Consider the following 131,092-nt stretch of genomic DNA (forward strand, 5'->3'; position numbering starts at 1 on the left):
TTGTTTGAAAACTTTTCAGTTTAAATTGCCAATTTGTCAGCAACGCTTTCAAGAAAGTATATAAAAATATACAGCAGTGAATGTGCACTATTTTATAAATTTCAATACACTTAATTAGGTGTAATCTGGCATGAAAAATGTTTGCGAACCTCTACGCTGAAGATGCAGTCCTCCCATATAAACGTCAATATTAAATCTACCATAACATGTTCAGTGAAGAATGATCCCCTAAGGAAGTTTGGTCCCAACATGTAGCAAACACAATCACTGTTCCTGACAACATCCTCAGCTAACAAGGCTCTCAGCTCCTGACTTAAGTTGCCTTAACCTATATATTCAAAGACAAAATCTAACCTCAAAAATACACGGAAACAGTTTAATCATGCCAATTTACTGAATGGTAAGTCAACTTTTCTTTGCAGTGAATGAGTGCTCACAGTTAACTTAAGAACCCCAAAATATGCTTTCTGTTTTTCTGTGGGACAATAACGCAATGAGGGTAATGATATGGGGGTGCCATGGTAGCACAGTGTTTAGCACAGCTGCCGTGCAGCACCAGGGGCCCAGTTTCAATTCCAGCCTTGGCTGACCGTCTGTGCGGAGTCTGCATGTTCTCCCTGTATCTGTGTGGGTTTCCTCCGGATGCTGCAGTTTCCTCCCACAGTCCAAAGATGTGTGGGTTAGATTGACTAATGCTAAATTGTTTTTGTGTTGGGGGGATTAACAGGGTAAATATGTGGGGTTACAAGTATAGGGCTGGCTGCTTGATGGGCCAAATGGCCTTCTGCTGCACTGTAGAGATTCTATGAAATTCTATTCTTCTATGAATAGTTGCCACCAGAATTGACTCAATAGTGAAAGATAGCACAGCAAGATCAATTAACTTCCCACAATCTTAAGAATTCTGCAGTAAATCTGATAAAGAAGGTGATTGTTAGCTTTGAACTGCTTGTACATAAAGAGTTCCTTTTCTTTTGAATGCCCACTTTCACAAAGGACTGAATTATTCCAGTCCCTTGGAGACAGGATTGGAGACAGAGGGAGTGGCTGATAAAATAGATGCTGCTTCGGGAATGGCTTCCTGACACATTGGCACAGTCGCGAAATTTTCCCAGGGGAAGGCAGGAACTGGCTTGGCTGCTTGCCTCTGAAATTGAAGTAAGTAAGGACCCAAGTGAGTTACATTTGTGACAGCGCAGGTTCTAGAGCAAAATTCCAGCACTACATCCAGGCTGCTCTTGGGCTTTTGCTGTGTCCAATACGCACAACCATTTCTTCATATCCTTTTCAGTGAATTCAATTGGCTCAATAATGGCTTCCGTGATGGTTGACCCTCAAGAGGAGGTCGAGATGAATCATCCAACACGTTTTGCTAAAATGATAGTTAACACTTCAGTTTCGTCTTTTGCACTTAAGCCCTGGCCTCTGTCGACACAGAAGACGGGGATGTTTGCAGAGTTAGTTGTTCACTTGTTCACCTCCATTCGCAACTGGATGTGACTGTAACCAGAAATCCATCTAAGCCCACCCCCCTCCTCCGGCAGACGCCAGCGGAAGGCCAGGAAGGTGCTGCAGGATGTCCAATTAGTGCAGTAAGAAGTCTCACAACACCAGGTTAAAGTCCTCTTGGACTTTAACCTGGTGTTGTGAGACTTCTTACTGCCTTTACCCCAGTCCAATGCCGGCATCTCCACATCAACGAGTGCAGGTCAGAAGGATGGTGGAGGGAGAGCAGCAATCCAGGTAGTTTGGGGGTGTGCTCTGCCGAGGGGGGGCCTGCCTACTAAGGGGGGACTGATCGCGCGGGGCACGGGGTGGGTTTGGGGGGGGTGCCTCCCCAGGGTGAGTCTGATCGGAGGGGGGGGGCTGCTTCCTGGGGGGGTTGGGGGGGGGCGTCTGCTGGGGGGAGGGGGGGGAGGGGGGGTGGGGGGGGGCGTCTGCTGGGGGGGGGGGGAGGGGGGGTGGGGGGGGCGTCTGCTGGGGGGGCCTGCCTACCTACCTACCGGGGGGGTCTGATCGCGGCTCATCCTCCCCCACTCCCCTCTCTCTGCTGGTTTTGTCTTTTGCACCCGGGCGTGCTGTTTCAGATTTTTTTCGAACTGCGCATGCGCAGTTCAGAACTCCAATCGTTCTGACAGCTCAAACTAGACCGGAGCTGGCAAAAAGCATATCGGCGAGCTGGAATGAGGATTCTGGGCTCAGATCCGTTTTACGTCCGCTTCCGGCCCTTAGCCTCCAACTGGTAAAATCGGGCCCCACGTGTCCTTATCTTTTATTGCTTTTTGCTTAATTACCACATTCTGCCATTTTGAACCCTACCCAGCACCTACTTTCACATCCTTTATTTGAATGGCTTTTCACGGCTTGTTGAGAAACCGCCAGATTTCACCTCTATCCATTTCTTCAAAAATAAGTGTTTGCTGGCGAATTAGCCCATGAATTCCTTTCCGCGAAGGAATCTGCATTCCTGACAGGCGATTTTATTAGTTGCAATAAAAGCAAAATATTGCAGATGCTGGAAGTCTGAAATAAAAACAGAAAATGCTGGATCCATAGAACATAGAACATTACAGCACAGAACAGGCCCTTCGGCCCATGATGTTGCGCCGACCAGTTAAAAAACAATGACCCACTAATCTAAACCAATCCCTTTTCGTCCATAAACCTATCCACGGATCTCTTAAACGCCCCCAAACTAGGCGCGTTTACAACTGCAGCAGGCAGGGCATTCCAATCCCTCACCACCCGCTGGGTAAAGAACCTACCCCTGACATCTGTCCTATAACTACCCCCCCTTAATTTAAAGCCATGCCCCCTCATGCTAGCTTTCTCCATCCGAGGTTTGGCAGCATCTGTGGAGGGTGAAACAGATTTTTAATTGGTAATGGGTTGAAGGGTTATGAGGAGAAGGCAGGAAGATGGGGATGAGGAGCAAATCGGCCATGATTGAATTGCAGAGCATATTCAATGGGCTGAAAGGCCTAATTCTGCTCCTTTATTTTATGAACTTTTAAGAGAGTTAACATTTTGAGTCCTGTATGACTGAAAAGCTCTGAAGAAGAGTCATACAGGATGTGAAACAATGGGCAGGATTTTACGGCCTCTCTTGTCCCAAAACCGTAAAATCCTGCCAAAGTCAACGGACCTTTCCGTGTTCCACTCTTAGCCCCTTCCAATTCCTGGGGCAGTAAAATACATGCCAGTACCTCTGTTTCTATCTCCACAGATGCTGCCAGACCTGCTGAGTTTAACCAGCGTTTTCTGTTTCGTCTTTTACTTGCTGTACTCTTTGCATCCATTTTTTTCTTTGGGCCTTTTAAGGGTCCCTCCTATCTTCCAAGTTCCAGTTCTCATCAATGTACCCCTTAAGATAGAGGATTGGTTGTCTAATAGGAAGCAGAGAGTTGGAATCAATGGGTGCTATTCTGGTTGGCAGTTGGTGACTAGTGGAGTGCCGCAGGGATCGGTGCTGGGGCCTCAACTGTTTACCATTTACATAGATGATCTGGAGGAGGGGGCTGAGTGTAGGGTAACGAAATTTGCTGATGACACAAAGATGAGTGGAAAAGCAAATTGCGTGGAAGGTGCGGAAAGACTGCAGAGAGATCTGGATAGGCTGAGTGAGTGGGCGAGCACCAGGCAGATGGAGTATAATGTTAGCAAATGTGAGGTTATCCACTTTGGTGGAAATAATAGCAGGAGGGATTATTATTTAAAAGGCGAAAAGCTGCAGTATGCTACGGTGCAGAGGGACATGGGGGTCCTTGTGCACAAATCGCAAAAACCCAGTCTGCAGGTGCAGCAGGTGATCAGGAAGGCGAATGGAATGTTGGCCTTTATAGTGAGGGGGATAGAATATAAAAGCAGGGAGGTCTTGCTGCAACTGTACAGGGTACTGGTGAGGCTGCAACTGGCGTACTGTGTGCAGTTTTGGTTGCCGCATTTGCGGAAGGATATATTGGCCTTGGAGGGAGTGCAGAGAAGGTTCACTAGGCTGATACCAGAGATGAGGGGTTTAGCCTATGAGGAGAGACTGAATAGACTGGGCCTTTACTCGTTGGAGTTTAGAAGGCTGAGGGGGGGAATCTTATAGAGACATATAAGATAATGAAGGGGATAGATAGGGTAGAGGTAGAGAGATTCTTCCTGCTTCGAAATAGCAGAACTAGAGGGCACAGCCTCAAAATAGGTGGGGGGGGGGGGCGCAGTTTAGATCAGAGTTGAGGAGGAACTTCCCCACTCAAAGGGTGGTGAGTCTCTGGAATTCTCTGCCCGTTGAAGTGGTGGAGGCTACCTCGCTGAATATATTTAAGTCACGGTAGATAGGTTTCTGATAGACAAGGGAATTAAGGGTTAGGGGGAGAAAGCGGGAAAGTGGAACTGATCCACTTCAGATCAGCCATGATCTTATTGAATGGCGGGGCAGGCTCGAAGGGCTAGATGGCCTACTCCTGTTCCTATTTCTTATGTTCTTAAAACATTAAGGAACCCATCCTCTCTATATGTACCAAGAAACTGGTATAATTCCACAATTTTCTCTTTTTATCTAAGGAGAGACACTGGAGTATGGTGACTTGGGAATTTTCATTGTAACTTCATTGCAATGTTAAGCCTACTTGTGACAGTAATAAATAAACTTAAATAAACTTTAAATATTTGCAGGTTTTTCTTCTCATTTGACAGTAAGAACCAAACTATGTGAGTGGTTTATTTTAAGATAAAGCTTTATTTGTCAGCAATATTTTACATTGCCATTACGTTTCTATTCTATCACCAATTAATTTTTTGCGGTTTCAAAAATCTGTTTCCACAAATTAAAATTATCATGCGAAGAGGTGCGAAGTTACCAACACAAGCAAAATACTGCTGATGCTGGAAATCTGAAATCTCTCCAGAGATTCTGCCAGACTTGCTACGTTTTCCCAGCATTTTCTGTTTTTATGTAAAGTTATCAAGTTTGGTGGGGAAAACAAAGAGAAGCAGAATTTTATTTTAATGGTGAGAAGCTGGAGAATATTGCTAACAGGGGGACCCGGGGGCCCTTGTGTTTAAATTACAGAAATTTAGCATGCAGTTTCAGCAAGCAATTAGGAAGGCAAATTATTTGTTTGCTTTAATTGTGAAGGGATTGGAGTACCAGAGTGAAGGAGCCTTATTGCATTTGATGAGAAATATTATAAGCAGTTTTTGTCTCCTTATCTGGGCAAGGACTTTTTTTATTCATTTGTGGGTCATGAGCATCGATGACTGGCGAGCATTTATCTCCCATCCCTAGTTGCCCTTCAGAAAGTGGTGGTGAGCTGCTTTCTTGAAATGCTGCAGTCCACGTGCTGTGGATTGACCCACTATGCCGTTAGGGACGGAATTCCAGGATTTTGACCCAGCGACTGTGAAGGAACGGCGATATATTTGCAAGTCAGATGGGGAATGGCTTGGAGGGGAACCTCCAGATGGTGGTGTTCCCATGTATCTACTGCCCTTGTCCTTCTAGATGGAAGTAATAGTAGGTTTGGAAGATGCTGTCTAAGGATCTTTGATGAAGTGCTGCTGTGCATCTCGTAGATAGTAGCAGCAGTGTGCACTGAGTGTCGGTGGTGGAGGGAGTGGATGTTTGTGGGTATGGTGCCAATCAAATGGGCTGCTTTATCCTGAATGGTGTCAAGCGTTTTGAATGTTGTTGGAGCTGCACCCATCCAGCAAGTGGGGAGTATTCCTTCACACTCCTGACTTGTGCCTGGTAGGTTGTGGACAGGCTTTGGGGAGTCAGGAGGTACGCCCAGAGAAGGTTCACTAGGTTAATCCCATGTATAGAGGGATTTTCTTACGAGATGAGGCTAAGTAGGTTGGGCCTGTACTCATTGGAGTTAGGCGAATGGAAGATGCCCTTTTTGAGATATATGGGATTCTTAGAGGGCTGAGATGCTGGTTAGTTGGCTGAGAGATTGCTTCCCCTTGTGGGAGAGTCTTGGGCTAGAGGGCATAGTCCCAGTGTAAGGAGTTACCGGTTTAAGGCGGAGACGAGGAGGAATTTCTTCTCTCAAAGGGGAGTGAATCTACGGAATTCTTTATCACAGAGAGCTGTAGAGGCTGGGTTGTTAAATATAGACAGATTTTTACTCAGCAAGAGAAGCAGGGGTTATGGGGCTAAGTCAGGAAAGTGGAGTTGGGGATTATATTAGATCAGTCATGATCTCATTAAATGGCAGAGCAGAATCTATATGGCCAAGTGACCTATTTCTGCTGTTACGTCTCATGGTCTTATCTTATAAGACGGCAGACCTTAAATTTACTGTTGCCTGACTGGAGCGTGTTTTGGAAACCACTGAAGCCTGCCGCGATGTCCTCTACCCTGGCTCTGGCTGCAAGAGGTCCACCAGAGTCACCAATCCAGACTGGGAGATGATGGCAGCAGTGGCCAGTGCCTTCAAAGCACAGACAGGTCACCCATCCAGGGCAGGAAAATGAATGATCTCACCCATTCCGCCAGGGTAATTCAACCATCTTGACACATGCTTTTAAACCCATCACACGTCCACAGGGATCTCACATCTCAGGGGACAAAATGACTAACTTTCACACTCACCCTCACATCTCCATTAGGCTCATATCATCCCTTAACCATCTTCCCATCTTACACTTCCCTCCTCCCTCGTACCTTCCTCCCCATTTACATCTTCCTCACGTTCCTCACCTCTTACACCTTTGCCCCCCACCCCCCACAACTTCAGCCCCAACACCTTTGCCAACCCAAATTCAATCCCCCCAACCTGATTGAAGGGCCTGTACTGCGCTGTAATGTTCCATGTTCTAATCTGATCCCCCAATATTTTCACCCTCCCAAATTCACCCACTTAGAACCTTTCCCATCCCCACCCTCTGCTGTACAACCTCTCCCCCACACAAACCCTCCTCCACCCCACTTTGTCACTCTTCTGTACCACCTCATGTGGAAGTTCCTGGAAGATGGTGTGAACTAATGGCAAAATCCCAGAAGATCCAAATCATCGGCAACATCCATAAAAATCTGATGCCTCAGCTAAAGTAAAGCTGCTGTGTGGAGTCCTCTCACCTTCCCAGCGAAGGCTCCTACATGAAGATTCATTCACCATGTACTCTTCCAGGGCCAGGTTGATGCAGGCCTCCAGCATCATCTTCTTCTTCTCGATGTCTGCAATATGAGCAAAGCCCTAAAGTTAAATCCTGACTTTTGCATGTGTTCTGCTCCAACACATTTTCCCAACAGCGTCGTGGCAAATCAGGTGTAAGGGGGACGGTTCCGGTTGGGCCTTATTCTGCATATTATTAGCGGGGTGCAAATCAATTTCATGCTGGCCTCCAACAGGATTCATGACCTGTCATGGCAGATACCATCAAATGATCTCACTGTGATTTCGCACCAGCACGTAACAAATTTCTTCCTCTGAATTTGTTCATCCCACCTCCATCCACCATGATGCCCAAACTGCCCTTGAGAAGGTGGTGGTAAGCTGCCTTCCTGAACCACTACAATATATGTATTTTAGGAACACCCACAATATTGTTAGTAAGGATGTATTTTGACCCAGCAACAGTGAAAGAAATGGCAAAATATTTCCACATTCGAATGGTGAGTGGCTTGGAATGGAACTTCCATCTGCTGCCATTGTCCCTTCTATGATGGAGGTTGTGGATTTGGAAAGTGCTGACTAAGGACCCGCAGTACTGCAACTATCTTGTAGATGGTACATATTGTTGCCATTGATGGTGGAGGGAGTGAACTTTTAAGATAGTGGATGGTGGGGTTGGTTTGTCCTGGATTGTGTTGAGCTTCTTGAGTGTTGTTGGAGATGTGCACTTCCAGAGAGAATTCCGTTACACTCCTGACTTTTGACTTGTAGAAGAGGCTTTGGGGATTCAGGAGGTGTATTACTCTCGAGAGAACCTTGGCTTCTAACCTGCTCATTTAGCCATAGTATTGGTATGACTAGTCCAGTTCAGTTTCTGGTCAATGGTAACTCCAAGGATAGTGGGGGGTTCAGCAATGGTATTATCATTGAACATCAGTGGGGGATCTCTCTTCTCTCTTGTTGGAGATGTTTGGTGACACAGTAGTTAGCACTGTTGCCTCACAGTGCCAGGGTCTCCGGTTCGAATGCCAGCTTAGGCCATTGTATGTGTGAAGTTTGCACATTGTCCCCGTGTCTGCATGGGTTGCCTCCGGGTGCTCCGATGTCCTCCACAGTCCAAATTTGTGTGGGTTAAGTGGATTGACCATTCTAAATTGCCCCTTAGTGTCAAGGGGACTAGCTAGGGTAAATATATGGTGTAATGGGAATAGGGCCGGAGATTGTGTTCGGTGCAGACTCAGTGGGCCGAATGGCCTTCTTCTGCACTGTAGGGATTCTATGCTTATTGCCTGGCACTTGAATGTTACTTGCCATTTATCAGCTCAACTCTGAATATTGTCCAGATCTTGCTGTAAATGGACATGGACTGTGTCAGTATCGGAGGAGGCGTGAAAAGTGCTGAATAATTTGCAAACATTCCCACTTCTGACTTTACGGTGGGACGAAGGTCATTGATAAAACAGCTGATGATGATTGCACCCAGGACACTACCCTGAGGAACTCATAGAATCCCCGCAATGTTGAAGGAGGCCATTCACCTCATCGAGCACCCTAAACAATCCCACTGTAATCCCACTTATTCACTCTACTAATCCCTCCGACATTAAGGGGCAATTTAGCTTGGCCAATCAACCTAACCCGCACGTCTTTGGACTGAGGGAGGAAACCGGAGCATTCTGAGGAAACCCATGGAGACATGGAGAAACTCCACGCAGACAGTCACCGAAGGCTGGAATTGAACCCCATCTCTGGCGCTGAGTCATTAGCAGTAACCACTGTGCCACTGTGCTGCCCCAATCCCAACTGCAATGTCATGGGGTTGAGACGATTGACCTCCTAAAACCACAACCAACTTCCTTTGTGCTAGGCATGACACCAGCCAGCAGAGGGTTTCTCCCCGCCCCCGGGTCGCATTGACCTCAATTTTGCTGGATGTTATATTCAGTCAGAGGCTGCCTTTATGTCAAGGGAAGTCAAGCCAAGTTTGGACCACAGCTATAATGAGGTCGGAAACCAAGTGACCCCTGGCGAAACCCAAACTGAGTGTCATTGAGCAGATTATTGTTGAGTAAGTGCTGCTTTATAGCAGTCGATGGAATCCTCCAACACTTTGATGATTGACAGTAAGTCTGATGGGGCGGTAGTTAGCTGGATTGGAATTTTCTTGCTTTTGGACACATCCAGGCAATTTTCCATGTTGTTGATTGATGCCAGTGTTGTCGCTGTACAGGTTTGACAGGTTAAATGCTAGGAGGATGTTTCTCCTGTCTGGTGAATCTAAAACTAAGGGTTATAATTGAAGTAAAAGGATTCGCTATTTAGAACTGAAATGAGGAGAAGTTTCTTCACTCAAAAGGTTGTGAATCTTTGAAATTCTCTGCTCCAGATAGTTGTGGATGCTCAGTCACTGAGTACATTCAAAACAGAAAGTTTCGGATACTCTGAGGGTCAAATGATATAGAGATGGTGCAGGAAGATGAACTTGAGTAGATCAGACATGACCTTTACTAATGATGAAACTAGGTTCGAGGCAAATGACTTCCTCCTGCTCCTATGTCCTATGTCCTTAAACTGAACATAAGTTGCAGTCATACTGGTGTAATGAGAGCTTTGCCCATATGTTGCTGTATTGTGTTTATGTACAATCTCAAATGATCAAGAATAACTGTGTGGAAAAAATGAACTCGCTGAATGGAAGATTTTCGTGATATTCATAGAGATGGTGATGTCACAAGCAAAACTTTCTGCGTGGGTGAGTTAGCAAAATGATGATTCATGTTACGAAGAATCACTTTGTCATGCTAACGTTAGCATCAAAACTCCCACACCTTTGAATCACAGTAATTGCTGAAAAATATCTCTTTCTGAAAGACAAATGAATCAGTGATAAAACAAACATTTGACTCATCTTAATCAAAACGATACCATTCTGCAAATATCAAAGTGATGCATCTCAGTGTCATCTGTTTGAACTGACAAACTGTCATAAACGATAGTAAATAACCTTACAAGTGTGAAAGTTTTGAAATTATTTTACTATAATCTGGTTACCGTAACGAGCCAGCATGGGTTGAAAGTTTGTGATTTTTTTTGTTAGTTATTCATGAACAGTAGAGGCATGTTAGTTATATTGGGTTTTTTCTCGTATGAATGGGAACATTTCTGGGTTTGGCTTCATTGTTTTAGTTATTTTGTGAGCACTTTGCCCTTGATTTAATCCTCAGCGAAACCTCTCAAAAATTCTTCATGTTGCTGCTAACCAATAATTCTTATCTTACGTGCATCTATTTTCACTTTCGCTTCTCGCATGTTAAATATTCGTGCTTTGACTGGCAAATATATCTCCATAGTCTGAGAATAAACGATACATTTTAAAATTAGTTCAGCAAGAAGGTACGTACTCGTTCTTCAAGGTGGATGTGGTTTTCGTACCCATGACGTTGGCAGGCTAGACCACATACTACATGTCTCGCAATTATACACCACACACTCCATTGGACTTGGTGATCTTTGTTTAAATCATGCAATTAGTATGAAATGATGCTTTTTCTGTCTGTGCTGCTTCCAGCGGTGGTTCTTATTTCCTTTGAACAATGGAACTATCTTTCCTTTCTAAGAATGGAGCAAAAGAAATTCTAAATGGGAGGTGGAAAACGGAATTGTAGACATTGTGCATCAGTAACTTTTTAAATGTCTGTCTTATTTTGCCACACTAGCAAGGTTGAATATTTTTAATCAATGGAACTACATGCGCAGAATTAAGTTGATTTTAACCCGCGCAAAATCCTTTAACTTGAACAGCGAAATCGATTTGATTTATTATTGTCACATGTATTAGTATACAGTGAAAAGTTTTGTTTCTTGCGCGCTCTACTGACAAAGCATAACGTTCATAGAAAAGGAAATGACAGAGTGCAGAATGTTGTGTTACAGTCGCAGCTAAGGTGTAAAGAAAGATCAACGTATTGCGAGGGTTGGTCCATTCAAAAGTCTGTTGGCAGCAGGGAAGAAACTGTTCTTGAGTCGGTTGGTACATAACCTCAGACTTTTGTATTTTCATCCTGACTGAAGAAGGCAGAAGGGAGAATGTCCAGGGTGCGTGGGGTCCTTTGTTATGCTGGTTGCTTTGCTGAGGCAGCGGGAAGTGTAGAGAGAATCAATGGATGGGAGGCTGGTTTGCGTGATGGATTGGGCTACACTCATGACCTTTTGTAGATTCTTGGGTAGAGCAGGAGCCATACCAAGCTGTGACACAACCAGAAAGAAATCGGGTCCAGTATGATCTTACTTGCTACTTTACACTTAGTAGCTGGAGCTAAAAAAAACTCTTTATAATTCGATGAATAAAACAACATTTAATATCTATGCCTGCTACCAAATCGCTTGTAACCACTTTTTCAAAACCCGAACCCCTTTCGTGATGTTTTCCCGTTATGCACTCACTTATGTGTAAAAATATGTTTAACATTTGACAATCTCAAGATTTTTTTGGTTAAGTGGATCTATGATTTTTATGTTATTGAAGTTATAGAATAATTGGCAAGTAATGTTTGTATGTAAAGTTTAAGCATGCTGGTATGTGTTTAACATATATACAAAAGCAAAATACTGCGTATGCAGGAAATCCGAAACAATGACAGAAAATGCTAAGATAGTCAACTGATCAGACAATGTCGATGGAGAGAAAAACAGTTAATTTTTCAGATCTGTTGAAGAATCATAGAACATAAGAGCTTGGAGATTATTCTGGAATTGTACAAAACACTAGTTGGTGACAGCTGGAGTGCTGCATGCAGTTCTGGTCATTGCATAGTCGGAAACGTGGTTGAGTTAGATAGGGTGCAAAGGAGATTTATGAGGATGTTGCGTAGGCTGGAGAACTTTAGGTAAGAGCAAAGATTGGATCGTCTAAGGTTGTTTCTTGTGGAACAGAGGAGGCTCAGGGAAAGTGGCACAGTGGTTAGCACGGCTGCCTTACAGCGCCAGAGACCAGATTCAATTCCTGGCTTGGGTGACTGTGTGGAGTCTTTATGTTTTCCTGGTGTGTGTGTGGGTTTCCTCTGGGTGCTCTGGTTTCCTCCCACAGTCCAAAAGAAGTGCAGGTTAGGTATATTGGTGATGCTAAATTCTTCCTCAGTGGACCCGAACAGGTACCGGAGTGTGGCGACTAGGGGATTTTCATAGAAACTTGATTGTAGTGATAATGTAGGCCTATTTGTGATACTAATAAATAAACTTTAAAAGTTTAGTTGTAGTACGTAAAATTAGGAAGGGTATAGACTGAGTGGTGGGAAGGCCTAGTCCCATGGTCCATAACAAAGGACACACAATTAGAATGAGAGGTAAAATGCTTTGAGGGGATTTGTTTTCATCCAGAGTGTGATGTGGATCTGGTGCTCACTGCCTAAAAGATCAGTAGAGGCAGAAACCATATGACATTTAAGAAATATGTCGATATGCAACTGATGCCTACGGCCTACAAGGCTGTGAACAAAGAGATAGAAAGTGATACATGGCTGGACGGCTACTTTTTGGCAAAAGTGGATGATTAGCCAAATGGCCAACTCCTGTCCTTTTAAATATCTATGATTTTAGCTACTCATTGGAAGGCAGCGTTGAGCCTTGCCATAGTACAGTAAAAATGTGCTGGAAAATCTCAGCAGGTCTGACAGCATCTGTGGAGAGAGTAGAGCCAACGTTTCGTATCTAGATATCTCGTCGTCAGAGCTCTGACAAAGGGTCATCTGGACTTGAAACGTTGGCTCCACTCTCTCTCCACAGGTGCTGTCAGACCTGCTGAGATTTTCCAGCATTTTTCTGTTTTTGTTTCAGGATTCCAGCATCTGCAGTACTTCATGTTTATCACAGTAAAAATGAGAGTCATCATAAGTCTATTTGAATACAATTCCAATTAATTCATTCAGGGCAGCGTTGGCGGCAGATTTAGGATCAAGGCGTTCACCAGTCCCTTCAGTGTTAGAATGAGAAAAATACAAAGGCTTTGTACCCTCCGAAAGGAAGAGATGCAACTCAACAACTCAGTTATTCATTTCACTAAAGATTCCTATCACATTTCAGCTGTCAGCCTGTTCAGAAGAAGAACTCTTGCTTTAAGTCAGCAGATCACAGATTCATGTTCCATCGCAGAGACAAGCAAATGATCTAGACTGACACTTTCATATTGTATTGAGAGAATGCTGCACTGTCAGATGTGTGATGTGGAGATGTCGGCGTTGGACTGGGGTGAACACAGTAAGAAGTCTCACAACACCAGGTTAAATTCCAACAGGTTTATTTGGTAGCAAAAGCCACTAAGTTTCAGAGCGCTGCCCCTTCGTCAGGTGAGTGGGAGTTCTATTCACAAACAGGGCATATAAAGACACAAACTCAATTTACAAAATAATGATTGAAATGCGAGTCTTTACAGGTAATCAAGTCTTAAAGGTACAGACAATGTGAATGGAGAGAGCGTGAAGCACAGGTTAAAGAGATGTGTATTGTTTCCAGCCAGGCCAGTTAGTGAGATTTTGCAAGTCCAGGCAAGACGTGGGGGTTACAGGTAGTGTGACGTGAATCCAAGATCCCGATTGAGGCCGTCCTCATGTGTGCGGAACTTGGCAATCAGTCTCTACTCAGTGACTCTGTGCTGTCGTGTGTCATGAAGGCCACCTTGGAGAATGCTTACCCGAAGATCAGAGGCCAAATGCCTGTGACTGCTGCAGTGTTCCCCAACAGGAAGAGAACACTCTTGCCTGGTAATTGTCAAGCGATGTTCATTCATCCATTGTCATAGCGTCTGCATGGTCTCCCCAATGTACTATGCCTTGGGACATCCTTTTCTGCAGCGTATCAGGTAGACAACATTGGCCAAGTTGCAAGAGTATGTACTCTGTACCTGGTGGATGGTGTTCTCATGTGAGATGATGGCATCTGTATCGACAATCCGACACGTCTTGCAGAGGTTGCTTTGGAAGGGTTGTGTGGTGTTGTGGTCACTGTTCTCCTGAAGGCTGGGTTGTTTGCTGTGGACAATGGTCTGTTTGAGGTTGTCTGGTTATTTGAAGGCAAGAAATGGGAGTGTGGGGATGGCCTTGGCGAGATGTTTGTCTTCATCAACGGCATGTTGAAGCTCTGGAGAAGGTGTTGTAGCTTCTCCGCTCCAGGAAAGTGCTGGACGACAAAGGGTACTCTCTCCACCGTGTCCCATGTTTGTCTTCTGAAGAGGTTGGTGCAATTTTTCATTGTGGTGCATCAGAACTGTCAATCGATGAGTCGAGTGCCATAGGATAGAGGTGGAGAGACTCTTCCCGCTCAGAAAGGATAATAGGACTAGGGGGCACAGCCTCAAGATAAAGGGGGGGGGGCGGTTTAGAACGGAGTTGAGGAGGAACTTCTTCACTCAAAGGGTGGTGAATCTCTGGAATTCTCTGCCCGTTGAAGTGGTGGAGGCTACCTCGCTAAATATTTTTAAGACGCGGGTTGATGGGCTTTTGATAAGAGAGGGGATTAAGGGTTATGGGGAGAGGGCGGGAAAGTGGAACTGAGCCACGACAGATCAGCCATGATCTTATTGAATGGCAGGACAGGCTCGAAGGGCTAGATGGCCTACTCCTGCTCCTATTTCTTATGTTCTTATTTTCTTATATTCTGCCATTTGTCAGCAACTGCCAGTTTCCAGATGCAATTTTACAACTCATCCGCTTCATCCTGGATGACAATGTCTTGACTTTCAACAACCAGTTCTTCATCCAGACACACGGAACAGCCAAGGGGAGCAAATTCGCACCTCAATATGTCAACATTTTCATGCACAGGTTTGAACAAGACCTCTTCACCACACAGGACCTTCAATCAGTGCAATACACTAGATACATCGACGATATTTTCTTCTTTTGGACTCATGGTGAACAAACACTGAAACAACTATATGATGACATCAACAAGTTCTATCCCACCATCAGACTCACCAGGGAGTACTCTCCGGAATTGGTTGCATTCTTGGACACGTGCATCTCTATTAAGGATGGTCACCTCAGCACTTCACTGGACGGCAAGCCCACGGATAACCTCACGATCCTCCACTTCTCCAGCTTCCACCCTAAACACATTACAGAAGCCATCCCCTACAGATAAGCCCTCCGTATATGCAGGATCTACTCAGATGAGGAGGATCACAACAGATACCTCCAGACGCTGAAAGATGCCCTCATAAGAGCAGGATATGGCATTCGACTCATCAATGGACAGTTCCGACGCGTCACAGCAAAAAACTGCACCAACCTCCTCAGAAGACAAACACGGGACACGGTGGACAAAGAGTACAAAGTGTACCCTTTATCGTCCAGTACTTCCCCGGAGTGGAGAAGCTCGGACATCTTCTCCGGAGCCTTCAACATATCATTGATGAAAACGAACATCTCGCCAAGGCTATCCCCACATTCTCACTTCTTGCCTTCAAACAACTGCACAATCTCAAACAGACCATTGTCCACAGCAAACTACCCAGCCTTCAGGAGAACCGTGACAACGACACCATGCAACTCTGCCACAGAAACCTCTGCAAGATGTGCCAGATCATCGACATAGATGCCATTATCTCACGTGAGAACACCATCCACCAGGTACAGAATAAATACTCTTGCAACTCGGCCAATGTTGTCTACCTGATACGCTGCAGGAAAGAATGTCCTGAGGCATGGTACAATGGGGAGACCATGCAGACGCTACGACAACGGATGAATGAACAACGGGTGAATTGACAATCACCAGGCAAGAATGTTGTCTTCCTGTTAGGGAACACTTCAGCGATCACGGGCATTTGGCCTCTGATCTTCAGGTAAGCGTTCTCCAAGGCTGCCTTCATGACACACGACAATGCAGAATTGCTAAGCAGAAACTGATAGCCAAGTTCCGCACATGAGGACGGTCTCAATCAGAATCTTGGGTTTATGTCACACTATCTGTAACCCCCACGACTTGCCTGGACTTGGCAAAATCTCATAACTGTCCTGTCTGGAGACAATACGCTTCTCTTTAAGCAGTGCATAATGCCCTCTCCACTCACACTGTCTGTACCTTTAAGACTTAATTATCTGTAGACTTGCATTCCAATCATTATTTTGTAAATTGAGTTGTCTTTATATGCCCTGTTTGTGAATAGAACTCCCACTCACCTGATGAAGGGGCAGTACTCCGAAAGCTAGTGGCTTGTGCTACCAAATAAACCTGTTGGACTTTAACCTGGTATTGTGAGATTTCTTACTGTCAGAAGTACACAGGAATGCAGGAGTAGACCATTCAATCCCTTTCAGATGAGACATTAAACTGGAATCCTGTCTGCTCTCTAAGAAGGATCTACAAAGTCCCAAGGTACTATTTAAGAAAGAGCAGGTCTCTTGGCCAATATTTAATCCTCAACTGGTTACTAAGAACATTGCTGGACTTTCCTATGTGCAAATTGGCTACATTACAACATTCACTACAATTTAAAGAAATAATTTATTGGCTGTGAAGTACTTTGAGACATGTCCTAACGATGTGGCAAGTGCTAAGTGAATTCAAGTCCTTTTTATTGAGCAGTCATAAATATCAGCCCATTAGTAGGAAAGCCTAAAATTAATCTGCAAGCAAATATTCTCGATTGTTGTTAAGGTAAGAATTCCTACATCGCAAATAGATATAATTGGCATTTGGCATATTGATAATAATAGGAAGTACAAATGAGATTCTGCCAAATATATTATTTACAGAATAAATGAAACATTACAACATTTGTGCTTTTGCTTTCTTTCTTCTCCAAATTGCAGCAGCCTACACAATTTAAAATAGAATGGTTGCAATGATCTAGAATATATACAATTAACATCTGATTGCAGATTGTATATAGATCACATCTGATTACTTTCTGTATAGTCAAGACCAAGCTCACTGACCACCTCATCTTCCCAATGCTTACAAAGGTCACGCCATACAAAATTGATTGAATTCTTTGATGATGTGACAAGGTAGATCGACGAGGGTAGTGCAGTGGATACATGGGTTTTACTCAGGCATTTGACAAGGTCCCACATGGTAGACTGGTCACAAAAGTAAAAGCCCATGGGACACAGGGTAATGTGACAAATTGGATCCAAAGTTGGCTTCGTAACAGAAAACAACGGGTAACAGTCAATGGCTGTCCTTGCGAATGGGAAGCTGTTTCAAGTGTTGATCTGCAGGGCTCAGGGTTGGGATCCCCATTGTTTGTTTTCTATATTAATAATTTGGACTTGAACGTGCTGGGGAAGGAAGGGGAAATTTGCAGATGACACAAAAATTGGCTGTGTAATGGATTGTGCAGAGAATAGTTGTAAGCTCCAAAATTATATAGAAAGTTGTGGAGTTGGCAGGACAGTGGCAGGTGGAGTTCAACTCTGATAAATGTGAGGTAATGAATTTAAGGAGGTCAAATAGTTAAAGGGAATACACAATGGAAATAGACTGAGGGGGGGTAAATGAAGTGAAAGATCTTGGTACGCAAGTCCACCGTCCCTTAAAACTAGCAATACCAGTAGGTAATGTTGTAAAGAAGGCACATGGAATGCTTTCCTTCACTGACAGAGGTATAGAATACAAAAGTAGGGATATAATAATGAAACAGTATAAGACACTGGTGAGGTCACAACTGGAGTATTATGTGCAGTTCTGGTCACCACATTACAAGAAGGACAGAATTTCTCTGGAGACAGTGCAGAGAAGATTTACTAAAACATTGCCAGGACTGGAGAATTGTAGCTACGAGGGGAGTTAGGGTAGGTTGGGGTTGTTTTTCTTGGAACAGAGAAGGTTGAGGGGTGACAGGATTGAGATTTACAAAATTATGAGGGTAGAGATAGAGTGGACAGAAGGAAACTGTTTCCCTTGGCAGACAGTTCAAAGCCCAGAGGTCATAGATTCAAGCTAAGTGGCAAAAGGATTAGGGGGGACATAAGGAAAAACCTTTTTTATGCAGAGGGTGGTAGGGGTCTGGAATTTGCTGCCTCAGTTGGTGGTGGAGGCAGAGACTCAAAACTCATTAAAAGGTATGTGGATCTGCATCTTAAGTGCTGTAAGTTGCAGGGCTATGGACCAGGTGCAGGAAGATAGGATTAGAAAGGGCACCTGGTATCATTGGATCAGCATGGACAAGATGGGCTCAATAGTCCTCATGTGCTGTATCATTTCTATGGTTCTATGAGGGCTGCACAAGGAGATAGATTGAAAGTTTGAAAATGGGTGGAAGTGAGTAGGCTTCTTTTCAGTCTTAGGAACTTTATGATTGCAAATAAAATCATAACTACCTCTTGAGTTCTTTGACAGTTTTCACTGGGATCTTTCTTCTTCTTAGTTAAAAATCAATTACTTTCTGGAACACCAAGGGAAATGACATCTGAAACTAAACATTGCATACCGACATCTGAAAAGCAGCTTCAAGATGAGACAAATACAGTTCACAATTCACTATGTGTGGCGCAGTGGCACAATGTTTAGCACTGCTGCTTCACAACGCCCAGGGGTTTAATTCCCGGCTTGGGTCACTGTTTGTGTGGAGTTTGCACATTCTCCCTGTGCCTGCGTGGGTTTCCTCTGGATGCTTCGGTTTCCTTCCAAAGATGTGCGGGTTAGGTGGATTAGCCAAGCTAATTTGCCCCTTAGTATCAAGGGGTCTAGCTAGGGTAAATGCATGGTGTTAGGGGAATAGGGCCTGGTTGGGTTTGTGGTCGGTGCAGACTCAATGGACGAATGGCCTCCTTCTGCACTCTATGACTCTATGATAATTGCATGCTATTATTACTGAGGCAACACAGTATGGAGTTCACTTCTTGAAGTGAAATAGTTAATTTAAAATTTCCTGTCTGTGCAGCACTCTCTGTTCTGTGAGTTTTTTTTGAAGACGAGGATACACATTCATTGTAATACTTTCTCATAAGAACTCTCTTAGCCATGTCTGATTATTTTTGGCCAAAGGAATTATTTTGGCATAACTTTGGATGAACTTAACCATTGATTTTTCTCCATAATGCCCCTCATGACATGTTATAATTCACCCCAACAGGCGTTCTTATTTGTTCTGAATAGGCTTTAGCTATTTTTTGTTAACCAACATAGAATTTACTTGCCTCCAAGTAAATGAACAATTCGGGGCTTATAGGTTAAAGTTTTAATTTCAGCTGCAAAGGGAAGAAAATTGCCCGTTACATCACCTACTATTAATCCACTTTTTCAGCTGTCAGAATAATCCACTTCAAACTTCATGAACAGAAATACTTGTCTGTAGTTAAGTGTCTTGACATGATCACTTGCAGCACTAATGCCATTAGCCACTTTAACTTGGTGGTCATTTCTTGTTATGAGGGCCAAGATGCAATGTTTTCTATTGATACTGAGCTTGATGCTTCAAGCAATTCATAACCACTTGATGCCAGACTGAACCAGATCATATGTAGATACCAAGATTTTGGTTAACCTTAGATGGCAAGGTAAAAAGACAGTTGCCATTTACTACCTTTTGACATTTTCCTATCCCCTTTCCAATTTGGATTGATAACAATACCTTACATAACAGAACTATAATTTAAGATGATCTTCGTGCAATTGTTAGGCTTTATGGATGAACTCAATGCACAAATTCCCCCTTTTATATCTGACATAGAATTTCTGTCAAGGTGCCACTGGGATGACTCCCAAGATGTCCTAAATCAGATTTCACATCATTTTACCATTGGCTGCCTGTTGCCCATTGCAGGGTAATACCTCAAGATTTTGAGGGAAGAATGAAAAATGATGTTTGTACCTGGTGGGATCAGAAATTTGGGATGGAGTCTGCCTTTGTCAGGAATTTTGATTTAATATACAGGCTGTTTAAATTCTTATCATGGGGCACATATGGGGTGTTCTGTGACTTCCAGGGGAAAATCTGCTCATTCTTCCCTTAAAAAGGCTCACGAGAAATGAACATAAGAACATAAGAAATAGGAGCAGGAGTAGGCCATCTAGCCCTTCGAGCCTGCCCCGCCATTCAATAAGATCATGGCTGATCTGTCGTGGCTCAGTTCCACATTCCCGCTCTCTCCCCATAACCCTTAATCCCCTCTCTTATCAAAAACCCATCAACCCGCGTCTTAAAAATATTTAGCGAGGCAGCCTCCGCCACTTCAACAGGCAGAGAATTCCAGAGATTCACCACCCTTTGAGTGAAGAAGTTCCTCCTCAACTCCGTTCTAAACCGCCCCCCCTTTATCTTGAGGCTGTGCCCCCTAGTCCTACTGTCCTTTCTGAGCGGGAAGAGTCTCTCCACCTCTATCCTATCCATCCCATTCATCATCTTATACGTCTCAATGAGATCTCCCCTCGTTCTTCTAAACTCTAACGAGTACAAGCCTAATTTATTCAGCTTCTCCTCATAGCTCAACCCCCTCAACTCTGGCATCAGCCTAGTGAACCTCCTCTGCACTCCCTCCAAGGCCAAAATATCCTTGCGTAAGTACGGCGCCCAAAACTGCACACAGTACTCCAGCTGCGGCCTCACCAATGCCCTATACAGCCGCAGCAAGACCTCCCTACTTTTATATTCAATCCCCCTCGCTATGAAGGCCAGCATCCCATTAGCCTTCCTGACCACCTGCTGCACCTGCAAGCTGGGTTTTTGCGACTCATGCACAAGGACCCCGAGGTCCCTCTGCACCGTCGCCTGCTGCAGTTTTTCACCACATAAGTAATAATCCTTCCTACCATTATTCCTAACAAAGTGGACCACCTCACACTTGCCAACATTAAATTCCATTTGCCATTTCCTGGCCCATTCGCCCAGCCTATCTAGATTCTTCTGCAGACTCTCCACACCCTCCGCACAAACAGAATATTGTTGGAAACACTCAGCAGGACAGGACAGCAGCAGGCGACGGTGCAGAGGGACCTTGGGGTCCTTGTGCATGAGTCGCAAAAACCCAGCTTGCAGGTGCAGCAGGTGGTCAGGAAGGCGAATGGGATGCTGGCCTTCATAGCGAGGGGGATTGAATATAAAAGTAGGGAGGTCTTGCTGCGGCTATATAGGGCATTGGTGAGGCCGCAGCTGGAGTACTGTGTGCAGTTTTGGGCGCCGTACTTGCGCAAGGATATTTTGGCCTTGGAGGGAGTGCAGAGGAGGTTTACTAGGCTGATGCTGGAGTTGAGGGGGTTGAGCTATGAGGAAAGGCTGAATAAATTAGGCTTGTACTCGTTAGAGTTTAGAAGAACGAGGGGAGATCTCATTGAGACGTATAAGATGATGAATGGGATGGATAGGATAGAGGTGGAGAGACTCTTCCTGCTCAGAAAGAACAGTAGGACTAGGGGGCACAGCCTCAAGAAAAAGGGGGGGCGGTTTAGAACAGAGTTGAGGAGGAACTTCTTCAAAGGGTGGTGAATCTCTGGAATTCTCTGCCCATTGAAGTGGTGGAGGCTACCTCGCTAAATATTTTTAAGACGCGGGTTGATGGGTTTTTGATAAGAGAGGGGATTAAGGGTTATGGGGAGAGGGCGGGAATGTGGAACTGAGCCACGACAGATCAGCCATGATCTTATTGAATGGTGGGGCAGGCTCGAAGGGCTAGGTGGCCTACTCCTGCTCCTATTTCTTATGTTATGTTTTTATATGGAGAGAGGATGAGATGGTTCACATTTCATGCTTTATGACCCTTTGTCAGACCTGCAGAATGGAAACAAAAATTACATCAGTGTGAATTCTGCTGAGGGCTTTAAGAAAACCCAAACTTACACTGAATTGGTTTTAAAAAAGGTCTGCGTCCAAATTGAAATAAGCTTTTTTTTCCAGCAACGTGGTGTCAGTTTTTTTTGTTCTTATTTCAACGACCACTGTATATTTGGAAACCCCAAAATGGGGTCAGTGTCAGTGCAGAGTTGCCAGTTTGGTTGCAGCAGTAAGAAATGGCCTTTAATGCAGAAGAGATTGGCTTGAGTAGATGTCTGACGATGACACACAGCTCTCAACTGTTTTTAAAGCGTTTCACTCTGATTGACGAACGTTGTGGTGATGCATGGTGACACAGTGGTTAGCCTCACAGTAAGAAGTCTCACAACACCAGGTTAAAGTCCAACAGGTTTATTTGGTAGTAAACAAGACTTCTTACTGTGTTTACCCCAGTCCAACGCTGGCATCTCCACATCATACCCTCACAGTGCCATGGACCTGGGTTCAATTGCCAGCTTGGGTCATTGTCTGTGCAGAGTCACCTGGTGTCTGCGTGGGTTTCCTCCGGGTGGTCCCATAGTCCGAATGACGTGCTGGTTAAGTGCATTGGCTATGCTAAATTCTCCCTCAGCGTACCCGAACAGGCGCAGGAGTGCAGCCACTGGTGGATTTTCACAGTAACTTCATTGCGGTGTTAATGCAAGCCTATTTGTGACACTAATAAGTAAGAATTAGGTGGGCTTTTAAGCTGTGGCAGACACCAGAGCTCTCAGCCCAGAACACATTCCAGAGAACCCAGCAGAGGGAACACACCCTTGAGTTGGTCTCCTGTGCTTCCCTGCATCACGTGCTGCCCTTGCAAACCCCCCCAGCCAATCAGCATGTGCGTCCAAACACACCCCCACATCCCAGAGTTGGTAGAATCGCCAATTTCCTACCATGTTCCACACGGTGGAGGGGTAATTCAGGGGAAGTTTTCGAGTGGATGAAAAACTTTTCCGGGGCTAAGATACGGGAATGGGTTTTAAAGACTTGACGATGCGTCACGTTGGCGAAATAAAGTGGACGAGGGGCGTAGAGCGAGAGATGATTGGGTTGGGAGGTGCTGGTACACCCCTGTATTGGCGAGTTGGTGCAGTCTGCGGTATAGCGCTCTCGGTCGCTCAGTTCACGCCGGCCCCAAGATGGCCGGGCTTTGGGGCTCTGGTGACAGGGAGTCATGAGAGGCAGATGATGACAAATTACCTTTGAACTTTTTTTTGACTCATATAAATCAACGCCCCCTTTTTTTTTCCTCCTCTCCCCTCCTCCTCCTCCTTTTCGGCTCTTAATTTCCTCCCCCCTCCCCGGATTTTTTTAAAAATTTTTTTCTGGCCAGATCTTTTTCAATCCGTCAAAGACATAGCATGATAGTACCAGGAAGAAAATGGGCGAGAAGCACGAACTGCGTCTTAAAAGCCCGGTGGGCGCGGAGCCGGCTGTGTACCCCTGGCCGTTGCCAGTCTATGTGAGTAGTGGAGATTGGGCGGGGAAGGGGGAGGCTGTTCGCGGGCTCTTGTCGAGCGGCAATCCGGCGGCTTGGTGGTGGTGAGGGGGATGGGGGAGAGAGAGAGCGGTATCGATGGGCCCCAAACAGCAGCAACCGAGAGCAAAAAAAAACCCATTCTCCTCTGTCTGTGTTTCTCGGATGGGATTACTTTTATCCAAACTTCTTCATTTATGTTTAATATAAATATATATAAATAGAAATGTTGATCCATTGTCCGGGGTGGGGGGGGGGATCGGGGTGAAGAGGTATTTTTGAGAGGATTGACCGGTTTGTTGTTTTTTTTTGTATGTGTCTTGTGCTCTCGATTGGTGTCGAGCCGGTGTCGGCGGACGGGGAGATATTTATTCCCTTTGTCTCTCAGGCCCCCTCTTACATTCATTGTGGGCTGGGCATTAATCGGAGTGTCCAAATGTCCTCCATCGCCGGGAGCCTTCCTTTCCAATTGTATTTAGACCTATATGTGAGGCTGTTGTCCAAAACAATGATTGTGTGGATTATTTTGAATCCTTTTCATCTCCCTTCTCTCTCTCTCTCTCTCTCTCCACCCCCCATCCCCATTCAATTGTATTACAGAATGACTTTTAGTCATTGCCCGGCTTTCTATTCCTTCCCACCTTTTAGTATGTAGTTGGTGACCCCCCCATACCTCATGACAAGGAGGTCTAAATAAATACATGTTTGGTAAGGACATGTGTGCCAAATTTTGTTCAGTTGATTCCACACAAGCGTGTGTGTGTGTGTGTTTTTGGGGGGATTTGCTTTCAGTCTGCTTTCAGTTTGTAACCGTTACCACGTGTTGGATTGCCTCTGTGTCTGTCCATGGTTTTTTTTGTTGTGTTTGAGTTGGAGTCAAGAGGAGGAGAGGTGGAAGGGGGGAAAAAAAGCGTGTGTGTTTGTGGAAAATGACTGTCGTTGTCTGACTCCGGAATGACTGGAATTCATGAGGAGCCACTGCTTTTTATGGACGCGTGTCTGTAACGACTGTGCGTTATACCCCTGCATTCAAGGGATCAGAAGTAGGGATGTGTATATTTATTTTTTTCCGACAATGAATTCAAAATTCGTGAAATGTCGCCAATCCGGGCGATGGTAGGCTAGACGTGGACGTTGCCGGTGTGTTTCTGATGTGATGACTGTGTTGTTATGGTTTGATAGTGTACGGCCCCGTGCTGACGTTCCTCTGAGCTGTGGGAGGGGAGACTCATTTTGGCAGATCAGCATCAAACAGCTGTTGGCTCAAAACGATACCGTGATAGATTAGCCAAGGGAAAAGACGGGGTGTTCTTCCCTGAAGAGGTCGTGTACTGCCTTCAGCTGCGTGACTTGTTACCAGAAGTGCCACATAATGTTACAAACTTACTGACTAATTCGTTTGTAACAGTTACGTTCGCCGTAAAGTTCAGACACTTTTGTACTGTGTAGCGATTTATGATTCGGCTATGAGTCACTCACCAGTACGTTGAAGCAACAAATTAATTTTTTTTTTCTACACGATTTTGAAAATGTGCACATTCATCTGTGTTGCCACTGAAGGAAATGTGGTCAAATAGAATATTTCAAACCATAGTCTCCTAATAAACGTTACGATTTCACATTAAGTTCTAAAGGTATTAATGAGTATTCATCATTTTGTCTTTAAACTACTCTTGCGTGTGAAAAATACTTCATTAATGGCAAATAATTGTCCTATTTATACATGTTTTGGGGAAAAATTGGAAGGGCTAAATAATAACTGGTTAGTTATTCAAGCGGAAAACTAATTGGGTTTAAAACGTACACTTTTGATTCTAAATAACACGTTGTTAACTTTGAATCACAGAATATCACGTTCATTTTTTTGTCTCGTGAGAATTTAATGCTTAAAAATGGAATACTTATGTTAGTATACCTCCTACTTAAACATTAGACTTAAAACTATCAACGGTGGTCATCTATCAGAATAATAAGCTAAAGGATTTTTTTTCATGTTGCTGTCATTGTTTACCAATGTTATAATGTATGTTGCATTCTAATACTGTGTTTAACCAAATTAAAGTTCATATAAATTTTCTCATGACACCGGAATGATGTGAACGTGATAAATATAGCACAGCTTGTCAGAAAAGGTAAACTAAGGTCAAGTGAATTGTAATGCCACAAGTGGAAATAATAGAGGTCTTGCTGTCAATGATAACAATGTATTTTTATCTAACACTTATGGTTACTTTTCAGTAGGATGGAACATTTGCAATATTCCAAATTAGCATAAAATTCTAATGCTGAAACAATAGCACTTACATTGACACTGCACAAGCTAAAGCTGGCGAAGAGAGCATTTTTGCAAGAGTTGCAAATAGCAGCTTGGATTTCGATAATGCCAATAACATTAAAATGTCCCAAGATACTTCACAGGAAGGATTCAGATAAAATTTGACACTGGATCATATACTACCCCCACCCCTGATACATACATATACACATACATACACACACACCTCTGAAAAACCTAGGGCCCTGCGGCCATTTGGAATTTTGTAATGGTTGCTTTGGCTGATATTAGCAGATGTCCACAGGGAACTTGAACTGGAGACCTTTTCATCTGTGAAACACACCAAGTTGTGCTTTTACTCATTCAACCATTAGGTGGAGCTGCCTTAATAAACTCCTAATAACTACATCAAAATTATTAGTTGTCATGCAGGCTAATTGGGGTTTTATCTCAGTAATTGCTGATCTACACTTCCAAAATGAATATTGTTTATTATTTGGTTGGATTTTTTTCATTTGTTTACATTCTTTCCTAGCCTACCATGGCTGGTGGTACATGCCATGAATGTTGTGTAATGTTGAACTTTTATCTATTAACTAGCAGTTTTCTGTTTAAACTTAGGTGCTTAACACATTTGAATATGCAAACTTTCATTTTTCCCACAACATTTGAAAGTCCTATGATACTGCTAAATGGATGGCCTGCCTTTAGAGTTCGATCAACTCTAATATTGATAACTGGAATGTGATGACATCTCCACTTAATTTCTTCCCCACCCCGCCCCTCCAGTACTGCCTGTGGCATCTTGGTGTTTTCCCCTCCCACCTGTGATATTCAGTTCAGGCATTGAATGAAAAGGGAGTTGGACCTTCTATGCTTTCTATGAAGCACTGCATGTTTAAACATTTAAAACCGGAGTGTTTTATGGCCAATTTATATCACAACTCTACTTCAACGAACTATTCCTCAATATGGCTTGAGACTTTGCTGTAGGATTCACAGTAGTTGTGAAATCTTATAACGGTTTTTACATCTATGGTTGCATATGCAACAGATTCCTCATTTGTTTTGGGAAAATCTGTACCAGCCAGTGAGTGGAAACTAGACCGTTGGCTTTCATTTGACATGAAGTCATGATTAGATGTTGGAAATTACTAACATTGTTACCAGGGATATTTCCTATCTGTTTAGGTGTTGGAAGTAGCATAATTTTGAATTTTATCATGTTGCTGCTATTGATAGACTGGTAAACAACATCAGTAGTTTGTACACCATCTGTTCGTATTTCTTGGGTGCCATTATTAGAAATTGAAAGAAGATGCAATTTGTAGAATGGTCATTGAGGTTGATAGCATGGAAACTGGCCCTTCAGCTCAACTTGTCCATGTGCCCAATTTTTACCATTTAAGGTAATTCCAATTACCCATGTTTGGCCCCTATCCCTTTATACTTACCTTACCCATGTAAGAGAGTGCTTTTTAAAAGACAAAATCGTACCTGCCTCTACTATGTCTGGCAGCTCATTCCAGGTCTCGCCACCCACTATGTGGGCAGGCGGCAGGGTGGGTGAGGAAAATTACCCCTCTGAACCATTTTGTATCTCTCCCTCTTTTAAACCTATGCCCTCTAGTTTTAGACTCCCCTACCTTTGGGAAAATATGTTGACTGTCTACCTTATCTATGCTCCTCATTTTTATAAACCTCAATATCACTATCGCCCCAAGCCTTCTGTGCTCCAGAGGGGGCAAAAAAGTCCCGGTCTTTCCTTATAACTCAAACCCAAGTCCTGGTAATATCCTAGTAAATCTTTTCTGCAGTCTTTCTAGTGTAATATCCTTTCTAAAATAGTGACCAGAGCTGTACACATATTCCAAGTGTGGCCTTGCTAATGTCCTGTACAACTTCAACAAGACATTCCAACTCCTGTGTTCAATGTTCTGACCGATGAAACCAAGCATGTCAATTGACTTTATCACCACCCGTCCACCTGTGACTCTCCTGTCAAGGGGCTATGAATCTGTACCCTCGATCTTTGTTTTTTAACTCTCCCCAGGGGCCTACCATTAATTAAGTCCTGCCCTCGTTCGTTCTATCAAAATGCATCACCTCGCGTTTACGTAAATTGAACTACATCTGCCATTCATCAGCCTGCAAGACATAGGAGCAGAATTAGGCCACAGCCCATCGAGTCTGCTCTGCCATTCAATCACGGCTGATACTTTTCTCATCCCCATTCTCCTGCCTTTTCCCCGTAACCCCGATCTCCTTATTAATCAAGACCTATCTATCTCTGTCTCCATAGCCTTTTGTAGCAAAAAAATTCCACCAATTCACCACTCCCTCTGGCTGAAGAAATTCCTCCTCCTCTTTTAAAGGATCGTCCCTTTAGCCTAAGGCTGTGCCCTCTGGTTCTAGTTTTTCCTACTAGTGGAAACATCCTCTCCACGTCCACTCTACCCAGGCCTCGCAATATCCTGTAAGTTTCAATAAGACCACCACCCCACACACGCTGCGCCCCTCCCCCCCACCCCCGCCATCCTTCTAAACTCTGAGTACAGACCCAGAGTCCTCAATCGTTTCTCATATGGCAAGTGCTTAATTTCAGGGATCATTCTTATGAACCTCCTGTTGGACCCTTTCCAAGGCCAGCACATCCATCCTTAGCTACAAAGCCCTAAACTGCTCACAGTACTCCAAATGGGGTCTGACCAGAGCCTTATGCAGCCTCAGAATACATCCCTTGTATTCTAGTCCTCGACATGAATGCGAACATTGCATTTGTCTTCCTAACTGCTGACTTAACTGTAAGAGAATCTTGAACAAGGACGCCCAAGTCCCTTTGTGTTTCTGATTTCCTAAGCATTTCCCCATTTAGAAAGTAGTGTATGCCTCCATTCCTCCTTCCAAAGTTTATAACCTCACACTTTTCCACATTGCATTCCATCTGGCACTTCTTTGCCCACTCTCCTAACCTGTCCAAGTCCTTCTGCAGCCTCCTGCTTCCTCAATATTACCTGTCCCCCTCCATATCTTTATTATCTGCAAACTTAGCAACAGTGCCTTCTGTTCTTACTTCCAAATCGTTAGTGTATATTGTGAAAAATTGCGGTCCTAGCACCGACCCCTGAGACACATCGTTGACACCCTGAAAAAGATTCCTTTATCCTCACTTTCTGCCAGTCAGCCAATCCTCTATCCATGCCAGGATCATACCCTTAACCCCGTGGGCTCTTAGACTATTTAATAGTCTCCTATGTTGCACCTTGTCAACGGCCTTCCGGAAATATAGATAAGTTATATCCACTGGTTCTCCTTAATCTAACTTGTTACCTCCAAGATTTGTAACAGATCTGTCAGACATGACCTCCCCTTGATGAAGCTATGCTGACTCAGTCCTATGTTAACATGCACTTCCAAGTACTCTGCAATCTCATCTTTAATAATGGACTCTCAAATCTTGCCAGTTGATCAAGATCCTATTGCAATCCTAGTAACCTTCATTGTCCGCTATGTCACAATCATCTGCAAACTTATTAACCATGCCTCCTAAATTCTCATCCAAATCATTCATATAAATCCCAGAGAACTTTACAGATCAGATAAACACACATGGGGGGAAGAAATGATCTAAGGGATGAATATGTAATTGAAATTACAAGTCTTGCACATGCTTTTGAATCTAGGAATGGAGAAGGTACGGCTGTAGGACTTTGGGGAGAGTTACAGACGATGAAGGCAAAATGGCTAAAATGGTGGCTGCCAATAAGGGAGTAAATTAAAGGAGGGAAACGTGATACACCGCTGTTGGATATAAAGTACGAGCACAAACCACTTAAATGTAAAGTACGAGCACAAACCACTTAGATGTAAAGTCTGAGCACGTGCAAGAGCAAAGATCATAAACTCGTACTCCATCTATGGCTTATCCCCACTTTCCAACTTTTAGTCAGTAACTATATGGGGTATGACACATGAGGTAGTATGTAGGTATGCACTTCAATATTTCTGCCATTATCTCCTTGTAATCAGACAGTTCCAGATTTGAAGACTTACCTTTGCATCTCCTCTTAAGCCCCTCCTTATTCCAAACCTGTGTCCCCTGTTTATGGAGCCTTTAAGCAAGATAAATAGGGCCTTTCTGTCTACTCTACTTCGACCCCTCAAAATTTTACACACTTGCTTCAGTTAGGTCTGCCCATCAATTTCCTCTGTTCCAAAACAAAATCCTAATCTATCCAATCTGTGCTCATGCTTAAAATTCTCCTTTCCTACCTCTGAGTCAATTTTGGATCCAATTTGTTACTTTTCCTTGGATCCCACTGACTGTCTTGTGACTGGTCTACAATGGTTCTCAAAAGCCTTATTAAAATCATGTGGATTGCATCAAATGCACCATTCTTATTGGCCATTTTTTTGTTACATCCCAAAATTTAATTATATCAGCCGGACACATTTCCCTTAAATCAGTTAAATGTGTGGAAATACATACAGGTGGGAGCATGATATTGGTCAAGTATCAAATCCTGGGGGTTACTGTTGACCAGAAACTTAACAAGTCATGTAAGTACTGTGGCTACAAGAGCAGATCAGTGACCAGGAATCCTGCAGCGAGTTACTCACCACCTGACTCCCCAGGGCCTGGTCACAATCTGCAATGAGAGAGTCAGGAGTGTGATGGAATATTCTTCCTCCTTGCCTGGATTAATGCAGCTTCAACAACACTCTAGAAACTTGACACCATCCAGGACAAAGCAGCTCGCTTGATTGGCACCCCATCCATAATAATTCACTTCATCTAGCACTGGTGAACAATGGCAGCAGTGTGTAACATCTACAAGATGTACTACAGGAATTCACTGAGGCTCCTTAAACAGCACCTTCAAGCCCTTAAGCACTCCATCTGGAAGGACAAAGGTAGCAGAAAGATAGGAACGCCACCATCTCAAAATTCCCCTACAAGCCACTCACCATCCTGACTTGGGAATATTTCGCTGTTCTTTCACAGTAGCTGGGTGAGAATCCTCAAACTCTGTAACAGCGCTATGGGTGTATCTACACCACGTGGGCTGCATCAGAAGGTAGTTCGCCACCACCAGGGCAATTGGGGATAGACAAATGCTGGCCTAGCGAGCAATGGCCACATCCTTTTGAATTTTTAAAAAGTCTGGCATAGTCAGTGTAATGCTTTCATGGTTGGTATATGAACACTGGCATTTTTTGGATAGAATACAGCTAAAAATGCAAGAATTAGACTTTGGCAATAGTGCATTAGTAGTAACCAAGACGTGTTATCTTGGGCAGATGGAAAAAGACAATCTTGCTGTTGGAATGAACATGGAGCTTCTGATATTATTGCTTTTAGAATGTATTAACTGCAAAAAGAACATTTTATCTGGCACAACTGGTCAGGCCCTTCTATGTTTGGACTTCGCAGAGCTGACTCATACTCGACCCAATTAGTAAAGTCAAATGCTTTGAATGTTATCGTTAGGTCATCCATATCATTGAAGATCACACTGACTTGATTGATAATCCAATGTAGTAATGCAACTTAATATACTGAACATTTTTCAGTGCCAATTTAACCCTGTTTTTCTTGAACTGAGTTGTGACTATTGAATCACTTCTTAGGTATTTGGAAACAATTTTTAGTGTGTTAATCCAGCAACAAAAGGGAACCAAATTATCAAATGTTGACAAAGACTGCCACCACAGTAATGATATTGATTGCATTGTAATCACAAAAATGTGGTTGTATTGTACAATATGTAGTTGAGCATACAGTATGACATTTCTTTGGAAATCTAGTTTGTACTTGTGTGTGAAAAGTGTAGTAGTTCTAAAACATGAGTAGCTGTTGGAACAGACCCATAACAGTATGTTGGAAAGCAGAAAAGAGATTTGCACACAAGTGGAATCGAACACAAATCAGATGAAGGGCAATGTTGTTCAAATTTGGGCACTTGGGCCACAACCTTTCAGAATTTCATGCAGCCAAAATGTAAAATAACGCATTTTAACAATAAACCATTCCCCGCAACAATGACTAAAAATCCTTTCACAAATTCACCCTATTTCTTGTTTGGCATTGACAATTTTGTATTATGCTGAGATAGGATAATTGTAGTTGTCACCTTTTGTGTGTATTTTATTTTTGATTGTACAAACACTTTCTACATCAGATTTCACTTAATTCACCACTTCCAGAAGTGATTCAGTTAAATAACTTTGAAGTTACAGTACTGTTAAGCTGGAATCCTTGCTATCTTTTGTTAGCATCTTTATATTTTTGGAGCTAAAATTATTATTTTACCCAAACAACATTGCTACTTTCTCTTGTGACTATTTATTGTAAATCTTGATGTTGCTTTATTTCACTTCTGCCACAGTATCTCCATCAATAGTAGGTGTCAGTTCCACTTGTTAATATTTGAAATAGCCAACCCATCCTCAAGTACTCAATCCTACCCTTCAAATCTCCTCCCCTGAACAATTATTTATGTCAGGAAGCAGAGGTTACTTCAAGTAATCTCTATTTGTGTTTTGGGATTTTAGAGAAGGTATTGATTTAAGTGGGTTCAATTTAGTGTTTTGATGTCAGAAAGGATACAACTCTCGTTAAACAAAAGTGTTGGTTTGGGGGCTTTTGGTTTCGGTTTATGCTGTGGCTACATTGTGCTGACTTTACGATGGGAAAAGTAAACGTGATTTTGGGGAAAGAATGACATGTTGCTCAGCAACCAGTGGCCACTTTAAGCAAGATAGACCTTGTGATGGTTTTAGCTGAATTTGTAGCAGATGGAACTAGAGACAGAACAGCCTTCTTTTCTAACGAGGAAGAGCTTTGCAGGGAGATAGGGGAAATCTCTCTCGGCTTTGTTCAAAGAAAAGCCATAAAGTTGAATGAGGAGGGGAGGCAGCAAGTGCCAGAAATCTAAAGAATGGTTAGTTAAGAGACCTAAAGGAGGAAGTGAAGTTTTGAGAAGTCTGAAGCCAAAGAAACAAACAAACACACTAGAATATGGTACTGTTCCTTACGTTAAAGACAAGGCAGCTGAGTGCTAAGCAGTTGGCTAATTGCAAGCCAAAGATATTTGAAGTGATTCTAAGATTTGTAACATCTTGCTGTAACCTGTAAAGTGATAGTTGGAGCAGTTGGCCTCTGAATCACAGGAGTTTGTGAAAACCTTAAAAGCATTCAAGACAGAGGAATGCTGAGAGTTGTAAAACCTGGAAGCAGGTCTTTGGGAACAGTTGAGACAAAGCAGTGTTTGAAAGAAGATTCTGGTCTGTGTCTTCTTGTGGTGGAGTTTGGCATCACTTGTGAGGAAGCCGGGGTCCAATGAGGTAAGTTGTCTCATGGTATAATAATCATCTGGGTGGTTTTTGGGGAGAAATCCACAGTTCACTTAGCTAATGGTGGCCACTTGGTTTTAGAATGGTGTGTGTCTTACCACAGCCTATAGATTCAAAGGGACTGCATGTTCACTGAGAACGTTATGGCATAAGACATATTTTGTAACCTGTATTATTCTTAAAATCTGTGAATGTTTGTGAAGACAAGTGAGTGAAGGAGTATTGTATTATAGTCAAACTTTTCATGTTTAATATTTTTGTTAAAACCTGATTTGTAGCCCTGTGACTCTGTTCATCACTTTCTGTAAAAAAGGTACAAGTTATGGTCTTTTGAGCCAGTGTTCCATTCTGGCATCTTCCTGTCCAGTAGTAGTAACATTAGCTGGGATTGTAACATTTGCTTCATTTGAACAGTGTATCTGAGCTGTGCTGCCATTAATCATGTTAAAAGATCAAAATTGCAGTCAAGCAACAGTGACCTGCATCGCATGAGCCTTGTGTTGGAGGCTGTTGAGTTTGTCCGTCTGCATATTTGTGTACAAAGGCAAACCAGGGATAGCGTTCAGAAATTGACTTGGAGTCAAGGTGCATGTTGCAGGACACTTAGTAATGCCAATCTTGAGCTTATTTTGTTTAAATACGCTGGTCCTGCTGTTCTGTTTACCTGTCAAGATTGTGATTATCAGCTGTAAAAATAACATACAGTATCAATATACTGTGCATCTCAGTATGTCCTAAAAATAATCTTGTCCATGACATTTGTTTTCTCCATCTTCCTACTTAGTATGTCGGAAAGGTTGATTGGCTCGGCCTTTTGGCCAAGATCAAGTGTAGTATCGACGTGCTGTACTTGGTTGAAGTCATTAGGTTACATTTTAGCTTCATTTTTGAAGCAATTTTTTTAAAGTGGCATCTCGGCCTTTTGGCTAAAATGCAAATGAGATCAAGCCTTAGATCATAGATCATAAATCATAGAACCCTACAGTACAGAAGGAGGCCCTTCGGCCCATCGAGTCTGCACTGAACACAATCCCACCCAGGCCCTACGCCCATATCCCTACATATTATACCCACTAATCCCTCTAACCTCCACTATCCTGGACACGAAGGGGTAATTTCTTAGCATGGCCAATCAACCTAACCCGCACACCTTTGGGAGGAAACTGGAGCACCCGGAGGAAACCCACACAGACATGAGGAGAATGTGCAAACTCCACACAGACAGTGACTCGAGCCAAGAATCGAACCCAGAGCTGTGAAGAAGAATCCTTGGAGTAGGTGTAGCTCCTTCTCCTCCAATCAGCTTGGATCATATACATCATGCCCAAGACAGGAGGTGAGAGCCCTGTCTTGTCAACTTGGATCGGGAATGTCTCAACTTGTTGGGACTCTGGATTGGATTGGATTAAAGAATAAAAAAACTTGGCTTTTTTTGAAAAGGAATTTTGAAATTTAAAGAATCTGATTTGGAGTTCATGTTGGAGTTCACCAAAAAGATATTTCATTGGTTACCCTTGAAGGAATACTTTGCAAGGTTCATACAGTTCTGAAGTGTTTCATTATGTGAATTGGGAAGATAGAGTGGTTTTGGTTATTGCGTTTTCCCACAGTAGTGCAATAAACATAGTGTTCAGGTGTGTTTCCAGTTCACTTCTCAGCCAAATGTTGATTAAAATTTAATCTTGGTTATACTGCCACCTTTGCAGGAAGACTGTCCTAAGACAAAAATCTCCAGGTAGGAGATCAATGGATATTGGATCTTGCTCAACTCTGAAATGGTGACCCTGGAAAATAATCAGCATATTACTTTGTAAATCATGGAAAGAATACTTAATTTAGTTTCAGTTTGGAAGTTTTTTTAGAGTAACTTTCTGATTTTGTTTAATAATCTTTCCCCTAATTATCTCCCATTTCTTCTCTATCTCTGCTCATTCTCCTTGGTGTGCATACTTTCTCCTATTAATATTTCCTGCCAATGCTTCCCTACTTTCAATTGTTCGATTTGATTTTTAATTCGTTTGCTGGCTAGGCCAGTGTTTATTGCCCATCCCTTATTGCATTTGAGAAGGTGGTGATGAACTGCCGCAGTCCACGTGATGTAGGTATACCCACTGTGCTGTTATGGAGGAGTTACAGAATTTAATTCAAACTGAAGAAACGGCAATATAGCCTTCAATACCATTATTCCTACGAAACTCATCTTGACTCCATGACCTGGGCCTACTCTCCTTCCTCTGTGACTGGATCCTGAACTTTCTAACTGACAGACCACAATCAATAAGGACAGGCAACACCTCCCCCATGATCATCCTCAACATTATATATAGTAATATGTAACCCCTATTATACTCCTTATACACCTATGACTGTGTGGCCAAATTCCCCTCCAGTTCAATTTTCAAATCCATTGACAACATCGCTGCAGTGGGTCAGACCTCAAACAGTGACGAGGCAGTGCAGGAATGAGAGACATTATTATTGCCGCACCAGTTTCTCTATCTCTCAATGTCAACAAAACAAAGGGGATAACACAGGAGGTTATTGCAGAAGGTCAGGGGACAGGGAGTTGGGGGTAGGGTGTTAGCGTGGATAGAGGATTGGTTGTCAAATAGGAGGCAGAGAGTGGGGGTCAATGGGTGCTATTCGGATTGGCGGATGGTGACTAGTGGAGTGCCTCAGGGGTCGGTGCTGGGGCCTCAGCTATTTACCATTTATATAGATGATCTGGAGGAGGGAACTGAGTGTAGGGTGTCGAAATTTGCTGATGACACCAAGATTGGAGGAAAGGCAAATTGTGCGGAGGGTGTGGAGAGTCTACAGAAGGATCTAGATAGGCTGGGCGAATGGGCCAGGAAATGGCAAATGGAATTTAATGTTGGCAAGTGTGAGGTGGTCCACTTTGTTAGGAATAATGGTAGGAAGGATTATCACTTACGTGGCAAAAAAACTGCAGCAGGCGACGGTGCAGAGGGACCTCGGGGTCCTTGTGCATGAGTCGCAAAAACCCAGCTTGCAGGTGATCAGGAAGGCGAATGGGATGCTGGCCTTCATAGCGAGGGGGATTGAATATAAAAGTAGGGCGGTCTTGCTGCGGCTGTATAGGGCATTGGTGAGGCCGCAGCTGGAGTACTGTGTGCAGTTTTGGGCGCCGTACTTACGCAAGGATATTTTGGCCTTGGAGGGAGTGCAGAGGAGGTTTACTAGGCTGATGCCGGAGTTGAGGGGGTTGAGCTATGAGGAGAGGCTGAATAAACTAGGCTTGTACTCGTTAGAGTTTAGAAGAATGAGGGGAGATCTCATTGAGACGTATAAGATGATGAATGGGATGGATAGGATAGAGGTGGAGAGACTCTTCCCGCTCAGAAAGGATAATAGGACTAGGGGGCACAGCCTCAAGATAAAGGGGGGGGCGGTTTAGAACGGAGTTGAGGAGGAACTTCTTCACTCAAAGGGTGGTGAATCTCTGGAATTCTCTGCCCATTGAAGTGGTGGAGGCTACCTCGCTAAATATTTTTAAGACGCGGGTTGATGGGCTTTTGATAAGAGAGGGGATTAAGGGTTATGGGGAGAGGGCGGGAATGTGGAACTGAGCCACGACAGATCAGCCATGATCTTATTGAATGGCGGGGCAGGCTCGAAGGGCTAGATGGCCTACTCCTGCTCCTATTTCTTTGTTTCTTATGATTGTCATCGACTTCAGGAAATATAGTGGAGAACATGCCCCTGCTTACATCAACAGGGACAAAGTAGAAGTGGCTGAAAGCTTCAGGTTTTTAGTGTCCAGATCACCAACAATCTGTCCTGGTCCCCCCCCATGCCAGCACTGTAGTTAAGAAAGCCCATCAATGCCTCTACTTTCTCAGAAGACTAAGGAAATTTGGCATGCCAGCTATGACTCTCCAACTTTTACAGTGCACCATAGAAAGCATTCTGTCTGGTTGTTTCACAGCTTGGAAAGGTTTCTGCTCTGCCCAAGACTGCAAGAAACTACAAAAGGTCATGAGTGTAGTCCAATCCATCACGCAAACCAGCTTCCAATCCATTGAGTCTGTCTACACTTCCAGCTGCATTGACAAAGTAACCACATAATTAAGGACCCCATGCACCCTGGATATTCACCCTTCCATCGGGGAAAAAGATACAAAAGCTTGAGGTCACAAACCAACCAACTCAAAAACAGCTTCTTCCCTGCTGCCGTCAGACTTTTGAATGGACTTACCTTGCATTAAATTGATCTTTCTCAACACCCTAGCTATGACTGTAACACTACGTTCTACACTCTTCCTGTCCTTCTCTATGAATGGTATGCTTTTTCTGAGTAGTGCACAAGAAACAATACTTTTCACTGTATATTAATGTATGTGACAAATCAAAAGTCAGATAGTGAGTGACTTGGAGGGCAACTTCTAGGTTGTGGTGTTCCTATGTATCTGCTGCCCTTGTCCTGCAATCTAGATTGTAGTAGTCATGCTGTCCATGGGGCCTTATTGAGCTCCTATCTTGCATCTTGCAGCTGGTGCTCGCAGTGATGGTGGAAGAATGAATGTTTGTTTGGAGGGGGTGTCTGTCAAGCAGGTGGTGTTGTCCTGGATGATGTCAAACTTCTTGAGTATAGTTGAAGTTGCACTCATCCAGGGAAGGAGAGTAATAATTATTTGGAAACTTTTGAAATTTAAAACAATTCCAAAAAATTTATCTAATTTAGTTAAGGTTCAGGTTAGAAATTCAACAAGTATTTTATGAAGTCCATCTCAATCAATCATAAGTTTTTTGCATTTGGCTAGGATAAGCATGAAATATTTTACTTCAGGTATGATTCGAGTGACCAACTTTTATCAAAGTTTATTTAACAATATAGTTAACATGTGTAGTAAAACAAATTAGCATGCAAATGACACTTTCCTCACAGCACAGACTAATGCTCACGTGATACTGGAATCAAAGCTGTTAGTTGAATTCTGCAATCAAATGCTGTTGCGACTCAAATAGTTTGAAGAAAAGATAGCTTCTCAAAACACCAGAGAAACTTTGGTCCAGCCTCCAACAACAGCAAGTTTTTATCTTTCAGGAAAACAAGAACTTGTTCTCAGCTAACCAACAGGGAGAAAGGGAAAATACTTTTTTTAGCTTGCTGTCCCTTCTAAAACTCAAAACTTGCAGCTCCAAACTGAAAATCCCTGTCACCTGAGCTGCGCACAGTTTTTTCTCCTCCCAACAATGACATCACCTAAGCCCATGAGCATTAATTAAAAACACCTTAAAGGTATGCTAATATCACATACGTGAAATCCAATACTTCAGCCCACTGCTGCTGAGATCCAGGTTTTTGCTGTTATTGACTGCAAGCCAAGTTTTAGCATCAGTGGCCTTTCCGACCCATATGTGGCATAAGGTTTAATTTTGCTGTTTTCTATCCATTCCATGCTTAGTCTTCAACCGCTGTCCTGTTCTCACCAACTTAGGTGTGTGCATCCTGTCCCCTAGTTTTTTAACTTAATTCCAGTCCCTTGTTGTTATTCCTCAGTTTATTTGTCTCCTAACATGAATATTGTCAGAAGCTTGTGATATTTTGTGTTTGTAGTTATCCAAATCATTTTAATCATCTGAAGCATGTTAATTACTACAAAATTAATGACTGGAGATGCAGAGCAATATTATTTCTGATGGTTCACCTATATTTTCTATACTTAAGCCATTCTTACCACTTTGTACCATTTTTACTACCTATAGCAATGAGTATATTAATTTTTGTAATAATATTTTGCCACAGTGCTTTGTCATAGTTTTGAATGTTTGCTTCATTTCCAATCTGGAACTAAGCAATGGTACTGAGGGATATTTATAGACTTCTATTGGACCTAACACACAAACTCATTACCCAGCTATATCAAATATGTAACAACACTTGCTGGATTTATGCCTAAGGAATGATTAGGTTTTTGGTATTGTGGAACTATGCTCCGAAATTAGAATATTCTTTTCAATGGAGCAGTAATTGAAAAATTCCAAGTGCAGGCAAAAATGATCACCTGTTGTAATAGTTGGAAAAAGTGCAGTAGTCTTGATGTTACAATATGCAATCTGATTCAAAGGTTTGTCATGCAGTTTGTGGACATAGCTAGTTTCTTCCCCTCTAGGTATTTGGGTTTTTTTTTTGAGTCTTCATGTTGCTTTCTATTCTGTTGGGCATTTCAGGAATTTTGTCAAATGTCTAATTTGAAGAAGTTGCATCATTGTACAAATGTCTGCTACATGTTTGAGTTGTATTTCAAGTAATTTTGGGCCTTTGAACGTGAAGGAGAGCTAAGTCATCTGAATCCAGCTATTGCACTCACCAAACTATTTAATGTGGTAGTGAAAGTTAGACTAAGCTTTATAATCTGACCTAATTCTTCCATAAAATACTTGTAAATACCATTGAAATGAGTTGGATTTTATTATGAATGCTTCAAATGTTTTTGAGATCTTCCTTAGTTATGAAATATCAGATTCTGGCATCATGACATTTGTGATTGGAGCTGTAAAATGTATGATTGCCAGCAGAATTTCCAATTTCCTAAAATTTAACAAAGTTGGACTGAGTGAGCAACTTGGAATTTCCATCAACGTATAATTAAGAATCTTAAGTTTCTGTGACTTGTCAAATTCGTATGTCCGTACTTAGGATGGGAACTGCCTCTAAAATGTTCTAAGTCAGTACATGCTCCCCAGAAGAAAATGTCATAAAGTTCATACAGCCATGAATTTTTAATGTATCAATCGGTGTCATTATGTTTTAAACCAAGCACTGAATGTCACTTCATGGGAACTGAATTATGTTGATGTACCTTCTACCCACCACAGTGCTTCACATGAAGATTGCACTTGGTCTTGATTCTCCAGGTACCGTACCAGGGGAGATGTTAGTCAATTTCTGCCCAATTTCAATTATTGAATGTCTGCATCCATTTAAACAGTTCAGGCCCCCAGTTGCTATAAACAATCTGGAATGAATGCATTAATAATTACCATTGTTCAAAAGCTGTACATTTGGACTGAAGGGAGTTACTGTACCTCCCTTATAATACTGTTAAAGACTTAATAATCAAATGAATGAACTTTGATGCTGTAACCCTCCTTAATGATTGACAGGTTATTTTGTCGAGTTTAAACTTTTGTATTCCTTAATTCGCTAACATGGATTTATCTGGCTAGAATGTGTATCAGTCCAAACAGTAGTTCTTAATTATGTCTGTAAACCATTGGGAGGTGCAATCTTTCAGATGGTACATTAACCCGAGGGCTTCAAAGGCTGTAATAAGTGGCGTACCTCAAAGATTAGTACTTGGGCTGTATTTATAACTTGTATTGCTGACTTTGAAGTATCTAACGTAAGTTTGTTAATTATATGGGACGCACTGCCTGCTGGGAAGTATAGACAGGTTAGGTGAATAGTCAAAAAGGTAGCAGATGATACAGCTTGTTGAAGTTATCCACTTTAGGAAAATAAAAGTTTTTTTTTTGTGTGGTGAGTGGGAAGTATTTGTGTTAATGGTATGAAGTTAATGTGCAAAAACACTATTGGCAAAATTGAAGACCTTGTATTCCAAGGGATTGCAGTAGAAAGCAAAGAAGCCTTAGCATGATTATACAGGGCCTTGATGAGAACAGTTTTGGTCTCCTTACCTAAGGAACAATGCACCTAGAAATCATAGAAACCCCACAATGCAGGAGGCCTTTCACCCCATTGAGTCTGCACTGACAACAATCCCACCCAGGCCCTATCCCCACTAATCCCGCGAACCTACGCATCCCTTTAGCTTGGCTAATCAATCTAAGCCATGCATTTTAAGTGTTGGAGGAAACCAGAGCACCAGGACAAAACCCCTGCAGACATGGGGAAACTGTGCAAACTTCAGTGTCTCAAGCTGGGAATCAAATCCAGGTCCCTGGAGCTATGAAGTAGCAGTGCTTAACTCTGCTACCATGCCGCTCCTGAGAGAGAGTTCATTAGACAGGTCCCTGAAATGAGGGGATTTTTTGAGGCGAGATTAGGTTGACATTGCTTAGAATTTAGATAAATCAAAAGTGAACTATTCAGAACAGAATTGCTTAAGGGGATTGGCAGGGTACATCTGAGAAAATGTTTCCCTGGCTTGGGAATCTAGAACACAAGAGTTACTTTCAGAATAAGCGGTAGACCATTTAAGACAAATGAGAACCACCTTCACTCAATGGGTTATGAATCCCTGGAATTTTCTATCCCAAAGGGTTGTGGATGCATTGTCATTGACCAGGATAAATTTTCAGCCACCAGGACTTGAAGTATATGGGGGTGGGTAGAAAAATAGAGTTGAGGGAGAAGATTCTCAAATGATATTGAATGGTGGTGCAAGCTCAAAAGATTACATGGTCTGCTTTTATTTTTTATGTTACTGTGGATGTCAGAGTCAACAGTTGGAGGCGATTCCTAAATATTTTATTATGGATGAATGTGGACCTATAATGGATAATAAACAAATGGCACACTTATTAATTGAGTACTTTGTGCCGACTTTCACAGTGGTGAAAGAGGAAAAGATACTGGAGTAAGCAAATTTTAAAATTAGGTTAATGAGTCTAGGACTTCTGTGCCATGTAATTCGTCGCCTGACACCCCAAAGTCATAAATGTGATGGAACACTTTCCACTTATTTAATTTAGTATAGCTCCAGAAATACTCAAGCTCAACACCATCCAGAACAAGGTAGCCTGCTTAATTGGCACTCCATCCACTAACATTCACTCCCTCCACCACAAATGCATTATCGCAGCCATGTGTCCCATCTACAGGATGCTGTGCAGAAAGGCTCTGACAGTACCTTCCAAAACCACAAACGCTCCAACCTTGAAGGGCAAGAGCAACAGATATATGGGAACACTACTCATTATCCTTGGAAATACATTGCTGTTCCTTCATTTGCTCGGTCAGAATCCTGGAACACTCTCCCTAACAGCGTTAGGGGTGTCCCTACACTAGATGGTTCAAGAAAACAGCTCATCATCACCTTCTCAGGGGCAATGAAGGCTGGGTAATAAACGCTGGCCCAGCCAGTGAAGCCCACATCCCTTGAATGGCGGCAGCACAGCGGTTAGCACTGCTGCCTCAAGCACCATGGACCTCGTTCAACTCCAGCCTTGGGTACTGTCTGTGTGGAGTTTTCACTTTGTCCCCGTATCCACTTGGGTTTCCTCCCAAATTCCAAAGATGTGCAGGTTAGTGGATTGGTTGCGGTAAATACGCAAGGTTACAGGGAGAGGGTGGAGGGGAGGACCTGGGATGCTGTTTCAGAGAATCACTGCAGACTTGATAAATTCTCTGCAATGTAGGGATGCTATGGTTCTATGGAATTTATTGAAAACATCGAGCTGAATTACAAGTTGGCGATGAAATCATCCAGTTGAATTCTGGCGCAGGCTTGAGAAGTTGAATAGCCTACTCCTGTTCCTATGTTTCCATTAGTCATCAATGTCCAACTGGTTTAATAGTGTAATTTGTACAAAGAATTGGTAAGTGCTTGGAGTTTTTTTTTGAGGCAGATTTAGACTTGGCTACCTTGAGTTAAAGCTGCTCAGTGATGTGTATACCTGTCATTCAGTCCATACCCAATTCACCATGTGAGCATCTGTTTCTATTAAATAGATGAATATAAAGTGCCATTTTCTCTCTGGATGACTTTAATTTGCTACACTTTTTTTTGAAGCTGCTTTACTTTTTTTTTCAGGACAAACACCATGATGCTGCTCATGAAATTATTGAAACCATCCGGTAAGAACAGAAGTTCAGTTCTACTAATTCCTTTCGTAGTCAGAATGACAATGTTCATAAGAGCGCTAAAGTCAGCTGCTCAGATTCACCTATATCTTGTAAATGTGGTTGTATTTAAATATGTAACTAATATATCCAACTGATCAGACACTGATATGGGGGACTCATTCTATTTCTGAGCTTCAATATTCCAGTTGATCAAACCTTAAAGTCTACATGATTATATATGCTGCGTTTTTATACCTTTCTCAGATACTTGCTCCATGACAGTTGGCATGTAGCTATGTTGCATGAATATGCCAAAAGCGTAAAGTAGTTCTACATAAGTAATTAACAAGAAACCAATACCATGTCAATAATAATTTTAATAAGCAGAGTTCCTCAAGCTCTTTTTTTCTGTTGAGCTAATGAGATTGGCATAACCCCTTATTTTTCTTATCTTAACATACATTTTTTTTCCTGTTGCGCATTAATTGCTGTTCAACCACATAAATTTATTGCCGTGGCTCTGCATCTCCCATTCCGACCAAGGTCGTCTTCTTCACCGACAACTTCAACTTGGAACTTAAAATTTTCACAAATGTTTTCTGGGCTAACTTGTGTCTTTTCAGTCACTGATCTTTGCCTACAGATGTCATAAACTGAAGAATCACTATGTACTGCAAATCTTCAATAAACCTATTCCTTTTAGGGCACATTTTCTGTCAGGTGACTACTTCACACAGTCATTAAAACTACAGTTCAAGGATCAGTTTTTGATTCAGTGGTCACTGTTTTACAACTGCTGTATAATGGTAGCTTCAATTAGTTAATACGTAACTACATAAAGGTTGCATTTCAAAGGTAATAATGCCAATTCAGTTTGTGAGAATGCTAGTCTGATTAACACTTCCCTTAAATATTCCCTTTAATAACTTGTACTGCCTTCATTTAATGTGTCTATCCAGTAAACTAACTTTATTGAGATGGGCCAGAGTTTGTGGGCTGTGGTTTTCTTTTCAAGATTTGCTCCTACGTTATTGCAGTGGCTATACTTTGAGATCCTGCAGTTAGAAAAGGTGCTTTATAAATACAAGTTATTTGTTTACTTCCATTTGGATTGTTCCTATTATGATGAAGCCATATCTAAACCCTGATCTATAACTACCTTTCCTGAAGAGTTACAGACATTGAGCTCTGGTTGTAGAGTGCTTGCTTGCAAGCTGTCTTTGATGTAGGCACTTGGTCCTCGTGGCCATTTCTTAAGATTCCCACAGATGAGGAAACGTTCAGTTCGCTTAAATTCATCGTGAAAGGACCTGCATGATTTTTGTTTAAAAATATTTTCACTTTATCCACTTCACCTGCAAGTCCATTCTAGGTGTTCATTTGTGGAAGGAACTACTACTTATCGGTCTTAAAGAAACCATTCACTCATTTGATCTGTTCCTGTGTCCTAATCTTTCAGACTAATTTATAGTAGTATTCCAGATTTAGTATTTCCTCCTAGTACTTCCTTCTACAATTTCACCTCCTGAAACACGCCTTCTTTCCAGGCATCTGAACCAAGCCTCCAATTTAATAATGAAATATTCAAATTGTCTTGAGAGCAATTTTGCAGATAGTTCATCCAGAATGTTAATTGAGATTAGCATTTAAGTGCTCTCATAGCTTGAGATGCTGGATTGCCATTAGCTATAAGATTTGAATCCAGAGGTTGAACATTAATCTATCTAATTTGTGAATTGGAGTACTGCAAGATCAAAGGATGTTTTCTTTAAGACAAGATTTTGAGCTGCAATCTCTAGATGGATAAATGATCCAAACACCTTTTCTTTTAAAAAATAGGTAAGATGTTCTGTGTCCTGGCCTGCAATCCTTCCTTTAACTAGCTCCACCAAAATCAGATTTAACCAGGCATTTAGTTTCATCTGCAGATTGTAGGTTGGATGCTGTCTTTGCCTGACCAGTGCACTTGAATAAAAATAACTGGATTAGAAGTGCTTTGGTGCATGCTAGTGATGTGATGAGGTGCTATATAAACGCAATTGAATTTTTTTTCCCTGTCTCTCACTTTTTGTGTAACGTTTGATTGTAGCAGCGTGTGTTTGCAGTATCCATCTGAGAAAATACGAGTTGTTGGATGCAGTATGAATTGACCATTCAATGCTCGACAGTGTCAAAAGACCTCTACTTGCTATGCTTAATCTGTAAAATCTCAAAGCATTGTTGTAGATTATGTATGATTTTGCTTTGAATTTTATCTTGGCTGTTTGCAAAGAAATTAATTTTCTTGGTTTAAGGAAGATATTGGCACTGGTGACGTGCGCTTGATGAAAATGGTGGCCAAGGAGGAATGATGGGTTTTCATTAAAATTGAATGACCACATTTTGAATTTATTTCAGATGGGTTTGTGAGGAGGTCCCTGATCTTAAACTTGCAATGGAAAACTACGTGTTAGTGGACTATGATACCAAATGGTAAGATGTACGATGCTCCTTAATAACTGTGTTGAGTTTCATGAACACAAAAAGCACTTTCATTTGGAAATCATGCTCATGTTGAAAGAATAAACCGTGATTCTTATTTCAGGAGCACTGGGAAGATTAGAGAAATGGAGAAGGCCCTTGAACAAATTAAATACCTATGTCGTAAGACATTGAAAAAGTTTGATTTATTAAATATGAGGGAGGACTATTTCAAGTCATAAATTGAGGGAACATAGAGAGTTGAAGATTTGAGCTTATTGCATCCTTGTTTAACTGTACTGTTTGATGAAAATTGAGCAAGTTTTCTAATTTGAAACATCCAAACTGACGACTGAAATTGGTGCAGAGGCCATATTTCATTATTGTGCAGTGACATTTGAGGTGGGAAACCATTTCAGCTGTGTCAAGTATTTGTACTGAGTGAAGGCAATTGTGTAGAAGCAGATGAAGAGAATGTAAACTATTATACTAAAATATATTCTTTTATAAGACTGTGGATCCACATTGGAGGTATTGGGTGGGGGATGAAACATCAATATTATTAGGAATGTAATAAATGAGCCATCTAATTAGAATCCAGGTTTGACTCTGCGGTAGATGTGAAATGAATTTTGTAATGTTCTATTAGTTTACTTTGTCTGCATTTAGGCGAGGGCATGGTTATATACTGTGGCATCTTTGTGAATCATTGAAGCACCGTGTAACCATTTATAAATATCAAGGGACTCTAACAAGAAAAAGTGGGGTGATGTGGAATAATTTTAAAGTGCTGAATAGCATTAAACTGTAACTTGTGCAAGTCTTTTTTTAAATTGAGGATGGGAACAGTGTGTTCAGGAGCTTGGAGAATGTATACCTACACATTTGTGGATGTCTAACAATATGCTTCTGTGATTGTGAATGGTCTATGTATAACTAACCTGTCACTGAGCAAGCTATATATAAACACTGGTGACATTTTAGACACCATCAAAACTGAAAAGATTAGGTTATCTTGATCAAACTGATTTAATAAAAAACTCATCTGTGGAATGTAGGCATCACTGGCAAGGTTGGTACTTATTAGCCATCCCTTAATGCTTCTGAGATGATGACCTTGGCTGTTTGCGTAGAAATTCATTTCCTTGGTTTAAGGAAGATATTGGCACTAGTGAGATGCACTTTATGAAAATGGTGGCCACTGATAGCCATTTAATACAATTGGGAGGCTTGGGAGATAGTTCGCCTTCAACTGTAGAGTAGAATCATATGTAGGACAGACTGGGTAAAGCGCAATAGATTTTCTTCATGAAAGGGTGTTAATGAATTAGCGGACTAATTTCCCCTCTGCATAAAACTGCTCACCTGTTTCTTCCTAGGTTTGTCCATGTATTTGCGTTTTTAATTTTCACCCTAATCATTTTGAGTTGGGTATCTCTAATTGCACCATGTGTAAAGTAGCCATGGGTCTGTAGACAATGTTCTGATGGTGACATGGACTACAGTGTTTCAAGAAGGCAGTGCATCACTAGCTTCTTGACAGCAATTGGAAATGGGCAATATATGTCATCAATGCCCATATCCCTTGAATGAATTTAAAATAAGACTTCAAAAGTATTTAATGGACTAAAATGCTCCAGTGAATTCTGAGATGCCAAGATAAGTTTGTTCTTTATAACTTGAATGAGATGCTCAACTATCTGCAAAAATGGGTGATATGTGAATTTGTGACTTGGAGCTTTTGGTTTTAGTATCCAGTACTTAATCAATCCAATATTGTTGGGATTGTGTCAATAGTTCAACATTCTATTTTGCCTTCAACTTGACAAATTTTGATGTTTTTTTTAACTCGTAAATAAATATTTCTTTACGAAAAGACCTTGAATTAGAAAATGCAGTTCCATATATATTCCATGTACATTGTACATATAAATTTAGCTGACTGTAAATATTTTCTGCACCTAGCTTGTTTTTGTGTTAGCAGTACTATGGGAATCTCCACTTTGACAGCATTGGCATATGGCATTTTCATTTGCTACTTGTGAATACTAGGTATAACCTAGAATTAATTTAAGAAATTTCTTGTTATTTTTAAGTGCTTTTCTCATTTGGCAATATGATCTCTTCTAGCTTTGAGAGTATGCAGAAGCTATGTGAAAAGTACAACCGGGCAATGGATAGCATTCAGCAGTTGGTATGTATTGTAATGTTGATTACATAGTGTTTTTCAATTAGGTGTTAGAAAAATGTTTAAAGGTACTAATTGCCCTCATTCTACTTTACAGTTTTCACATGCATTATCATGCCCTCTCTGCCTTTGTCCCTTTTTTTTTAAACTTCTTTTCAGTATACTTCTCCACATTTATTGTGAGTGTATGATGTTTATTTCACTCCACTCTGAGGCCGGGATCCAGCTTTTGAATGTGATGTTTTGCCTCAAGCTTTGGATGTGACCTGTGATATCCCTTGGGCCAGGTGCCTTTTTTTCTGGTCTTGCATTGATTATGCAACTGTGGACAAATGTACCATTTTTATTAATGGTTTGACTTGGAAATGGGGAGAAGGAAACAGATGGCTAAGAATGTACCTGTGAGTATGGGAAAGAAAACAAAAGATCTGATGGGGTATATATTGGGGGTCTAGTCTGGCTTCTGATCCGTACCCTAATGTTAACTAGCCAAATGATGAAATGATCTTTTGATTAAATATGTTTTTGCACTAGCTGTCTTTGCTGCGCAGATAGCAACAGATTCTTTATGGTGAAGGTCAAATTTTGCCTGAGCTAACTGGTGGAGATGAGAAGATAGGATGTTCATTTCTGATTATTAGCATTGTGTGGCTTATTTCCTTACTTTGAATGCTTTCAACAAGTGGCTTACCTTTTCATTTGGGAATGAAAGGGAGGGGTGGGATCCTAAATATTTAATTACAATTTCATGGCTTTGTTAATATGTCATTGAAGTCCATTAAAACATGTTAGAAAGTAACTTGGTTTCTGGCCACTTTATTATCTACCAACTGATAAATAAAGTTGGTCATAAATGTCATAGCTTCCATTGTAATGAGTGCAAAACAGTGCTGCTCAATATGCTTTCCCTTCGAAGTTAAAATTTTGAGTTCTTCTGGCTGGAAATTCTCTTGTGCATATTCATTGTGCTTTCCAAAGAAAGAGAAACAATTAATGCAAAACTAGCATGTTTTCAATTTGAGAATAAATTCTTGGTTGGCAGGATTAATTGAATTCTTCTGTAGTTTTTTTTATTTTGGCATCCCACATCAGACCAATAAACGGTTTAAATGCCAATGAAGTGAGTGTTTTAATTGGATTTTGGTATCTTTTCGACAGGAAATTATTCGGTTTTCCTCAAGTTGTTAAAAAAGCCTACGTTTTGCATTTGTAATGACGGTGAAGCTGTTAGTTGTTGTTAGTGTGAAACTGACAAGTTACGGTGGTGACATTGCAGAAATTCATATTCTCTGCTATTCTGCTTGATGGGAATGTTCAAGTCCCTGGAAATGGAAATCAATTTAAAATCACTGATTTTAGTCACCTTTGACAATGTAATGCAGTTTGTCTCACTGTAAAACCCTTCTGTTGTCAGTGGACTTTTAAAACTGTACCAAGTTCATAAGTCTTTTCAAGCAAACTCTCATTCTCTAAAAATTAATATTATGTTTGTGGAGTGGCAAATTTCTTCTAGCCTATTAAAAGATTCCACAGATTTAAAAAAAAAAGTTGTGGTTTTGTTTTCAGTTTTTACTTCCATCTTTTGTATGTCCCAAACCTCATTTTACTTTGCGTAAAGTTAGAAAAAGTGAATGGTGAATCCTGATTGTTCCATCAGGGTTTGCTGTCTGCAAATTTTCCATATGATTGACTGTATAGGCTGCTTGCTTGTATCATCTTTTGCTGGGCACCAGGGGTTCTCTATAACGAGCGCCAGAATTCAATTGATGTTGCACAAACTGAAATACACGTCACAAAGTTCACTACATATTTTTGTGGGCTGCTTCCTTTGTCAGCGGACTGCAAAATCCAGGCAATGTAGTTATCACTATTTGAGAGTGATGTTTGAAAATCCTAAGTTAGAAACAGTGTCCCAATTATTATGTTCATCAACTTGTTCGGATATTGTCCATAATTTTCATGATGCATATGTCATATTGTTTTTCTGGACATTTCAGAATCAAAACCAAATTTTTCTCCCAATGCTTAATGACGTTTCTGCTTTGTTTTCCCAATTCTAACGAGCTCAAAATATATTCTCTGAAGAATAAATTAGGGGTGAGATCTCATGAAGAGCAATCATTGTTAATTACAAAAATATATTGGCCACTGCAATCGTGGATGGGTGGGATTAGGTGGTGACAATTTCTGGCGTTCTTAATTTGCATGGTCTTTTATTAATTTAGTTATGATTTCCCTGCATTGTGCTATTACTTAAGTGGTGGATTTGTTAGTGAGCTAAATTGCCGAGCGGATGCTGTTGGACTTTGCCTAATGGAAAAATGTCTTCAATTTAATACAGTGGAAAGGAACGACCCAGCCTATGAAACTGAACACTCGGCCTTGCAATGGCCTGCTACGACATATTCTGCAACAGGTCTACAACCACTCAGTGACTGATCCAGAGAAACTGAACAACTATGAACCCTTTTCCCCTGAAGTTTATGGAGAAACGTCCTTCGATTTAGTCGCTCAAATGATTGATGAGATCAAGATGACTGAAGATGATACATTTGTTGATTTAGGAAGTGGTAAGAAACTCCACTTCTTTAGCAAATTTTAGTGTACTGTTGATTGAAAAATACTTAAAAAAAAACAAGGCTAATATTATAATTTAAATGTCAGGTGACATTTAGCCAGTATAACTGTTGTGGTTTTGTAATTGTCATTTTTATAAGGCAATAGAGTAATTTATTTGAAACTAGAGTATTCTGGGTTATATCGTGGTAGTGCAAATTGTTTGTATTGGGTGTCAGTCGTATTGAAAACTCTGTTCCCTTTCCCAAGGAGTTGGTCAAGTCGTGTTGCAAGTTGCTGCAGCGACACAGTGCAAGCATTACTATGGTGTAGAAAAAGCAGAGATTCCAGCCAAATATGCAGAGGTAAGTGCCAAATATTGTGAAAAATTCCCAATTAAGAAGAAAAACACAGTATAATTGTTTTTTGACTTATGCAGACAATGGACACAGAGTTCAGAAAATGGATGCGATGGTATGGGAAGAAATATGGAGAGTACACAGTAAGTTTTATGCAAAGCTTCGGACGCCACATTTCAAAACAATCTCTTCATAGAATTAAATTATTACAAATGTTTTCTCATTTTTAAATTCTTGTGCATTTTCTATCTCTAAAACATCATGTTGTATAGTTGTTGCTGTCAATTTATCCCATGGTAAATGCATTACGTTTGTAGGCTCCAGTCTAGTTATCACCTATTCTGTCATCCCATTTCACCTGATGTCTACATTTAGCCTTGCTTCCTCATTTTACAGCAACATGGATGTGAGATATCTCTCTTTTCTTTGTCGCTTAGACTTCCTTGTGCTCTGCCAAGCATTGTCTGTTTCATGATCCTTTGTGTGCTTTTGTTTATCTGCTCTCTTTTTTTCTCTTTTTAAATCTTTTTGGTCAGACAAGGGAGCTGTGAGGAAAGAGATTGCATTTCAAGGTGGCATATGTATGGAAAATGAGGTCTTGGTTGCTCTCATCCTAACTTGGCCTCTGTCTGTCTTAGCCTTTCTTATCATTCCTCATTATTCCTTTCCTTGTGCTCCTATATGTACTGTTTTATTTTACCTCCATCACTTCCTCTTTTGTTGCTACCCAATTTCTCCTTTCCTTGTGCCCTTCTTCCACTATCCCCATTTCTCTATTTTCCTCTATCTAACTGATGTAATTATCCATTTTAAGACTTCCAAACCTTCTCCCCATAAACTGTTATGTTCTGTACTCTTACTTACTGTTGTGGAGTAAATCGATCTGATCTGTCTTAACTTTGGATGATACAAAAGTCACGAGGCAGATATCTTTGTATTAAGATGCAATATTTATTTACAGAAAACAAGCAGCTTCAAGAAGGTCACTGAAAGGGTTAAGTAGCTCTGAGCATGACAGAATCTCTTCGATGTATGCGTCAGATTCAATCAAAAGCAGATCAATTATAGTTTTTCTCATCAATCATTCCTGCCTTAAATAAGCTTAAAATCAATTACCTTTTTTATATACACGCTAATTCCCATCTTGACTAAAGTCACTTCCCTGTTGCCAGGTTACTCTAGATGCTCGCTGTAGAGGTCAAAGTGAATGTTCCCACTGTATCATTGCCAAACTGGATAGACATATGATCCTATGTCCGAGCACATATCTATCCTGGGCCTAGACATTGCAGTATGTGTCCCCACATAAACTTTTTGATATGAATTTTGCTAACTACAGAGTTCCCAGGTCTTTGGTTCTGAACTATTCACCTTCACCACCATGCCTTGCGATGACTTAGCTTGGATTAAAGTGAACAATGATTTATACAGTACTTAAAATACATTAAAATACCAGCATATACGTTTTAAAATAATTACTTTTTACATTTTCTTATTGTGTTCTCATGTGTAAACTAATTCTCATGTTAGTTTATTAACATGTTTCAAGAATCATTCAACTCTTTTTACTGGTAGTCCTTCAGTACCTTAAGCTATACTGTCTAAAAACCTTATTAACTGGTTAGAAATCTCCTACTTCACCGACATTTGGTAATCCCTGGTTCCCTGTCTTACATGGATTAAATTTAAATTCTTTATCTACAAGTTCCTTCTTTCCCATGTTATGTCTGGAATCATTCAGAGCTCTATCTATGTTTCAACATACTATTTCCTCTGATTCTGTCCTTGTATGAACATTCTACACCATTGTCTAATCACTAGTGGCACAGTCTCAGGAACATAGAAACAGGAATAGGCCATTTAGCCATTTGATTCTGTTCCACTACTCAATTAGATTATGGGTGATGTGCAACAGCTGTGAGTTATCGTGCCTTTGAAACCCTAACTCTGAGTCTTAAGTCCCTCAAATTTTAAATGCAGTATTTATATTTTTGATACAAAAATATAAATGAACTCTCAGCCTTTTGGCTAAGGTCAAGTGTAGTATCGGCATGCTGTACTTGGTTGAAGTCATTAGGTTATATTTCAGCTTCATTTGAAGCAATTTTTTAAAGCGGCCTTTTGGCTAAGATGCAAATAAGATCAAGCCTTGGAGGAGGAGCTATACCTACTCCAATCAGCTTGGATCATGTAGATCAAGCCCAAGGCAGGTGGTGAGAGCCCTGTCTTGTCAGCTTGGATTGGGAATGTACCAACTTGTTGGGACTCTGGATTGGATTTGATTTGACTTGATTTGGATTGGAATAAAGTTTTTTAAAAAAGTTATATTTTTGATACTTTGTAGTTGCTCTCTGGGCACCTTTTCTAATCTTACCCTCTCAGCTTGGTATCAGTTTCCCTTGCTTACCTATCCTTGTGAAAGTGTAAAAGAATGTGCACTTGACTAACACTTTATCATGATAGTAGAACATCCCAAAAGATTTGATAAATAAAAGATTGCCTTTGAGATGCACTCTGTAGGTAAACATGATGACCAGTCGATTTTATAATTGCTGAAGGTAGGAACATGAACCTTGTGCATCAAGTTTCTGTGGAAGTCTCAATAAAAGATTTTCATATTGCACAATATTGACATTTACAGTGAGTTGAAATACAGAGAAAAGAAATCATTTGAACTGTGGTGTGAATTAAGAGTTTTGAAAGTTACTGAAGAGCCACAGTAGAGACCAGTTCATTCTCTATGATTGATGTTACAAAATAATGTGCAGCAAATTGGGCAATTTTGATACTAAACATTTTATTATTCTTGATCTGCAACTTGTGCACAAATGTAAGAGAATTTTATATTGTGATTTTGAGAAATTTCTGTTTCTTTCAGCTGGAAAGAGGTGACTTCCTATCTGAAGAATGGAAAGACAAAATTGCAAGTACAAGGTGACCAGTTTGGAATAATACATAATTCAGTGATTTTTTTTTGGCTGTTGAGAAGCTGTGCAGTTGACCCTTGAGTAGAATTGATAATTTTACAAGTGAACCGTGACTATTTCAATATCAATCATGTGCAAAAATGGGGTATAGTCAGTTTCATGAGCGCACATCCTTGCTGAGTCCAGCTGCGGTTTGTAACACCTCTTATAGTGCCTATCATTTCTTTGTTTGAAAAAGTAACAGGACAAATTTTGGTAGTATTGGATACAGTCCTTTATTGTATTAGTAGAAATATCAAGGTAGAGTTTCTGCTGGGTTTCAGCAGACATAGGTCAAACCAGTGTAAGAGATTGAAATATTTCAACTGCAAATAATTTCTAGAATTTTTGATCCTGTTTTTGAAAGCTACATTGTCCTGGAAACTGCCCATATCTCCAGTAATAGATTGTGGTTAAGACAGGCTGTTTGCAACCTAGGTGTCATTGTTGACCCTAAAATGAGGTTCTAACCTCCTAATGCCATCACTCAGACTAACTATTTTCACTTTTTTAAGGTTGACTTGCTTACTATTTCCCTGTCTCAACTTACCTGCCACTGAAACTCTTGTTCATGTCGTTACCTCTGGACATGACTATTCCAACACCTTCCAGGCTAGTCTTTTACTTTCTACCTCCATAAACTTGAGGTCACCCAAACTCTGCCACCAACACCTTATAACAAGTCCTATTACCTGTGTCTCCTGTGCTTGTTGACCCATATAGTTTCCTGATGAAGCAATGTCTTAGCTCATAATCTAATCCTTGTTTTCAGATCCCTCCATGCTTTGCTCCTCCCAATATCTCTGTTCTTCCAATCAAATGTCTGCACTTGTTTAATTTTGACCACTTGTGCATACCAATTATAATTTGGTGCACCGTTGATCTGTGTCTGCAGTTGCCCAACCCCCAAATTCTGAGATTTTCTCCCTATATATCTCTGCTTCTCTATCTCACTTTCTGCTTTTAAGACATCCCTTTTTGACCAAGCATTGTATGTCCTAATGTGATTTTGCGTTATCTTTGCTTTATAATGCTCCTGTGAAGCCCCTTAGGCCATTTTGTGCAAACATAAGTGGTTTCCTGTAATCAGCATAACCCATCTTAAAGTCTTGTGTTCAACCTCATCATGGTCACTATCTTTTCCTTTACTTCTGGGAAAAATAATTTCTACTCCACCCATCCTTGAATTTGAATGATTTCCATTGCTGGTTTATTGTTCACTAAATTGGTCAACCGTTTCCTTCCATTCAAAACTTTTCCTTTCTAGTTTAGCATTCTATCAAAATTCTTTTTATTTTCCCCCTTCACCTCTCTGCCTTTAAACAATTATTATTATTCCCGGGCCTAAATATTCTACCTTCATGCTTTTTTTTTGTCCCAGAACACTTTTTCCAAAGCCAGGCTGAACAGCAATTATGCTTGCTATAATTATAACATAACTCCAAAGTCTTGAATGCATTCCGTGAGCCCTTCCCTATTTTGAGCTGTTGTAGCCTGAGATAACATATCTATGTAGTTCAAGTGTCTTGTTATCACTGCTCGATTCTGAAACCTCCTTTTGAATTGTGTACAAATCTTTTCCTGTATTTCTCAAAATTCGTTGCATAATAAAAGCCCAATGATGATGCCAAGTCATTATTTTCCAATTTCAGATATTCAGTGGAGACATGAATGCATTACTTGAGCTGTTGTATATTTGAATTTTGTAGTAATATTTGCACTATCTCATTGCTGTATGTAAGGCTTCTAAATTAACTTCTCATTCCAATCAAGTCACCATCAAAGCCTTATTTCTATAGAAGCCATGACTTCCTCTTTTCTGAAGTAGTTGATTTGTTTCCTAATTTTATTTTCACTTTGTATCAAATAAGCAAACACTTGCCCTTGGTTCTCTGGTTTTTCCGTGCTGGTTTATCTTGATCTTTACGTTGAGATTTTGCATTCCTAAATTTTTAACAATGTAATTTAAGCAGTCACTTATTGCATGGTCCTTGGAGGTTATCAGACAATAGATCCAGGTTGTTTCCTTTGTGACTGCTGGCTTTGAATTCTGTTGATGGTAGGATTAGAGGAAAGAGAACTGCAAGGTATAGAATAACTCAACTCAAGGTCAGAACAACTGGTTTGTGTGAACGTGTGCTTTAGTTTATGTGCTACAGGTATATTGAGATCATTTTTGCTGTGTGCAACCCAATTTCTGGAAGTTAAATTTGCCTGATTAAATAGTCAAGTCAAGTTGGGTCACGAACATCACTTTTTAAACTGTTCAAGCCTTTTTCCTTAGCTTCTCAATACTGTGCTTTTCCTGTTATGATTCGAGGAATGTCAATTTCTGCTTGGAAAATTGGAAGTTAAAAAATTAACACTAATTAATGAGCAATTGGAAGTTGTTTCCCTCGAACTCATCCATATTGAATTTGTTGCAACAGGATTTGATGTATGTCATCAGTGATCCCGCTAAGCTGTTTGGGTAGTGGCCTTACAGCCTGGAAGATACTGCACAGGCCTTATTACATGAGGAGTGGTATGGGTGCAAAGCTGCACAGAAAAATTTTCAGGGATTATATGCAACATCATTTTCATTAAATCTTAAAAGCAATGTTGGATGGCATAATTTGAAAGTGAAGAGCTTGCAGTATTTTTCCAGTCTGAAGGTAATATTAGGATAGAAGCTCATAAGCGAGGAGTATAATGTGGATGCCTTCATTTCATTTACTATGAAAATGAGTATTATTGTGAAATAAAAAGAGAAAATGCTGGAAATACTCATTTCGTCAGCTATATTGATCTGTGGAGAGGCATGGTGTTAACATTTTCAGGTTTACTTCAGAGACAACCTGATCTGCTGATTGCTTCCAGCATTTAACTGCTTTTATTTCAAATTTCCAGCGTACACTGTCTTTTAACAGTATTTTAGTATTTGTCGTCTTGTATAATTTTAACTTATTTCCTTGGACTTTGTTTATCAGCAAGTTGTGGAATTTCTGCATTCTCAATTTTTATGGCATAATGTGATAAGTGTTTCTAATGACTATTAATTTTTAAGTCAAATATTTTTCATGCTTCATTATGATTTAAAAAATGTATATTTTGTCAATGTTTCATGATAAAAATGAACTTTGTCACAAGTATCAAGTGATGCAATTATTAATTCACCCTGTATGATTGTATGGTTATTGATGATAAGAGATTATATTTTCAGTATTTCTTTACAGTGTTGTGTTTGTGAATAATTTTGCCTTTGGTCCCGAGGTGGATCACCAGCTGAAGGAGCGATTTGCAAACATGAAGGAAGGTAAGAATATTTGACTTTATCCATGCTTTTGTTAGCGTCAGAAATTAGCCACCTCAAACCAACACATTAATTGTTCCTACTCTTGTTCAGAATGTAAAATTATTAAGATGTGACTTTGCAAAATAGTAGAACTCAGTTGAGCCTGGATTGAGTTTAGATAATCAAATTGATATTCTGTATTGTTACATTTACAACTGTTGTCAAGTAATAATCAGTTTAAAACTGTGGAAGTTGATGCTTCATAATTTGCAGTTAGGATGATACTGTGGGTGGACATGGACTTTCAGTTTAAAATGTCTTAATTGATCTGCATTTAGCTGTGAGCATGTGCCTATTTTGTTGGGCTAAATGGCATGGGGTTACTTAAATTGGCATTATATTTGCATATATAAACACAATTGGCATTATGCTTCCAGTTTGCGACCTGTCCAGATTGTCACAAGTCAATTAAAGTTGGAAATATATTATGCCACGTTCTTTCCAAATTACTTTATTTGCCTCAGTTTGCACATTCTAGCTGAATAGTTGGATGGTTGACTATGGGCATGATGGTAATGCCAAATCAGAGCTATTTGACTGGGGGAGCATGTTGTGTCTGGGCCACAGATAGCTGGACAGCTGGTTTGTGATGCAGAGTGAACGGCATCGGTTCAGTTCCCACACTGACTTGAGATTATCCATCTCAACCTTGCCTCTTGCCTCAGATTAGATCACCACCAGTCACCTCTCCCAAAGGGGAGAGAGCACCAGATGGTCAACCAGGACTATGGTGACTTTACTAACAATGTTATCCAAGGTTCATCTTGTACTCAACTAGAGATTTAAGTTTATGTTCCCCTATGCCACATTTGCAATCACTGGAAGCTGCCCATTTCTGTTCATTTTCTACAATCCCATTATAATTTAAAAACATCTATCAAATAATTTTTTTTGATTAAAAACAGCCCCCGTTGGAATAGGTAAATTTGTTAACTATCTGTCTTTGTACTTGAGGCATGAAGCTCTACTTGGGAGTGCGAGGACATAGACCACTTAAAAGAATGAGCTGCATTTAGCAATTCGTGCATCAAATAAGGCTTTATGCAAAATGTGCAATTTTATAGAAACTTTTTTTATGGAAGGTGCCTTAGTTGTGTATTTGATCTGTGCAAACATTTTGCATTTAAATTTAAGATCAATCCATTTAGATTTCATTTTTGACAAGTTTCAAAAAATGATATGAAAGGACTTGGGACTATACTTGGAGAAATTTTTAATTGATTATCATTATTGCAGGTGGCAAAATAGTCTCTTCCAAACCCTTTGCACCATTGAATTTCAGAATAAATAGCCGGAACTTGAGTGGTAAGTTTTTAATTAATCTTGGGTTTGTTAACTTGGCTCAATGTGGCTGTAGTGCCCCAGCCCATCATTCCTTAACCAGTTTTTAAAAAATTTACAAATTTATGAAGAATTCAGTTGTGAACTTAATGACAGATTTTGTGATAGTTTTTAATATTAAATTGGAGGTAATAGATTAGGAATTTTTGATATCTAAGTCTGCTGAGATTCTGTACGCAGCTGGATACTTAAATCTTTTCAAGATCTTTATTCCCAAAAATAGTACAAACGTTATATTTGCTAATTGTGAGATTTCTATGCTGTTCCATTTTACATTATAGCACTTGTTCCCACTGGCATTGATTTAGTAGTTAATCAAATAATTGTCCAGTGGAATCCAAGCTGAGATTTTATTGTTATGACTCATCAAATTTACCGTTACTTCAATGCTATTTGTGCCCATGTTGTTTTATTAGCTACACAGCTCTTTCCTAATTGTCAGCAGAAGTTAACTGTATGCTCACATTGCTGCCCAGATGGTGCCAGTCCTGCTACAACATGGTGCATTACTGCAGGAAATTAAGTAACACTTGAACAGGAAGTTGCCGAAGTAATGGCAAACCATTTATTACTGTGTTTTAGTATAATTGACAGCAATATCCGGTATTTGTAAGATGCCTTTTTCATAGGGTATTTAAAAAGCAGAAATTGATGGGAGGAGGTGAGAGGTAACTTGAAAACTCAGTCTAAATTTAGGTACAAACATTAAGGCATGAAAATTAACAGTATAGCCAAGGGGTTTAGGAAAGCAGGGTGTGAAGAAAAGGGTTGTGGTATTTGAAAGCTTGGCTCCAATTTGGAGTTTGGAAGGGCAATACTGCAACATGGCTGGGGGAGGTCAAGTTAAGTCATGGAGGAATTTATACAAGAGAAGATTTTCACATACAGTGAGGTGAAGGAGTTAATTGAGGTCAACAATAATGAGGTGAACAGGTAAAATTTGATACGGAACAGAAAGCAGACTGTGGATTATGGTGGGTTCTAGATAGCTGTCAGGGTCAGGATAGCTGTGAGGGGAGATCTCATTGAGACGTATAAGATGATGAATGGGATAAATAGAAGAGAAGTGGAGAGACTCTTCCCGCTCAGAAAGGATAGTAGGACTAGGGGGCACAGCCTCAAGATAAAGGGGGGGCGGTTTAGAATGGAGTTGAGGAGGAACTTCTTCACTCAAAGGGTGGTGAATCTCTGGAATTCTCTGCCCGTTGAAGTGGTGGAGGCTACCTCGCTAAATATTTTTAAGACGTGGGTTTTGATGGGTTTTTGATAAGAGAGGGGATTAAGGGTTATGGGGAGAGGGCGGGAATGTGGAACTGAGCCAAGACAGATCAGCCATGATCTTATTGAATGGCGGGGCAGGCTCGAAGGGCTAGTTGGCCTACTCCTGCTCCTTTTTCTTATGCTCTTATGTTTTTTTGAGTGTGTGGGTGTAAAACATTGTAAATTCTAAATGAATAAAAATGTTACCTCCTTGAAGCATCAATCTCTATAAATAATTCAAATTGCAATTAAATGGAAAAAAATCTGCACACTGAAATTATAATATTTTGAATCAAATGCCATTTTGGAAGTAATATCTTTTAAACTGGAGGCTATTTTTAGAATACTTTGAGATCTTTTTTTTTCCCCAGTACACTTGTAAAGGTTGTAGATGTAAATGTTTGCCTGATTCTGAAGAAACTGTGCAGATTATTCTATTTGATTAGATTGATCCAGCACAATTGGGATTTGTTGCATTGAGGGCCTGCGTGGAACTTGCATATTCTCCTCATGTGTTTCCTCCAGGTGCTTAAGGAAGTGGCCCTGGAAATAGTAGATCCATTGGTTATTTTCCAAAATTTTTTGGACTCTGGAATAGTCCTGACAGATTGGAGGTCAGCTAGTGTAAACTCCTTTTTCAAAAAGGGCAGTGGAATGAAAACAGGGAACTATAGACCAGTGAGCCTCTTGTGGTACTGGGGAGGTTGTTAGAGTCTGTTATCAAGGATTTCATAACTCAGCATTTGGAAGGCAGTGGTAATATCAGACATCGTCAGCATGGATTTACAAAAGGCAAATTGTGCTTGATGAATCTGTTGGAATTTTGTGAGGATATAAGAAGGAGTTGACTGAGGAAAACCAGTGGATGTGGTTTATTTAGACTTTCAGAAGGCTTTTGACAAGGTCTCACACATAAGACTACAATGTTAAGTTAAAGCACATGGGATTGCAGGTAATGTCTTGAGATGGCTGGAAGCTAGTTAGCAAAAGATAGGAAGCAAAGAGTTACGTAAGAATAGGAGCAGGAGTAGGCCATCTAGCCCTTCAAGCCTGCTCTGCTGTTCAATAAGATCATGACTGATCTGAAGTGGATCAGTTCCACTTTCCCGCTTTCTCCCCATAACCCTTAATTTCCTTGTCTGTCAAAAACCTATCTACCCATAACTTAAATATATTTAGCAAGGTAGCCTCCACCACTTCAACGGGCAGAGAATTCCAGAGATTCACCACCCTTTGAGTGAAGAAGTTCCTCCTCAACTCCGATTTAAACTGTCCCCGCCCCCCCCTTATCTTGAGGCTGTGCCTTCTAGTTCTGCTATCCTTTCTAAGCGGGAAGAATCTCTACCTCTACCCTATCCATCCCTTTCATTATCTTATACGTCTCTGTAAGACAGTCTATTTAGTCTCTCTTCATAGTCCAGCCCTCTCATCTCTGGTATCAGCCTCGTGAACCTCCTCTGCACTCCCTCCAAGGCCAAAGTATCCTTGCACAAGTGCGGCAACCAAAACTGCGCACAGTACTCCAGCTGTGGCCTCACCAGTACCCTGTACAGTTGCAGCAAGACCTCCTACTTTTATATTCTATCCCCCTCGCTATAAAGGCTAGCATTCCATTTGCCTTCTTGATCACCTGCTGCACCTGCAGACTGGGTTTTTGCGACTCATGCACAGGGACCCCAGGTCCCCCTGCACCGTAGCATGCTGCAGCTTTTCGCCCTTTAAATAGTAATCCCTCCTACTATTATTTCTGCCAAAGTGGATAACCTCGCACTTGCTAACATAGTGAGTTGGCATAAATGAGTCTCTTTCTGATTGAAGTCAGTGACTAATGGGGTTCTGCAGGGATCTGTGCAAGGACCCTAACTTTCACGTTATATATTAATGATTTGGAAGAGAGAACTGAATGTATTATCTCCAAATTTTCAAATGATATAAAGTTGGATGGGAAGGTGATCTGTCGGGAGGATGCAGAGATTGTTCAGCGTGATTTGGACAAGCTGAGTTAATGGGCATCTACATGGCAGATGCAGTATAATGTGGATAAATATGAAGTTATCCACTCTGGTAGCAATAATAGGAAGACGGATTATTACTTGAATAGGTGTAAATTGAGAGAGGTGGATACTCAACGAGACCTTGGCATCTTCGTGCATCAGTCGCTGAAAATAAGCGTGCAGATACAGCAGGCAGTAACGAAGGCATGTAGCAATATGATTTGAGTATTGGGATGGGGATGTTTTGCTGTGGTTGTATAGGGCATTGGTAAGGCCACATCTGGAGTTTTGTGTGCAGTTTTGGTATCCTTATCTGAGGAGGGATGTCCTTGCTATAGAGGGAGTGCAGTGGAGGTTTAACAGGCTGGTTCCTTGGATGGCAGGTCGGTCATATTTTGTTAGGATTATATTCAGTGGAGTTTAGAAGAATGAGAGGGGATCTCACGAAACCTATGAAATTTTCACTGGGTTAGAAAGGGTAGATTCAGAAAGAATATTCTCAATGGTGGGGGAGTCCAGAACTGGGAGTCATAGTTTGAAGAAGAGGAGCTTCAGGATATTTGAATTCGATGATCAGCCATGATCAAAATGAATAGTGAAGTAGGCTTGAAGGGCAGAATAGCCTACTCCTGCTTTTGGTTTCCATGTTTCCTCCCACAGTCAAAGATGGGTGGGTTAGGTGGTTTGGCAATGTCAAATTGCTCCTAGTGTTAGGGAGTTTAGCAGGGTAAATACTTGGGATTATGTGTATAAGGCCTCGGTGGGATTGTTGTGGGTACAGACTCGATGGGCTGAATGGCCACCTTTTGCATTGTAGGGATTCTATGTATTCTAAAGCTTCACACAGAAAGACCTGGTCATTGATGACAATTATGTACTGATATTTGGAAATATCTGTAGATGGCATGTTGGCACAGTGGTTAGTACTGTTGCCTCTCAGTAACCAGGGATCTAGGTTCAATTCTGGCCTTGGGTCACTGTGTGGAGTTTGCATGTTCTTCTCATGACACTGTGGATTTCCTCCCGGTGCTGTGATTTTCTCTCACTCCAAAGATGGTACATCAGCATCCCTCACGACAACGGCATTGCAACAACTGAGTCAGTACTCAACGCCGACAGTTGAAATCTCCAGATGCAATTTTGGAACTCACCTGCTTCATCCACAATGTCTTTACCTTCAACAACCAGTTCTTTATCTAGACATATGGAATAACCATGGGGACCAAATTCACGCCTCAATATGCCAACATCTTCATGCACAGTTTCGAAGAAGACTTCTTCAACTGATGCTGTACACTAGATACATTGACACTTTCTTCCTTTGGACTCATAGCAAACAATCACACAAATAGTTATATGATGACATCAACAAGTTCCATCCCACCATCAGACTCACCATGGACTACTGTCCAGATTCAGTTGCATTCTTGGTCACGTGTCTCCATCAAGGACAGTCACCTCAGCACTTCACTGTACTGCAAACCTATGGATAACCTCACGATGCTCCACTTCTCCAGCTTCCACCCTAAACACATTAAAGAAGTCATTCCCTACAGACACCCTCCATGTACACAGGATCTCTGCTGCACAGGGTGGCATGGTAGCATAGTGGTTAGCACTGCTGCTTCACAGCTCCAGGGACCTGGGTTTGATTCCTGGCTGGGGTCACTGTCTGTGTGGAGTTGCACATTCTCCTCTTGTCTGCGTAGGTTTCCTCCCACAGTCCAAAGATGTGCCATGCTAAAAAAAAGTCCCTTGGAACCCTGAGGTGTGTAGGTTAGAGGGATTAGTGGGTAAATATATAGGGATATGAGGGTAGGGCCTGGGTGGGATTGTGGTTGGTGCAGACTCAATGGGCCAAATGGCCTCTTTGTGCACTGTAGGGTTTGTATGATTCTATGAGGATCCTAACAGACACCTAGATGCTGAAAGATGCCCTCACAAGAACAGGATATGGCACTCGACTCGTCGACAGTTCTGACGCGCCATAGCGCAAAACTGCATCAACCTCCCTCCTCAGAAGACGAACACTGGACGAGTATCCTTCGTCGTCCAGTACTTCCCTGGAGCAGAGAAGCTGTAACATCTTCTCTGGGGCCTTCAACATGTCATTGAAGACGAACATCTCGCCAACGCCATCCCCACACCCCCACTTCTTGCCTTCAAACAACCGCACAACCTCAAACAGACCATTGCCCGCAGCAAACTACCCAGCTTTCAGGAGAACAGTGACCATGACACCACACAACCCTGCCACAGCAACCTCTGCAAGATGTGCCAGATCATTGACATGGGTACCATCATCTCACATGCGAACACTATCCACCAGGTACACAGTACGTACTGTTGCAACTCGGCCAAAGTTGTCTACCTGATGCGCTGCAGGAAAGGATGTCCTGAGGTGTGGTACATTGGGGAGACAATGCAGATGCTACAACAACGGACTAATGAACACCACTCAACAATCACCAGGCAAGAGTGTTCTCTTCGTGTTGGAGAACACTTCAGCGGTCACAGGCATTCAACCTCTGACCTTTTGGGTAAGCGTTCTGAGCCAGCCTTCACGACAACGCAGAATTGCTGAGCAGAAACCGATAGCTAAGTTTCACACACGAGGATGGTCTGAACCGGGATTTTATCTGTAACCCCCACAACTAGTCTGGGAGTGCAAAATCTCCCTAACTGTTCTGGCTGCGCTTAACCCTCTCTCCACTCACATTGTCTATACCTTTTAAGACTTGATTACTCGTAAAGATTTGCATTCCAACTCATTATCTTGTAAAATTGAGTTTGTATCTATATGTGCCCTCTTTGTGAACAGAACTCCTTGTCACCTGATGAAGGGGCAGTACGCCAAAAGCTTGTGGCTTGTGCTACCAAATAAACCTGTTAGACTTTAACCTGGTGTTGTGAGACTTCTTACTGTGTTTCCCCCATTCCAACACTGGCATCTCCACATCGTGACTCCAAGATGTGCCGATTAGGTTAATTGGCTATGTTAAATTGCCCCTTAGTGTCAGGGGATTAGAACTGTAGTTACGGGACGGCAGGGGAGGCCTTGGTGGGATTGTTGTCGGTGCAGGTTTGATGGATCGAATGGCCTCCTTCTGCACTGTAGGGATTCAGTGAAATGCTTTCCAGTGAACACTAAAACTGGTAAAATTCTCTTGTACTATTGGAATCGTGAATGACCAGTATGTTTTCTGTGTTGCTTTTCAAAGATATTGGCACTATCATGAGAGTTGTGGAGTTATCACCACTGCGAGGCTCAGTTTCGTGGACTGGTAAACCAGTCTCTTATTACCTGCATACAATTGATCGGACCATAGTAAGTATGTTGTTTTTAAGTTGTTCGGAATGTGCGGTTATTTATCGTGGTGGGGTGGGTGGTGTTATTAGTGACCTTTGCCATAGTTTTAATGGTTTTTGTGATGAGTTGTAAGAGGAGGTTTTTTGAAATGTCAGTGAAAAGTAAGCTAAAGAAAGTGAAACTTGAAAGGTGGCCTTATTTTTAAAGTTACAATTTACTTTCACTGCAAGTTTCTGTATCAATAATTGATTTACTTTTCCCACAAAGATGCCTTTTCTTTCACTGTATGCCATATTAGCTTTATGCTTAATTGAATTCTTATGTTTGCTAACTCTAATGGAGTTAATTGTCTCATCTCAATGTAGACTGAGAGACTTCGTTGGGTTGGGTCAATGGCAAGTCCTTGTTTCTTTTGGTTAGGTGCTCATGTTGGTAGCACTGGCTGGGCTGGTTATGGGAGATTTGGGTGGGTTATGTGCTGGCCTACTGCACATGTTCCCATTTCTTTCAATGTTTCTTCAGCTTCAAGCGCAGAAGATGTAAATGATGCCACAACAGGGAGAAATATCTTGCTGCCATGAATTTGTTTAGTGACCTTGGGTTTTGGGCAGAGAATGTGAAAGGTGGGGTGGGTGGGGAATTGGAAGGGTGGGAGATCTCCTTCTGTTAGTAGAATGAGAGGTATGCCTAGACTTGAGTCCAAAGAAATGAATACACCTGCCTTGGCTTCAGTCAGCTCCAGAGTCTGTTTGCCAGAAGTTGTTGGCAATCAAGTAGTATATTATTTTCAAGACATAACAATAAGAAAGCAAAACTTGTTATTTCATTTCAGCTTGAAAACTACTTTTCTAGTCTCAAAAATCCAAAACTCAGGGTAAGTCGTTTTTGCTAGCTTATTGAAATTATTTCTGTCACTACGACAAGCTCATGAATTTGAGATCAAAAGGCTATTCTTGATCTAACATGTTTGTTTCTACCTCCTGGATATTAGAAGTATAATCATCTACAAAATGTATCACCTATTCTAATTTCTTCCTCTTTCCACTCCCACCCTTCCTTTACTCATTACTTACACCATGAATAATAGCAGTTTAACATTTGTTACAGGAGGAACAAGAGGCAGCTAGACGTAGACAACAAAAGGAAAATAAAGAAAATAAGAGTAGTACAACAACTCCAACCAAGGTACTGTGCAGTGTTCAGTTTGAATGAAATAAGTTTTAGCAGCCTACCTGATCAAGCCACTGCAGCAAACGCTTTGGGAATTGTAACTTGTAATTTGTCATTGGGAGTATAATTGTCCCTTTCTGATATTATTACAAGTTGGGACTTTTATATTTTGTCTGTCTGATGCCTAGAGCTGCTGTTGACGTGTGCATCGTGACTGACTGAATACTTGATTTGCAGATCAAACTAGCTGAATTTTGCTGTATTAGAATAAATGAAATAATATGCCAATGAATAATTTTTCAGCTTTTCCTGAAGTGTCCTGTTTAAACAGGATGTATCATAATAGTATAGCAGAAAATGTGGAATATGAAAGGACAAAGCATATCTATTTTACTCAGAAATGAAAGCATTTCATGATTTTAGTTTCCTGCAGTTTCAATAAATTAGATACTGCATTTTCTTTAGTGATTGTGACTTGTTATTGGCAGGATTCTGGTCCCGAGGAGGAAAAAACTGGGGTAACTGGGATTAAAAAAGCATCTTCACCTGCTAAACCACGTAAGAGTAAGATAATTAACAAAAGCAAAAGAATTGCAGTTAGAAAACGAGGCCGCCCCAAGAAAATGAGCACTGCAATTTCAAAAAGGAATACCAAGAAAAGCCAATCTGCACTGGATCTTTTACATGCTCAGACTCTGTCGGCATCCTCACCTCAGGGTAAGTCTAACATCAGCTGCAGTTCGTCATACTTCATAACTGTCGGCAAATAAAAACCTGTGCCGAGTATTTCCAGCCCTTTTTTCTGTTTTTATAGTAAATAAAAACCTTGTTTTACTTGAGTTGGCTTGCACACTGGCTTATTTTAAACTGTCACCATAAAAAGGCTTCTGTGTTCGCCAAAAAGTGTTTTTACTATATTAGCTCAGTATTCTTTAAACCAAATACATTACAAAATTTGTGATTGATTGATTGAAATGTTGTTGGCAAGTCAGAGGTAATTATTTTGAGTTGAGTGCTATGATTCTTCATTTGTAGAGGCCTTTAATGTGTCTCTTAATTTCTAATAGTGAATGTATCTAATGTTGAGGTGAGCAAATCACCTCAGTAGCTTCCACAATTTATTCAAGTAATTCTTGGAAGATGTTTGTCTCCGATTGCACGGGTTTTGAAAAGCAGTGAATTGATTTTCTCTTTCATTTACTAAATAGACATTGAGCTAAATTTAACCTGATCACTCACTGATTTGTTTTGTGGTTCCAAAAGTGCTAATTTTATGCAATTTATGTTTTAAACACTCATTCTCTACTCAATTATGTGAAGGTTATTGATACCCACGTGCAAGGATTTCTTAAGAATGTTGGATTTAGTTGGCTGCTTGATAAAGATAACTGATCACTTATTTTGCTTTTCTGATCAGTTACTGGTGAATAATATAACAGCTGTTTGTGGGATATAAGAATAAGACAAAATTGGTTTGTGTACTTACCCCAGTTACTCATGGCTGTATTCTACTTAAAAGTAATTTGGCATGGGAAACAATTGCCATTAAATTTTGTGTATGTTAATCATCTTCCAAATGTTCTAACTGCAACAGAAAAAGTTCAGTACCATTTTGGCATTGCCTGCATATACCATAGATTTGCTTCTCTAGCACTGCGACCATTTTGGAATATTGGATGGTTTGGTTGAGATTATTTGTATTGAAACTGATAATTACAAACTGATGGTTTGCCAAACCTGAAATGTGTTGCTTTTGTCTTTCCAGATGCGTACAAGTCACCTCATAGTCCATTTTACCAACTACCTCCCAAAGTGCAACGCTATTCACCCAATCAGTTTTTACTGGGTCCTACACCACCTGCACTACAGAAGCTGCTAGGTAAGTATAGCTGTGTTTTGGCATTTGTCTGATGTAACTTTATGGCTATTCTGACCTTTCTATTAATGCAAGTAAGAAGCACTGTTCTGTGCAACTTCTGCTTGTTGCTGTTCCAGTTGTTGTGTTCTATTTTCTACCTACTATTTAAGTTTTGCTTAAGGTAGTCAAAACTGTCAAACTGTTAAGTCTTTATTCATTATTTTCACCTGAAACAATTGTCTAATCAGTTCTTGATTCAATACCTTTTTGACGTAGTTATTGAAATGGTAATTAGCATGCAACTTAAATGATCATTTGAGTCTTCATTTCACTGGTGAGAATAATTGTTTCTATTTTTATAAACATTGTTGCTATGGATCTGGAGTAGAAAAGCTATCTTTCCTACTTCCACTTTAATACTGGAAAGTTGGACATGATTTAATGATAGATCTGAATGAGTAACCCTGGAATTTTGTGTTTACTGTAACCATTTTGCTCTTGATGTGTCAGAAAATTTATTAATCAATTTTACACATTGCCCACCTGTTGGAGAACTCCCAAGTACTTCACTGTCTCCTCAATTTGTTGGCATTCATGTTGGCTACCTTACCTGTTATAACTTGCCCATTTGGTTGGATGTTTCCAAAGGGCATCTTGGATTCCTTGTAAGTTTGATTGCAGTTGTTTAATGATGCAACTTGGGCTTTATAGACCTTGGAGCAGGGTTTTAGATTTTGAGCCCTGTACAACAGCCATATTTTGCCCAATCAAGGGACAAGAACTTGGCATTCTGAGAAATAAGGGTTTAACAGAGAAGAGAGAGGCCAGCAAGCATACCTATACGCCTGTTGTTCTGAGCAAGGTTATAAAGTAGAATTAAAACATGATTTGACTTATTATTGTACAGCAAGTATGTAAAATCTTGATGAGTAGGTGTAAGTTGCTGAATTTGATCATTACTCAATTTCTAGAAAATTACTTAAAAGTAGTCATGGATACAAATTTAAAAACTAGTGCTTTGGAGTCTGTATTGTTTGAAAAAATGCCAGTGACTTGGATAATATTGTTTGAACTCTGGAATTTTATTTAGATTTAACATAGAAACATCTATTAAGTTGAAATAATGCTGTAATTAGATTTGCAAAATAAAAAATTCTCTGACTAGCCAAGTAAATTAAAATTTGAGTAACTGTCATTTATGAGGACTAATAACAATGGCCTACAGATGCTGATTGTACTCTCTTGCCACCTTGACAGCAGATTGTTTAAAACACTAGATTTCTTGCAATGTGAAGTGATGCAGTGATTAGCACGAAGTCTCCCAACTTTCCCAACTAAAGTGGGCCGAGCCCCACTTTAGGATCACAAGATTAAATTTTGGGGTCACGAGCTCTGAGGCAGCAATAGCTGCTTCTGGAGCTTGCCTGAATGTTAACAGCTGCAAGACCCTGTAAATTCGTGCACTTGTTTCTAATAGTGAATGTGACTAATCAGGCCACAAATTTCTGCTCTAAGAAGGTCCTGTGAAAAAGTAAATTTTTTTCTGAAAACCCTGCAGTTTAAACCCTACTTTGCTCAACCATCTGTTTGTCTGTCAGTGTGTCTTTCTTTCTCTTTCTGTCCCACACCTCACTTCGTGCTCAACAGATGAAACCTCCACCCCCTGCTGTTCAAGTTTTGAACCTCTTGCATCTTCACCCTGAGGCTCAAAGCTTGGGATGTTAAAATGGGGTCACACTGAGGAAAAAGTTAGGGAAGCACTGGGTGAGCATGTCGGATTGGCAGCTTGCATGATATTTTTCAAAACTAATGGATTGCATATAATGCAGATTGTATATTGTGTGCTGGTCCATAAGCCCTTATTTCTATATGGATGACTGTTGTTTGAAACTGTGGTGGAAGGGCTTATCTCACAGTACCTTAGCAAAAGTGAGTTTGAGTGCAATTTGTAGTAATGCTTCCTTGACCGATGATATCAAGACAAAGATGAAACCAGTCAGACATGCTGTTTTTGCACTATTTTTTAAAAAATTATATGGGAAGATCTGGAAAATATAAAACCCATCAGACTCCTTGCACATTATTAACTAGAAACTGATGCAATGTGACAGGTCTCTTGTGGCCAAATCAGCAGATAGACCTTTGAAGCTGGGCAACCTTCATTGATCTTGGCTGAAGATTGCAGTCTACAAGACAAAAGTATTTCCCCTTCTGTATTACCCAAGCACAAGGGATGCTGCTGGTAAAATTGCGTTTATTTTTGACACCATTAGATCCACCTAAATAAGGCTAGGATTGAGTACTTTTTATTGCTGTCTCTTCACTTTAAACTATTTTCAAGACAGTGCAATTAGTCCAGAATGGGAGAGCAAAAGCAAGGTTTGAAGGAGGTTGGCGAAAGCTTGGAAAATTACGTAAGGTATTGTGGCTAAGTGAGTTGCTGATGATGGTAGTTTGGAGGGATTCAGAAGTAAAGGGTACAAGGAACAGTGTAGTGGGGGGGGGGGCCACAAAAGTAGGGTGGATTGAGATCCTGCAGGAGTTGGAAAAGAAGGATTGAAATTTTGAAAGGAGAATGCTGGTGCACTTAGCCAGTGGAATTGGGTAAGAATGAAGATTATGGATATGTAGGGGTTGACATGGACGAGCATACAGAATGCTCTTGGGCAGGGTTGATGCTTAGAGAATATGCTGGGAGTCCAGCTGTAAGAACGTGGGAACAATTCAGCTTTGAGGTCATGAAAGCATGGGTGAGAGTTTTGGTATTAGAACAGGAGAAAATTAGGTACAAGTGAAAGATATTGCCAAGGTGAAATTAATTGGTTGAGCTGGATGCCAGTGGGCAGTTTGAGATGACTGGCTGAATTAATGGACCTAAAGCTAAGGTGTTGATGGAAGATGGAAGGCTTGAATTCTCAAGTTATACTTCATTTACATCTTGATTTTTTTTATATATGTGTATGTGTATTTATGCTTGGAGAAGGTGGCAACAATCCTTATGTCAATGACACAGGTAGATCAGAATGTTGTCATTGCGCATGTTGAAACTGCCTTGTAGTTTGTCATTCAGAGTGAAAAATGATGGTTGAAGATATATTGTTAATTATACCAGAGATAAATGTGCAGGCAGAGGAGGAAGAGCCATTGCCAGGTACGTTCTCATTGATTAAAGTGGAGCATGGGTCATGGTTGTAAAAGATGAATTGCAGTGGAGAGATACTGGAGGATGATATTGTACTTGTATTAATATACGGAGAGGTTAAGGAAAATGAGGAATAGAGAGCCATGGACGCATTCCACAGGATGCAGTTTAATTTTAAGTAGTGATATTTAATGCCATGGGTGTGGCAGAACTGTAATTGTGGTTGAAGGGTTTGTGAGGAGAATTATGGTTACAATTCAATGATGCTAAGCAGGTTTCTTTCAATCATTTTCCCAATCCATGGCTAAAAGTCGAGATATCAACTCTGATCTGAGAATGCCTTACTATATCCTACTGTTAGTAATATGGCTCAGTGATTTTTATCCTCCAACTTTATTTTGTTGTATCTCTTTAGCATGACCTGTCTGGAAAGTGCCTCTTGTCATACTACACATTGGTGTAGAATGGTAGCGGTGCCCATGTATGTTGTACTGTCATTTCTTAAAAGCTTGCTTGTTAGTGTTTAACGATACTCTGAAAATGTGTTGAGATTTTGAATACTGTTCCACTTTTAGATCTGTTTTACTTGTCTTCTATTGCTAGAATGTTCCCTAGCTATTGTCTCTTCCAAAGCATCCATTTAAGTACTTGGAAGAGCAACTGTACATTTTGTTATTTATTTAACCAGTTTCAATTTTATTGAAGAAATCCATCGCCAAGTGTTCTGGATTCACTAAAGTTCAAAATGCAGTTGATGTTCTGAATATTTCCCTCCCAAATACACACTATTTGTCGTATTTTAGTTTAATGTATTTTGGTGATAGGAATGTGTTTATTTATTTTAGAGTAAGAATAATGCATTAACTAGTCTTGATCAAATACAGAGTCTTTCAGGTTACAATATCTGCAGTTCATGGCATATATGAAGACACCTCAGTACAAGACAAACTTACAGCAGTTACTGGACCAGGAAAAGGTACAACATTTGGATCACTTTTATCATAACATTTATCATGTGATTAAAAGGACAGAATATTCTGCCAGTTTTTTTTTGAGGCTTTTTTTTTCACATGAGATGTTAAACGTTGTCCCTGATTTATGGATATAAGAAATAACATGACACTTTGACCAAAGAGCAAAAGAGTTATCCCTGGTGTCCTGGCCAGTATTTTTCCATTAGCCGGCATCATTAAAACAAATGATTTTCACACTACTGCCTCTGGAAGCAGTTGTGCACAAATGGGTTGCGGTGTTTCCTATATTACAACAGCGAATCTGCTCTGCTCCTCTGTCTCTGCTTTTCCCACCTGCGAACTCCCTGTACTTTTTCCCCCTGCTTGCTCTGTCCTCTCTCTGCTCTCTTTGCCCCCCAACACTGCAATTCTATGAAATTATTCTTTTTTTAATGGATCAATTCCTCTAGGTTATTTCCTGCAAAAGTCAAATCTCCTTGATATCAAATATGATGTAGTAGCTGCAATATGAACAATGAACCTTGTTTTCCATTTGAATGTTCACCAGAAATGCCTTTGAAATGCATTGTTAATTTAGAATTCACTTTTTTTAAAATCATGACATTAGCAAAAATTTGAGGCATTTTCAAGCTAGACCACTGGAGAAGCTTTTGAGAAGTTTAGCACTAAACACTGTGCATGATCTTTAATGTAGCATCCCAATTGATGTTAAAAAAAAAGCAAATTACTGTGGATGCTGGAACCTGTAACCAAAAGAGAAAATGTTGGAAAATCTCAACCGGTCTGGCAGCATCTGTAGGGAGAGAAAAGAGCTGATGTTTCGAGTCCAGATGACCCTTTATCAAAGTTTTGACAAAGGGTTGCCCGGACTCAAAACATCAGCTCTTTTCTCTCCTTACAAATGCTGCCAGACCTGCTGAGATTTTCCAGCATTTTCTTTTTTGATACCAGTTGACGTAATTATTCCATCTTTGAATTTAAGAAAATGCAAGCCAATTGGGTAGCTGTGAGTGAAATGTAACCTTTTTTTTGCAGTTGAAGAACATGCAGTTGACAGGAACAGCACAGCAGTTGTTTCGGCACTGTCAGACACAGAAGGAAGAAGTCCGCCTTCTTTTTCAGCAAAAACTTGAAGAGGTATAAGCTATGTGGCCATATCTGTAAAATATAAAGCTACTGATAGAGGGCTGAATTTCTCTGAATATAGAATTTATTTTCCCCTTTATTGGTAAAATAGGAATTTGTGTTTCGATTGAAATCCTTCCTGGAGTTCTGAGGAAGAACCTATGGCTATGCAACACTGGCATTTTCTGTTCTTGTTTGCTTTGTACGCAGGAAGGTCTATTGCTATTATATCTGGATTTATGCTCCTATTCTCCAGACTCTCAAAAAGTAGTCATAGTTAAATTCCTCCAGGTTAATTCAGTTGTCATTCACTTCCCTTTTATAAAGGGGGACTTTTAAATATGAATCCTTTAGTAATAGGCATTCACTAACTTGGCTGTCTCAACTGAACAGCTGATGTGATGGATGGGGTGTGGAGAATTTTTCCCCTCACTCATTTTTGGCAGCACTCCTGTGAAACCCCACAAAACAGCTCAGTGTTGGAAGCAGCGGATTGGACTTTACAGTGAGCTGTTAAGGGATGGTCCTCGCTGTTCACCTTGCTCACAGCTGCTTAACAGAGTTTTTGCGGATTTTATTTTTGTGCCGAACTGATGTCTGTTTCAGCACAGTTCGTTCCACGGCGACCTGTGAGCAAGCCAAGGAAAAGCATGTCACTTCAACCGATCAGATTAAAGAATCCTGACTGGGACATATAAATTCTAAAGGAGTACTATTTAAGAAATAATACAATTTTAGTACTGTCTGCAACTTAAAGTGGTGTTTATAGAAAATAATCAGGAAAATGTACTTTGTCTTAATTTTTTATTGAATGGGGCAAGAGTGATTGGCCGAGAATTTGTTTTTTAATCATGCCAACCTCAGCTATTTTTCTTGATCAAATTTCATACTAACAGAAAATGCTGGAAAATCTCCTGTAGGCTGATAGCACCTGTGAACAGAGTTAACATTTCGAGTCAGGATAACCTGTCATCAGAGCTCCATTCTTTCTCCACAGATGCTGTCAGACTTGTAGATATTTTCCAGCCTTTTCTGTGATTTCAATATCCGTAGTTCTTTATCTCTCCACACCACATCTGCATGCCCATGAGCCAGTTTTTTAATTCGATTATTTTTAAGTTTTAATAATATTAGCTTCAGTTAACACTGCTATGAAGTTACTGTGAAAATCCCCTAGTTGCCACACTCCAGCGCCTGTTCGGGTACACTGAAGGAGAATTTAGCATGGCCAATGCACCTAACCAGCGTGACTTTCAGACTGTGGGAGAGAAACCAGAGCACCTGGAGAAAACCCATGCAGACACTGGGAGAACATGCAGACTTCACGCTTTGACTCAAGCTGGGAATCAAACCTGGGTCCCTGGCACTGACACAGCTGTGCTAACCACTGTGCCAGCATGCTGCCCAGTTTATTGACCATAACACGTGTATACCAATTTTAGTGATATGTGCAATTAATTCTCACATTTGAGGCTATTTAGTTGATGCAGGACATTTCATTGTCTAGTCTTTGGTGAGTATTAACTGAAATCAGTGATGTGTAAATTCAGATATTTGCAGATTTTAAACATGACTCTACTGAGTGATACAAAGTACTATTGGAGGACAGGAACCCAATTAATAAATATTTTGTCAGATGTCTTCAGATTGCTTCAGATGTGTTTGGATTTACCAACCAACAAGTTAATTTTCAAAATTACTTCCGTCAAAAATGTGATGCAGAATTCATCAAGAAAGATTTTTTTGTTTGGAAAATTTATTAAGCAGCAATAATGTGTATGTAAAAATTGTAGTAAAGAATTAACAATTAGCCTTCTCAATTGTGCAAAATGTTTTAAAACTATATTTTGGCCTACACCCTCTCTTTTTTTTTAATTCCAGTTGGGTATAAAGGCCATGACATTCAATGATTTACTCCAAGCACAGAAAGAGATCATTGCTCATAACAGGCAGCTAAAAGAACAGACGAAGCAGCTGGAAAAGGATAACGGTGACCTCAGGAAACACAGTCTACAGCTGGTAATTATTTAATGGGTTTCAAGTGGGATATAATTAAAACATGTCATTTTTGATTCCTGTTGCAGTCTGAGCTGCTTGACCTCTTGTCAGTCGTAATTAGGCATTCTATAATAGAAGTTATTGCCAAACTCGGTTATGAAGTATTTATAAATAAATCTTGAATTTATTAATGTTTTTGCCTTGTCATTGTGGTGCTCTTTAAAGAACTTCTGTTACAGAATTGTTAGGGATTGCAATCTACTGCACATCTTCAGTTAAGTTTGTCATCAGTTTATTATGAATTGCTGAGTTAAGATATGCTGCATTCTCTATGAAGGAGAAAATGGTCAATTTGCTATTCTGTTCTCAAAGCCAGTTAGTGATTTAGCTAGAAATGAAGATTTGGTTTCCACATGCAGCACTTCTAAAGATAAATGACTTGAGAAGAAAGACCTCTATTAATGCAGTCAGAAAAGACTATGGTTTACACATTATGGAGAATCTTGGAATATGAACATCTTTTATTTGGGTGAGGGTTAGTTAAAAGGTTTTTTACTTGGGTCATAAATGTTACAGCTGAAAGCACGATGTGAAGAGCTAAATTTGGATTGGTCTTCTCTGTCTTTGGACAACCTGCTGAAGGAGAAGCAAGCCTTGAAAAGCCAGATCTCAGAAAAACAAAGGCACTGCTTAGAACTCCAGGTAGGATAGTAACAAGCTATTACTTGTACTAATTTTCTAAAACAAGAAATTCAAAGATTTGAGTTTGGTTTCCTTGTGTAGGTGATGTCTCCTTTGGATGAATCTAAAATTACGTACATGATCGCAAATTGAAATAAAGTCCACTTTTTGGCACAGTTGTCAGTCAGATATGAGAAAGACAGACCTGCAATACTGCAAGATACTTTTGATTGATCAGTTAGCTTGCCTCATTATGTTAAGTGGGAAAAGTGGACAAGTAGCTAGGAGCTGAGATTTTTCTCCATTCAACTTTGATATACCTCTTGAGACGTATCTGAAAAGGGTGCTTCTGGTTGGAGAATCAGTGAGAAGTTTCACCTTTCCACGTACAGTTGATTTGTGTTAGGTTAAATTCAACAATATTTTTGAGTATGCCAGTGGATTCCAAGCAGTGGCTGTTTTGAACATGTGCCTACGCACCTTGGGTTTAATGCATGTCTTTAAAAGAAAAGATTACACGCTCAGTAATACAACAAACTTTACATGTGTGCATTTCTTAGCGTTAGTCTATTAAACAATTTTTTTGTATCTGACGCACTGACAAGTTCATGAAAGTTGGCAGATCTCTTATTACACAAACATGTTATTATTTAACTTGAAATTTTGTAGCTTTGGGATTGGGAGAAGAATTTATTTCCTCTCCGATAGTGCTGACCTTATTAAAATACCTGATTTCATTCCCCTTTTAGCTTTATGCATGTAGGTTCAGAGTTGAAGCTATTTCCCTAATAGCCACCGCTAACTAAAATTTAGAATCTAACAGGTAATAAGGTTAGGACGGCACGGTGGCGCAGTGGTTAGCACTGCTGCCTTACAGTGCCAGGGACCTGGGTTCACTTCCAGCCTCGGGCCACTGTCTGTGTGGGGTTTGCACATTTTCCCCGTGTCTGTGTGGATTTCCTCCCACTGTCCAAAGATGTGCAGATTAGGTGGATTGGCCATGCTAAATTGCCCCTTGGTGTCAGGGGGATTAACAGGGTAAATACGTGGCGTTGCAGGGATAGGGCTTGGGTGGGATTGTTGTTGGTGTGATCTCGATGGGCCGAATGTCATCCTCCTGCACTGTAGGGATTCTATTCTCTGAATAAATAGCCTAAATATAAATACATAAAATCTAATGAATTTTTTGGCCAATTTGACATGATTGTCGGTCCTGCAAATATTAAATTTGCCACTTCTCACAGCCATGCCCATCATCAATCACTTGATCGTTGCGTTGGCTAGGAAGTAGATAATCGTACATTTCATGCTATTACCCTGTATCAATGTAATTTTTCTGTGCGAGTTGAGGCTGGCTGTTTAGAACTACATCGTGTGAAATAATACAATGCACTTGACCCAAATGAAAGTTTATTGGACAATGCTGAAGTTCAGTTTGCTTACAATTCATACAGCTGTCAAAATAAAATGCAGCTACTTTTGAGTGTCAGTGGAGAATTTACACACTCTAAACAATTGTTGCACAACTCTGGCAATCCCAATGTGAACCAGTTGGATTCACTGAGGATTGTATCCAGAAATGCATGTTTTTATTGGAATTTATAGATATTGGCTTCATCAGATCCATTATCAACATCCCATTGTTATCAAATTAGGTTTTGCATCGTTTGTTTAGAACCATCTTCTGGATGTATGATGATCACTTATTCCATTGTCTTGTTTTAAGAGAAAGCACTTCTATAGTTTATAATGATCTATGGAGGGATTAAATTGGCTTGTAGGCATTTAAATCAAATGATTTTCAGATCAATCTGAAATTGAAATTCGGGTATTTTTTTTCAGTTTGCATCTCAGGAAAGAGGTTATGGAGCTGGTAATTTGGTGTTGCTAACAGTATCTGGGTGCTGATGGAATTTAGCTGATTTTTTTTAATACAGAACTTCATGTGTATTTGTACAGACTTTAAATATTAAACCATTTGCTGTTAATGTAATAATTTGGAAAGATGGGATTAAGAATATTACTGTTTTCCCTCTTTCTTGCCTCCCTGGCATCATTAGATAAGCATTGTGGAGTTGGAGAAGAGTCAACGTCAGCAAGAGCTAATACAACTTAAATCTTATATGCCATCAGATGATGCCTCTCTTCAGCTACGCCACAAAAACAAAAGCTATGACATGGACACAGAAAGAAATAGATATCAGCTTGAAATTGACTGTCCTAAAATACCAATGGCAAACATGAATGGTCTGAGCCCCGAACTCTCTATAAATGGAAGTGCAACACCTTTTGAAATTCACAGTTCGTTAAACCGGCCTCCTTCCAAATCTCAGAATGTATACAACACTGTGTTCCCAGACCAGGAGAATGGACTGTGCATCCCAAACCTTATGAGTAAACATAAAGCAGACCGATTACAAAGTCACTCTCTCCCTGACTACACTAGGTTTTCTCCTGCCAAAATTGCACTTCGTCGACATTTGAACCAAGATCATACTGGAGGTGAAAAGCTTGCACATGACATACAAACAGCCTGTGCTCAGAGGTCAGTGACATGCTATTTTGAAATGAAAGGGCCAAGTAATGTTACAATAAAGTGTTTTGGACTTTTCCTATCAAGCAAGTGATGAGTATTTCCACTTGAGGATATAATTTTGATTATCTGATACTAAAGATGAGGTGGAGATGCCGGCGTTGGACTGGGATGGACACAGTAAGAAGTCCAACAGGTTTGTTTGGTAGCACAAGCTTTTGGAGTGCTGCTCCTCACTCACATGATGAAGGAGCAACGCTCCGCTCTGAAATCTCGTGCTACCAAGTAAACCTGTTGGACTTTAACCTAGTGTTGTGAGACTTCTTACTGATATTAGAGGTGTTTTGTTTTTGCATGGAGTTCAATTAGCAAATGTAAATATTTGGGTGGATTTTCTAATTATCTAGTATCCAAAGCTGGTACTTTTAATGCAAGATTTTAAAATTGAAACTTTGCACAATTCTAACTGTGGTGATTAGTTGTGATCCACAAGGACCTTAGGCATCCCTCTCTCCATTAGAGGGAGACAGTTGGTTATATAGCTTGAGGAACATCATTACATGTCAATTTTGGCACAAGACAAGGAGGCATAACCTACCACAAAAATATGATCAAACAAAAAAAAAATCCAAAAACAATTTCATACCTGGCTACACCCAGGGGACCTGAACTTCCTGTGTTATGCTAGGGGCAGATCTACATGGTTCAATCCATACCTGAGACATTTGGTATGCAAAATCAGTCCAGAGCGCGCACGCACACACACACACACATATATATCTTATTGTAACCCAGGAATAGAATAAATTATAATTTGAGACTCTCAGGAAAAATGCTAACTGACTATTGACCATCTTATTGGGCTCCAAGTTAACACTCTCACCTTGCCACAAAGCGAGTTGCTGCCAGGCTTTGGAATGCATCCGCTATGGGGAAAACTCTTCTTCTCAAGCATTCTACATACAAAGGGTGATGGAAATTCAGCTATCTCAAATTGCAGATTATACTAAGCCAATTGATAATTTAAAATCTGAGATTGATGTATTTTTGTCAACAGAAGGTATTAAGGGTATGTGGGACAAAAGCCGGTATACGTAGTTCGATTAGAGATCAGCTGTGATCTCATTGAATGGTGGCATAGACTCAAAAGTTGAATAACCTAATCCTGAATTATAGAGATTTAACCAAGGGTACCAGATACAATATATTTTGTTCTGTATGTTTATATGTATCAATTAGTTTAAACTCTTTCACATGAAATTGATGAATTGCAGGATTGAAAACCTAAAAGAAACTGGCCTCTCACATCAGAGTCCCAGCATTCCAAATGGTGTCCAGCATGGTTCAGGTGAACAACAGCAACCTTTGTCCCCTATATCCCAGCAGATGACGTCTGAGAAAAGTGCAGAGAAGGTACTATGAGTATAGTGCTTACAATTTTGTTTCTAAAGTGTATTCATTGTGGTGTGATTCATGCTATCTGAACTTTCTTATTTTCGTCTTCTGTTGATAAACTTTTGAATTGCATCTGTTTCTGGATTGTTGTCTATTCTTTCCACTTGTGCCTATATTAGGATGTAAACGATTCTCTCATGAGTGGGTGAAACTGGTAAATCTGAATTCAGTCATAAAGTGTGGAAACAGATTTGGTCTCAGTTATAAAGTACTTTGCAATGTATAAAAGCATGCCATTTGTGATGATTAGGTGTTGCTTCTTAAATAATCGCAAGACCTTTTGCCTTTAATATGAGGTTTTGCTTGGTGATCATCTTTCTTAATCTGTTCTTAGTGAAGAAAACCTCCTGGAAAGGAGTATTGGCTGTAGCTCAAAACGGAGATCCTTGACTAATCCAGATCTAATGGATATTGATGTTCCTGTCTAGGCACTGAAGTATTATCAAGGAAGCAGTTATAGAGTCTTAGAGGTTTACAGCATGGAAACAGGCCCTTCGGCCCAACTTGTCCATGCCGCTCAGTATGTATCACCTATGCTTGCATTTGGCCCTTATCCCCTTTATAATCCCATTTTACCCATGTAATCGTTTAAATGCTTTTTAAAAGATAAAATTTTACCTGCCTCTACTACTATCTCTGGCAGCTCGTTCCAGAAAGCACCCTATGAGTGGGAAAAAAAAAGCCCCTCTGGATCCTTTTCTGTATCCCCCCTTTCATCTTAAACTCTAGTTTTAGGCTTCCCTACTTTTGGGAAAATATGTTGACTGTCTACCCATGTCCCTTTTCTATTTTGTAGACCTCTATGATCACCCCTAAGCCTCCTCTGCTCTAGGGAAAAGAGTCCCAGTCTATCCAGCATCTCCTTATAACTGAAACCATCATTTCTTTCCTGCACTCTTTCTGCATCCTTTCTATAATAGGGTGGTCAGAACTGTACACAGTTTTTGGCATCCTAAAGTAGTTCAGTTGATTTTGATGGTGTTGGTTTTGAACCAGCCTGATTTGAACTGATTTTCATTTGTTCAGTTTTGTGAAAACACATTGACTTGGTGTGAAATTCCCCACAAAAGGAGAATCGTCCCCTGCCCAGCCCACTGTGCCAGTTTTGTAGCACAGTGGAATGGGAGACTCAAGCGGAAGTCGCTTTGCAGACCCCCCGCTGGGCGCCATGGCCTCCACGTGTCTCTGCCAGCCAGATTTTCTAGTGCAGAGCCGTGTGAATTATGTGAATTGTCATTTAAATATATTTTAAATCCCATCAGTGGACCTGGGACTGAAATCTCCAGGGGCACTTTGGCACTGCTCATTGAGCAATGCCAAGGGGACGGGGCCTAATGGAGTAGGGTCTCTGGGGGGTGGGGGTGATAGTTGGGGATGAGGGTTTCGCTGCCACTCTACAGAGGGATTATGAGCAGAGGGAGGCCAGTAGTGTTGGGCCACTGCGCATGTGCCGATCTTGGTGCTGACAAATCAGTGCATGTGTAGTGGCCCACTCAGTGCTGTCGCCAGCCTCTCCAGTGGCAATAGGTCCTGCCCACTGATTTTTTGCTTAGCATTAAGCATGCTAGAATAATCTGTGATGCACAGTGTATGGGAGATTCAGTTTGAAACTTCCGCTGAAAAAAGTGTGATTTACTCCAGTTTTTATGTGAATTCGACACATAATTTTTTTGGGAGCATTGCCCCTGCAGTCTTTCAAGCAAGAATTGCTCTGTACAGAAGTTGAGTTTGTGTTCAACTAAGAAACAGACTTTGCAGCTGCAGTTAGGAGGAAGAATTGAGCACAGGTAGAATCTGCACATGCACAGAATCATGTGGTATGCCAAACCTGCTCCAAATAAGTATGGAGCAGCCTTGCATATCATTGTTTTTCACTCTGGACTTTGCTGCTTTTGGAAGAAGCGAAATAAAATCTTTGACAGTTCAGGAACAAACGCTAAGGAAATTCTTCACTAGTTCTTGATGACAATTAAGCTAGTTCCCAAAGCCCATGCTAACTTGTGAGTATTCATAATACCAGCTACCTTTTTAAGTTGAGATGCCCTCCTCTGAGAAATTTATTCTTCCGTACTTTTTGAAGGATTGTTGTAAATCTAAGCTCAGTGTCTTGTTGCAGAGGGTAATGAATCTTTAAAAGTAATGACTTCTTATCTAATTCTTCACTTATATAGTGACATAGTGGTTAGCATTGCTGCCTCACAGCACCAGGGTCCTGGGTTCGATTCCTGACTTGGGCCACTATGCGTGGAGTTTACATGTTCTTCCCATGTCTGCATACATTTCTTGAGTGCTCCGGTTTCCTCCCACGGTCTGAAAGATGTGCTGGTTAGGTGCATTGACCTGAACAGGCACCAGAGTGTGGCGACTAGAGAAGTTTCACAGTAACTTCATTGCAATGTTAATGTTACTTGTGACTAATAAATAGACAAAAAAATTGTTTAATCATATCTCCTAGTTGCCTCATTCTTTTTCATCTGAAAAAACCCTATCCACTGAACATAATTCATGCATCAGTTTAAATACTTCAAACATAACTCTTCTAAGGTGATATTTGGCTAATGAGAATATCCTCATTTTCTCAGCCTGTCTAGATAACCAAGAACTCCAAGAAGTTGCTATTCCAGACATTTAATTTTGGTTACCTTTTTATTTTCACCTGGATTACAATATTGTTACTAAGTAGAAATCAAAACTGGATATTACAAATGAGGCTCTAAAAGCTGCCAAACTGACATTTGCATCGTGCATCTTGGTATTCTTTCAGCACTCTCGGCAAATGCCAAGTGCGATATCAGAACCAGCATTGAAATGGCGAGACTCCCATCTACAGCAATTTCCATGTGTAATTATAATGTACTTTCTAGCTACAAAACTGGCATTAGCTCCTCAACTGATTTCTGGTTTGTGGCAGTATTGTGATCTGGGATTAAGTTTTTTACCTTATCTGTGGGAGGTGGATGTCACCAGAAAGGCCAACACTCTTGCCCATCTCTGATTGTCCTTCTGAAGGCAGAACCGAGCTGCTATCTTGCACCATTGCAGTCTGGTGTAAGTATGTCCATGGTGCTTTTAGGGAGGGAGTTTCAGGATCCTGATCCAGTTGCTATGAAGAAACAATGATATAATTCCAAGTCAGCATGGTGTATGACCTTGAAGAACAACTTGCAGGTGATGTTGCTGCCATGTATCTGCTGTCCTTGTCCCTCTTGGTAGAAGAGATTGTGGGTTTGAAAAGTGCTGTCAAAGGAGCCTTGTCGAATTGCTGCAAGAGTATTTTGTAAATGGTATGTGCTACTGCTACTTGGTTTTATTGATGGAGGGAGTGAATGTTTTAAGGTGATGGATGGGGTGCTGATTAAGATGGCTGCTTTGTTTTGAATGGTTTAAAGCTTCTTGAATATTGAGACATCATTCATCTGGGCAAGTAGAGAGTATTTTATCACATGCAAGCCCAAGTTATAAGTTACTTTCTAAAGCTAAGTAGTTTTGGAATTTCTCATGCAACCTGCAAGTTTTTGGCTGCAAGGGATTACGGTAAGTTTCCTTCAGAATTCCCATCTGAACCTTAAACTCCCAATTTGAATACATTTCAGTGAAATGACTGGTTGCGCCCAAATTTGTAGAAATTCAGTTTTGTGGGCAGACTTTTAGGAGTTGGGTAGTGGGTCACTTGCCACAGAATTCCTAGCCATTGATTTCTTGTAGATGCAGTATTTAAATGGCTGGTCCAGTTTACTTTTTTTGTCAATAATAACTTATCGTGTTGATGGGTAAGGAACTCAGCAATGGTAACTCTATTTGAATGGCCAGGGGAAATAGATTCTCTCTTGCTTCAGATGATCATTGCTCAGCAATTGTCATGTCGCTGTCACTTATCGTGTATCAGCCGCAGCCTGAATGTTGTCCAGGTCTTGCTGCATGTGGGCGTGGACTGCTGCAGTATCTGAGGAGCTGTGAATGGTACTGAACACTACGCAATCGGCTGCAAACACCTCCGCTCTGACTTTGTGATGCAGGGGAAGTCACTGATATAACAGCTGAATATGGACCTTGGACACTACCCTAAGGAACTCCTGCAGCAAGGTTCTAAGGCTGAGATGATTGGTTTCCAACAACCACAGTCATCGTCCTTTTTGTGCTAGGGATGCCTAAATTATGGAAAGTTTTGCCTGATTCCTATTGACTGACTTTAATTTTACTAGGCTGCCTTGGTACCATATTTCATCAGATGGCTGCTTTAACATCAAGGGCAGTCGCATTCATGTTATGTCTGGAGTTCAGTTCTTTGTCCATGTTTGAACCAAGTTTGTAGTGAGTTTGTAACTGGCCCTGGTGGAAACCAAACCGAGTATCACTTGAGCAGGTTGTTGCTTGTTACATGCCGACATTGACAACACTTTCAATCATTTGGCTGATGTTGTCAAATAGGAGGCAGAGAGTGGGGGTCAATGGGTGCTATTCGGATTGGCGGTTGGTGACTAGTGGGGTGCCCCAGGGGTCGGTGCTGGGGCCTCAGCTATTTACCATCTATATAGATGATCTGGAGGAGGGAACCGAGTGTAGGGTGTCGAAATTTGCTGATGACACCAAGATTGGGGGAAAGGCAAATTGTGCGGAGGGTGTGGAGAGTCTGCAGAAGGATCTAGATAGGCTGGGCGAATGGGCCAGGAAATGGCAAATGGAATTTAATGTTGGCAAGTGTGAGGTGGTCCACTTTGGTAGGAAGAATAGTAGGAAGGACTATCACTTACGGGGCGAAAAACTGCAGCAGGCGACGGTGCAGAGGGACCTCGGGGTCCTTGTGCATGAGTCGCAAAAACCCAGCCTGCAGGTGCAGCAGGTGGTCAGGAAGGCGAATGGGATGCTGGCCTTCATAGCGAGGGGGATTGAATATAAAAGTAGGGAGGTCTTGCTGCAGCTGTATAGGGCATTGGTGAGGCCGCAGCTGGAGTACTGTGTGCAGTTTTGGGCGCCGCACCTGCGCAAGGATATTTTGGCCTTGGAGGGAGTGCAGAGGAGGTTTACTAGGCTGATACCGGAGTTGAGGGGGTTGAGCTATGAGGAGAGGCTGAATAAACTAGGCTTGTACTCGTTAGAGTTTAGAAGAATGAGGGGAGATCTCATTGAGACGTATAAGATGATGAATGGGATGGATAGGATAGAGGTGGAGAGACTCTTCCCGCTCAAAAAAGACAGTAGGACTAGGGGGCACAGCCTCAAGATAAAGGGGGGGCGGTTTAGAACGGAGTTGAGGAGGAACTTCTTCACTCAAAGGGTGGTGAATCTCTGGAATTCTCTGCCCGTTGAAGTGGTGGAGGCTGCCTCGCTAAATATTTTTAAGAAGCGGGTTGATGGGTTTTTGATAAGAGAGGGGATTAAGGGTTATGGGGAGAGGGCGGGAAAGTGGAACTGAGCCACGACAGATCAGCCATGATCTTATTGAATGGCGGGGCAGGCTCGAAGGGCCAGATGGCCTACTCCTCCTATTTCTTATGTTCTTATGACTTAGAATGGACTGATAGAATGGCAGTAATTAGCGAGATCGAATTTGTACTGCTTTTCGTGAACAAGACTTACCTGGGAGGTTTTGCACATTAAGGTGATGCCGGTGCTCCACTTGTACTGAAACATCTTGGCTCTAGGCATGGCTCATTCTGGCACGTGTCTTCAGTGCTGCATTTGGAATGTTGTCAGTTTCTATTGCATCAGCTGTAACCAGTGCATTCTGTGTTTCTTGACACCATGTGGAGTGAATCAAATTGGCTGATGATGGCATCTGTGGTGTCTAGGGATCTTGGGAGCAAGCTGAAATGGATCACCCACTCAGCATTTATGGTGAGAAAACTTGCAAATACTTCAACATTGTCTTCTGCACTGACATGCTGGGCTCCCGATTTATTGAGGATGAGAATGTTTGTGGAGCCTCTTCCTCCTGTTAGTTGATGTTCTCGGGAGCATGGTGAAGTTTCAAGAGGAGCAGTATCTCTAGATGATGCCTTTGCTCTTTTTGTGAAGCTGATTTAATAATCCTAATGGAGCTTGGCAAAAAAAGAGAACCTATGATAAGTGAGGTAATAATTCAATGTCTGGTCGCTTCTAAAACCTCTTATAAAGAAATACGTTCTTCTAGTTTTTTCAATTTTTCAATGGAGTATTTCCAGATCATCCAGAAGTAATATTCTTTTTGATGTTGGCAAGTAAATAATGGCATTGCAATTTGTTATTCTTGTAGATCTGTAACATTTTCTTGTCTGCTTTTGTGCTCTGTGATGTAAAATTCACTGAGTTTTAGATGGCCCTAGCATTGTTTTTCTCGGGCCTGGTTGTTGAAAGCTAAAATGTGTTCTGCCTTCCACTGATCATTGTTCGTTCTCTGACCATGATAATTTATCTTCCAGCAAACATGCAGTGGATAGGTTACCAACCACAGTTGGTCATAGTCAGTGTATCTTTACAAGCACCTCCACGTGTTGAATGAGCAGTGCTTGTCCAAAAAGAACTGCTGAACCACAACTAGCCAAACTGGGTGACTCGATTCCCCAAGATTTAGTGTGTGTTCATCTGAAGTTACAATCCAGTGTTGCTAGCCTTGCTGCTTTATCATTCAGTATTGGTTACCATTGAATTTGTACTGAATGGACCTTCTTGTCCATCACTTTGTTTTTCTGAAAAAAGTGAGGCGAGAGTGCTCTCACCCCTACAATACGGTTAGGGTCCATTGGCTGCAAAATTTAGATTTATCTATTTGATTAATGGCAGATGCTGTACTTTCCAGAGGCTTATTGTATTAATTTAATCCTTTGTACATTCAAGGTACACAGTGATATATCTATACATCAAAACTACAAACATTTCAAATGGTCTTGGAAAACGTACTCCATCTGTTATTCATTTGTATGCTTGAAGTAGGTCAGTGTCATCAATCAGTTGTAGTTTAATGAAAGGCTGTATTGTGACTTTTTTGCACTTGTATGTCCCATTTTGTGAATGTTCCCTTTTTTTCCCCTGTAGCTTTCTAAAGATGGCAGCAAAAGTCCAGTTAATAATTCTGAAACCATAACTAGCCTACCAATCAGTATTCCACTGAGCACTGTTCAACCAAACAAGTTGCCTGTCAGCATTCCTCTGGCCAGTGTAGTTCTGCCAGTCCGTGCTGAAAAAGTGGTAAGTAATATTTGGCTCAATTTGAAGTATAGAATTTTTTCAGTTGGCTAAAATAACGTTTCCACATCCAGTCTCATCTTAGTGGTTTGGTGTCCTAGCTAGTTGAACAAGGGGTTATAATGCCAGTAGATATGACACTCGTCTTGACTTTAATTTCCCCCAACCATCCCTTCACGTTGTATAATGCCTACTTAAATTGCTGCTACTGTTCCACGTTTCTGAACTACTAGTTTCTTGTCTCCCTTGCTAGGCCCATAGCTTCGCTTCACCTTGACTTGACTTGGACGTCTTGAGATGAGCTCTATATGGAATGGATTGCTGGGTCAGAGCAGCACCTTTGCTGTTCCAGTTCTGACATTTACCTTCTCTACCTCAAACTTCCAGAGAGTAATTTGTATTTCCCTGTGACCGCTCGTTCTCTCACTGTCTCTCTTAGTTATGTCATCCACAAACCTACTTTCATTTGCTTATAATGCATAACTGTAACTCTCTTCCATTATTCTTGCCTTTACTGTTACTGCTCCCCTTCCTGATGGTCTCTTTAAGACAACATTTCCTTTATCTAAATGTTACCAAAACTCCAGATACTTGATTTTGCTTGTACCTCTGGCACCAACTCTTGTCAAATCTCCATCTGCTATAATTAGTCCAAAAGATGTAAACCTCGAGTGTACTAACTTGATTCTGAGCTGTTCTTGTTTTTTGCTGAGTGCTTTTTTTCTGGCAATTCCTCTTCCTGCCATGGTGAATAAAACACTAATTTGCACCATTACTTAGAAAATTAGCTTTCAAATGCTTCCCATTAATTTTCCATTTTTTTTTCACCTATTGCAAATGTCAGTTATTACAGAACTTCCAAGTTCCACCTTCTGCTGAAGGTTCTTTGTGCCGATTACTTTAACTGTTTCCAAAAATACTGGCTCCCTGCAATATTGATTTCCAAGTCCTCATTTTTTCCTATCCCTCCGCCGTTTCATTGCACCCTTATGTCATGAATTTCCCTAAGCGTTTGTTCTATCATTGGTGGTTGATTCAAATCTATTTTAACTTGTGTCTTTATGTGAAAGCTCGTTGCACTGTATCTATTTAACCTTGTCTCTCCTCCTCTTATACTCTGTCAGGGTGCTACGTCAAAGGTTTTTGCAGAAAATGAAAGCATAGATAGAAGATTAATTGGCAAATAGGAAACAGTGGGCATAAATAGTATTTTCAGGTCAGCAGGATGTAATGAATGGTGTGCTACAATGGTCAATGCTGGGAACGCAAGTGTTTACAATTTATATACATGAGTTGGATGAAGGGACATTTGCCAAATTTGCTGATGAAATAGATGATAAAGTAAATTATGAAGAGCTCAATAGGAGGCTACAAAAAGAAAGGTTAAGTGACTGGGCAAAGATCTGCTACATGGAGTATAATGTGGGCAAATGTAAAATCATCAATCTTGGTTGGAAAAAATTGAAAAAGCACGTTCACTAAATAGTGAGAGATTGCAGAAAGATCCAGGTGTCCGAGTGCATGAATCACAAGACTGGTATGCAGGTACAGCAAGTAATTAGGAAAGCCAGTGGAACATTAGCGTTTATTGCGATGGGAATTGAATGCACAAGGTTATGCTTCAATTGTAGAGGGCACTAGTGAGACCACTTTTGGACTACTGTGTACAGTATTAGGATCACTTTATTTAAGGACAGATATAAATGGGTGGAAATAGTTCAGAGAAGGTTTACCAGCTTAGTACTTAGTATGGGTGGATTGCCTTATGGGGAAATGTTAGACAAGTTTGGCTTGTATCTGCTGGAGTTCAGAAGAGTAAGAAGCGCCTTCACTAAAACGTACAAGATACTGAGGGAGCTTGACAGGGTGGATGCAGAGGATATTTCATGTTGTGGGAGAATCTCAAACTAGTGGTCACCCTTTAAAATAAGGGATTGTCTATTTAAAATGGAGATGAGGTGGAACCCTTCCTCTTAGGGGGTTGAGGGATTTTGGAACTTTTTTGAAATTCGAATATTTTTAAGGCGGTGGTGACTAGATTGTTGGTAAGCAAGGGGATGATGGGTTATCAGGGATAAGTGGTCTGCAGGTTTGAGGTTACTATCAGATCAGCCATAATAAATAGTGGCGCAAACTTGAGGGGCTGCATGGTGACCGCTTCCTTGTTTGCATGTATGTTCTTAGGCACTCATCCAATCCTTAATACAATCAGTACCCATCTTCTCCAACTTCTCTTGTGTGTTGCAACAATTTGCATTTATTTAAGTTATTTGCCAACTTTAGCCATCTCTAAGTTTGCTTGTCATGATCAAGTTATATTGGAACAAAATCTCATTGAGACGTATAAGATGATGAATGGGATAGATAGGATAGAGGTGGAGAGGCTCTTCCCGCTCAGAAAGGACAGTAGGACTAGGGGGCACAGCCTCAAGATAAAGGGGGGGCGGTTTAGAACGGAGTTGAGGAGGAACTTCTTCACTCAAAGGGAGGTGAATCTCTGGAATTCTCTGCCCGTTGAAGTGGTGGAGGCTGCCTCGCTAAATATTTTTAAGACGCGGGTTGATGGGTTTTTGATAAGAGAGGGGATTAAGGGTTATGGGGAGAGGGTGGGAATGTGGAACTGAGCCACGACAGATCAACCATGATCTTATTGAATGGCGGTGCAGGCTCGAAGGGCTGGATGGCCTACTCCTCCTATTTCTTATGTTCTTATGTTCAAAATGACAAAGTGCTGCTTCTAGAGGAGCCTAATATATCTATTTTATACCAGTTTTCCAAGTTTTGGGAGATGGGGGTCTGGTGGGCCTGGAGCAGAGTCTTGTTTATCAGGAAATGCAAAGAACATGCTAGCAGGAGGTATGTCTCATGAATGGCATAAATTTGGTAAGGGCATTGAGGGTGATTGAGAAACAAGGAAAAATGCAATTTCAGGCCTCAGCAGGGGGAGCATTAGAGGAAGTCTGGCCCAATGGGATAAGGCAAGGAAAGAAGTGGCAGAGGTTGCTGATCAGATATCCTAATTGTTAATGGCAAAAAAGCCCATATGCTCTTTGCATTTATTGTTGGTGAATGCTAATAACGTGAATCGCAACTTAAAAGTATAAACAAGCAGAATCCAAACTGTTATGGTGACAGAATTGCTGAAATATTCTGGCTTGGAGCTATACGTAATATATATGTTCAGCAATAATTATACATTTTCTTATATATGGGTTTGGGATGGTGGTGTTGCTATGATCATTGGATATGAATCTCTGAAACGGGGATTAGTAATGGAACCACTATTAAACAAAACATAAATATAAATGATGTTCAGATTGAGCTGTAACAACTTCTTGGTTCTAGAGAACTGCATAGGAGCCTAAGATTGTAGTCAAAGGATGCTTTTAAATTACTCATTCACTAAGTTGGGGGGTCAAAGTGGTTAGTACTGCCACCTCAGAGCGTCAGGGACCTGGATTCAATTCCCGGCTTGGGGCACTGTCTGTGCAGAGTCTGCATGTTCTCCCTGTGCCTGCGTGGGCTTCCTCCGGGTGCTCCAGTTTCCTCCCACAGTCCAAAGGATTAAGTGAATTGACCATGTTAAATTGACCCTTAGTGTCAGGGGGACTAGCTAATGTAAATGCATGGGGATAGGGCCTGGGTAGGAGTGTGGACAGTGCAGTCCTCCTTCTGCACTGTAGGATTTTGCAAATAAATTGAAGCTCTGTGATACTCTACAGTTCCTTTTTGCATTTCATTGTTCTTGGTTTCTGAGAAGTTTTCAGCAGGAGACACTATCAAATATTAGTTTTCTTGTATATTTTGTAATGTTTTTGTACAAATATCAGTTAATTTGGTATCTCTTACAGAGAAGCACACCTAGCCCTATTCACATTTCGAATCGTGATTTACCAATGCTTGACAAACAATATGGTGCTACCTATGGAAATGCGGCTGGAAATAAACCACAGTCTTTGGCTAACTCAGGTACTTGTAGTTTTGAGTTATTGAAGTGGAGCAGGTTACCTTTGTGTTGATTTAAATGACAATTTGAATGTCGTTGACAAATTGGTTAGATCAGAAATTTTAATTTGAACATAATGAATATTAGTGAATGTTATATCGTCCATTTTTATTATGGCATCTTTGTCATTACTCCAGCATGTTAATATTTCTAATAAATTGTTGGCAGAAGGGAATCTCAAAAGCAAAATGTGTTACCTTTTTCAAAAATATCATTTGTGGCAAATTTCAAAGTAATTGAAGCTAGAAGTATTAGAATGTAAAATAAAGAATCTATGGAAGTCGAGATTTTAGGTCTTCTGTGTGGCTGTGAATGAATGAAAATGGATATATCATGTAGTGGAGAAGAAATCAATCGTTGTTGGTATTTGGGCAAAGTTTTCATTTTGTTTTGCATTTTAATACACGTGCCAAGCAATAATAAAAACTGGTAGAGATTTATCAAAGCTAGTTTGCTACACTGTGATTATCATTTTGCAGGTTTTTGTTACTCAGCTGGCTCTGTAGCGGTCAATGGAGTCCATTCTGGTTCTCCCATCCAGTCAGCCCTCAATAGTCATGACAAGACATTGTTAGAAGATTCTGACTCCACCAGTGTAGGTATCCTTGCCAACAGTTCTGTCCTACAGAGCGTAAACCCACAGCATCCAACAATGCACCTGATGCAGTCTCGGAATTCTGAACAGAACTCTCCAACTACGCAACATTCAGCCAGTCCGAGGCTATCCAGCTCTCAAAATCAAACATCCGGTTCTCCAAGCGTGGGCGGGGTTTTGCAGTATGCGGACACCCAAAAGGCCTTCTCGGAGGTAATCAAAAAAGATTTACAGTCAGACCAAGGTGCCTCGGATCAGGAGAATGAATCCAAACGGAGAATAATATTTTCCACTGCTAATGGTGGAAATATAAAGCAACCTTGTTTAAATAAACAGGCTCTTATTACTTCAGCCATCAAGTTGGAATCTGGGCAGCCAATGTCGCAAGAAGGAAAAAAGAAAGGCAGAAGAAAACGTTCTTCTTTGACGTCCAATTTAAATGCAGGCAACTCTCCGAAACGGAAATCCCTGCTTGCTGCACTAGGACTTTCTTCAGGATCTCCTTTGAATATAAGTTCCATGGTATGTGATTTGATTTATTCCCATTTTTGTCATTGTTTTGGAATGTGCTTTTGATTTCAGACTGACCCTTAAGATATTGTACTGCAATAAAAATGTCATTATATATTTGCCAATGGATGTTGTCTTAACATGGCTATTTCATTAAAACAGTGCAATTGAGACATTTTTTTTAAAAAGTAGGTATACTTACATTCATTCTTTTGTCTCTATTGAAGTTATCTTAGAACACTGCCCTGTTTGAGAAAATTTGTGCCTTGGTCTAATGCAATATTTCTTGCATCATATTGCTGTCATTAAACCATAAATAGAGTGCGTGTTTTTGTTAGTTGCTAAACTTCCTTCACTTTCTTATCAACTGAAGAAGTTCCATTTTTTTTTAAAAAAAGTCACTTCCTTGAATTTAGTTTGTGTTGTAAAGACATATATTCTTGCTGTTCAGTGGATCTTATTCTGTATCATGGGCTGTTCAGGTATTGCCTTGATCTCAACCTCAGTTGTTAACCCCTGGAGGGCATATGTTAGTTCACAAAGGAGCGTAGCTATAAAACTTAATTGGAAATGTGGTATGTCTGAATAACAGTTGGCTAGATCCTGGTTCCTCATTTCATGTACGAAAACATGTCCCCAAAGCTTGTGATTTTGTTTTGGCTGCCGTTAGTACTGGGGCAGCTTTAGCATCACCCAGTGCAGAAGTACCAAAACTGGGTAAAGTTTTATGTAGTGTCTAAGTTTCTTGCTGATAGACTAGCTTATGTTCCCTTGTTCTGAGAACCATGACAAGCAGGAGGCAATTTTTTATTCATCCGTGACAAAAGAACACTCTATAGGATGGGCTTCAAAAGCTAGAGGTGGAAGTGTATACAGATGTAGTTAGCACGTTAAGGATTTGAGACCCATCAACATTTGGTGATTGGTGGCACACCACTCATTACATTTTGCTAATTAGAAAAGAACCCCTTTATGCTGACTCTGCTTCCTGTTGGTCTTCTATTGATGCCAATATGTTACCCTCTAGACTGAGCTTTTCTTTTCAGCAATAACCTTTGATGTGACACCTTATGAAATATTTTCTGGAAATCCAAGTATGGTACATCCATCACCTCCCCTTTATACACAACATTTCTTTCTGCAAAGAACCCCAATAAATTAATTAAATATAATTTCCCTTGCACAAAAACCATGTTGACTCTACCTTGAATTGAAGTGCCTTGCTATAATGTCGTTAGTAATAGCTGCTAGCGTTTTCCCAATGGGAGATGTTTCCTGCCTTCTGTTCTCTGCTGCCCCCCTCCCCTTTTTTTTAGGGTTAGGCTTAAGGGTTACTTTCATTATTTCCCAATCCAATGGAGCCTTCCCAGAATCTAGGGATATTTGGAAAATTAAAACCATCACATTAAGTATCTCCCTAGTCGCCTCTTGTAAGCATGAAGTCCATCAGAACCCAATGATTTATGAGCTTGCAGCTCCAACAGTTTCAACAGGACTAGTCCTGTGGCCACTCTCTGCATTTCTTCCTGCTCTCTTTTTTTCATTATGTACTGTGGGTATGGACTGATCAGAACATTACTCGATTGGGCCATGACTTTGTAGAATTTGCACTCTGCTTTTTGTCAATATATTTCAGATATGACCGGTTCAATCTGCTATAGTTTTTATCTAAATCAAAATATGAAAATGATCTGATGCATTGCATGTGAAGATGGAAGTGAATGTATAATTATTCTGTTGATGCTGTCTGCTTCGGTTTTCAGTTCTTTATTATACAATCAAGAAAATTCAATCTAACATGAATAGCCAAATTATTTCTGAATTGTTTTGATATTGTTGCTGAATAAAGGGTGGGTTATTATAGTTTTCTTCTTTGAATTGATAATCATTATAATTACATCCCACCACTTACTGCTCAAGCTTCTTGGAATATGAACTGTTTTCAAGATGCAGGGAACACACCAAATGTAGAAATGTTGCAAAATCATAAGTGTTAAATTTGTTCTTTTAGGTCAATAACATCAACCAACCTTTGGAAATAACGGCAATTTCATCACCAGAAACTTCAGTGAAGAGCTCTCCTGTTCCCCATCAGGATAATGAAGGACCTCCAAGTTTGAAAAAGAAAAAGGTGTTTGCCTCCAATGGTGTTCATTATTCACCACTTACATCTGATGATGAGCAGGAGGAGGAAACTGAACAGATTAATGGAAGGTAAGGCTCTTGCAAACAGAAGTGCATATACTTTATAACTTTGTAGGATTTATATTTCAAAAATGGGTAAGTTAAGAAATATTTCTTAAATGTGCAATACAATAAAATTATATCACTGTCTCATTGTATATGGACTTGAACAATGATCAAGTTTGTTGCAAGTGAAGTATGACCTAATAAAATCAATTCGTAATTTATTATCCATCGGTCCTTGTCATTCTACATAACTGTTGTGCACTTAATTACTACAACCTTGGTTCAGTTTGAACTAACTGGAGTATTTTATTGGAATATTTTAAGAAATTGTTGCAGCGATTGGCAAAGTGGGGTAGATTGTTACTTGACTTGAATGAGAATTTGGAATAATGGTAACCAGACTATAGCAATTTGGAACTAACAAGAAATGCATGCGGCAGTGTGAGTCCTTGATTATGTAGAAAGTAAATTTAATGGACTTATTGAAAATAGCCACATCTTGGAGACCACGTAGTTGTCAATCTCTTTGTAGATACAATGATTAGAGCAATATATGGAATCTTACTGTTGGCGTTATCTATGCCTGAGAGATTGCTGCACTATGAAGTGTGTTACATGAAATCCTTATAACAGCATTGTTTTACCAGTAGCATGAATTTGAATATCAACATTTTGTGAAGCTTCAGAGGTTTGTCTTAACTAAGTTTTTTCCTTCGGTTCAGTCTTCATGTGAGTAGATTGTGAGATTGTTCTATCGTGAGGGATGGAAGAAACGTTTAATACTATCCGTCCAAGAAATTTGTCTGTGGTGAACAATGAACTGTAAGGCCGCAGTATAAGTAAGGCGTTGGTTTTTCTGGCAAGCAGCAAACTTGATTATAGACACCCTGAAAAGTCTTTGTAAAAACAGTACAGTTTGCTAAATTTCTTTCGAGTTCTGTTCGGTACCTCGAGCCAGAATTGGCAGAATGCAGGGATCTGAGTGGTTGGTGGGCTGGAGGAGATTAGAGATGCATGAGATGAGGCCGTGAAGAAACTTAAAAATCAGGTTGAGAATCTTAAAGATGAGATCTAATTTAAACAGGGACCCAATATAAATCTGCAAGAACATGTGATAGGTGAATGGGACTTGGACGAGACATTAGCAATATAGTTTTGGATGATCCATAGTTTAGAGGATTGAATATGGGAGAACAGCTTATGGTGAGTTAGAATAGAGAGGACTGGAGGCAACAAAGACATGGGGCAATGCTTCAGCAGTAGAAGAGCTGAGCTAGAATCTAATATGGAGTTAGGAATAGATGGTCGTGGTTAGAAGCTTGTCTTGGAACAATACTGAATTCTTCTTGAAATATAACGTCAAATTAATGGCTAGGAACTGTTTAAGGAAGACAAAGGCAATGGCTTTAGTTTTCCCAATATTTAATCCCCATGTTTTAGCAAGGCTACTCCCACATAATTACCTGTTTATTATTAGTTTGAGCAATTGACGAGAACTAAACTTTCCCCTGATTTGGTTTTACTATCAATGTTGTATCACTAGTGCATGACAGGGAGAAATAGCTAGAGATGTCAAACCTTCACTTCAGTGCCTGGTTTGAAAAAGGAGAATGAACTATGGATTTCCTCCAGGTTCTCCGGTTTCCTCCCACGGTCTAAAGATGTGCAGGTTAGATGGATTGGCTATGGTAAATGTGTGGAGATAGGGGAGAGGGCTGGGTAAGATAGAGAGTTGGTGCAAACTTGATGGGTCAAATGGCCTTTTCTGCTTAGAGAGATTCTGCTTCCACCTCCTGAGATATCAGTGTCCCACCCAGATTTTTGAAGGCTGCCCTAAATGCAATCATTGCATTATGCATCATATATTTTGCTTTAAGATTGCAGCTAATGTCTTCAGTTGTGACATCAGTCTCAGCACAAATACCATTAACAACTGTGGCTGTTTTAGTCTGGTGTCAGTATCCACCTAGTTTGTGGTCGAGTGGACTTCAATCGGGCTAATAGATGTTGACGACCAGCAGATGCCACAATCTCTGTATTCCTAAGACCTGAGTGCTCAATTACTTTTGAGTGTGGTGACCACTTGTGGATGTAGTACCTTGTACTAATAAGTGATGGTTACAAATCAACATATATGCACAGTTTAAGCTTCTTGCTCTTCTAAGAGAAACTTTGAATAATCTGAGTTACTAATGACCTCCAGGCTCACTAAGTTAACTGAGTTCCCATGGTGACCGAAGAATATTTACCCAGTCTGTTGACCCGAAAGTCTTGAGTGCTAAAAGAGAAATTCCTTACCAAAGACGGTTACTTTTTTCCCTTGGGACGATGAAGTCTTGAGTTAAATATTATTTTCAAAGGGTGCTGCAAAATTAATTGCTTTTGATTAAACTTATCAAATCATATTTGTGCACGAACTGTCCAAATTGGAACTGAGTATTCACATGGCTCATCTTATCTTATTGGGAAAAAGTTAACATTTAAATAGCTGATATGGCAATTTCTCTGAGATTGATATAATGAGTTACGAGATTGCCATAACCCATTGTACAGTGTGTGTGTTTGTATACATGTGCACACATGGATCTCAGATTTTCACCTTGACTGTTAGTGTTTCTTGGACCCGTGGTCCAGAGAAATATTATTTCTAGAGATGAAATGGGAGCTTGAATAACAAAGGTGGGTGTCATTCTATAATGAGACCAACTTAACTGCTGTCATGTTTGATCCATGGAAACCTGGCAAAAGGCGGCAGGCTTTGTTTTGGAAACTGGATCATTTATTCAGAAGGTAAATCTCAACTTGGAACTGAAGCTGGTGTGAGTAACCCAATAACCATAATTTTAAACCAATGAATTTGTGGGGAGAATTACTGTTTGTTAGGTATGAATCCTATTGAGCTGTCAGATATTCAGAATCTAAGAACTGTTCACACCAGATCAGCAGTTGTGTATCCTGCTCCTATTTCTTATGTTCTTATCCCCCTGTTGCAGAAAATCTGTGCAAGATTTTTCTATCAACTCCACATTTTTGCAGGTCATTATTGCTCAGAGCAAGTTTGTCTTGAACTTTTCTAAATTCATTCATGGTTTGTGGGTATTGCTGGCTGGGCCAGCATTTATTGCTCATCCCTAATTGCTTTTGAACTGAGTGGCTTGCTCAGCATTTCAGAGAACGTTTTATGAGTCAATCACATTACTGTGGATCTGGAGTCACACGTAAGCCAGACCAGGTAAGGCTAGCAAATTTCCTTCACAGTAGTGAAATGAGGTGGGTTCTTAGACCTTTTAATTCCAGTTTTTTATTATATTCATGTTTCACCATCTGACATGGTGGGATTTGACCTGGATTTCTGGATTACCAGTCCAAAGATAATACCATTGCACTACCATCTCACAAACCATTGTGAGAAGCAGAGGTTTCCAGTACTTTTTTTTTCCGCACAACAAAAGATTACTTTGTACCTTTCAATTGAAAATTGTTGGAGTAACACTAGAATTAATTATGTCTGTTCTCTGACAGGAAACTTCGAGCCCAGACTCTTGGGCAGTTACTATTTCATGGACTAATTGCAGAGAATTCTTTTGCAAGTTATTTGTAAAGCAGCTACAAATAAACTGTTTATATTCTTACCTTTATGCTGAGTTGACAGGAACATTAATAGTCCGAAACAGTACCTCAAGCCTGCCAGTAAACGTTTTGCAGTTCAGGGTTCAACTTCAGTAAAACTTAGTTAAATTTGAATGAACAAATTTTGTGTGGTATCTACTCTATGCTCTTAACTTTAAAAAAACAATTTCAAGTTGTGTATGTAGCTTCAGCCAGTACACCATTTGATTTTTTTTGACTTGCAGTTGTGGAGCTGGAAGAAGGGTTGGGACTGCATCCATTGGAATTTTAAAGACAGAGGTGATCTGATTGAAACACGGGTTCCTGAGTGGATGCTTCTCTTTGTGGGATAGACTGGATTTGGGGAACACAGCTTAGAAATAAGGGATGTCCCATTTTATGATTTGAATGAAGGGAATTTTGTTGAGGGTTTTTGGTCAATGGAATTTTCTTCCCCAGGGAGTGGCTAAGGCTGGGTCATTGAAGATTTTTGAGGCTGAGTTAGATTCTTCCTGACAATGGAGTTGGAGAGTACGTTGATAGGAATCAGATTTTAGCAGATGGTGAAACAGGCTTGAGGGGGGCCAAATAGCTGCTGCCTAATGTGTGTATATTCATGTGCCTCTATTCTTGAAGCATGGTGATGACTCGTTGTGTTACAATCAATAATTTTGCAACACACAGGGAGACCCTTTAGCTCACCATGCTTGTGCTAGGCTCTCAAAACTAACCCTTCCACCTTGCTCCTACACCTTTTTATAATTAAAACAAAATCTTTATTTCTTCCTTTTTAGAAAGCTTGTGTATTTTCTTTTTGGCCTTGTTTCTGGTAGGAGTCAATGTGCTAATAAGCTCAAATTTTGAAGCAATCCATTTTTGTTCTTTTGATGATTTGTGGTCAGATCTCAGACCAGATGAAATATTGTTTCTCTATTTACATGAACAAAACCCTTCATAAGTTTGAACATCTAAATAGCCTCCCTTTGTGAAATGAAACAGGTCTATGCTGCAAGAGGAATTGTGGTACAATGGATCAAACCTTTTCCCTTTGCACGTGGGTGCTGCTTTGGGCAAAGGTCAGAAGTGTTGTACCCCAGGGATCAAGACATGGATTAGTTTTATTTTCCTTGTCTATCTGTATAGATGATTTGAATTTGGCAGCACCATCTTTTAAATTTGTTGGAGGCAATGGTAGGAGATATGGTAAACAGTGAGTCGATTTCAGAACTATGCATAGGTTAACAGAGCAGTCAAAGAGGTGACCGCTGTAATTCATTTTTGGTAAGTATGAGGTAATATAGTTCAGAAGAGAAGGAATGCATATTTAATAAGACCATAAAACATAGGAGCAAAGTTATGCCACTCAACCCATTGAATGGCAGAGCAGATTCGATCATGGCTGATATTTTTCTCATCCCCGTTCTCCTGCCTTTTCCCCATAAGCCCTGATTCCCTTATTAATCAAGAACCTATCTATCTTAAAGACACTCAATGACCTGGCCGCCACAACCTTCTGCGGCACAGAGTTCCACAGATTCACTGCTCTCCTGCTGAAGAAATTTCTCCTCCTCTCTATTTTAAAGGATCGTCCCTTTAGCCTGAGGTTATGCCCTCTAGTTCTAGCTTTTTCTGCTATGGAAACATCCTGTCCATGTCCACTCGACCCAGGCCTCGAAGTATCCTGTAAGTTTCAATAAGATCCCCCTTCATTCTTCTAAACTCCAACAAGTACAGACACAGAGCCCTCAACTGTTCCTCACACGACAAGCTTGTCATTCCAGGGATCATTTTTGTGAACCTCCTGTGCACTCTTTCCAAGGCCAGCACATCCTTCCTTAGATATGGGGCCCAAAACTGCTCTCAATACTCCAGAATCTGGCCAGAGCCTGATACAGCCTTAGAATACATCCCTGCTGTTGTATTCTAGCCCCCTCGACATGAATGCTAACATTGCATTTGCCTTCCTAACTGCCGACTAAACCTGCATGTTATCCGTAAGAGAATCTTGAACAATGATTCCCAAGTATTTGTGCTTCTGATTTACTAAGCATTTCCTCATTTGGTCTGTGCCTCCATTCCTCCTTCCAAAGTGCACAACCTCACACTTTTCCACATTGTATTCCACCTGATACTTTGCCCTCTCCCTTAACCTGTCCAAGTCCTTCTGCATCCTCCATGTTTCCTCAATACTATCTGTCCCTTTACATATCTTTGTATCACCTGCAAACTTAGCAACAGTGTCTTCAGTTCTTCTTTCCAAATTGTTAATATATGTTATGAAAAGTTGTGGTCCCAGCACCAACCCCTGAGGCACATCTCTAGTCACTGGCTGATATCCTGAAAAGGACCCCTTTATCCCCACTCTCTGCCTTCTGCCAGTCAGCCAATCCTCTATCCATGCCAGGATCTTACCTTTAACACCATGGGCACTTAACTGATTTTACAGTCTCCTATGTGGTTCCTAATGGACATCTGTTGGGTGTAAATGAACAGAGACCTAAATCCCAAATACACAATTGCCTTTAAAATATGTATGTAGACAGTTAAAACCATAAAGTGCTAAAGAATGAAGCCGAGATGTGGGAATCCATAGTTGCGAGTAGAGAATCAAAACTGCAATTATTTACCCTGGAACAAGAAAACTGGGGAATTTTACTGAGGACTTTTTCAAAATGTTGAGAACTCTTAATAGTGAATAATGAGTCACTGTTCAGGGGCCTCAATGCGAAATCATCATTGAGGAAGGAGACAGGTTGGAAGAAAGATCTCATGGCAAGTTGTTGGAGAATGGAATATCTTCCTTGAGTGGTTGAGGTCAGGACCAATTGCATCTTCTGTGGGATGATTGGACTATTATTTACTGTAGAGAAATAAGGACAGTGGGGTTAATTACTGGTTGTTCTGGTAAACATTTGACAAACACATTTGGTAGAATAGCCTTCATTCTTTGATTCCTCAATGTGTATTGAGGAATATATAGTAGACTTTCATTATCTCAATGTAAAGGTCTTGTGGTCTTTTTAAGTGAAAATAACTTACATATTAAATGAGCTATTAGTAAGTTGCAGTATTTTCTGCAAGTAGACCTGCCCAAAGTAAGGCCCAAATGAAGACTTCATCTATTGTAAAATGTTGTAGCCTCAGCTAATGCTAAACTACTTTGAGAGATGAAATGGCTGTTTTATTTTAAACTACATTTTTAAAAACGTACCATCACAATTTGGTAAAGTGGCTGTGTAATAATGGTGGGGACAGCTCTAGGTTTTGTCAAATGACTCTATTTTTAAGGCATTTTTCTGCAGCTATTGGTTAAATTCTGAAATCAAAGGATCTGTTCTTGCTTGAAAGAGTTTCATGCTATGGGTTTCGTTGCAGCAGCTGAGGCTTGTGTAACTGGTCTTCCTTCAATGAATGGTCCATACAAATCCATTCTTTGAGTTGTCAGCACACAATGAAGAGAGCATTGGTTAATTGTTACGCTTTTTTTTAGGATTGAAAGAAAAATGACTCAAAATCAGTGCACTGTATCAATTGAAAGTAAAGAAATTCCAACTGTTTGTGGAGAAAATGACCAAGGTAAGAAATTATGGTTGTGCAATCAAATTGAAATAAGCCTTAATTTTTTTCAGATGTTTCACAAATAAATTCATCAGCGATTCCCCATATCTCTCAGCAGAACTGGGCTTTGAACTCACAGGACAATGTATTTTTGATTTTTAACACTGAGCCAAGTTTGTCTTTCCCTCCACTTCTCCAATCCACCCCATTTGAATCAGAACAACTATATCGAGAGCTTGGGAGAAGAGCAGCAGTAAGGTTGCAGATTAGATTGTCATAAAAAAATTTGTAGCAGTACCAGTTCAGCACTTCTGTACCATCGAGACTCTCACCTCCACAGCATTGGGGCTTAATGAGAATGCAAGACCAGAATAGGAAAGTGGCAGGAGGGTGAGCAGGGGCATGGGAAGTCTAGTGAGATGGTGTGCTGGGGGGTGGAAAAGGGCACAGTTCAGAGGTTGGGGATGGGAGGGCAAGCAGGAAAGGTCACGGCTCGGAGGGGGCTGCTGGAAAGGCCACAGCTCACAGGCTGGGGAGAGGCTGTGTCAAAATGCGCCAATCCGGTCACACAGGAAATGTTAAAATGAATCTTGTGACACTCCACAAGACCTTGAACCCTCTTAACATACCAACATTAAATTGAAATAATTTAAGCAAGGACTTGCTGTACTTAGATTTTCCAGTAGTCTGTGCTCAAAATGTTGCTGCTGATTCTGGGAAATTCCATGGAATGTTTGGCTGAAAGAAAGGTAATTTTGAGAGACGGATGGGATGATATTGATTGGAGCGAGAGCTGAGTATGCTGGGGATGAGCATGCCAGAACTGACTAATGTGCAATGATTGCTTGGATTCAGAAAATACCAAAAATCATTGAAATTTGTGGATCTCTCACTCTGGAGGAGCGATAAGTGGGAGGATGTAGATTGCGATAGACCAAAGGTATTTGATCAAACATAGTTACAGGATGGAGCAATGCCAAATACAATTGAATAGCACAAGTGAAAAGCTACTACACGTTGGAAAATGAAGGTTAAATGAACATTTGACAGTTTTATTTAAAAGCTGAAGGCTAAGTTGAATGGGATCTGGGGCAATTGCAGTAGATTTGAGACTGAATTTTATTGTGCAGCAACAGTATGTAATGTTCTAATGTATTGCTTGTTCAGCAAAGTACAAGGTCAGCTACGTGCAGTGACTCTACCATGAGTGTTCAACTACTTTTTAAAGGCAAGCAAACCATTCAAGAATAGAAGCTGGGAAGGTAGAATAATGAGCTTTGATCGCTTAGGATAAAAGGATCAAGTTACAAGGAAAGTGTAGGTAATTGAGACTCAGTCTTGATAATTTAGGATAAACTGAGACCAGGCCAATACTAAACTAGAATAGGGCAGTTCATGATCTTTATAATGAAGAGCTTTAATCAACACTTGAAATGCTGGAAGTAAATATTTTGGGGGATGGTATAAAAATGGAAGAAACCAGTGCAGGAGTAGGCCACTCAACCTCTTGAACCTGTTTGGCCATTTGATAATTCATGTGAGCGGAAGCGAAGTGTCTATTTCCCTCCTGAATGAATAAGCTCAAAATGGCTAACTGGCCTCACAATACTCATGTATGTTGTGATTCATGGTTTTTATGTCTTTAGCCTTGCTGATTTCTGGCTTTGTAAATCTTACTCTGTCAATATTATTCAGTCAGAGTCTTTATATTTCCATCGTGTGTACCTTTTACACGTGTTGCTCTCTTTGTTTACTTTGAGAGATTCTTTCTGCCATGGCTCTGTTTAATGCTATAAATATGATTTGGTTGTATTAAAGTAGCAAAGCATCCCCAAATTCTTCAGTGATTAACTTCTTGTGTGTAACTGATTCAACTCTAATTTGAAAGTGAAAGTAAATTTGTATTGTTTCTTTCACTCTGTTTCTTCTTGCATTGACTGTTTTTAAATTTTGTAGGTGGAAGTTTACCAATACGGAAGCAAGGTCTCAGTTCCAGCACTTCAGACAACAGCAGTAAATGGAAATCCACTTTCTCTCCAATACCTGATATCAATTTGACCAAGAACTCTGACAACACATCCCAGTCCGCATCTGCTTTGTGCCAAGCATCTCCTTTTGGCACCAGGCCTATTACAGGTGAACTTTCAGTCAGTGATGCTAAAATGGGATCCCATCAGAGGAAACACATCACCACCCCAGTCTCGGTGGAGGAAAATGGTTGTCATGCAGCCTCACCTATCACTTTTAATTACAGTTCTGGACGATCTGCAGATATCAGTTTACATGATTATAATGAAGGTGCTTGTTTAGCTCGTAAGACTTCAGAGATGGTGGGGTTGAATTCCAGTGCACTGTACCAGCTGACCAGGAACAAAGCTGACTCCAATATTGACTCAAATCTCTCTTCAAACAAGAAACAACCAGATGGGTTGACTGGTGCAAAGGGCGATGAGCTGAGCAAGTCAGGGGTCAAAGGTAAAGAAAATGCAGGAGGAGTAAATTATTTGGGAGGCAAAATGGAGAAAATGCAGTGCTACTTAATATAAAGATGATCAAGTTGCATGAAGGAAAGTAGAAAATGTAAACCTTTAGTTTAAGTGACCACTGTCCCATTGGGAGAAATACTGGGTGGTCAGAAACATGCTAGCTGCAGTTTTTCAGAAAGCAGTTACCCACAGCTAAACATTATGTTCACTTCAGTTGCACTCGCACCGTTCTGTTGCAGGTTTTTATCCTGGTCAACTTATCACAGGATTGCAATAACCAATGAGATTGCAGGGAAATTCAAACTCCATTATGTGGCCAACAGAATGGTGGCCTTTCTTTGGCTTGACACCAGTTGATGCAAACATGGTTCCTGTCACAGCTGCTGGTGTTGGGTTGACATTCTTGTGCTAGCTTTTCCGTTACTGATATTGCTGGTGAGACTGCAGGAGATGGGTATGTCAGAGTATACTGCAATTAAAAGCAGGGTACTGCACCTGGAAACTGGGATTTGCATTTCAGGAAATTGATAGTCTAAAAGCTTTGTTAGAATATTAACATGTTTAATAAACTTAATCAATTTAAATGTAAACAGTACTTGGACTGGTAGGAAGATACTTTCAGTTCAAAGATTTCTTACCTATTCCATAAACATTTCCTCCACTGTTACACATTTGCCACACTTTCAGAAGAGTGCCATCTACTGTCTGGTAAACTGAGTGCGAGAGTGAACACACTTGTGATCATGAAACATCTCCTTTAGTCAATTTTCTATGCACCACGAGGGACAGTTTTGCAGAGTAACCTCATGCCCTGTGGATTGAAACACTTGAATTAATTTTCTATTGCATGTTAGCAGGTAGAGAGGAAGGTTTCATCTTGTTAGGTTGTATTTGAATCCATATCTCAGATCAGAAAAGCCAATGTAATCAATGTTGATATCCAGTTCTCCGTGTATGATATATTTTAAGACCCCATAAACTGATAGGAATCATCTTGTGAATCCCTGGTTATAGTCGATTTTATATGGTTTTGTTATGGTACAAGTGTAATTTGCTAATTATTTCTTTGCTTGGTGTCCTTTTTCTTAAAGGACTAAAACATTTCATTCTGCCTTTTGGCAGGCACGGATTTGCACATTACTGGACCAAAAATTGCTTACTAAAAACATATATTTGCATGAATAATTCTTTCAGCTATTGTTGCAGGACAGCCTTATCATGCCTCGAGTAGCCATTAATAAATTTCAGCAAGGCAACTTGTGCAGTAGCAGTGAATCTTGCATCAGGAGCCTGATTTAATGTGGTGCCCTATCTCTCCATTGCTGGACTCTTGACACCCCAATATTGCACTGTTGGGGAAAAAATACATCAAGTACACAATATATTGATGTGTTCCTTTTATATTTGCGTATTTATCCCTTTTTAAACTAACCTCTTTCCCTATAAGGCGGGAGAGCAATGGAGAAGAGAAAGAGGTTAATGTTGAACGGTAGGTTTATTCGTGACATCGGATTTTTTCTGCAGTTGTGGCTAAGAAGCTGGGAATTGCAAAGCAAAGTTGCTGTTGCACTTTCAATTGTGGGAGGATGTAATTACAGTAAGACAAGTTTACCTCAGGCTATTTTGAACTTTGGAATTTATTATGGGGAAAATATTTATCAGAGTAACAAAACAAAATGTAGGTTTTAAACTAGGAGTGCAGATCGTTAAAATGTCTATAATGTTAGCAGTAGTAATATATCTAAATATTGGTGATCAGAATTGGGACCTGGTTTTGAGTTTTGCACCAAATTTTTTGTGCAATTTCTTCTGGTTGCTATTGAAAATAGCAAGACAAAGAAAATGTGTTGACCACATGTCTAAATATTATAATTTAATTTCTTTGTAATCCTTTAATATTGCAAGTCATTCAGAAAACCAAGTGTCATGGCCTAGCAGAATTATTTAGGAAAAATCTTTAACTGGCAGATGCTCAAGTTGCTGTAGCAAATGGGCTAAGATCCATCTTTATCTCTCATTGATACAGTATAGTGCAATGTGCACTTTTTTTGGCAGTTTCTTTTGTTGAGTATCCTGTATCTGAAACCCTTGTGGCCAATTGTGTTTTGGATTTTAGATAATCTTGGACACTGCATTTAGGCCTTGACCTGCTTACATTACCATGGCCTGGCTGTCATCTGAAGTAAAAATGGTTAAAACAGCAGGATGTACTACCGAATAATAAAGATCAGGTGCAGTTGGTGAGGTTCATGTCAGCTTGGGTCAGACTACCCATGCTAAATGTTGATGAGGTTAAGATGTAAGAGTTTTGGATGATAAAAGGTACTCTTTTCCAAGGTGATGAGATTTATCCATTTTTGTCTTTCACAAATGCAATGATTTATGAGTATTGTTTGAATATTTATCTCAGTGACCGTTCAATCACTAGTGGCAAAAATATCAACACGTTATTTTCCTAGCTGTAAACCTGGATGAACATTCAAAGGAAGGAAACGCTCTTGGGCATAGAATTTTTCATTTATTTTGTATCATAAATACTGGACATTTGGCATACCACTATTTTTTCAGTTCCTATGCATGTACAGGAGTAAAAATAATTGTCCGCGTGTAATCTTTTGCCTTTCCTAAGGACATATCCTTCAGGGTAGGAGGAAGTGTGTTTGATTCCTTGCTTAAATTATTCAAGTCCTTGAATAGTTCTGGTAGCTAGTTGTAAAACAACACTGATAAATATCTGGGGTCAGCTTGTTATCATTTTATGGGTTAGTAATATATTTATGGTATGCTGCTCTTTTGGAGGTAACGAGGAGAGAATCAATTTTTAATGTTGCCTCTTTCAGAGGCAGTTAATCTTTACAATGCCATTCCCAAGTATGTAGTGACTTCCATAAGAGACAAGAATGGGTCTTAGACTGGAGAAGGTGTAATGATGGAAGAATAGGGTGTTTTATTTTTGGTTGAAAATTAGATGGGTCAGAAAGCCTCCATCCAAATACATCTTATGTTCTTGTGAAATGTAGAGTTACACCTTTTCACTGAATTTCCTGGAATAATGCTGTACTTTGTGGCATTTTTTACTGATCATGTGTGTTTCCTCTGTTACAACAGTAGCCACATTTTAACAAATACTTAATTGGCTCTAAACTGCTTTGAAATGTCCATGGTTATGAAAAGTGCTATACAAGTGCAAGTTTTTAATGGCTTATACTGGTAAATATTTTAGGAAAAACAGCATTATTACTTTCTGCAAACAAAAAAAAATCTAAGTCAAGAGACCTATTATTCTTGGTCCAACTTGGACCATTGACCCTACCACCACTTTGTTGCAAGTTTTTGAAGTACCTTTTGCCTACATCCTTGCTTGTAGTTGTAGTTTTTAACCAGTGGTAATCTGTGCCTTATCTAATAGCAGTGGAAAGAAAATGATGAACCATGAAGATGATGATTAGAAACCACCAGTTTCGTGAATTTATAAGTTGTAGAATTGTGCTCAGACCTTTAAGTGAACTATGAAGATGTAAACAGCAAATGCAGAGGAAAAGAGAAGGACATGGGTGGTGGGGGAAACAAATCACTTGGGTTTCTTTTACATAACTGTAAGCAAACTGCTCCAAACCGTGGCATAAGCCTGTGTGGTCCACGAAAACCAAGAGTAGAGTTATTCTCTGGAAACCTCTCTTTATGCTGACCTTTGACTGGAGAAGCATACAGTTTATTATGAATTACCATTGCCATTTTTAGCGTGGATGATCTACATAAATAATCAATATATTGGCTCACACTGGCAATGCATGGAATCAGTGCTTGACTTGCCTTGCTTGTTACAGCTATCCAGGCTTTTTAATGTCTATCTTATTGGATTATTGGTGGTGCCTTCATCTTCTATAGTTGAAAGAAAGAAGCTAAGTTCAATGTTGGAACCTTGCATCTGAGATAAAAGCAGTTTCATGTCATGAAACCATAATATTGTTCCACATCAAGTTTGTGATCAGTCATCACATTCTGCAAAAAAGTTTTGATGGACATGACAAATGCTCACACGATTGACCATCAAAGTATGATTCAGAGGTCGTGGCATTCTGTTTGTTTTTAACCATACCAGGAGACCATCCTCCAAAAGCAGTGTATAAGAAGACAGAACAAGAAATTGACACCACTAGCTTTTCATGTAATCTTGTGCTACTGATTCTGGGATTTCAAGCTCCATTCAGCATCAAATATTCATTCAGTTCAACCTCTGGTACCAACAGCTAGATTTGATCACTGCAACCAGTAGTGGTGTTCAAATTCTGTAGTTTCTTTTGGCAAGGATTGATGCTAAAATTTGGGTATTGAATGTCAGCAGTAGTCTTTACTAGCTTTGCTACTACCCGCTTGCAAATCAAACATTGAGCAATATAAATTTGCTCCTCTGCCAAATCGTATTGTTGCCTTTGCAGTTTATTTTTCAGCCAGCCAGCTATTACTATTGGTGCTTTACATATTAGAACCTTTTTGAGTTCTAAAGCTGAGCCTGAAAGATCTTCCATCCTTAGCCTAATGTGTCCTACAAAATAGTTTTGCTATTTGTACTGATTTGGCCGCCTTAAAAGGGGAGAGAGAGATTAAATCCAATTCTGTTGTTGCATCTGTATTGTACTTATGTATTATGGCCTCGTGAAATAGGTGTTAGAAGGGCTATCTGACTAACTCTAACTCTACTTCAAAAATTATCCTTGGATTGGCTCCTTAGGTTGCAAAGAATCTTAAGATCTGAATCAGCAACAGATGGAGTAGAAACTTGCTACTTCTTTGAAGCCACCCTTCTGCTTATCCTAATTTCTGCAAGTCGAAAGGTGCAGGATAAATAATTGACAATGCTGGGGATTAATGCAATATCTCCAATTCTGTGGATGGGCAAAGTTCCTCCTACAATTCATTGTGTTGCCTGTTCAGTTGATCCAAACTTCCATGAAGTGTTTTACTTAGAAGTGAACACCTTTCGTGGGATCTCAAAAGGGGATTCCAATCATTTCTGATCCTCAAACCCAATTGTACTTGAAATAATTTGAAATATCTGAGATTAGGTGGCTGCCATTGACAGAGACATCAATTTCCATGTGGCTTTTCATCTACAACAGTGGGATTCCATGCATAAAGGAAGATACCATATTTTATGTCAACCTTCCCTAGAACTTGCAGGACAAGGGGCCACAGATGCTAACTTGTCAAAGACAAATGTGTTTGAAGCAAAAACTGATCAATACCTGGAACTGTCCTTTTAAGGTAGGGTAGTGAAAGCAAAAACTTGAATCAAGGGTCGTTAGATGATGGGACAGGGATTCCAGGTTTCTAACCAAGATTGTGCTAGATGGTCCCTTCTTTTGTAGTTACTTGCAACTAAGTGCTATTAACCATAACGTTGAAAAGGTGACGCCTAATATCCTGAGCGCGCTCTGTGCAAATTTCTCTGTTCTTGAAAAGCACACATCATTACAACACAATCACTGAAAGCAAAGGATGTCACTTGCTGGGTAACTGATGTACTATTAAACAGTGAATATAGTCACTGGGTTTCATTACCATTTTCATTTATCAAAAAGTTGATGTACATTTTTATTCAGTCCATCCTTGAATTCTTCTATGGCCTTTCATGTGGCTAACTGAATAACCTAAACACCATCAATTAGTAAATGGCATTTGGTTTGATTTTACTAGCATTTGGAGCACATTACCACAGTCCAAAGTAAGCCATTTCCTGAAGCACCCTACAATATTTTGACAAAGTGCAATTTAACAAAATGTTTACAATATAACATTTTGGATAGATTGAACTTACTGGAATGCACAAGAGGTTGAAAAATGATTCGGAACTGATTTGCAGAGATAAAGGCTCAAGGTTAAAAGAGCTACAACACAGCCAGCCAAACCAACTGGGTGTGCGGGAGTTAATCTCTGAGCTGGTGATGGGGTTAAGTTCTTCAGGAGCCCCTTCTTAGTCAGTGCATGAATGTGGTTATCTGGTGTGATCAAGGATCTGTCTCATTATGTCAGTAGTTCAGTAACAGTCATGATGTAGGTGCCCATCAATTAATTTGGAAGGGGAAGAAATTTTTGGTCGGTGGGAGGAGGGAGCAAAATTATTGCAAGTGACCTTAGTGTATGGTTGATAAATTCATAATATTTACATTTGTACTTTTACATAAAAAGTATATTTATTTAAATATACCAGAAATTGACTGAAAAGGAGAGTTGCTATGCTTTGGGTAACCTGAATTGATTTGCTTTTTTATAAATCTATTTTCTTTTGTTGCCTTTACTATGCTTGCTGAAACAAGCTGTAGGTGTGGGCTTAGCTGCTGTATTGATGCTTTGCTTCCTGCTGGACAAAAATCTTTGAGCTGTTTTTTTTTCTCTCCTGTTTCAGGTATTTTTAACCATGTGGTGCCTTCAGTCTCTTCTCATCAGTTTGGAGCCAATTTCAGCAATGTTCCAGTATCTAGTAGCACGATGTTAAGCTTTAACCCACTACAGGCTGTTCCTACTACTACCCATTCATTTCTTTCTGTATCTACTAGTACATTATCTTCCACCGAGAGCAGAGTGGCCCCCTACCTTACCAGAGCACCTACACAGTCTGTGCTTAACACACCTCCCCCCAATATTTCCTTACCACCACCCCCTCCACTGTTAAATTCAAACAGTTCTGATCCTTCCCTTTTCCGTAATATATCCACCGTAAGTGATGGATACTTGTCTTCTTCCATTTCTTGCTCCTCTTCGACTGCTTCGCTTCAATCTGCTAACACTGCATTAGCCATGAAGCTTGCATCTTTGCAACCCAAAGCTTCTCACCCTTCCTTCACAGTGCATCACCCACCTTTGCCACGTACAGCGCTTGCTCAATCAGCACCTCTCATCTCTCAGTCCAGCACAAATACATCTGCAATGTGGGTCACACTTGGCATGCAGTCTCCTTATGCTACACATTTCTCTGGGGTTAAGCCTCGATAAGAACTTGCGTACTTTATCAGTCTTATAAGGTAAGGTTAGAAAAATGTGCAAGGTTAAAACAATTTATCAGAATGTGTACAGCAATGTGTGAGATATCTTGATGAAATGCAAACTATAGGAAGTGTATAAATTAACTTTGCAATATTAAGATATCTAAAATATCCCATTTAGGAATGTTTTATTTGTCTTTTATTTAGTGTAGGCATGCGCTTCAGATCGGAAATATAGGTATAGATATCTCCAATTTTTTTAAGAAAGCAGCTATCCAATTCTAAGCAAAGTCCCAACACTTAAAGAAACAGAGGTAATGTTCCAGATCTGTGACCTTTTCAGATTTGTGACGTTTCATCAGAGCTGGGGAAAAATCACAGACCTGACATATTAACTGTATTTTTCTTGCCCAAAGATGCTGCGTGACCTTGCTGAGTATTTGCAGTATTTTCTGATTTTATTTCATGTTTCCAGCATCCACACTATTCTGCTTCTCCACAATAATATACTGGCATTGTGATCATTAATATGGCACTGATTAATTCAGGATTGTAGCCTGATTATTCATTTAAGTTTCATATGCAGGCCTATCTTCTCTGATGCATTTTAGTGGACATTTTCTTATTAAAATTACATTGATATTTTGCTGTTTGACTAATATTAAATTTAAACTTGGAACGTGGATATCTAAACTTAATCTGTGTTAAACTGCTGTTGATACTTAAAGGCAAATGGAGGATTTCACACTCCTTTGCCTAATTGTTCTTTGATTTTGTTTCTGAAACTAAAGAATGGTGCAGTTATTAATAGAAGGTAGATGATGTACTTTTTCCCTTTTATCTCTAGGTATTTAGGAATTCTACCTCAAAACAATGTGACCTATGCAAGGACGATGTGGACCAACTTCATCCACTTCCATCAAACAAAAGGTGCTTGAGTGGCCTGCAAACATTGTTTTGCTTCTTTACTACTGGAAAATAAAAGCAAATACATTTTACTGTGAATTGGTTTTAGTGTTGCTGCAAAAAACATGGCTCCTGTTGTATGGTGTTTTAGAAACTATTTATCTTTTTTCCAAGCGATTGGGACTCGTCATTGTTCCAGCAAGCCTATAGAGGCTTTGAAGTGTGAAGAGCAGCGCACACCAGCATTCATTTGTTAGCCTGCTGTTGGTGCTATTTTAACCATCACAAACTGTGCCTCTGGGTTCTGATCCCTGGTGCTTACTATTCTGAAAGGTTGAAAACGAAATTGTTAGCTGAGACCAGTTTCTCTGCAACAAGTGATCTTGTAATATTTTGCATCACTTGTTAACAGTTTGGTACTTGATGATGCAAATATTGCTCGGCCTCCTTCAGTTTACTTTATACAAGTACAATCCTGCTCTCCTCTTCCATTGATTGTGTCTCTGGTGTTTTTTGTCTCTGGTCTTTTGTACGTTGAGTGATTGTTCATGATAACACAGAAAAATACTGTCATCACTGTCTTTTTTCTCATTAATTTAATGGTGTTTTATAGCATTGTAAATTGCAGTTCAAACAATGTAATCTAATGCCATTAGATAAAGATTATTATTATTATACATTGAATTATTGCTGTGTAATTTTAATTGTAAGCAATAGCACATTGATTTTTCTGGTAAACTTAGTAAACAATGAAGTGTAAATTTTACCATTTTCTACACGTTTTGTTCGAGAAATATGTATTATGTATAAACAACCCAAGAGAGCAAAATGTGAAAAGGAAGACTAAAATTTAAAATACATTGGGATTTCATAGACTGTAGGTCATTTTAAAAATGTATTTTAAAAATTTCTTTTTCAAAGTTTTATACATTCAAGGTGGGACATCTTTACTAATCCAGTTTTAAAAAGTACCTCAAGTTTTTTAATATCCTTAACAAAAGTTAAACTTTCTGGTTAATGAATTCAACATTGGATTGTGCTTGAAGCTGATTTTTTTTGTTTTCTTTTTTTCATATTATTTAAAGAAGCTATTTTTTTTTAAGAAAAGGTCTGAAGCAAAGAAATTGCAGTAATTTTTTACATCATTCTATTCACTAACCAAACTGCAGTAAGACCAATGCCAAGCGTTTTTGTAAGTATAATGAAATGATTAAATAGGTAACTGAGGGTAACTGAGGCTCTTAGTCCAGCGAGGAACTGTGCTGTTCATTTCCAGTTGGAGCTGATTCACGTGTCCTGTATTTATTGCAGTGCAGCACGCAGGGGCTCATATAACATAACATTATTTAGCATGTTAAGTAAATAAATAACCTATAAAATGGGTTGGGGGGAGGCGGGGAGTTGGGGGGAACTTATTCTTGGGTTCTGACTGTTTTGAAACCACATTACAGTTTAAAACTGTTGTATTTTACCTGAATGAATTAACTTTTTTTTTTGCTTTTGAGATGTCCAGAAGATTGTTTAGTTTTAGTAGTGGCTATGTGGGAATTTTGAGTTTGTGACTGAGTAATTGTAATAAAATGAAAGCTTGTAAAAGTGTGAGCAGAAATGTTGACTTTTTACAGTATGGGAGAAACAGAAGTTCTCAAAGTTGAGCTTGATGGTTCTCCAATGTGCATGCACCTTGATGCATGACTAGCGTTTTAAATAATGACGACACATTTCTTACTCGTTCAGTGCTACATAATGTGCAGTATAGTTTAAAATAGTAAGTGTTCAAGTGCAAACATTGATTGGACACCTTCCACTGACTGGTTACCAGCATCAGTGCTGAGTCATGTTAATGTTTTGACCTTTACTTGAAACTAATATTTATTCAAGTTTAAAATACCATAATGTAGTACTGTGAAGAGTTGTACTTCCCTTTCTGTGTTCTGACATGTTCCTGGGCAAGACCCCATAAAATGCGTAATTGGGAAGAAAAATTATTGGAATGCAATCTTTTGTTTTCTTCCATTTTGAAATAGCTAAGAGGGTAATTGAACTAGGAAATAGTTGACTAAAATTAGACCTTTAGTCTGGTACTGGTACAGATGCAATAGTTATCAGGTATTGTAGACTCTGTTTTTGAGGTGCAACAAGTCAAAATAAAATCCAGAGTACTGTTCTATTGAAATAGACACTAAAACTGCAAGAAATCGAAATTATTCAAGAATATGGTGTTTAATTGGATTTCAGACCCATTGAACCATGATGTTGACTGCAGATTGATTATTTTGGGTATTACATTCTACTAGAAATTTCATGGAAGCATAGGAAGATGATGAGTCAGTTATAAATTGACTTCATTTTGGTGAAAGAATTCACTCTAGTACGTGGTAGATAGCTCACCATTAACTGAGTAAAACATCAAACAGTGGCAGGATGTTCTCATAAGTAGCCTTAAATTTATAGGTAGATTGAGGTGTAATTACATGCTGTGAAAACTGAGCCATATAACTTAATAGAAAAAAGGTGCATTTATGTCATTTTATGTTGGTTTATAGTAATAAAACAAACTGCTGTTCGGAAGCAGTCAAAATCAATTTGTACAATCCATCTGGGGTACCTTGATCATGCAGAAACTGTAAATGAGATTGCCCCTTAAGAATTGAACATCTATTGTGATCTGTACACTATTTATCAAGTTCAGTTTACTGTAAGGAAAATCTTCTGTACAAAGTAATACTATTATTTTAATATATATATATATATATATATTACCAAAATGCCTGAGATATATTAGAAGCTATTACCTAATTTTCTTGAGTATTCCCAAATACTTTGGAGGATATTTTTTTCCTGTTTGTAATGAAATTGTACATTTTACTAGTTTGGAAAAAGGAAGCCATCCTTTTCCAAGTGTCTCTGAACCATCAAAAGGCACAGATGATATTTTTTCAGCACTGAAAGGTAATGTCCATCCTATGCTGGATTTTAGATGTTAATTGTATTTTACATGCATCTTTCACTTCCCCCAACTGCACTTTGGGGTATTTGAGCATGGTTTTACATTTTAAAAATGCTTATGTTGGGAAAAACATTTGAGATACAAGTATATTTTAATCCTCATCGCACTGCATCCTGAATGAGCATTTAAACAATGTATATATAACCATCTAAATTCATGTAATAAAATTTTACATGTAATGTAAATCAAGTAGCCTGAGAGTTGAGATTGAATAGGTGTTAGGTTTATTTGAAATTAACCAGTTAGTACAAATTAAAATGCAGTAAATTCCATAAATATGAAGTGTACTGTGATTGTGAGACATGATAAAGGATATTGCGGGCACATACTATCCTCAAAACGTTTGCGAACAGGCGTTAGGACTATTAATTTAACAATTAATTGAATTGAAAACTGAATACCTTAGTTGTAAGATGGAAGAATCTGAACTTTTAAATGTTTTCCCTCTGAACTCCCCTCATAAATTTAAGCTTTCAACATCTCAGACATAGGTTCTCATCACTTTGTAGTATATGATTAGAAGACTATGTATTATCCTGTGTAAGATGGATGTTATCTTTAAATACACAAGTGGAGGATGAATCAGATATTCTTTGCACTTGTACCATACAGTCTGTCTTTTTGTGGCTATAGCTTATATTGTACAATGCTGCTTGGTGTGGAAGGAAAAAAGCTGTCCGAAATGAACACAATGTTAAGGAAATAAAATCTGTGGTTATTTAAAAATTCTGAATATACAAAACTTATTCAATATGTACAGATGAGAAGCTGATAATGCTCAAGAATTGGCTTGTGACTATTTTGGCATGGCTGTAGAATCTGAAATATAACTAGATATTCACATTGACGGCTGAATCAGTTGACTTTTTTCAAATTTTTCATAATGTAGACTTGGTGCATATACTGTGTGGTAGGGAAAGGGATGTTCTTGTGACTACAGTTGCCTAGTGCTTATTACATTTTGTGAAATTTGTGAAGGTTAAATGGCAAACAGTCTAAAGATCTGTTATTGTTTTGTTTGTATGTAATGTTATAGTGGAACTGCTCTTTCTTGTTGTTTTCTGTCATTCCACCCTTTTCTAAAAGTACTGTAAGTCCAGTTTAAGTTGCAACTACTAAAATGTTTTTTTTTGGAGGAATAAATTTTTGTTGGTCTGGCATTTTTGACATTTTACCCCCAAATTATTCTTGAATTTTTGTCTCTGGTGTTTGCTTTGCCAAGAAATTATGCTTCAAAGGTTTTTTGCTTTTTAATAAAGTTGTGTATTTCTAAATATATAATGTTGTGTACTTATTGGGGAAAAAACATATCTTTGGAACTGCAAAACTTGTAGAAAATTTCAATTCAACATGTCTGTTCGTAAGTAATCATTATCACTGCTACGTCTGCGGTTTAATAACTACATTGTCTAATCTACTTTTTCAAATTTATTTTTATTGCAGATTCAATTGTGCCAAATTTGCGGCAGCAAAAATTCTGTGCAGTACAATTTCAGCATTTCTAAAAATGTTCACTTATACAGAGGAATTAAAACAAATATTTTAATATCGATAGGAGCTTCTTGAGTTTCTATACTATCAATGGGATGAATCCAGCATAAATGTAGATGGAAAAGTCTCCATAGTCCATCCCAACTTATCCATCCAATTATCAACCCAATCCTGGCATTATTAACACCGTTCTGAACTGGGAGGGGAGACAGTGGTATAGTGGTATTGTTACTGGATTAATAATCCAGAGACCTGGGGTAATGCAATGGTGACCCGGGTTCAAATCCCACCATAGCAGATGGTGGAATTTGAATTAAATACATCTCTGGAATTAAAAGTGACTGTGGAACGATTGTCGTAAAAGCCTATCTGGTTCCCTGATGTCCTTTTAGGGAAGGAAATATGTCATCCTTACTTGGACAGGCTTACATTTGGTTGACTCTTAAATGCCCACAGGGATGGGCAATAAATGCTGGCCCAGCCATCTCACCTGGATGTTTATAGCCAGGTGCTGACTACGTTGTTTGCTAAACTTCATGATGTTCTTGCTAACATAGGAACATACAAATTAAGACCGGGAGTGGACCACTCCAATCCTATGAGGCTGCTTTACCATTCACTGAGATCATGGCTAATCTGATTGGAACCTCATCCCCACGTTTCTGCTTGTCCTGAATGACCTTTCATGCCCTCTCCCGCCCTGTTTATCATAAATTTATCTACCTATGCCTTAAAAATATTTGAAGACTCTGCTTTTACTGACTTTTCAGGAAGAGAGTTCCAATCATAGAACCCTACAGTGCAGAAAGAGGCCCATCGAGTCTGCACTGACCACAATCCCACCCAGGCCCTACCCATACCCCTACACATTTACCCACTAACCCCTCTAACCTAAGCATCCTAGTATGCTAAGGGACAATTCAGCATGGTCAATCAACCTAACCTGCACATCTTTGGACTGTGGGAGGAAACGCGAGCACCTGGAGGGAACTCATGAAGACACAGGGAGAACATGCTAACTTCCCACAGACAGTGACCCAAGCTGAAATCGAACCCAAGTCCACGGCACTGTGAGGCAGCAGTGCCAGCTACTGTGCCAGTGTGCTACTTCTCAGTTTTTCTGCTTAGTCGAATGTTAAAGATCCTGCAGCAAAATTGAAAGAAGAGTAGCGATATTGTGTGTCCTGACCAACTTTTAACACCTCCCCAATGCCTGTAGAAGAGCTAATTTGCACATCCAGATGATAAATAAACTGCCAGTGCAATTACATTCAAAAGTGATTCATTGGCTGTGAAGAGCTTTGGGAAGTCCTAATAATGTAAAAGGTGTTTAATGCAGATTCAGCAAGGACTTCTTGACAGTCTAGCCTCTGAATTGTGGTTCAGTGCCCATTCCAGAGATCTGCGTGTGTAATCTAGACTTGTATTCCAGTGTAGTGGTTATAAATGCCATCTTTAGAATCAGCTGTAAATTGAGGCCCTGTTTGATCTGCATAAAAGATCCCATAGTACTGTTTTGAAAAATTATTTTCCCTGATATTTCGGTCTCTCATGATGAGTTGAAAGATAAGTAGAGACCTAAATATCAGATCATTATCCACATCATTGTTTATGGGACCTTGCTGTTTCCAAACAGGCTACTGCATTTCCTAGAGCAGTGACTACACTTTGAAAGTACTTGCTTGGATGGAAAGTGCTTTGTATAGCTTGAGAACCATTTCTCTCGGTCAAGATGAACCGTGATGATCGATGTAGTCGCCAAGGTTGCACACTTTGCATTATCCTTCCACTGGAAACTTTATTGCAGCATTTCTTTTGCTAGGCATACTGTGAGCTGTCAATGTTGGCTTTTGCTAATTAAGAATATAAGAATTAAGCTGGGAGTAGGCTATTTGACCCTTTGAGCCTGCTGTGCCATTCAATAAAATCATGGCTGATCTTTTTGTGGATTCAGCTCCACTTACCCACCTGCTCACTATAACCTTTAATTCCTTTACTGTTCAAAAATTTATCTATCCTTGCCTTGAAAACATTTAATGAGGTACCCTCAACTGCTCCCATAGGCAGGGAATTCCACAGATTCACAATCCTCTGTGAAGAAGTTCCTTCTTAACACTCAGTCCTAAATCTGCTCCCCTTTATTTTGAGACTTACCCCTGTGTTTTGATTTCACCTGTCAGTGGAAACAACTTCCCTGCTTTTATCTTATCTTATTCTCTTCGTAATATGTTTCTATAAGATTTCCCCTCATTCTTCTGAATTCCAATGAGTATAGTCACAGTCTTCTCATAAGCCAATCCTCTCAATTCCAGAATCAACCTAGTGAATCTCCTTTGTATCCCCTTCATTGCCAGTATATCCTTTCCAAATTAAGGAGACAAAACAGTACCCATTACTCCAGTGTGGCCCCACCAACACCTTTATACAGCTGCAACATAACCTCGCTGTTTCTAAACTCCATCCCTCTAGCAATGAAGGAAAAAATTCCATTTGCCGCCTTAATTATCTGCAAACCAAGTTTTTGTTCATGCACAAGGGCACCCAGGTCCCTATGCACAGCAACATGGTGTAACTTTTTACCATTTTAAGTATAGTCCATTTTGTTGTTCTTCCTATCAAAATGGATGACCTCACATTTATCAACATTGTGCTACATCTGCTTGACCCTTGTCCATTCACTTAAAACTATCTATATCCCTTTGCAGACATTTAATTGCCTCTAATGCTAAGTTGTAGGTGCATTGGATATGCATTTGTTACCGCAGGTAATGAGTTCTACTTGTCCATCCTCTTGACGCAAGTGTCGTCTGATATTCAAGTACAAGGACAAAAAACATTTGTTGATGGTGGGGACCCTCATGTTTGTACATCCAGGCCAGAGCAAAGGAAAAATAATTAAAGTCCTTTGAGCTTCATTTCTGGCAAACTTTTAAGGATTTGCTGTATTGGTAGAAGTGGTTTCTTTTGGGAAAGATGTTAAATTAATGTCCTGCTCGTCCTGTCAGGATGTAAAAGATACCATGGCACTACTCAAAAAGAGCAAGAAAGTTCTCAATGTCTTAGTTGATATTTATCTCTCAACTAAAAGAGATTTTCTGACCATTCCTTGCTGCTGTTTGTGGGACCTTGCTGTGTACAGATTGGCTGCCGAGGTTCCAAACCTTGAATTACAAACATACAAATTAGGAATAGGAGCTCATAGCCACTTGGTCCCACGAGCCTGCTATACCATTCAGTAAGATCATGGCTAATCTGATATTAACTTCAGCCCCACGTTGTTTACCCCCAATTACCTTTTACCCCCTTATTGATCAAGAATCTATCCAGCTTTGCTTAAAAATGTTCAAAGATCCACTTTCCACTGCCTCTGGAGGAAGAGTTTCAGAGATTCATGAGCCTCAGAGAGAAAATATTTCTCGTCTGTTTAAATGAGTGTGACTCGTTTTTAAACAGGGACCCCTGGTTTTAGACACTCTGACAAGAGGAAACATCCAAATCCACTACGACTCTCTCCAACCTTTTAAAGGTGCGCCATAGAAAGCATTCTTTCTAGATGTATTACAGCTTGGTACGGCTCCTGCTCTATCCAAGGCTGCAAGAAACTAAAGAGGGTTGTGAATGAAGCCCAGTCTATCACTCAAACCAGTCTCCCGCCCATTGACTCTGTCTACATTTCCTGTTGCCTCGACAAAGCAGCCGGCATAATTAAGGACCACACACACCCCAGACATTCTCTATCCCACCTTCCATCAGGAAAAAGATTCAGAAGTCTGAGAACAGATGCCAACCGACTCAAGAACAGCTTCTTTCCTGCTGTCTTCAGCCTTTCAAATGGACCTACCTTGCATTAAATTGATTCCTCTCTACACCCTAACACTCCTTTCCTTCTCTATGAATGGTATGCTTTGTATAGTGCCCAAGAAGCATACTTTTCACTGTATACCAATATACGTGATGATAAATCAAAATTAATGCTGTACACAATACTTCCCATGCGCTTTCTGGGGAAGTGCCGGAAGATTGGAAAACGGCTAATGTTACGCTGTTGTTTAAGAAGGGTGCCAGGCAAAAGGCAGGGAATTATAGGCCGGTTAGCTTAACGTCTGTTGTAGGTAAAATGTTAGAATCCGTCATCAAGGAGAAAATAGCGAGGCATCTTGAGGGGAATTGTTTGATAGAGCGGACGGAGCACGGTTTCGTTAAGGGGAAGTCGTGTCTGACGAATTTATTGGAGTTCTATGAGGATGTGTCTAGGGCGGTGGATAGAGGAGAGCCGGTGGATGTGGTCTGTCTTGATTTTCAGAAGGCGTTTGACAAGGTGCCTCACGAGGTTATTACAGAAGGTCAGGGGGCATGGAGTTAGGGGTAGGGTGTTAGCATGGATAGAGGATTGGCTGTCAAATAGGAGGCAGAGAGTGGGGGTCAATGGGTGCTATTCGGATTGGCGGTTGGTGACTAGTGGAGTGCCCCAGGGGTCGGTGCTGGGGCCTCAGCTATTTACCATTTATATAGATGATCTGGAGGAGGGAACCGAGTGTATGGTGTTGAAACTTGCTGATGACACCAAGATTGGTGGAATAGCAAATTGTGCGGAGGGTGTGGAGAGTCTGCAGAAGGATCTAGATAGGCTGGGCGAATGGGCCAGGAACTGGCAAATGGAATTTAATGTTGGCAAATGTGAGGTTGTCCACTTTGGTCGGAATAATGGTAGGAAGGACTATTACTTACATGGCGAAAAACTGCAGCAGGTGGCGGTGCAGAGGGACCTCGGGGTCCTTGTGCATGAGTTGCAAAAACCCAGCCTACAGGTGCAGCAGGTGGTCAGGAAGGCAAATGGGATGCTGGCTTTCATAGCGAGGGGGATTGAATATAAAAGTAGGGAGGTCTTGCTGCAGCTGTATAGGGCACTGGTGAGGCCGCAGCTGGAGTACTGTGTGCAGTTTTGGTCGCTGCACTTACGCAAGGATATTTTGGCCTTGGAGGGAGTGCAGAGGAGGTTTACTAGGCTGATACTGGAGTTGAGGGGGTTGAGCTATGAGGAGAGGCTGGATAAACTAGGCTTGTACTCGTTAGAGTTTAGAAGAATGAGGGGAGATCTCATTGAGACATATGAGGATGCATAGGATAGAGGTGGAGAGGCTCTTCCTGCTCAGAAAGGACAGTAGGACTAGAGGGCACAGCCTCAAGATAAAAGGGGGGGGGCGGGGAGGGGGGGCAGTTTAGAACGGAGTTGGGGAGGAACTTCTTCACTCAAAGGGTGGTGAATCTCTGGAATTCTCTGCCCGTTGAAGTGGTGGAGGCTGCCTTGCTAAATATTTTTAAGACACGGGTTGATAGGTTTTTGATAGGCAAGGGGATTAAAGGTTATGGGGAGAGGGCGGGAATGTGGAACTGAGACACGACAGATCAGCCATGATCTTATTGAATGGTGGGGTGGGCTCGAGGGGCTAGATGGCCTACTCCTGTTTCTTATGTTCTTATGCTATACAACTGACGCATAACTTCCTGCCTTGTGCGAGCAATTGTCCTCACAATGAATGATAACATTCTCTAAAAGCTTTTCTGTTTCTTACTGTACCTACATAACTAGCTTTTTGTGATTCATGCACTAAGACTCACATATTCCTCTGCACCTCAAGAGTTCTGCAATCTCTCACCATTTAGATAATTTTATTCTTTCTACCAAAGTGGACACTATCATGTTTACCCACATTATAGCTCCATTTGTCAGATGTTTGCCTGCTCAATGTCCCTCTGTAGCCTCCATGCATCCTCTTCACAATTTGCTACCTACCTTTGTCAGCAGCTAATTTAGCAACCATACTGGTGGCTCTTCATCCAAGTCATTTGATTGGATAAATTGTAAAAAGTTAAGGCCCCAGCACTAATCCCTGTGGCGCACTAATCCCTGTGGCACACCACTCTTCACATCCAGCCAATTAGAAAAAGACCCATTTACGTCAACTCTGTTTTCTGTCAGCTAGCCAATCTTCTATCCGTGGCTTTTATTTTGCACAGCCTTTGGTGTGGCACTTCATCAAATGCCTCTGGAAATCTAAGTACTGTTCCCCTTTATCTGTTGCACATGTGACTCCTTCGAAGAATTCCAGTAAATTGGTTAAATGTGATTTCTCTTTCACAAAGGCACATCGACTCTGCCTTGAATTTTTCCAAGTACCTTACTATAAACATTTAATAATGGCTTAAATTGTGGCTACATTTCAAAGGGGTTTTGAAACACTTGAGGATGTTGTAAGTTTATAAAAGTGATTCTTTTTTGATGTAATTTCTTCAAATAGCTTGATAATTTCCCCATAACCAGATCACATCTTTGATGGAGACCTATGTATTTCACACTGTTTTACTGACTTGAAGTTGCCTGGTTTTAGCAATTAATTAACTCTTACTACCCCAGTAAACACTGTTGTTTATGTGCAAATGCACTTCCTCCACCTAGAGTAACAGAAGGCAATCGATCATTTTTAGTTTAAGCTTAACTAAGGAAAAGATTTATTTACAATACAGACTACAGCTCATTTGACTTTGGTGGTAGGGACTATAGTTCAATCATCACTTAAAACAAGTGCAGGATAATTAAGGGGAGCCAGCAGAGATTCATTAATGGAAATTCATGCTTAACCTGCTTGAATATTTTTTGAGGAGGTAATGAAGAAGATTGAGGACAATACTGTTGATGTGGTGTATAAGGATTTTCAAAAGGCATTTGATACAGTACAAGTGTTGACTACTGGGGTACCATAGGAATCAGTGCTTGGTCCCTGGCTATTCACAATGTATAGGTTTCAGATGAGGGAACCAGATGTAATATTTCCAAGTTTGCTGATGAGACAAAACCATGTGGGAACGAGTGGTGAGGAGAATGTGAAGTGGCTTCAATGTGATGTAGACAAGTTGATATGGATGAGTGTGAAATTATCCAACTTGGTAAGAGAAATAGGATGGCAGAGTATTAGTTAAATGGTGATAAATTGGGATGTATTGATATACAGTGGGACAGCAGTCACTGAAAGCAAGTAAGTAGTTGCAGCAAGCAGTTAAAGTAAATAGTGTGGTAGCCTTCCCTACAAGACGACTTGAGTACCTTATGTCTTAATGCAATTGTACAGGACCTTGATGAGTTAGCACCTGGAACTTATACTTGCCATTGAATGACTGCAGAGATTTTTCACCAGCTTGATTGATTCCTGAGATGGTAGGATTGTCACATGAGGAGAGATGGGTCCATTACACTTGTATTGACTTGGGTTTAGAAGTGTGAGGGAAATCTAATTGAAACATATAACTTTCTGCAATAATTGAGGTGATTTATTTTGGCAGGAAGAAAATAAAGGGACAAACTCCAAAGGAAGGTGTAGGAACAAATTCATTGCAGATGGCAGAGTATGTTCATAGAGCAGTTAATAAAGCATGGCGTATCTTGGGCTTTATTGGTAATTGATTACATCCATTTCTGGGCACTATATTTGAGGAAGGATGTTCTGAAGATACTGGAGAGAATACAGATTCACAAGAATGATTCCAGGGATAAAGTGCTGTAGGTATGAGATAGAAAAGATAGCTGTGAGGAGACTTGATAGAGGTATTCTAGGTCTTGAGAGGTATGTTTCTATTCTTGGGGTTAATGAGATCAAGGGGTAAGGGAGAAAAGGGGGAATTGAATTTGATGAACACATGTGATCAAAATGAATAGCAGAGCAGGATCGAAGGGCCAAATGGCTTACTCCTTCTGGTTTCTAATAGCATAAATCCATGGTTGGCAACCTGTGGCTCAGGATTCACTTGCAGGCCATCTGGTGTGGCTTACAAAACATTTTCTTGACCATTGTCCGTGCACAGGGTTGCCACATTCTGCTAATTTTTGTTCATGCATGTATTTTCTGACTGGTGTGACTGAAATGAGATGCACATAAAGCAAGGGCAGGTGAAATGAGGTGCATGCAGATTATTCACACTGACAGCTGTACACTTTGGATGAGGAGGGAGTGCAAACATATTTAACTATTTGAATTTGATAGTTCCATTAATGTATAAATTAAGCATTTTCTGTAATTTATTAAATATTTGGCCTGTATAAATGTATTTAGTCTTATTCATGGGTCATGGTTAGTGAACAAACCTGATTTCAAACTAGCAGCCTATACCAATGAAGGGCTACCTATGTGGCCTATTTGCTAGCCCAGGTTATCCATCACTGGGCTAGATAGCATGAAACTGCTCCTACTTGAGAGAACAGCAAGATCAAGGTATTGGATTGCTATCTAAAAAAAAATGTAACGTTACAGGGATAAGTGGGACTAACTGGAGTTCCCTCAGTATTTATGGGACAAATGACATCCTGCATGCAAAGATAGTGTTAAATATGATTCACAGAAGCAAAACTCAGCACAACAGTGCACTGTACAAGTGATGATTGTGCTGATCTAGTAATATTTTGAAATGACACTTGCATTGTATTCCACTGTGGTGGAATAATACAATGGAATCCACTGTGGTGGAATCAGCACCTGGCAGGTGCTGATTTTTCAATGCTGACCACTCAAAAGATTCTTATTTTAGACTACTTTTTGAACTTGAACAGATTCTTTCAACATTGAAACATATCAGGATTTCACTGACATAATGTCTTTGTAAATGATAGGATAACTACCTGGTATTGTCACAGTTTCCACCTAGTTTTCATGCACCATCAAACTACCTGACAATCATTGTCAAAGAACAACACAGCATGGGAAACAGGCCCTTTGGCCCAACGAGCCCGTGCCGCCGTCCCATTGTCTCAGTGACCTATTCATGATTTTAGTCTACGCCTAATGTGCGAGGATCAGGGAGGTCCAATATAGGGACAATTTGTTACCCAATCAATCAGCCTAAAAGCACATCTTTGGGATGTGGGAGGAAACCAGAGCACCTGGAGGAAACCCACACAACCATGGGGAGAACGTGCAAACTCCCACAGACACAGGCCCAAATCCATGTGTCCGCACAGCAACAGAGATAGTCTCTGAGCTGTCATGTTGCCCTCGAGATGGTCCAGTTTAAGCACACTAACGACATGAAGCAATAGGCAACTCCCGAAGCAGCGTCCAAGAGCAGCCCACTACAACCTGCCGCATGCATGCCCCTTGCTGGTCAACAAGGTGGACTTAAATGCCTGTGGAGACAAAAAATTCATTATTAAACAGGCAAAGACTGTAACATCCCTGAGGCAAAAAACGTAATCCCAAGACTACAATGTTTAGTAAGGCCTGCTATATCCCCCTATATGTAGACCGCTCATGTGGCTGTCTAAGTGACTCTTAAACAACCCTAGCGTGCCCACTTCCACCACCTTACTCGGCAGTGCATTCCACACCCCCACTACCCTTTGTGTGAAAAACTGCCCTCTAATATTTGTCTTATACCTAGCCCCCCTCACCCTAAGCCCGTGACCCCTCGTTCTATCCATTTCTAATAGCGGAAAAAGCTTACCACCATTTACTCTATCTATCCCCTTCATAATCTTATAAACCTCTATTAGATCCCCCCTCAGCTGACGTCTCTCAAGGGAAAACAGCCCAAGTTCGTTCAATCTTTCCTCGTAAGACAGCCCTTCCATACCAGGCAGCATCCTGGTAAATCTCCTCTGCACTCTCTCCAGGATCTCTACATCCTTCCGGTAGTACGGCGACCAGAACTGGATGCAGTACTCCAAGTGAGGCCTAACCAACGTTCTATACAACTGCAACATCAGACTCCTACTCTTATATTCTATACCCCTTCCTATGAAGGCTAACATACCATACGCTTTCCTCATCACATTCTGCACCTGCACCGACACCTTCAGGGACTTGTGCACTTGCACCCCCAGGTCTCTCTGCGTATCTATACTCCGGATAGTTCTACCTTTTATCGTATAACTCCCCTCCACATTATTCCGGCCAAAGTGCATCACCTCGCATTTCTCCGGATTAAATTCCATTTGCCATCTATCTGCCCAATCTACCAGCCTGTCTATGTCCTGTTGCATTGCCAGGCACTGCTCCTCAGTACCCGCCAATCCAACCATCTTAGTGTCATCAGCAAATTTGCTGATCACACCACCTACCCCCTCTTCCAAGTCATTAATATATACCACAAATAGAAGAGGTCCTAGTACCAAGCCCTGCGGCACACCACTGGTGACAGACCTCCAATTGGAAAAGGAGCCTTCCACTACTACCCGCTGTCTCCTCCTCCCAAGCCAGTTCTCCACCCATCTACATACCTGGCCTTGTATCCCATGAGCCTTCACCTTTTCTATCAGCCTACCATGAGTGACCTTGTCAAACGCCTTACTGAAATCCATATAGACGACATCAACGGCTTGTCCTTCGTCAACCGTTTTTGTCATCTCTTCAAAAAATTCCACTAGGTTCGTAAGGCACGACCTCCCTGTAACGAAGCTATGCTGTGTATCCCTGATCAGATTGCAGCGCTCCAGATGTTCATACATCCTATCCTTGAGGATCCTCTCCATTAGCTTGCCTATAACTGAAGTCAAGCTCACCGGCCTATAATTCCCTGGGTTATCCCTCTGACCCTTTTTAAACAACGGTACTACATTTGCAATCCGCCAATCCTCTGGGACCTCACCTGTGTCCAAAGAAGAGACAAAGATTTGCGTCAGAGGCCCAGCAATTTCATCCCTCACCTCCCTTAGCAGCCTGGGATAGATGCCATCAGGCCCCGGAGATTTATCCATCTTTATACTGTCTAAAAGTCCCAACACCTCTTCCCTCATGATGACTATTTCCCTCAACGGATCCTCAAACTCCTCAAGCACAGCACCAGACATCAGGCCCCTCTCCTGCGTGAATACCGACGCAAAGTATTCATTCAAGATCTCCCCCATTCCCCCAGGCTCCAAGCATAGTTCCCCTCCTCTGTCCCTGAGAGGACCAATCTTCCCTCTAACCATCCTTTTGTTTCTAACATAGGAGTAAAATGCCTTAGGATTTTCCTTAATCCTACCCACCAAAGCCATTTCGTGGCCCCTTTTTGCCTTTCTGATGCCCCTTTTAAGTTTTCTCCTACATTCTCTGTATTCTTCTAACGCTATCTCTGTCCTCGAATGCCTAGATCTAATGTACGCCTCCCTCTTCCTCCTGACCAGGTCCTCAATATCCCTAGTTACCCACGGCTCTCTAATCCTACCCTTCCCATCCTTCCTCTTGACCGGCACATGTCTTTCCTGCAAAGATTTTAGTTTTCCCTTGAGAGACTCTCACATACCCAGCGTCGACCTGCCATCAAACAGCTTACCCCAGTCCGTATCTTTAAGATCCTGTCTAATCCGGTTGTATCTAGCCCTCCCCCAGTTTAACACCCTCCCCTTAGGACAGGCTTCATCTTTATCCATTAATATCTTAAACCAGACAGAGTTGTGGTCACTGTTAGCCACATGCTCTCCTACTTCAACGTCAACCACCTGCCCAGGCTCATTCCCCAGAACCAAGTCCAGTATAGCCCCCTCTCTGGTCGGGCTATCCACATACTGCTCCAGGGATCCTTCCATTACACACTGTACAAATTCCTCCCCGTCAGCACCCTCTGATCTCGGCACCTTCCAATCTATCCCGGGGAGATTAAAATCTCCCACTACCACCACCCTATTCTTCCTGCACTTAGTTAAAATGTCCCTGCTTATCCCTTCTTCCACAGCCCTCGGGCTGTTGGGCGGTCTGTAGTACACACCCAACATAGTAACATCTCCCTTCCTATTCCTCAACTCCACCCATAGCGACTCGATTCCTATATCCTCTATACCTCCCTCCCTCTGCACTGCTATGATGCAATCCTTAACTAACAACGCCACTCCCCCACCTCTCAGCGACCCACCCCTATCACGCCTGAAGCACTTATACCCAGGAACGTTCAACTGCCAGTCCTGCCCTTCCTTTAACCAAGTCTCTGTCACCGCCACCACTTCCAACTTCCTTTCGAACATTAATGCCTTCAGTTCATCAACACATGCACTGAAGACCCTCAGAAACAATCCAATCCTTCTTCCTACCCTCCGGTCTTACCCTATCCCCAATCCCAGTTCCGTCCACCTCCCCACCCCCCCTCCATATTAGTTTAAACCCTGCCGAAACACTCCAGCTAACCTTCCAGCTAAGATATGCACGCCCTTCCCAGTTAACTGTACCCCATCCCTCTTGTATATTTGCCCCTCTTTCATAAAGACTTCCCAGTGGTCTACGAATCTAAAACCCTCTGCCCTACACCAATCCTTCAACCACGCATTTAGTTGGAGTATCTCATTATTTCTAGCCCTGCTAGCCCCAGGCACCGGCAGCAGCCCAGAGAACGCCACCCTGGAGGCCCTACATTTCAGCCTAGCCCCCAACTCCCTGAACTGCCTACATATGTCCCCCCTGCACTTAGTGCACGTAGGAGAGAAGGATGTAGGAACAATCACATCAGACTCAGTCCCTCCACCCTTAAAATTCCCTCTACCCTATCTGAAACATCCTGTACCCCTGCTCCAGGGAGGCAGACTACCATCCTGGAGTCCCGCTTTTGCCCACAGAACCGCCTGTCAATCCCTTTGACTTTCCCATCCCCCACCACTATCTCACACCCTGCACTCTTCCCTTCCTCCGAGGTATTCTTATCTCCCTCCCTTGCCTTCTCTACCCCAGCTGTCACCCCACCCTTGATATTCCGGGGCGGTCCTAGTGCCATGACTCCTTTTCTTTTCGCTCTTCCTAACTGTAACCCATCCATCTCTCCTCCTAGGTCCTGGTATCTGCTCAGTGTTACTGTCCCTATCCATTATTTCCTCATTTTCCCTAACTAAAAACATATCCTCCAGCCTCAGTTCCAGCTGCCTCACCCGGGCCCTTAATCTCTGCACCTCTAGACATTTCCCGCATATGTGGGCTTTCGGGAGATGTGCTGTCTCCAGAAATGTCCACATATGACAACGAACACAGTGAACACGTGTAACCCTAGACCCTGCCATTATGTTTGCCCCCCCAAAGATCATATAGATCTTTGTTTTTTTTTAAACATTGTAAAAATTTTTACACTGATTAACAATTGTGCAATGAATCAAATGCTGACACCTTCAATTAATTACCCCAAAGAGAATTTGACTTTTTTTGGCTCAAAGAATTAATGTTTGAGACAAGTTTTCAATAAATGCATTAAGTGAAGGCAATATATTGCTCAGTTGTTTGGTGTGTGAGCAGACACACCAGCGTGATTGTTAAACCTGGGGCTAGTGCCTGACAAAGAGACTAAACTGTGTCAGACAGCTGGAAGCATGACATTTTAAAAAGAATTGAATAAAACTTGCATTCAGACATTTTAAATTGGAGCTCATTATCTTGGAGGCATAAACCACAAAAAGCAGTAGTTCAGAAAGATGGGCAATTCTTGTAGCAGGTGTTATACATTCAAGTCAATAAAATCCTTGGCAGGCATAAGAAAATGAGAGAGTGTTAGCTAAGGCTGGATTCCAAAGTCCCTTTCAAATATGACACTAAGACTTATGGAGATGGGTTAAATTTGATGTCAAACCCTTAATGGCTACTAGAGATGCCCATCAAAAAACTTTCACTTTCAAAAATACTAAGTCCTATTTTAATGGTTGGATAGTCAAATTTCCATTGTCGCTGAAAACAAATTCCTTCAGTCAATGTAAGAAATCAAAGTACATTGATCTATGAGCATTTTAAAACAGAAAAGTTCAAATTAACATTGAGACAGATTGTCAAGAATGTAGGAACAGCAGGTAAAAATAGGTGGTTACAGCAGATAATCATGTTCAATCATTTGCAACAATGCCATTATGGACTCCTTGTCCCACAATGGGGTTTGATAAAAGAAACCACAGGAATTTCCTGTTGAATTTGGATTGAGGATTAAGTACAGTACAAAGTACAGAATGACAAAAGCAGATATACATCTTCCCTCTTCTCCCTTTAATTAATTTCTGAATTTTAAACTTGTTACTTTGTACTGGAAGTAGTTAAAATTAATGGTGTACTGCATCAAAATTAAGTTTGAATACAAAACTTTTTAGTTGGCTTTTTAAAGTTGTCTTTTTGCACTGTCATAAAATGCTTTTATTTTAACCAAAGTACTCAATACCCCAACACATGGGAAGTTAGTTTAGCCTCATATGGAGGAGACAGGTTCTTATTCAACAAAACATCCCATGATAATTTGTTAAACTAAACCATGAGGTGATGAGGCCATATGAGCAAAAGCTGAGTCAAACAGTGTTATGAGGTGGTGGATAGGGAAGCAATTCAAATCTTGATGCTTTTTTTTTGGCGGGGGGGGGCTGGTAGAAATTACAAAGAGGGAGTGCAAAGCCTGATTACTTTGAAAACCAGGGTATGAATTCCAAACCAGTACCCAGAGTAGGTCAGTAAGTGAAAATGGGTGAATGAGATTTGCTGCATGTTAAAACAGAGTGCCTAAGTGTGGGATAACCTCACATTTAGAGGGTAGAAGGTGGAGTTTGGACAATAGTGGATTATCTGAAACACTCAACTTTCATCATTCTCACAGGAAGATCAGAGGTGGTGCAGCTGCAGAAGTTTCACAATGAACTTACCATGAAGTGCCAGTTCTGAGAATGATAACACCAATCCCACGTGTTTCATAGCATGTAAAGGATTTATACACAGCATTTTATGAGATCAGCTTTTAAGGAAAGTGGCAGCTGAACATCAAGTTATACCCCTGGAAGACACTGCCCTGGAAACAGGTGCAACTGAAGCTATTGTAGGAGGTCTGCAATAGTCAAATGTAAAAATGTGCAAGAACTGGAGATAAGCATCTCCCCATTAGAATGGGTCAGTATCTATAAACAGATAGTTAACTGCTGAGTTCAACATAGAGGTCAAATTTGCATTTTAGCTTGCACTCTGCTCTTTGACTAAATAATGCTGTAAAATTACAGGAAAAACTGAAATGATTCTTGTGTTGTCTGACTAAACACAGGCTTAACTTTCACTTTCTAGAATTGAATTAAAAGGACAATAATTTCCAATTCCCAAAAGGCAGTTTTTCCTGAATCAATTCTAATAAAAGGCACAAAGGCCTCAGCAGCAGATAAGCAATGTTATGAAAACAGGCAGTCTTG

The 131,092-nt window shown here is 40.5% G+C and overlaps 1 protein-coding gene across 5 annotated transcripts; it reads left to right on the forward strand.

Moving 5' to 3' along the window:
• Positions 1-22,912: 22,912 nt before the first annotated feature.
• dot1l (DOT1-like histone H3K79 methyltransferase) lies at positions 22,913-115,780 on the forward strand. Of its 5 annotated transcripts, none has more exons than XM_080213134.1 (29): positions 22,913-23,320; positions 42,710-42,753; positions 45,139-45,213; positions 47,332-47,395; positions 49,731-49,959; positions 50,216-50,310; positions 50,385-50,447; positions 53,183-53,238; positions 56,486-56,565; positions 57,841-57,909; positions 64,421-64,527; positions 65,342-65,383; positions 65,617-65,694; positions 66,168-66,396; positions 67,445-67,558; positions 71,564-71,655; positions 72,689-72,790; positions 74,660-74,797; positions 75,353-75,478; positions 77,518-78,002; positions 79,265-79,403; positions 86,457-86,609; positions 90,458-90,575; positions 91,092-91,729; positions 93,729-93,931; positions 101,007-101,092; positions 103,031-103,549; positions 109,967-110,582; positions 111,391-115,780. In XM_080213134.1, exons 1-28 carry the CDS (start codon positions 23,240-23,242, stop codon positions 110,551-110,553), a joined length of 4,812 nt encoding a protein of 1,603 aa, XP_080069260.1. In that variant the 5' UTR covers positions 22,913-23,239; the 3' UTR covers positions 110,554-110,582; positions 111,391-115,780. The 5 variants fall into 5 exon arrangements, with proteins under 5 accessions (XP_080069260.1, XP_080069261.1, XP_080069262.1 ...); XM_080213135.1 differs by having other exon boundaries at positions 103,031-103,210; XM_080213136.1 differs by lacking the exon at positions 109,967-110,582 and having other exon boundaries at positions 22,916-23,320; positions 111,391-115,778.
• Positions 115,781-131,092: the final 15,312 nt, after the last annotated feature.

This window comes from Carcharhinus amblyrhynchos, chromosome 26, assembly GCF_965287045.1.
Source record: "Carcharhinus amblyrhynchos chromosome 26, sCarAmb.v2.hapA, whole genome shotgun sequence".
Lineage (NCBI taxonomy): Eukaryota > Metazoa > Chordata > Chondrichthyes > Carcharhiniformes > Carcharhinidae > Carcharhinus > Carcharhinus amblyrhynchos.

Coding starts and splice junctions, on each gene's coding strand:
- dot1l (XM_080213134.1), top strand. CDS start 23,240: ATGGGCGAGAAGCACGAACTGCGTCTTAAAAGCCCGGTGGGCGCGGAG. Junction 56,566..57,840: donor ATTTGCAAACATGAAGGAAG/GTAAGAATATTT, acceptor TCATTATTGCAG/GTGGCAAAATAGTCTCTTCC. Junction 67,559..71,563: donor TGCACTACAGAAGCTGCTAG/GTAAGTATAGCT, acceptor GATCAAATACAG/AGTCTTTCAGGTTACAATAT.